This window comes from Xenopus laevis, chromosome 7L (genome assembly GCF_017654675.1).
Source record: "Xenopus laevis strain J_2021 chromosome 7L, Xenopus_laevis_v10.1, whole genome shotgun sequence".
Taxonomy (NCBI): Eukaryota; Metazoa; Chordata; class Amphibia; order Anura; family Pipidae; genus Xenopus; species Xenopus laevis.
Genome location: NC_054383.1, coordinates 124,085,931 through 124,230,109, shown reverse-complemented (window position 1 = coordinate 124,230,109; position 144,179 = coordinate 124,085,931). Strand labels below are relative to the sequence as shown.

The following is a 144,179-nucleotide window of genomic DNA, read 5'->3' as shown; positions in this document are numbered from 1 at the left end:
AATTTTGAGATAAGCAAATAAGTAATTGTAACAATTTAGATACTGGAAACTCACAGCTTAAAGGGCAATTCACCTTCATTAGCAAAACTGTAATAACTGGAAAAAAAACATAAATATGTTCAAACTTTTATAACCTAACACATTTTGTAAAGTGAACATGATAATTAGGGGGTGTGGCCACAAAAATGGACATGGTCAAAAAAAATTTTTTGGTCCCTCTTTTTATTTCCAAAATGTTGGGAGGTAAATAGAAGGAAAGAAATGCTGTGGTTTTTTTTGACAGAGGACTCAGAGCAGCATTACTTTGAGGGTTTACAGGTGTATTTATATAGACCTTTCTGATAAAGCTTACTTAGTTTTAGCCTTTCCTTCTGCAAAGCACAGATCAAAGATTGCTGGCATGCAAACAGTTAAAGCCTTTCAATGAGCCCCATATAGCTGCCTGCAGGCATTTCATTTTAATGGACAATTTACTGCTCTGGTGCCATTTTTTCATCTTGTCCGTTGTTATACTTTGTGCCCTGAGAACTTTACGGTCATTAGGCAAACACCATAAACATTCTCTGCAGTGACCGACTGACATGAAGGCTTAATGGGGAACGAGCCCTGGAAATTGACTTACAATTAAATGGGCCATAGAAACAAAATGGGCAATTAGGGCATAAAATAAAATCTAAATGGCCAACACAAAATGATGGTGTGGCTGTAGGCAGGGGCGTAACTACAGAAGAAGCAGACCCTGCAGACAAACTGGTAAAACAATAATTCAATACAAACTGGTAAAACAATAATTCAATACAAACTGGTAAAAAAATCAAACTCTAAATATTTTGGAGGCCTGAAAAATGATTTGCTGTGGAGCCCAGTAAAATCTTATCTCGTCTTATGGTTTCATAGGACCCTTGTTTTTAACTAGGGATGCACTGAATCCAGGATTCGGTTCGGGATTCGGCCTTTTTCAGCAGGATTCCTTGTGCCTGGCTGAATCGAATCCTAATTTGCATATGTAATTTAGAGGTCCACCCTAACTTGTACATATGAATAATGTGCAAGTTAGAGGGCAGGCAGGGGGACACCTATGTGCCTCCCAATCATGATTACAATGCTGCTAAATGCAGATGCTGTGGTATAGGCAGAGGCAGCACAGCAACCATTTGGGCATCGCACCCCGTAACCATCCTGAAGAACCGCACTACTTCCAGATCACGGGTAAAAGCTGACAATCTTTATTTTCATTTGCACATCTGATTCACAAACATAGCGTCTGAGGCAGATGCAGGACATGGTGCAAAAGTGCAAGAAATGTGGCAGTTTGGTATTGCTTCCGACAATTTGCACCTTGCTATCCACTGTGTTAAAGAAGCCCATGATATGAAGAAAAATATAGTTATATGTTATCTGGTGGCCTGTAGAGGGGGCTAGTAAACCATTAATTCTACAGGAGTAACACTCTTATAGCACCAGGGAGGATTTGTGGTAAGAGTCTGCATAATGGGTGAAAATATGGTAATAATCCTTCTAAATGGTAATTATGCCCATTGCTATAACAGTATTGTTCAGCTAGTGATAACAGAGAATAGATTGTATAGGGGAAGTCCTCTCTATTGAGAGGGAAAGATAGTGCCCCTGGGTTCAGCTCAGGTCCGTGGACCAGGGGTGTCACTGCAGCTCAGGCCCGGGCTGGCAATCTGTAGATTCTGGCAAATGCCTGGGGGGTAAGATGCTATTGATAAACAGTCACTATTTATTAGGCTGGTGGGAGGCTGTTTGGGCCTCTGTGTACTTGAAATGCCAGGGATATTATTGAATATCAGCCCAGACCTGTGAAGGACTGGCATTAGAAAACCCAGGTTTCCCTTTGTGGCCCCATATATATAGATAATATTTGTAATCCCCAGTGACATATTGATTAGTACTAAATATTGCTTTTCTGGGCCATAGCAAAAATGGGTTCCTTCCAATTCCGATGCCTCTAGCAGTTAATGAATCATAATTATTTGTGCCATTTTATGAACCCCGCCAATGAATCGCTCATAGCAACCTTGCTTGGTAGAGAATTCTAAATGCACTTATGACATATCTCCCAACATTTTGGTAATAAAAATAAAACAGTTGGTGCGCGTAGCGTAGCGATTCTTTGTCCACAGCCATTTTTGTGGCCACACCCCCTAATTACCACGTTCATTTTACAAAATTTAGCAGGTTATGAAAGTCTGAACATATTTCTGTGTTTTTTTCCCAGTTATTACAGTTTTGCTAAGGAAGGTGAATTGCCCTTTAAGCTGTGAGTCTAACTTCTCCCAAGGGACCTGTTATCTTATATTGTTACAATTACTTATTTGCTTATCTCAAAATTGTTACAAAAGTATCTTATCTGCAGCTGTGGCTGTTTTGGGCTTTCTGCCAAAAGCAAATTAAGTTCGAAAATTTGTTTCTTTTTCTGGCTGTTCGGTGCAGAGAAAATCGGTTCAGTACAAACGAGGGACTGCGTGTTGAGCTGTCAAAAGAGGGACTGTCCCTCTTAAAACGGGACAGTTGGGAGGTATGCTTATGATACAGAAACCCTTTCTATGCTAATGGCAAGACCCTGTATCGTGAGGTTTTGCTGATCTCTTTGCAGCAACAAAATATTTTTATAATACTTAAAGGGGTGATTTACCTTTAAGTTAACTTGTAGTATGTTAGTAGAATGTCTAATTCTAAGTAACATTTCAATTGGCCTTAATGTTTTCTTTTTTTACAGTTTTTGAATTATTCTCTTTCCAGCTTTCAAATGGGGGGGAGGGGGTCACTAACCCCATCTAAAAAAACAATGCTCTGTAAGGCTACAAATGTATTGTTTTTGCTATTTTTATTACTTTCGATTCAATCCCTCTCCTATTCATATTCCAGTCTCTTATTAAAACCAATGCATGGTTGTTAGGGTAATTTGGACCCTAGCGACAAGAATGCTCAAATTACAAAATGGAGAGCTACTAAATAAAAAAGGTTAAATAACTCAAAAAACACAAATAATAAAAAAATGACCAAATTGTCTCAGAATATCACTCTCTACATCTACATAATACTAAAAGTTAATTTAAAACCAAAGTGCAGGGATATAATGTGTATGATCTTGTGTAGACTAGGAATCTGTCTGAATGGGTTTACATCCTCCAGATATGTGATGGTATTATTCTAGGGATAAGCCAGGATTCTCTCACCATTCATAGAGACAGGCAGGAAAAGCCCAGGGTGGAGACCAACTGTATAAAAACTGCTGACAGTCATCTGTTCTTTTGCCAACAAGTTGCTGAGTAGTATCCAGATATTCCAGGCCCAGCAGGCCAGCACATACCTTAAATATACACAATATATGTACTCTTCAGTTTTGTCTCAGACGCTGCCAATAATCACTTATATTGATGTCTGTCCATATGTCCTTACGAAAAACTGCTAGTAACAGGGGAGGTCCTGGTCCAGGCAAAGAAAAAGTTGTTATCAGAGTTGCCATTAGAGGGAACTGTAGGCACACAACTCTTTATGGAATATACATCATACTGTGCCTATTGCTATAAATGGGCTGCAGCTCTATTTGCTTCATTATCCCACACCAAGCGGCAAATTTACTAAAGGGCGAAGTGCTGGTGAAAATTCGCCAGCATGACGTCTTTTCGGTACATTACTGACTTACTAACGGGCGCAGGCCTAACTTCGCTAGTGAAAGAGACTGACATTGGCGCTCATTTCAACTCAATCGCCAGGCGAATTTGGGCTCCGGCGAATGGACGTAACTACGCAAATTCACTAAGATGCGGATTTTACTGAACGTTACTCTTGCGCCAGACTTGCCTTCGCCATCGCAGACCAGAATAGAGTAGATAGGACATCCTAAAAAGTTAGTTGAAAATGTTTCCAATTTCCAAAAAACGCTGGCGTCTTTTCCTTTTTTCAGGGTGATAGGCTGCAAAAGAGCGTCATTTTTTTTGGGGTACCTTGCTTCCCCCCTACATTTCCTAACATATGGCACATAAACTATACACTGGGCTCACGTATCGGGCAATATAACAACTTTATTTTATTTTATTAAGGTTCCCTGGGTTTGTGTAGTGTAATGTATTTGCTGCAACATATGCGTCCATTCAACTATAACTTCCGCCGTATGCAAATTAGCCAACGCTAGCGCATCTTTGCTCTACTTGGTGAATTAACGCTAGCGCAACTTCGCCAGCGTTCAGCGCCTGGACGCTACTTCGCATGATAGTGAACTAGCGTTGTCTGAGCGAATTTTCACCTGGAGAAGTGTTGCACTGCCTGCGAAGTCATCGCTGGCGAATTTTCGCTGCTTAGTAAATTTGCTACAGGAGGAGGAGAGCTAATTGCCGCTACATTATTTCAGCGGTACATTTAGTAGGAACCAGCAGTGCAATGACAGAATTTCATTCTTTATATGTTGCTTATTTACATCTTTCTGCCGGTAGAATCCTATCTGGCCGATGTCCATGTCTACGGTTTTCTTCAGGTTGGCCCACGGCGTATAAACTCATTGAGGTTATTCAGGGGGGTTCTTTCTATTTATATTATACGTATAGAAAATAATTTACCCTCCTATTGTAAAATATAAAGGATATTAGTAGTAGTAAAGGAATGTAAATCTGTAACAGATTCAGATAATAACAGTAGCTGCCTCATTTCACCATTATTTTGTTTGCACTTGTTAAAGTGCCAAGGACTGATGTTAGAGTGCCGGGAACTGATATACCTGCACATGGCCATATATCGTATATTTATTCTCATTCTTCATTTACTGATTGAAGGAACCCTGATTGGTTCCTATGAGTTAGTGAACCAGTGCAGAGTACCAGATGTTATTAACTAACCCCCTAAATATTAACTCCTGATTGGTTCCTATGTGTTAGTGCACCAAATGTTATTACCTAATCCCAAAATGCCAACTCCTCTCATTTGTTATTATATAACGCCTAGGCACCTAAGGGAGAAGGAGCAAATCTTCAGTCCTTCAGGGGACCAGCCTCATATTTTGTGTATATTAGATTATAATATATGAAAGTGATTTTACTATAGATACAAAGGCTGCACCCAATCCACTTTTTTCTGCCGAATCCTGAATCAAATCAGACTGATTCGGTCTGCTTACACCCCTGAATGTCACCTTTCTGTCGCTGTCTGTGCCCCAGGCACCCCAGGTTTGATTGTAAGCTCTGCGTGACAGAGACTGTCCAGGCAGATTGGAAGTCCTATACATGGTACATAACATTTCCAGATAAACTGGGATTCTAACCGTGGATAAAATTCATTAGGCCAGTATCCCAGCTCTGTTCCCAGGCATCTTGCTTTCTGTATTCACTGGCCCTTTGCCATGTATTGTAAAAGAGGTGGAGGAAAAGCAGCTTCGAGCAGGTGAGAGAAGGAGGGTAGAGTCAGAGAAATAAACAGGTTTGTTTTGTTTTGAGAACCGGGAAAACCTGATGACAGAGGGAGGAGGATGCCTGAAATGCCAGTAGGAGTTTTTTTCCCATTAGTTTCTGCCTGAGCTAAGTTTCTGATCTATGAAAATATACAGTAGTCTGTCCCTTGTGTTTGCTGGGCATAAGAATATCACTGAGACCTCCTGTCTGCCCCTCTTAAGCTGAATATATTATTAATACAAAATAATACTAGCAATCCAGCAGATGAAGCCTCTTGGTCCACTATACAGGCATGGGATCTGTTATCTAGAACCCCGATATCCTGAAAGCTCCAGACTCCATTTTAATCAAATAATTACAATTTTAAAAACAATTTCCTTTTTTCTCTGTAGTAATAAAACAGTACCTTGCTCTTGATCCCAACCAAGATACAGGCATGGGATCCATTATCTGGAAGCTCGTTATCCTGAAAGCTCAGAATTACAGAAAGGCTATCTCCCATAGACTTTATTTTATCCAAATAATGAAAAAAAAAAAAAAATGATTTCCTTTGTCTCTATAATAATAAAACAGTAGCTTGTACTTGATCCCAACTAAGATATAATTAATACTTATTGGAAGCAAAACCAGCCTATTGGGTTTATTTAATGTTTATTGGATTTTCTAGTAGACTTAAGGTATGAAGATCCAAATTAAGGAAAGTTATCCAGAAAACCCCAGGTCCCAAGCATTCTGGATAGCAGATCCATTACCTGTATAGTGAATCCTCACTGGACAATCCTATTGGGTTTATTTAATGTTTTAATTATATTTTAGTAGCAACATTTTAAAAAACTATTTCCTTTTTCTCTGTAGTAATAAAACAGTACCTTGTTCTTGATTCCAAACAAAAATACAGGCATGGGATCCGTTATCTGGAAGCTCGTTATCCAGAAAGCTCAGAATTACAGAAAGGCCATCTCCCATTAGACTCCATTTTATCCAAATAATTCAAACGTTTAAAAATGATTTCCTTGATTTTACCTTGTACTTGATCCCAACTAAGATATAATGAATCCTTATTGGAAGCAAAACCAGCCTATTGGGTTTATTTAATGTTCTAGTAGACTTAATGTATGAAGATCCAAATTACGGAAAGATCTGTTAACCAGAAAACCCCAGGTCCCAAGCATTCTGGATATCAGGTCCCTTACCTGTATAATGGATCTTTACTGGAGGCAAAACAATCTTATTGGGTTTATTTAATGTTTTAATGATATTTTAGTAGACTTAAAGTATGGTGATCCAAATAACAGAAAGACCTCCTATTCGGAGCAGAAGGGGGGTTGCATCGGGGCTCCCTCAGGTGGCAGGAGACCCAGGATCGCCCCTGCCCGGGACCAGCTCTTGCACAGCCACAGATTCACAATGGCCATGTATTCCAACTGCCCAGAGAAACTGCCCAAGGTCAGTAATGAAGGTGAGACTTGACCTCACTATAACTGTACCAACAGCACATTTATTCACGTTTTATTTTTCATCATCCGCTTTTTAAGAAGAATTATGAAACAAATGCCTTGGGCAACTTCTTCAAAGCATTATAAATGCCAGTGTCTGCGCTCATTAAGATTCCATAATATACGGCAGAATTAAGGGTCAGCTATTCTCTATGCAAATAACAAAAGAAAATGCAAGGAAAAGAAAACAAAAAAAAGTCTCTACCTTCAAATAAAGATCAAAGCTTGTCTTCTGTGTATTGTACCCCAACCCCACTAAATTATTCACTTGACGGCATCATTTATACACTAGCCAAGTCGCATAAAGGAACCCTGAATAACTTTGGTTTCCCATCAGAAAAAAAAAAAATTAAACTCCATTACTCGATAGATGCTTTATAATAAGACATGAAAATGGTGTCCTCATTGGTGGTCCTTGGGGGGCGCACACTGCTGGAATATAGAAAATAGTATCTGGTATTATGGGAAGTAAGGCTATATATCAAGCCAGGGTAAAACAATATATTTTTCATGTTCATAGAGTGTCAGAGCAAATTACATCTCAGAGTGAATTAGGGATTGTGTCACTGATCATATTTATGTGGGTTATTTAACATTTCTATTTACAATAAGCGCATCCCAGAAGATAAATCAGCCCTACTATAAAGTGAGCACAAACATAATAAACAGGTGGGGAATGTTCCAAATACTTTAGAAGCAACTGAACCTGCTGAGCCCTGACAAGACACCACTTCGCACACATTGCACCACTTTCAGGTGCAAATTCACTACAGCTACGCTAATTCACTAATATGCAAAGTTGCGCCCCAGATGCCGAACGCTGGCGACACTTTACTAGCGTACTTCGGCAGTGTGAGCATTTCATAGCGAAGATTCGATAGCGTTCATTTGTGCCTAACGCAAATTCGCTAGTAATCTTGGGCTTAAGTCAATTTGCATATGGCGGATAATTAAAAGTTGCATGGACGTCTTTATTATAAATGTTGGTGCAAATGCTTGAAGTTACCACTTTATATTACAAATGTCCAGGGAACATTAATTAAGACAAGAGAGAGTTAATACAATGCCCTACACATGAGCCCACTGTAAAATGAATGTTCCAAATGTTATGAAATGTCTGGTGAAAACCGGTTACCCAAAAAAAGTCAGGACTTTTGCAGGCAATTCCACTTCAAAAAAGAAAAAGTCACCAGTTTTTGGAACTTTAATGCATTCTATGCACACAGGATATGATGTAAGCGACAGAAGATTGAGGAAGATCGAGCTGCTTTTTAGCACTTCGCCTGGTCAGGTGGCAAAGTCATAGTAGTAAAATGTGCCCTTTGCTGAATTTGCAGAGTAACAAAAAGTCGCCTGGCGATAGAGTGCGAACTAATGCAAATTCTTTATTTCAAATCAAAAATTCATTTTTGGGATCTCCACCAAGCCCTGGAGAAAAGAATCCTTTATTTCAGTTGGGGCTCTTTGGCTTTACTTTAGATGCATTAGGCTTTAGGATATCTACCACATTGAGTGTTTAATGTCTGTAAGACCATTTTCCCACAGTGGACTTTGGAAACATTCAGATTCCTGGAAACAACCCAGAGGTCCCAAAACTGTTGTGCTTAAGAGCCCAGCCTGGGGACTAGTTAGAGCAGTGATCCCCAACCAGTAGCTCGTGAGCAACATGTTGCTCTCCAACCCCTTGGATGATGCTCTCCGTCTCCTCAAAGCAGGTGCTTATTTTTGAATTCCAGGCTTCGAAACAAGTTTTAATTGCATAAAAACTTAGTATAGTGCCAAGTAGAGACTCTTGTAGGCTGCCAGTTCACATAGGGGCTACCAAGTAGCCAATCGCAGACCTTATTTGGAACCCCAAGGGACTTTTTCATTTTCTTGTGTTGCTCCCCAAATCTTTTTACATTGGAATGTGGCTCACGGGTAAAAAAGGTTGGGGACCCCAGAGTTAAAGGTACAATGGCTTACCAAGATATTCCAATGGCTTACCAAAATATTCCTGGGAGATCATTGTGAAGATATACAGGTGTCAGGAACTCATTGGGTCAATACCAGGGACCTGTTATTTATTGGCTGCTGGTGCACCTCCTGCTTGAGCCACAGGAGGCAGTAAGGCATCAGTCTGGATCATTGGCCATTCTGCCTACACTAAGCCTCGTGTTTCTCTGATCTTGTTCAGTGCTCCTGTAACCTTGTTCCTGATCCTGCAACTGTACTTGAGATCTTGTTCCTCATGATCCTGAGATCCTGTTCCTGTAAGTACTGTTCCTGCCCTGACCTTGGGCTGTATTTGATTCTGCATAGTTCAACCTTTGGCCTGTTTCCTGGATTACATTTGTCTGCCACCCACACTTAACTTTTTTAAGGACTTGATTGTTTGTTGCCTGGTCAGACTTTTGTCTGAACTTGGACTTGTTTTTCTCTGTGTAACCCCATCTTCATTTTGTTCTTTAATAAATATCACAAAACTTGCATTTCTTGTAAACAGTGTGTTACTCAGCACATAGACTCTGTACAAACCAGAATTTATTCCTAACAATAGGAACATATCAAAAGTAAATACTTACTCACTCTCTGAGATATTCCTGAAACTATGGCTGAATACAGCAATGTTTTCCTATATCTGACTAGACTAGACTTGTTATGAGCTAAAGGGTGTCCTGGCCTAATGTTGGAATTAAAAAAATGGGATCTGATTGGAATAAAACCTCTTGTGTCTTTATTCCCACCAGGTAAATTGGAAGTATACTAAGGGGCCGATTCACAAAGGGTCGAATATCGAGGGTTAATTAACCCTCGATATTCGACTGGGATTTTAGCGCAAATAGTGCGACCGAACGATCGAAGGATTATTCCTTCGATCGAACGATAAAATCCTTCGAATCGAACGATTAGAAGGATTTTAATCCAACGATCGAAGGAATATCCTTCCCCATAGGCTAACATTGAGTTCGGTAGCTTTTAGATGGCGAACTAGGGGGTCGAAGTTTTTTCTTAAAGAGACAGTACTTCGACTATCGAATGGTCGAATGGTTGAACGATTTTTAGTTCAAATAGTTCGATTCGAAGTCGTAGTCGAAGGTTGTAGTAGCCCATTCGATGTCGAAGTAGCCCAAAAAACACTTCGAAATTCGAAGTTTTTTTACTTTGAATCCTTCACTCGAAGTTAGTGAATCGGCCCCTAAATGTATCTCTTATAAGGCAGATGTACGAGCCTGAAGGTACAGTGGCTCGGTGACTATTATTTGTTCCTTCAAGAACCTGCCATCCCATACGCCGAAATCAAACCTGGCCCTTTGATGCTTATGTCAGCAGTGCTTGTGCGAGTGACATTCCATAACAACCCAGAGGGGCTCTAACATTACAATCATAACTACTCTAACTAAAGGTGTCTATAGTTGCTCTATGACATTGTAACTACATTGCTCTTGTTTACTATGGACCACCTTGCTTAGACCAAGGAAGAGGGCTTTGTATTATGTTCAAGTGCCCAATTAGGGTAACCTTTGTTCACCAACACTTTCACCTCAATATTAACACTGATTGCCTAATTTACTCTCTAACCCAGAGGATAGAAATCTCTGTAGAGAATGGCATGTTTTTGTTAGTCCATGACAACTTTGTAAATCACAATAGATTTGCATTTGATTATTGTCATTAACCTTTATAAAGGAGATTCAATAAAACGGTAGTAACCTGACAAAGCTCCCCCCTGTGCTGGAGATGAGCAGAGACTATTAACATGCAAACAGAGCAGTAAAGGTTGTTTGTATTAAACTGGAAATAATTCAGCTAAAAATAACTCAAAGCTGTTTTTCCTTCTCGTTCCCTTTTTTGTTTGCTCATTTACCATTCCAGAAGGCATTCTCTTGCTATGTTATAAGTCAGGGAATTTTTAGTGAGTTGGGCTACATTGTGACTTGGCATTCAGCTTCCACCTGGACCCGTGAGCTTGGAAGTTTTCGTAGGGTTATGGAGGAGGTGACATGTTGCAGCACGCAGTCACACCTGTATCAGAATCCTCCCACGTAACCGAAAGTGAAGACTGAGAGCATGAGAGAAACGCCATTTAGCTTATCCCATAACAGCTACACAACATGAATTAAACTATTCATCGGTTCTGGATATGCAAGAAATGACTCCAGGATTAAAATCATGGATATCCAGGCCCTCGATTATTGCTTCTAAGAGTAGAGGTCTTTGTTTTTTGTTGAAGCATCCATCATTTGTTAGGACTCCCACCTTATTATCACCTGGTCACAGATATCAATAACAATATTCTAAGAATACCTGGGGAAACAAATTCATTCAAATTCATTGCAAATTCTACCCTACATAACCTTCAAACTGGGCTGCCAGTGGTATCTAGGAAATAGGGATGCACCAAATCCGCTATTTTGAATTTGGCTGGATCCCTGAATTCTTTGTGAAAGGTTCGGCCAAATACCGAACCAAATCCTAATTTGCATATGCAAACGAAAAAGGGGAAAACTTTTTTCACCTTGTTTTGTGACGAAAAGTCATACTTGACTGTGCCCTTGGGTAGGCAGTAGGGATCCACTGAATCCAGGATTCGGTTCAGGATTCGGCCTTTTTCAGCCGGATTCAGATTCAGCCAAATTCTTCTGCCTGGCCAAACCGAATCCGAATTTGCATATGCAAATATGCAAATTAGGGACAGGGCAGGAAGTTGTGTGAATTTTTGTCACAAAACAAGGAAGTAAAAAAATTTTCCCTTCCCACCCCTAATTATCGTATGCAAATTCAGATTCGGATTCATTCCAGTATTCGGCCAAATCTTTCGTGAAGGATTCGGGGGTTCGGCTGAATCAAAAATAGTGGATTCGGTGCATCCCTAGTAGGCAGATGCAGAGCCGGGCCAACCCAGCCAGGCGCCCTAGGCAACCTGGCTGGGCACGGCGCCGGCTGAGTGTGTGCTCGAGCGCGCATGCGCCAAAGTGCGCTCGAGCATACATGCGCAGAAGCACATTATTACCAAATAATGGCAGTCGGGGAGAGAGAGGGACCGGACAATGGGGTAGGTGTCAGAGAAGGTACGTGCCTGGCGCCCCCCCAGCTTTGCGCCCTAGGCACGTGCCTACTCTGCCTACCCCTAGTTCCGGCCCTGGACAGATGCCTAGTACCCCCTCTGTTGCCCACTAGGCATGTGCCTCTTCTGCCTACCCTAGTTCTGGCCATCCTGCATATTGTATGTATTATCTTTGTTATCACTATTATAATATTACACACAACCAGATGGCTTGGGTAAGGTATTTTTTTATTTTTTAGGGCTACCGCCATGACCACTGCTTGAGAGTATGTAACTGTGTTTGTTTTACCCTGCATTTCACATGCAATGAAGTTTCACTAGTTCTGCCAGAAGGGTACAACTAAAAACTGATCAAGGCCAACTTTTTTTCTGTATTCAGTGTTGCTATCATCTCCCATTATACTAGAGATCTTGCCATACTTCTTGGTTACATTGGTACTAGGGATGCACCGAATCCAGGATTCGGTTCGGGATTCGGCCAGGATTCGGCCTTTTTCAGCAGGATTCGGATTCGGCCGAATCCTTCTGCCTGGCCAAACCGAATCTGAATCCTAATTTGCATATGCAAATTAGGGGCGGGAGGGAAATTGCGTGACTTTTTGTCAGAAAACAAGGAAGTAAATAATGTTTTCCCCTTCCCACCCCTAATTTGCATATGCATATTAGGGTTCGGATTTGGCCGAATCTTTCGTGAAGGATTCGGGGGTTCAGCTGAATCCAAAAAAGTGGATTCGGTGCATCCCTAATTGGTACAGAAGTAAAGAACATTAGTCAGAAGCAAAAGCAGTTGTAGCACTTAATAAAGAGCCAAATTATACTAGCATGGGTCATTGAGGAGGCTTGTAGCAGCAACTATGCCATTTAGAACCAAATATGAAGACAATTTATATGTTTTTCCAACCTGTGTACTACTGGTCCTTTGCATAAAATATGTTGCAACACTTTACACTAGGAGGTGTTTTTCTGGGGGTCCCAAAGTAGTGGATGGCGGGTTCTACCCTGAAGGCCAGAAAGATTGACTTTTTGATGCAGTGAATAGTATTTGCTGTTGTGGCCTAAGCGTTTGGTTCCAACGACTCTGAAAATAACTTCCTTCTCAAACAGTTATCATACAGTATAGTGTACAATGTAAATATTATGGTTATTTCCGATGTTCTTGTACACAATAGCAGCTGTTCCATGTCATTGGGCACAGGCCCACAGAGAAGCATAAACTTCATTAACAACTGTTGTGTGACACATAGCCCAATCAAAATAATGACACCCACACCTTTTAATTAAAAAAACATTCTTAAATTAAAATGTACATTGCACAATGTATGTGTATTTGCAAGAGCAATCTCTGATAGACAGCCCCTAAACGTAAATAAGGAGGCACATTGTGCAGGTGAATACTATCCTGTGCATTGGCTCTAGATGGGTGGGAACATCTGAATTAACAAAATGTGCTCCTCCCTGGTTTGGAGCCAAGTACATTAACATTCTGTGGGTGTTGCACCTGTTATATAAAGGCAATCATTTTGTTTCTTCTCAGCATGAAAAGCTGCTGAATGTGGGTAGAGGCTCCTTATAAACAAGGGTGGATTGTCAAGCTGCAACCTTTACCTTTTACTTACATGGCAGTTGAGTATAAGTGTTGCTTCACTTGATAGCAAGCTACTCTGTGTCCTTTCAAACACCATTAAAGTGTAAAAATTTTTATCTGCAACAGATAGGAACATAACAAGTAGAATTATGTTATTGGGTGAATAGCTACATTTTTAAAATATAATAATTACTACCTGAGGTTGCTTGGGCGCATTATGCCTTGTACTCACAAAGTTTTGTTGCAAAACCTTGCATTAAGGCTCTGGATAACAGGTCTCATACCTGTATGTGTGTTTGTACTGTATAGATATTTTCTAATTAAAAGAATAGGCAAAAAGAATGCTCAGTGCAAGCCCTATTCATTGCACCAGTTTTGGAAAAAGGGAGTATAATGTCCTTTTAAATCACTGTTTTTGCCTTTTAAGCCCTGTTCTTGAATGAAAAACCTCTGCAAGGCATACAGTACGGAGATTTTGGGTTCAAGGAAAAACTTAAGGAGGCCAAAGACGTAGAGATCCGCTCATTGTCGCCAAACAACATTGAAGTGGGTGATATCGGGCTGATCCAATCGTGGGCCCTGGGCCCAATTATCGTATCAGAACGGAGGCCAAATGGACGGTCAGATCACAGAACCGCATCAACGGAAAGATGCAACCGCGATCCAACTAGATTTTCTAACCTGCCCGATTGGCATCTGGCCGACTTTAGGCCAGATATCGATCGGGAAAGCCCGTCGGGGGCTCTACACATGGGCAGATAAGCTGACGACTTGGTCTTTCGGCAGCTTTTATTGGTCCGTGTATGGGGGGCTTAACTGTAAGCAGGCAGCAATCACAGTAATCACATCCCCCTGTGCTCCCCCAAGCTTGTGTCAACTCAAATGTCACAAAAGATAGGGGACACCCATATGTTACCAAAGCTCCACCACTCCTGGTTTCAGTTCTGTGTTGCATACAGTGAGAGGCACAACTCCAGAGTCAGACTGGGGTGTCCTGGGCCCCCAAACCCCTAGCTGAAAAACTCAATGTCAGCCTACACCTCCCCCAAGCAGTGTTCCTCTTACATGTGGCTGCGATCAAGGGAGGAGCACTTTCCTTGGACCGGCCTTGGTTGGCGGGACCCACAAGGGCTGGGGGCTGGGGCCCACTGGGTTTTATTTCCAGTGTCCTGCTGGCCCAGCCAACCCTGTGAAACTCCATTGGACAGTGATATTAGTCAAGTCAAAGGGACCCAACTATCACTTACCAGGATAGTTACCGAAGTTCTTAGGCCACCTGGAGTGAGAACAGGGGGAGAATTGTGTAAATAGGCAGGAGAGCCAAAAACGATCAGGAGCGGATCCAAGGAACCGGTTCAAGGTTAAGAGACGGGCCAAAGTCAGGTCATGTCAGGCAGCACAGGTTTTGTGGTCAGAAGACAGCCCGAGGTCAAGTCAGGCAGCAGGAATCAAGGAGTCAAACAATCTGAGGTCACACCAGGAAATTTGGAAATTGGAACAAGAACAAAGGTTTAGTGTCCGCAGGAGCTAGAAGATCACTTAGTAACTTTCAAGGAACTTTGGTGTCATTAACTTAAATTGGCATTGTGCACTCATGACAAACATGACGCATGTGTCTGCAAAAATGCAGAATATCGGAACCTGGACAAGAGCAAGACTTAATGCCGCAGTGGAAGAGGACGCGTTAACACGTAAGTATCTTCACACCAATGATGAGTGCCCTTTTCTTGTAGTAGTAGTAATATTATCAGCCATTGTTAATAAATTTCAAAGTTTAATGGTGATAACCAATCAAAAATGCACCCACTGCTTGTTAAATTTTTAACTTCTTTTATTTAGAGAAGATCATGAAGGCTGATCTGCCTGTTTTTCAGTTTTGATAGGACTTGACTTTGTACCCAGTTACAGTTAGGACATTTTTTTATCCATGAAGTTGTAGAAATGAAAGAGTTTTAATCACCTTAAATGCAAGAGCATGTTTGCAGCCTCAAAACATGCACAAATCTGGATACCAGATGTGGATGTAAAAAGCATACATTGTCAAAAAATAACACACTTCATACTTCAGAAGAGGACTTAAACAGCACTGTAAAGTACAAAGGGCAAGCAAGGCAAATTCTGCTGAAGCCATGGAAACAAATGTTAAGACTACCTAGTAAAAACACCAACGTAATTCTAAGAAGAGCTGTTGGCAGGGTGGGAAAAGGTGATGATGGGTCTCTTTCCACTGCAGGAGAACCAAGGGCTCGGTGACCACATGATCTAATTCTCATCTATCTATCAGTCTCTGCAGACTCAACAGAGAAGATCTTTGATGAAGCTGAGAAAGAGACCTCCGCAAGCAATGAAAAATGCCCAAAAAAAGACTCAGCAATGGTAGCACATCATATTTGGGCCATTCTCATAGAGCAAAAACAGTCAAAACATATGCGCTGCTTCAGTCAGCCTCAGGTGCCAGTGTGGACAATTCATGAACATGCAAACTACAGGTTGTCATGGGTACAGCATATCACTTCCATTTGAATAAGTGATTAATTGAAAAGGCTGGAAATGTGTTTGGACCCCATAAGGTTATATATACAATTCACTCTCAATGAATCTACACAGGGACTGAACAATCTAAACCATATTGTTTTGGGTAATTGAACATGTATATCTTCCCTATAATGTGTCAAAGGAAAGCCTGCACCTTTGTCCAAGAAGCAGGACACATTATTTTTGCCCAATTCAGATACCCAAGTGTCCAAATCGGGTTGATGCAAAAGCAAGGCTCCTGGCCCAATGATCCATTTATTGGGAGGGCCCATGCAAAGTCATTGGTCATGGACTATATTCATGGTCTGACACAGTTCTCCTTGGAAACAACTGTAGAGCTCATCTAGTCTACATATATCCTCTGTATAATTATGCATAGATAGTGGAGAAACAATGATGTTATACTTGTGGTGTGAATCTATAAATGGAGGAGCCGGAAGCCAGATGTGTTAGGTTGTGGGCGGGGAGATTGGAAGTAACTGCTCAATGCGAACCCGCCCACGACCCGCCCTAGACTTGATGCAGCAGGTGGCCAAACCCGCTCGACCTGCGGGTTTTGGCCGGCCCGCACATCATTAAAAGACAGGTCTGTTAATCAGCAGCTTCTCTTACATTGTTTCAAAAGTCTGAGTTACCAGGGCTGAGACTAGAAAGTAGTCATGTGAGAGCCAGCCCGATATCCGCGGATCAGGCAGGTTCGGGCCGACCTCGCACTCTTCCTCGTGGGCGGATGTGGTTTGAGCTCTTCTTCTGCTCTCCCTGCCCGCCACTGTCAAATGGCGGTTTCTGACTTCCGGGTTCGTCTTTTATAGACACTGCGCCTGCTCGCTCCGACTCTTTTGTGACATCATCAGTGGGACAGGGCGGCACGGGTCTATAAAAGCAACACGGAAGTTGGATGCGTGCGGGCTCAGGCCAAGGAAGGGCAGGTTATGGCTGGGTGCGGATCGGGGAAATCGTGACCCACACAATACTACTAGAAAGGGACAGACAAACACTGCTTTTAATAGCAATACAAACAACTTAAACTTATAGAACATTTGTAATTAATGTATGGTGCAAAGTTTAGATTTAATGCACCTTTTACAAGGTTCTTTCAGAATTCAAAATCAAGGTGTAGATGCAAAAAAAACTAAACAATAGGTTTGGGTAGCTGTCACCCTATAAATCATAAATAACCACAAATAAAATTGTCATTAGCTTTTGTATCACCAAAATCAGCCTTTACTTCATACTGTGGCCACTGGAGATCATGATGGCACAGTCAGAGGACCTACTGAATATTATGAATGTAGCACAGCACAGTTTCCGGTCCTTGAGTATTTATTGTTAGACAGTGTTGTACACATTCTCCCAGTGAACATCATACGTTAGATGTGCTTTGATGGAATACACTGACAGGATTCTACTTAAGTCACATGAGCTGTGACTCAAGGATATATATATAGTAAAGTCACACCGCTTGTTAACCCTCTTGATCCCAAAAGCAGGAGACTCTTGGCAGCACAATGGGATACAGAGATAAAGTCCGGCCTTCTCTTCTTGTTCTTCCACAATGAAATGGTGTTGCTAATAAATCTGTGTGTTGCTAATAAATCTGTATAGTCAGAATTGAATCATGCCATGCATGACTGCTGTAACTCAATTGACTTGCTTCTGCATTTTTAGTTTATCATTAAAGCAAGTTTGACACAAGTCAAACTCATCATCTCTTATCATAACCTCCTCCACGGACTCAAATGCACCCCTAGGTCCATCAGACTTTCCCCAATTTTAAACATAAAATACCTCTATTATGCTTGATCTTGTTCTTCCTACCTCTCTATGTGGTTTTCCTTTAATCATCAACTATTGTGTTATCAATGTGCTTTATATATGTAGCCCAAACATATTTGTTACTTTCAGGAAGGTCTGTGCCCCGGAGAGCATTACAACCTGAAGCCCCTCTATACCCATGCTCACACATACTGTATGCAAAATGTTGGTATGCTTCAGAAGAAACCAGAGCACCTAGAGAATATTAACACAGACATACCAAGAACATACAAACTCCATGCAGATAACCTACCAGTCAGAACAATGATAACTACTCCTCTATAACCCTCAGTTGACAACTAAACTTATACAGACTGCCCAACCAGAATATTCTTTTTTATTGTTTCCTTAAACAATAAAAAAAACAAAGCAGCCTTATGCAAAAATGGTAATATTTTCTTTCATATTATTTTATTGCATGTTATGACATATTATTTCACTTTATTTCTATTTTTTTTTTCATTTGTGCAAAATACTAAACTCGAATAAACAGTTAGTTTAAAAAAACAAAGCAGTGCCCCTTCTAACCTTGTATAAGTCCACTGAAGCTTTCTTGCAAACCCCACACAAAAAAAGGAAAAGTTATATATGGACACCAAAAGCACAATCTAAAATTGAAAACGCACCAACATGAAACAGTAGTTCAGATTCTCCAGCACCAGACCCGCAGCTCAGGGGAGCGGGCAAACCATAAATAGGACATTAAAAGGTAAAAAAAAAAAACTTTATATATACAGTACCATTGTATATTTACTACAGTTATTTACTAAGCCTCAAATTTATCTGGTTGGGCTTTTTGGGGCAAAAAACTCAAATTTGTCATGGAAAAAAAAAACTAAATTTTTTCGAGATGTATTACACTCCGATGCTGCAAAAAGCCTGAGTATGAAAATCTGCCATCTCAGACCTGTCGAGGTCCTATAAGTAAAGGGGAGAGGCATCTATCCCAATTTGAAGATATATTGGTTTGCACTGGGTTAAGCCCGATAATCTGATAAATTCAGGGTTTTCTGGCAGAAACCCCAAAAAATCAAGCAATTTGGGGGGGAAAAATCTGAAAAAATTGATGATTCAGGTTTTCGTTCAATTTTATGAGGTTTTTTCCAGATCCGATTAATTTGTTTTTTAATTAATAAATAAAGTCAAATCAGGCATGGGCGTTTGGTCGTGATTTTTTTAATAAAATAAGTTTACTAAATAACCCCCTTAATCATATGCTTAAACCCCTACACATAGGCAAATATTTTCCATTGATATGGGTTGAGATTAAGCTGCAGAAGCTGCAGGTGAGTTTTGACACAGTAATTATTCTGTGCCCTTATTGATGATTTCAGAGGGGTATGCATCTTAATATTCTCCTTCCTAGCTGGATATTGACATCATGTAAAATACAATGGTCCCACAACGTGCTGTCTGCACCAGTTTATACGTAATGAAATCAAAGTTACAAACTTTGCATCAGGTCTAGTATCCCATAGCAACCAACAATCAGTTTTACTTGCTGTTGCTATTACCTGTGCAGTAAGACACAGGCAGTAAAATAATTGAGATAGGAACTGTATCTAGTATTGTGTGTTTTTTTTTTTAAATTCTATTGCTGTATAGTACGTAAATGACATTTTCAGGAATGTCATATTTTCCCTTCATTTTTCCAAAAGCAAATACTTCCACCACATTGAAACAAGTGGGTCAAAAAGATTGCATTAGAAAGTCTACTGCTTATATCAGTAAGGTTACAGACACAGAAGATGGAGAAGGATTTATGAGAAATGATGTCAGGATGGGGGAGGTCAGAATTTAGGAAGTGAAACTTGTGGCATTGCTCTTTGCACTTAAAGTGATACTGACACTAAAACATTTTAATGTAGATATAACAGTTACCTAAGTTACCTATAGGCCCCCTGCTTAGTTCAGTGTTCATTGTTCAGTGGCTTTCTATACACGTCTACCTAACACATGTGCAATGTGACTGTGATGTTGACAGTATATAGAGGGTAGAGTAGTTTAGTTAAGGAGAGGTCAAGTGAGTTGTTGTCTCTGCTGTAAAAGCTAAGCTTTGATGGACATTTCCTGTACTTAGCAAAAGCTCTTATGTGTTAGGTACAGGGCCATGCTGATATCTCAGGGGTTATCTGAGTCTTTACCAGTCTACATCATTATTGGTAGTCTGGCAATGGAGCTGCAGTAATGTGTGAATGTGCATAGTTCCATAGTTTTAGTTATCTTGAGCCTTCTCCAAAAATGGGGTCTTTATTCAGTCAGTGGGGGCCACATGGACCTACTTGCTAGAGCAGGGATCCCCAACCTTTTGAACCCATGAGCAACATTCAGAAGTAAAAGGAGTTGGGGAGCAACACAAGCATGAAAAATGTTCTTGGGGTGCCAAATAAGTGCTGTGTTGGCCATTTGGTAGCCCCTATGTGGATTGTGAACCTACAGTAGATTGAGGCTCTGTTTGGCAGTGCACCTGGTTTTTATACAACCAAAACTTGCCTCCAAGCCTGGAATTCAAAAATAAGCTCCTGCTTTGAGGCCACTGAGAGCAACATCCAAGGGGTTGGAGAGCAACATGTTACTCACGAGCTACTGGTTGGGGATCACTGTGCTAGACCCAATATACAACACTGGGTGGGTGGAGAATGCACAACAATGGGTGGGTGGAGGATGCACAACACTGGGTGGGTGGAGGACGTACAACATTAGAAGGGAAGATGTTGCCTAAAATTGACTGTAAAATAATTTCACAACACTGGATGTATAATAGAGGATAAAAAACATTAGAAGGTAGAATATTGGGAAAACAGGTCTAGAAGGATAAACTCATGAATAAAGAAAGCTGTGCAACACTGGGGCTGTAAAACAATAGAAGGGGGAAAGTGATTTAAGAATGGGCTGCAGGGGCTGCATAATATAGCAACTCTTGGAAACTGCAAAAGTTATGTTGGGAGGGCAAAATAAGCTGTGTTACTAGCAGATGACAGGTGTCATTTATTGCCTTGGTACCTATTCAGTTAAGATAACTGTGTAAGGCTATAGTGAATTGAGCGGCCCCATTACTCTAACTTGTAGCTTTACACCGAAATGGCTCCGGTGAGACCTATATTCCTCAGGGGGTGAGACCTATATTCCTTAGGGGGGGGAGACCTTTATTCCTCAGGGGGGGAGACCTATATTCCTTAGGGGGGGAGACTTTTATTCCTCAGGGGGGGAGACCTATATTCCTCAGGGGGTCAGCCCTTGCAACAATGTGGAGGCAGGGTGTTGTGCAACTGTATGTAATGCACAATAATGGTGCAATAGTCAATACATACTCACAATACAGACCAATTTTAAAGTCCAGCGTATCTTTGACAACCAATAGGCATTCTCCTCCAAAATTCATAGTAATTGGCCTTCAGAAAAGCCCCATTCTCTGCTTTAAGGCACCCTAGAAAGCTAGCCCCAGGAAAAATATCTTTTTTTGTGTGGCACACTTAGGGGCCCATTCATTAAGTTCGAGTGAAGAAATAGAAGAAAAAAAACTTCGAATTTCGAATGTGTTTTTTTGGCTACTTCGACCATTGAATGGGCTACTTCGACCTTCGACTACGACTTCGAATCGAACGTTTCGAACTACAAATCGTTTGACTATTCGTCCATTCGATAGTCGAAGTACTGTCTCTTTAAGAAAAAACTTTGACCCCCTAGTTCGCCACCTAAAACCTACCGAACTCAATGTTAGCCTATGGGGAAGGTCCCCATAGGCTTGCCTAACTTTTTTAGGTCGAAGGATAATCCTTCGATCGTTGGATTAAAATCCTTCGAATCGTTCGTTTCGAAGGATTTAATCGTTCGATCGAACGATTATTCCTTCGATCGTTCGATCGAAGTATTTGTGCAAAATCCTTCGACTTCGATATTTGAAGTTGAAGGATTTTCATTCCCCAGTCGAATATCGAGGGTTAATTAACCCTCGATATTCAACCCTTGATGCATCTGCCCCCAAGCATTGTTTCCAGCGGGTTCAATGTTGAAACTGCAGTGTTGCAGATGAAGCCAAGACATGCTATGGCATGCTATGGCAACCCAAGCAAGGGGAGCAATCCATGCCTTGCCCATCTCATGGTCCCACCAGTTTATTATCTCATGTATCTCATGTAACAACAAAGTAAGTGGCATGGACAGGGTAAAGACAAGATCAAATAGTGCTGGTCTGTGCTGGGCTCTGTGACTGCCTGACCTGCAATCGAATGCTAGACATGGCATAGAGCCCTTATGTTACATGATCACGGTTGGAGGGTAATAACAAACTTTGCCAACTGCTGTCTCATGATCAAGCACTGCCTCTACAACTGAAATCATAAGTTTTAGTGTTTAGTTAAAGATCTGTAACCTTGATCTTGATTGTTTTGTCCAAAAGGAATTCTTAAAATCTCATTTAACATTGTTTATTTGTCTTACTGTGACCTTTGAGATTACAAGCTTCAGATTCCCCAAGCAGAGCTTTAGAATAGTTCTCCTTTACAGACATAGATGTGTTACTATCATGTGAGAGGCAACAACATACTCATCATAGCATGTAATTACAGGCATTTCATTCTTCCAGGAAAACATACACATCTTTTTTAAATGCTAAAATGCAGAATAACCAGATGCTACTATATAAATCACAAACTAATAAAGCCATTAAATAGGCCAAGAGCAGAGCAGGTGAAACAAGGACCAAATTTAGTGAGATGCAGCCAAATTGTGGGACAATTGAATAGATATAAGTGCAAAACCATCACAGATGTGGTTGGTCAAATTATGTATGGACATGATCCACCAGCAGCCTGTTGGAACTGTAGTTCAACGAACAGCAGAAAGAAAAGCTGTTATCTTGACAGTCCCATTTCTTACAGATAATGGGGCCCCAGTGCTCAGGGCCCCACTTTAAACAAAGACAGCTCTAGCAAAAACGGAACTGAGAGTAGGAGTGGGATTCTACTGTATGTAAATATCATTATCATTCAATTAATTCATTACTTATTCACTAGTGAGCTCTATTTATTTTAAACTAATTAAACTTTTCAACAGTATGCTCCCTTAAGTCTCTTTTTTTTTTTGCCAGACAAACTCACACAAACAACGACCCTTTGTAGGAACGGATCCCATGATGAACAGTATTGTTTAGCATTTTTCTGTGTACCCGTGTCTACATTAATGTTTATTTGTCTTCTGATTAGAGACCTATAATGAGAGGGGGATGACAGAACGTGATGTTAAACTAGTTCCTTGTAGATAAATTATCCAACGTCCTCCTCACAAGGACCATTTACAGTTTTAATAGACAGGTCAACATAAACAAAGCCTGCAGTGCACAGATCTTTTATTCTATCACTCTATACTTAAGCATTTACTATCATTTATTCTTCAATTTTTCAGTCGTAAAGCTATTAAAATACAAGGTATCCAAGGTTAATTAGGCTAAGTTACTCAGATGATCTATCAAAGACAAATGAATTAAATGCCTAGCTGAAAAATTCATGTTTACAAAGCCAAATCCACTATTTTAGGATTCGAGCAAACCCCCCAATCCTTTGTTAAAGATTCAGCCGAATACTAAATTCAAGCCCTAATTTGCATATGTAAATTAGGTGAAAGAGTTTGTGTGACGAAAAGTTGCGTTATTTTTTTGATACGGCTTCAGTTTGGCCAGGCACTTGGATTTGGCCAAATTCAAATCCTGCGGAAAAAAATCTCTGTTCGAATCCCAAACCGAATCCTGGATGTGGTGCATCCGCACTAGAAAGCACTTATATTTTTATAAATGTAAATTCCTTTTTCCCTTCACTTATGCCAACATAAGCAGAACTGGGTTATAGATTGGATATGGAGCTATGCAGTTGAATGACACGGCTGTTCCTCAAATTCTATTTGAAATATAGGAATGGGATCTGTTATCCAGAAATCCTTATACAGTAAGCTCCAAATTACAGAAAGGCCATCTCCCATAGGGGTATATTTATCAAAGAGTGAAGTTAATAGTGAAGTTCCGCCACTAGAGTGAAATTCCGCCACTCTCCATTCATTTCTATGGGATTTTTATAGGTGTATTTATCAAAGGGTGAACTTTCACTTTCACCCATTGATAAATATGCCTTTCAAAATCCCATAGAAATGAATTGAGAGCTGCGGAATTTAACTCTAGTGGCAGAACTTCACTCTTTGATAAATTTATCCCTATATAGACTCCATTTTATCTAAATAATCCAAGTTTTTAAAAACGATTTCCTTTTTCTCTGTAATAATAAAACAGTGCCTTGTAGTTTATCCAAACTGAGATATTATTAATCCACATTGAAGGCAAAACAATACTACTGGGTTAAATTATTTTTAAATCTTATTTAGTAGACTTATGGTATGAAGATCCAAATTATGGAAAGATCCATTATCTGGAAAATCCCAGGTCCCGAACGTTATGCATAACGGGCCCAATACCTGTATAACCTTTATTTGATTAAGTGTGGCTTCACATCTAGCAATTTCTGCACCATGGGTACTAAGGGGTTGCCTTAGGAACTTTAAAGGATAAGGAAAGGCTTTGTGCACTTGGGGGTGCCAAATATTAAGCACCCCCAAGTTTTGTCTTCCTTCTCCGTCTTCCTCTTTCTTTGTGCGGCTGCGCATGCGCAGTAGAACGAAAAGCCGAACTCGCCTATTTTGTTCAACTGCGCATGCCTCTGCCCCTGGAGATCTGAAGAAAGAAGAAGCCGGAAGAGGATCGCTCTGTGCTGCTCACTGGTATAACCCCGGGCCAGTGCAGTTTTCTGCTGATAGAAGCCCCGGCCCGGGGTTTCAGGTAAGTCAATACAATCACTTCGGGGTGCCTAACATTTGGCACCCCCAAGTGCTCCAAGCCTTTCCTTCTCCTTTAAAGGACAAGGAAAGTTAAACTAAAGAAATACGGTAGTCTAGAAATGTTGTACATTATTTTTGGAGCTTCTTTTACCAGCCCAAGGCAACTACAGCCCTTTAGCAGTAAAGATCTGTGTCTCCAAAGATGCCCCAGTAGCTCCCCATCTTCTTTTCTGCTGATTCACTGCACATGCTCTGTGCTGCTGTCACTTACTGAGCTTAGGGACCCACTCACAATATACAGTACACATAGAATAGAAATGTCACAATATAAGGCTGATTAGTAATTAATACAGATAATTACTACATGGCAGCACAGAAACCAGTGCAATTAGCATCAGAATTTAATAATCAGCAAACCTGTAACATCAGCTTATATTACAGACCAACCTCGTTTTCTGATGGATAATTAGTGAAGACCCCTAAGCTCAGCTTCTCAACAGCTGCTCAGAGCCCACTGAGCATGTGAGTGTCACAGACACTTTCCAAGATGGTGACCCCCTGTGACAAGTTTGAAGTCCTGGATCATTGCTGCTATTGACAAGCTGAAACTTTACTCTGGTGCAACAAGTTCAGTATATAAAATATGGCATTTTTAGGATTTAGTTCTCCATTAAGTTTAGAACTATTCCCTTGTCCACCATCAGCAATTTGTCCTTCCTGCACAGTTGGACACCTGGGGGGTTCTATTGAAATGTCAGCTCATATGACAAGATGATCCAATTCTATTACATTAAGGCATAAAGCAGCATGTGATTATCTATCTATCTATCTATCTATCTATCTATCTATCTATCTATCTATCTATCTATCATCTATCTTTTTTTGTAGTTCACTATAGTGGTAAACTAGGCCCTAGCCAAGGACAGTTCCCATCAGCCCTTTCTTATTTCCACAATAGGCCTACATATCACCTACAGTTTTAAGTTTATCACTGTATACAATAAATATTTGTGTGAGTGGGCAATGAATGCCAGGTCCTCTGGCGGGTCCTTGTCCAACATTGGACACAGGTCCTTTCTGGAGGGTCATTTGGATAAGTATACCTGGGATATAGGAAGCAATTATTTGGAATACTTAGGCCTGTGGCACATGTTTCAACCAAAACTAGCAGAGGTTTAAAATGTGGCTCCCTCTAGAAGTGTCCAGCGGATACAATTTTGTCCACCACTGTTTTCAGTCCCATTTACCACAGAGCTTGATCTACAAATTAGGGACCAATTGAACAACTGGAGAACCACAGGTTGCACATCCCTGATGCAAATAGTAAAACATCTTCAAGATGCCCCTGACATAAAGGTAGGGGACAGGGTCAGACTGGGCCGGCAGAGGACCGGGAGAAAACCCATTGGGCCCTGGCTCTCATGGCTCCTGCCGACCCCGGAACTGGTATCTGACTCCCCTGTAATCCTTTTGTTGTGGCTGCAGGAAGGTCAGAGGTAAGAGGTGGGGCTGGAGGTATGAAATGGGGTGTTTGGGGGAGTGTTTACAAATGGGATGGGACCTTGAGGTGCTGACCCCACACTCTCCAGTCCAGATGTGGTAGGGGAAGGGCATGGCAAACATATTGACTGTATCTAAGCAGACTCTTTGGGATTGGATTTAGCAATGTCACCTTTAACATCAGATCCATTTTTATTTCTATACTATGGGCCCTTTAAGCCTCAATTCCCACCGAGTTCCCTGTGAGCCCTGCCTGCCTGTCTCTGTTGAGCAGAAGCTGCAGATAAACTCATTTACCACCCAGAGTGCTGCCAGTCTGTCCCCTGATTGCTGACATATCAGTCAGCCATGTATGACCCAACAGAGCATCTCAACGTTATAACAAACATGCTGGCAGCAGCCTGGCACTGACAACAACCTGCCTGTTCCCACAAGCTGCCTCCCCTCTCCTCAAACACCTCACTAAAAGCACAATGACATCATCTCTTCCTTTTAATCCCGCCCCACAGAGGCGCTGATTGGCGGACCAGCCCTCCCTACACACCTCGTCTACCATTCGCCACTTTACGGGTCACTCAAGCTTCATAGACCCGCCTCCGTAGGTATCGGAGGCGGGATCGCTGTAGTGTGTGGCTTGTGGTTGGACGCGGGCTTGTCAGTCTGCGGTTGAGGGCGGCGTTGAATTTTAGGTGAGGGGGGTTGGATTTTTTTTCCCCCCTGTGAAGCGCCCCGGTGAATGAGCTGAGGGAGGAGTGGGGTATCCGGGTGCTTTGGCTGCTGAAGAGAGGATGGGGTCCGGCGGCACGGGCTTTCCTTACCCTGTTATTGGTTACCATTGGGCGGCTGCATCCCTGGTCCAGGCTTTGCTGCTCTGACTGAGACAGAGAGAAGGAGAAAAAGAGACAGACAGGGAGCGGGATACAGAGAAGGGACAAGCGGATAAGAGACAGGTGACTGTAGGGATGGAATGAGACTGAGCTGAGAGACAGAAGGAAGAGACAGGCTGACAAGTGGGGTATCCAGAGACAACAGGCTGGTGGGGAGACAGACTATTGGGGAGACTATTGGGAGACAGCTGGGGGTTTAGCCTGGGAGGGACAGCACTAGGTCTATAGTATCAGAGAGAGGATAGTGGGGAGGCTGCTGGGGGTTCAGTCTGGGAGAGAGCGAGAACTACACAGAGACAGGTTGGGGAGACAGCTGGGGGTTCAGCAGTTGGACTGGGGTACTCACATACAGATTAGGGGAGACAGCTTGTGAGAGACAGCAGCAGCAGGTGCCCAGAGACAGGTTAGGGGGATGTAGTGGGGTTCAGGGCAGAGGAGAGAGATGTCTGCTGATAAGAGAGACTGTTCCCAGGGAACAGGAGGAAAAGTGGTGCCAATACAGCAGTGGATGTGACTGTCTATTTCAGGGTCCAAAATAGCTGGTTGGGGGAGAGGGAAGAAAGACAGACACATAAAAGAGACAGCGGTGCTGCCATTACCAAGGCAGGGCAGCCAGAGACAGCAGCCTCAGGAGGAAGAGACCTCAGGCAGGAGGCGAGAGAAGAGGTAAGAGATTGAATAATGCTTGGGAATGAGAGAGCGAGTGGAGCTGTCACTGGGATGAGAGTTGCTGCTTCCCTCCAGCATCTCCAGTGGGTTCCACAATACGTGTCAGCAGCACCTTTTACCCTGTCTCCTTATGACACGCGTGTATGTGTAAGGCATGTATACCTGCCCTTTACAACCAGATGTTGTTGGACTACGAGTCTCACCCTCCCACCTGCAGCTAAACACTGCAAGAAGGGCGCTGGGAGTTCCACAGGTCACCTTACACGCGACACTGCACTTGTGCTTGGATCACAGCTCCCAGTGGCCCCTTGCTGTTGAGCGGTTCTGTGAGTTGTAGTTCAACCACATCTATGGGCCTGCCTTCCCACCAATTCATTGCCCTTAGATAGTAGGTATGAGATATATATATATGTAAATATTGCCTTTCTCTCATTGTGGCCTTATCTTTCACCTACGTAATCAGGATTTCGCCCATTCCCAGCTCCTGTCCTACACCTCTGCTCCACTTGTCTCTGCTCCACTTGTCTCTGCTCCACTTGTAAAAGGCCCCAACCGATATTCCTGAAGATCCTTATCCCCTGCCCTCTCCCATTCCTCAGATATTGACTTGCTACTGCCTCATCACCTCCTTCTTTTCCTTCCCTGACAACCACTGTTTCAACCCTCCCCCATTTATACCATTGTATCCTGTCCTTTAATGTCTGCAACATTTGTATCTGCTGACTATCATTTTCTTATTTTGTATACATTATCATTGTCATTCTTTTTCTTTAGACTTTATTTGCACCTTCGTATACTATATCAATTATATATATATATATATATATATATATATATATATATATATATATATATATATATATTCTGATGATTATACCTCTAATATCATATATATATATATATATATATATATATATATATATATATATATATATATATATACATATATATATATTCAATACTATGATTATATATATATATATATATATATATATATATATTCTGATGATTATACCTCTAATATAATTATATAAATATATATATATATATATATATATATATATATATATATATATATATATATTCAATACTATGATTATATATCAAAAGAATACCAGGCACAATCCATTTAACCATATTCGCCCATTTTAGCACCGTTTCTTTTCTTTAAAGATCTTTCATTAGAGTAAAACTGATTATTCCGGCTCGTTACAATCCTTTCCGCTGATGGCTTTTGTAAAAAAAAAAAAAAAATTATGCCTAGAGACTATTTTTGGCAAGGACCAGTTTTCTGTTCATAGATTCATATTCTTCCTACCGCCCATATCCCATGATTCCAAGTCACTGAATTCAGATCCTCCCTTTTAGCTGTGAGTTCCCTGCAATATCAGGTAGTATCGTTTCTAGGTGGAAACATGTATTTTCTGCTTTTTCCCTTGGTCAGTCTGTGAGTTTGACGTCCACAAAAGGAATGTTCTCTTCATACAGTACATTTTCATGGTTGATTAATTATCATTAATTTCCTAGATCCCTCTGTGTTTTCACTTGGAGAGGGGGGTTGGTATATTTTGGATGGGGAAGATCCATTCCTAAAGAGACTTTCGCTTGGGCAGGGCACTAGGCCTCTTCGTTTGGTACACTATAAATGACACCTTATAATAAAAATTATTTGCAAACATTTATTTATTTTTTTTCATAGGAAAAAAAAATCCAATCATGCCGCAAGTATGGGATCTGTTATCTGGAACTGAATTAACCAGTAAGCTCCAGAAATATGGGAATGGCTTTTTCCATGAAGTCTTATTTTTGGACTGATTTCCTATTACTCTTTAAAAATAAAACAGTATCCTGTACTTGATGGTAAATACGCTGCATAACTTTATGCTGGAGGAAATCAATCCTACTGGGTTTTTAATGTTTATATTGTTTTTTTAGTAATCTGAATTCATGGTGCTCCAAATCATGTAAAGAGCTCTCATTCATGGAATCCAAGGATTCCATATCTGTAATACTTTTAGGATATTGGCTTCCCATTTTGTGTATTCTTTTTCTGTTCAGGATTTATGGTAGGAAAGAGTGGCCATTTGCCCTAGGCCCCCAATTTCATTAAGTAACAGTGCTGAGCACTCACTATGGACAAATTGTGTATTAAATGTTACATATTGATATCATTTATACACCAAGGAAATCTATACTATGCCCTCCAGCTGCTGTTGAGCTGGAACAGTCACTGTGGTAGGCTTTTAGGGGCAGGGTCGGACTGGGGCCAATCAGGAGTGAAAAATTGAGGGATGTCATCCTGGGGGCCCAACCTCGCCCTGTTCCCAGCTCTATGATCAGGTCAGGGGAGAGGAGGTGGGGTTGTCCAGGATGGGAGCAGGCCTTGGTCGGCGGGGCCCATGAGGTCCAGGTCCCATTGGGTGTCTCCTAGTTTTCCGGGAGCCCAGTCAGACACTGTTAATGGAATACTTTATTTGTAGTTCAACAGCAGCAGTTTAAAGCATGTACTGCTTGTAGATATCCTTACCAGTGAACAGCAACCAATTTAGAGAAGATTGTGTTAATAGATACTCTGCCAATGAACAGCACCCAGTTTTGAGTATGTACTGATGTTAGATACTCAGTTTAGTATCTTCTGTGTTTGGGTACTTGATGCTTTCATTGTATTGAGCCAGCATAGCTGAACTGGTATGTAATATTATAGGGCTTCCTGGGCTTTTAATTATGACTGACTTTATACTAAAGGAAAAGTGACGGTTAAAAGAGGCTTCCTGTGTGATGGTGATGGATTCCAGAAGGTGTGAAGTGGCTTTGACTTTAATGGAGAAGGAAAGGATTGCAGCACTTGGGGATGCCAAATGTTAGGCACCCCCAAGTGATTGTATTGACTTACCTGAAACCTCTATGCTCCTATCAGCAGAAAACTGCACCGGCCCGGGGTTATACCAGTGAGCACCACAAAACAATCCTCTTCCGTCTTCCTCTTTCATCGTGCGGCTGCGCATGCGAAGTAGAACGAAAAGCCGAACTTTAACTAAAAAGTCTGCTATTTCTTTCAACTGCACATGCGTTTGCCCCGGGAAATTTGAAGACAGAAGAAGCCGGAAGAGGATCGCTCCGTGGTGCTTGCTGGTATAACCCCGGGCCGATTCAGTTTTCTGCTGAAAGGAGCACTGGCCTGGGCTTTCAGGTAAGTCAATACAATCAATTGGGGGTGCCTAACATTTGTCACCCCCAAGTGCTGCAATCCTTTCCTTCTCCTTTAATATTCAGCTGGTGTCCATATCTACCTTTTCATTCACGCTCTATCTCCATGGGGTTGTTAGGAATAGCTTTAGCTTAGGGGTTATTTATCAAAGGTTGATTGTTAGAGTTCTTTATACCTTGAATGAACTCAACTCGAATCCCACTAACTGCACGATAATTTTGAAGGATTGGTCGGACTTCCCTAAAATCGGTCGTTCGGCAAGAAGAATCGTCACGTCTATGGGGAGCTTAAGTCTTTATTAAGAAATAACTTACCGAAACTCCGCTTGCGCTCCTCTTCAGAAATTGCGACAGGGCAACGATCCAGGGCTCGATCCAGGGCTCGATTTCTCCTCCCTGGCTATCTCCTATAAGGAAGGCAGGGAGGAGAAATGGAGCGCCACACGATGGATCGCCGACTGCCTTTTCTGAAGAGGAACACAAGCAGAGTTATAGTAAGTTATTTCTTAATAAAGACTTTTTTTTTTCTAATCTTTTTTATTGCTTTTAACAAACATATTATTGCTTTTTGCAATACAAAACAAAAAACTAAGGAAATAAAAACAAAGTAACAAGTTAACAATTTGTGGGCATTCTTAATATCGTCTTTGAAGACTTAGCGATCTTAAACTTTAATATGTGTTGGTGTCTTTTTTTGTAGCATACTAACTAATTTTTTTTTTAAAAAAAATTGCTGTTACTGGTCGTTTAAGAAAAAATTTGATTCTGGGAGTTTGAGTTACGAAACCTGAAAAAAAACCTCGAATCGCTCGAATCATTCGAGTTTTAGGGTAAATCCCTTCAAAAAAAAGCTCCAAGAAGATTATTAAAGAGGTTGTTAACCTTTGAGATAATTTTTAGTATGATATAGAGAGTGATTTTCTGAGACAATTTGCAAATCGTTTTAATTTTTTATTATTCAAGTTTTTTTGAGTTATTTAGCTTCTTATTCAGTACCTCTCCAGTTTACAGTTTCAGCAATCTGGTTTCTGGGGTCCGAATTACCCTAGCAACCATGCATTGATTTGAATAAGAAAATCGAATATGAATAGGAGAGGCCTGAATAGAAAGATGAGTAATAAAATGAGCAATACCAATACATAGTAGCCTAAGAGCTCTTACTGATGAGCAGTTGAAGCTGCGCTCCCCTGCGTTCCGTTTTTCTGCATTCAGCCGCAGGGGAGCGCAGGAATAGACTGTACTCACACAGGTGCGTGTAGGCGCCGAACGCAGGAAAAATGCAGCATGTTGCGTCTCAACCTGCGTTCGGCACCTACTCGTGCCTGTGTGAGTACAGCCCCATTGGAAAAAACGTAATGCGTCTATTCCTGCGCTCCCCTGCGGCTGAATGCAGAAAAACGGAACGCAGGGGAGCGCAGCTTCTACCGCTCATCAGTAAGAGCCCTTAAAGAGCATTTGCTTTTTGGAAGGGGTCAGCGACGCCCATTTGAAAGCTGCAAAGAGTCAGAAGAAGAAGAAGGCAAATAACTATAAAAAATAATGAAAAGTTGCTTAGAATTGGTCATTCTATAACATTCTAAAAGTTACCTTAAAGGTGAACCGGCCCTTTAACATCTTCAGATGGTTGAAGACGCCTTTGCCATTGACTCCTACATGACCCCGACAGTATTTTCGGATTTATACTATTTCCCGGGTCAGGATATAGTAAATCTCAAAAAAATCCGATTTTTTTTTTTAAACCTGAAAATGTGAGTTTTAACCCCAAAAAAAAAAATCAATTTGAAAACTCAGAATTTTCATGGAAAACACAACTGGAATCTTAAAAAATGTGCCCCTTAGTGTTGAACTCTTTACCGTTTTGTGTTGATTTATCCTGACCATGGTCAGGAAGGTTAAAGTGTTCAGGCTGCAGGCCTCTCTTCCTTGCTAAGCATTGTAAAATGCATTACTGCAATTCCCATACCTCCTCCCCCCACCCCTATTGGAAACCTCAGTGAAATGCTGTATGCTTCTCTTGAGCTATGGGTGGGAAAGGGGGATGGGAGTGAAATGCTTTCCCTTGTCATACATCACACTTTAGATGCGAGGAGCAGAATAGAACACCGTGCTCTCTCAGGCCAGCTGTGTATGTATTACAGGGTGGCTGCTTGGGGATAGCACCCATGGAGAGGCCCTGTCTCCAGAAATATCGTACCCATCGTTGCGTTTTGTCTCGTCTTTAGTCGTCGGTGCTATGTATCATGTATTGCCCAGCCCTGGAGCTCCCCAGCACCAGTTATAAGGCAGGGTTAGTAAAAGTACAGGTGTAGGACCTGTGATCAGAACCTGAAACCTGGGGTTTTTCCAGATAATGGATCTTTCCATAATTTGGATCTTTATACCTTAAAGGGGCTGTTCACCTTTAAATTAACTTTTAGTATGATGTAGAGAGAGTGATATTCCAAGGCAAGTTGCAATTGGTTTCCATTTTTTATTATTTGTGGTTATTTCACTTTGTATTCAGCAGCTCTCCAGTTTGCAATCTGGTCGCTAGGCTCCAAATCACCCCAGCAACCGTGCATTGATTCGAATAAGAGACTGGAATATGAATAGGAGAGGGCCTGAATAGAAATATGAGCAATAAAAGGTAGCATTAACAATAAGGGCAGCAACGTAACTAGAGGGGGGCGGGCCCTGGTGCAGGACGCGCAGCCGGGCCCCCCGCCCCCCTTCCGTACGGCCAGAAATGGCCGGAATAAGTGGCGTGCGAGCTGCCGGGGGGCCCTGGCCCAATAGTATCCCCTACTCCCCTGGTAGTTACGCCACTGAATAAGGGGCAGGTTTATCAAAGGGTGAGGTGAATTTTCGAATGAAAAAAATTGGAATTTCGAGCTACTTTTTGTGTACTTCGACTAGGGAATAGTCCAAATTCGATTCAAATATGAAAAAAAATTAGAATATCGAAATTTATCATGTACCGCCACATTAAAATTTCGACTTTGACCAATCGCCATCTAAAAACCTGCCGAATTGCTGTTTTAGCCTATGAGGGACCTCCTAGAACCTATTTGGAGTCAATTGGCGGACTTTGAAAAATCAAAGTTTTTTTTGGGGAAAAACTTTGAATCAAATTCGATCTAATGCGCTATTCGATTCGTACAATTCGAATTCGGCCCCAATACGGACCTATTCAATCAAAAATGGAATGATGCGACCAAAAAAAAAAAACCTTCAAATTAATTTCAGTTAGTCTTTTTGAATTCGAATTTCGAAGTTTTTTCAATTCTAAATTCAGGCCTTGATAAATATGTCCCCAATTTTTACAAGAGCATGTATTTTTAGTAGGGATGCACCGAATTTATTGTGGATATGGCCAAACCCTGAATCCTTCGTGAAAGGTTTGTCCGAATACCGAATCCGAATTTGCATAAGCAAATTAGGGGTGGGAAGGGGGAAAACATTTTTTACTTCCTTGTTTTGTGACAAAAAGTCACACAATTTCCCTCCTCGCCCCTAATTTGCATATGGATTCAGATTCAGTTCGGCCGGGCAGAAGGATTCGGCCAAATCCGAATCCTGCTAAAAAAAGGCCGAATCCTGGATTCTGTGCATCTCTAGTTTTTTAGATGGGGTCAGTGACCCCCATTTGAAAGCGGGAAAGATTCAGAAGAAGGCAAATAACGTAAAAACTATTAAGAGGAAAAAATAAAGACCAATTGAAATGTTGTTTAGAATTCACCATTCTGTAGCATACCTGTTAACCTGAAGGAGAACCACCCTTTTAAGTCTACTAGAAAATCATGTAAACATTAAATAAACCCAATAGGCTGTTTTTGCTTCCAATAAGGATTAATTTTATCTTAGATTGAATCAAGTACAAGCTACTATTTTATTATTACAGAGAAAAAGGAAATCGTTTTTTTTAAAATTTGTATTATTTGGATAAAATGGAGTCTATAGAAGATAGTCTTTCCGCAATTCAGAGCTTTCTGGATAACAGAGTTCCAGATAATGGATCCCATACCTGCATTTTCACAATTTACTCCAGAGGATGCACATCTCGTAGCCCACTAGTTGCCTAATCAGGGGATGGTGGGAGTTATAGTTTGATGGAGGGTCCGGCACTTATTCTACCCTAATTCTGTCCAGGCATCTCCTATTTACTCCCTGCATTACTTGGGCCTGCAATACCCAGGGATAACATGTTCTTAAAGTTGCAGCTTGTTTGGAAGATTAAAGGCTGTAAAATCAATGTCGCCCTCAGAACTAGATGCAAGGGTTTACAAATGAATGAAGAAATGTATGAATGCATGCAATTTCCTAAGTGCTTGCGCTTAAACATCTTCATTAAGCTGCAGTTATCTGGGAGGGGGGGCATTCTTGCCTAACTTAGTAGTAGGGATAGCACCGAATCCACTATTTTAGATTCGGCCGAACCCCCGAATCCTTTGCGAAAGATTCGGCCGACTACCGAAACGAATCCTAATTTGCACATGCAAATTAGGCGTGGGAAGGAGTAAACATTTTGTACTTCCTTTTTTGTGACAAAAAGTCACGTGATTTTCCTCCTGTCCCTAATTTGCATATGCAAATTAGGATTCGGTTTCGGTTCGGCCGCACACAAGGATTCAGCCAAATCCAGCTGAAATAGGCCAAATCCTGGCCGAATCCTGGATTCGGTGCATCCCTACATTGTAGCCTGGGCAACTTAAAGGGGACCTGTCACCTTAAGAAATCATTTCAAATCCTATTTTACGATGTTAGCCAAGCAAAAAAAACTTTACTTACACTATAAAAATTATTTAAATCTTGTGTTTTTTTAGTTTTGGCATTCACAATCACAGCAAGCAAGCAGCAGCCATTTTTTGGGAACTGTTATTAAGGCTAGCTTTGCATCATGCCGAAATCTTGTTTCTTTGCCAGAATGAGTCGCCTGATGCCCATGCTTTGACTACACAATTAGTTGGTGAGGAGGGGGGAGATGTGAAGAGTGCAGGGATATCTAGGCATTTCTGCACATAAGTGCAGAATGGAAAGTGAAAGTAGTTGCCTGCCCTAAGGCATAGAGGTGGGGCAGGCAAAATATGATTGACAGCTGAGACATTTAAACGTGTTTATAACAGGTATGGATGTTTTAATTAAAAAAAATAAAAAATAAAATTGGGTTTCATGGTTTCATATTTGAAAAGGTCTTTTATTTTACAGATTTTTATGTCTGGGTGACAGGTTCCCTTCTAAGTTCTGTACCAGCTTTTGATGATTTGGAGTCCTATATTATTTTTGCTCATTTTAATGTTGGCTTTTTTTGGTAACCAGTGAAATCCGTAGATGGAATGAATTATCTGTTGCTCCTCTGTCACAGAAGGATCTGGGGATTTTTGTGGATAACAACTTGTCTAATTCCAGGCAGTGTCATTCGGTGGCCACTAAAGCAAATAAAGTTCTGTCTTGCATAAAAAAGGGCATTAACTTGAGGGATGAAAACATAATTATGCCTCTTTATACGTCCCTGGTGAGGCCTCATCTGGAGTATGAGTGCAGTTTTGGACTCCAGTCCTTAAAGGGGTAGGAAACCCTTTCGGCGCAAAACCCCTCCCTCCTCCCCCCGGCCTACCTCCCCCCTGGGCAAATGTTAGTCACCCCTCCATGCAGGTCCTTTCTTGCTGAGTTCATGGGAGCCATCTTTGTCTGATCGCTCTTCTTCCTGTATTTGGCTGCGCATGCGCAGTAGGAGGCATCTGCCGGTTGGATGTACTGCGCATGCGCCGAAAGTCACGTAGTTTCCGAAAAAAGAAATCGTAAACTTTGTGAAATTTGGGCGCATGTGCAGTAGATCCAACCGGCAAATGCCTCCTACTGCGCATGCGCCGCCAAACGCCGATCAGTAGAGGAAGAAGAGCGCTCGGACGAAGATGATGCCCGTGAACTTGGCAAGAGAGGACCTGCACGGAGGGGTGACTAACAAGTTAGGGCCATTTGCCTGGGGGTGAGGTAGGCCGGAGGGGAGGAGGGAGGGGGCCTACAGGGGGAGGGGTTTTGCACCGAAAGGGTTTCCTTCTTCTTTAAGAGGGATATAAATGAGCTGGAGAGAGTGCAGAGACTAAGTGCAACTAAACTGGTTAGAGGGATGGAGTAAATTATGAGGGGAGATTGTCAAGGTTGGGTTGTTTTCTCTGGAGAAAATGCACTTGCGAGGGGACATAATTACACTTTACAAGTACATTAGAGGACATTATAGACAAATAGCAGGGGACCTTTTTACCCATAAAGTGGATCACCGTACCAGAGGCCTCCCCTTTAGACTAGAAGAAAAGAACTTTCATTTGAAGCAACGTAGGGGGTTCTTCACAGTCAGGACAGTGAGGTTGTGGAATGCACTGCCGGGTGATGTTGTGATGCTGATTCAGTTAATGACTATAAGAATGGCTTGGATGATTTCTTGGACAGACATAATATCAAAGGCTATTGTGATACTAAACTCTATAGTTAGTATAGATATGGGAATATAGAATTTAAGTGAGGGAATGGAGGGGTGTGTGTATGGATGCTGGGTTTTCATTTGGAGGGGTTGAACTTGATGAACTTTGTCTTTTTTCAACCCAATTTAACTATGTAACATTGGGCCTCCTATGGAATCAGAAAACGTAACATCCAGCAGGGTCCATTCTCACCTGAGACTGTACCAGATGGATTAAAGGTTATACAGACCTATGGTGGAAATAAGAAAAGACTCATTTGAATTTTCTTAGACTGGGTCTCACTGGGAGAACCCTCGGGTTCTCTGGCAGGCTCATGTAACCCTGTGTAGCATATCTGACAGTACAGGAACCCCCTCCAACCACACAGAATGATGTATTGTGTCAACAAACTACTGTGGCACGCTTATCCATCCAGCACTTGTTTCAATATTAATATTTATTTATACTTTTTTCACCGGGGTGGGCAACCTTTTTCTTCTCCATCTGTGGCAGAAGCACAATGCCAGCAGAAAAGCTGAAAGGGGATGCTGAGAGTTGTGCAACAGCTGCAGTGCTGAAAGCTGCCCATACCCTTATAGGGTAAAGTCACACTGAGCGCTTCGGGGAGATTTAGTCGCCGGCGCTAATCACACGCGGCAAATCGTTTTCTGAAGTCGCCCGAAGTTTCCTCGTGTGGCAACTTTGGAAGATGAATCGCCACGTGTGATTAGCGCCGGCAATTTTTCATTTTAGCTAGCACAGAGTGAGGGAAGGTGTTCGGTGAGATTGGTCGCCACAAAGACGAGGCGATTAGTCGCCAGGCGACTAAATCTCCCCGAAACGCTCAGTGTGAACTTATCCATACAGGTATGGCATCCGTTATACGGAAAGCTGTTATCCAGAAATACTGAATGGTCATCACAGACTTTATTTTAACCAAATAATCAAAATTAAAAAAAAAAAAAAATCCTTTTTCTCTGTAATAATAAAACAGTCGCTTGTACTTGATCCCAACTAAGATATAATTAATCCTTATTGGAAGCAAAACCAGCCTATTGGGTTTATTTATGGTTTACATGATTTTCAAGTAAACTTAAAGGAACAGGAACACTAAGAAATGAAAGCGTTTTACAGGAATGACAGTACAATGTAGTGTTGCCCTTAGGGTTGCCACCTTTTCTTGAAGAAAATATCAGCCTTCCTATATATTTATCTTTTTTCCCTATTAATACAATTGGGATCAACCATCATTACTGGCCAGGCCGGTAAAATAACGGCCAGGTGGCAAGCCTAGTTGCCCTCCACTGGTAAAACTGGCATGTTTGCCTCAAAATTTTGCAGCAGTCATACAAAAATATGGTGAGATGCAGAATTTTTTTGCATATTACTCTCCATCTCTCTTTATTCCTCTTTATGGGGAGCCACAAATAGGCCAATCCCATACGTTATCAGATGGACAGATAGCAAACAAAGGAAAGTTTCGACTGACAGCCCAAACTGCTGCTCTTCTTCAGTTCCTGCACCAAAGACTGGCCAACATGGTGTATCAGTGATGAAAAACCTGCATGTTCATCAGACGAACATTGTACATAGATGTTGGGCCACCACACTTGTACTGAAAACCATAGGAAACCTTGTGTATGGCCAACTTTTAGAGTGGCAAGTATGAACAGATGTATAGACTTAATGTGTTTCAATTAGGGTTGCCACCTGTCCGGTTTTCACCTGGACAGCCTGGTTTTTGGAAGGGCTGCCTGGGTGAAAAATTTGTGTCTGGATTTCCAAATTAGGAAATCCGGAGAGGACATTGAAGTGAATGAAATGGCGATCAGCCAATTGCTGATCGTCACGTCTTCAGTCCTGCCTCTAATGGCACCCGCCTCTATGTCACTGGCCCGTCCCCCCCTACATCACTATCCCGCCCCCTGTTCGTTTTTGCCGGGAAAAAAAAAGGTGGCTGCAAGTCGCCCAGAAGGTATAAGAGTTAGTTATGGGCGGGCCGGCCCACTGCTCCTCTTTCGGGTCGTGGGTGGGTTCAGGTTGAGCTCTTCTGCCTGCTCTCCCCACCTGCGACCCTAAACTGCCATCTCCTGACTTCCAGCTTCCTGTTTTATAGACTTGTGCCTGACATCATTGGTGGGATGAGTCAGTGCGGGCCTATAATTTAGGCGGGAAGGTGGGTCGGGTGCTAGTAGAGGTTTTCTTGACCTGAACATCACTAATAGGAGGTCCTAATTGAGTAATTTTAAAATATATAACAGAACAACCTCTGGATATTTTGGAGGCCCTAACATTATTTTTCTGTGGGGTCCAGTCACATCTGGTTACGCCACTGAATTCTGTCCTATAAAATACAAATACTGTGATCCAACATGATTACAGATTGTTCTATAGAAATCTATGAAGTAACCTTTGATGACCGATGAATAGACCAACCTGTCGGCAAATAAGTGAAAATCGACCAAAGTGTCCAAACAATTCTGAGCACGTATAACAGACTAAAGACATTTCTTACCTGCAGTCCTTGTCATTATTTATATTCTGTGTATGTCGACTCAACACGCTCCGTGAATCAAAATTCTTTTGAATGTATCTACATTTCTAAATCCGTCTGTTGCTGTTTTTCTACCTTCTCATTTTTCTTAGTGTTTTATCTTTATTTATTTATAGACCTATCTCACTCCATTTGTATTCGATCTCATTTGTAATTTTGCTTTTGCTTCTCATCTCGGGTCAGAAACCGTATTTCTATTCCACAGTTTATTAAATTTGTTCATTTATATACCTCCACTGAGCTAGGTAGCGCTTTGCAAAATATTATAACAGGCAAGAGGATTACAAAAAGTAACTATTAAAGGCCACACACAATGGAACGGGTGGATGAGAGGGCCCTGCTCACAGGAAATTAATTTGGTGCACATAGATTCATAGAAAATATAATAAATATAAATAATTATAAATATAATATAATTGAAAATATTTTCTTGTTTCGACATTGTCTTTTCAGGTTGATATATCTTGTAGCATAAGCTCTTGCGCTTTTTTTCTACCTGTAGTTTTGAAGTGGTAGCGACTAGTGATGGGCGTATATTCATGCATGGATTCGAATTTCCGCATTTGGCCGCCTGCATATTGTTTCGACAAAAAAGTTGTGTGACAAAAAAGTTGCGTGTGTTAAAATTGTCGCACGTCAAAATAATTTTGATGTGCGTTGACTTAAAAATTGTTGTGCGCATAAAGAAAACCCCAAGTCCCGAGCATTCTGGATAACAGGTCCCATACTATATACAATGGAAGAAACCCTTGGAAACATATTTGTATATTTATATCAGACAAGCTTTGTGGCTGCATTGTCATACACGCGGAGGCCCATTTACCAAAAGTCCAAATTTATCTCATTATTTTCTGAAAACTACTCCGACCAAATCCGCATTGGGGTTTTTCCCCTTATTTATCAATAAATTTTCCCGAAAATTTCCTGTGCTGAGAAAAAACCCGAAAAAATCGGTGAAAAATCAAATCGTTTTTGGGATTTTCTGCCGAAAACTATTTTTTTCAGATTTTTGCCCGAAACCATGAAATTTTAGGATTATTGCACGAAACCCAGCGCAGATCAAGACATCTTAGGCACTTCTCCCATTGACTTATAAATAACTTTGGCAGGTCTTTTCGGATTTGGACTTTTTCCATCCATTTTCATTTTATATTAAAAAATAGGGATGCACCGAATCCACTATTTTTGATTCGGCCGAACCCCCAAATCCACTATTTTGGATTCGGCCGAATACCGAACCGAATCCGAACCCTAATTTGCATATGCAAATTAGGGGTGGGAAGGGGAAAACATTTACTTCCTTGTTTTCTGACAAAAAGTCACGCAATTTCCCTCCCCGTCCCTAATTTGCATATGTAAATTAGTATTCGGATTCGGTTCGGCCGGGCAGAAGGATTCAGCCGAATCCGAATCCTGCTGAAAAAGGCCAAATCCTGGCCGAATCCCGAATCGAATCCTGGATTCGGTGCATCCCTATTAAAAAAAACAATTTTTTTTTCTGTTTTTTGGCATTCGGACTTTCATAAATAACCGCCTCCATCTTAACTTTGAAGAAAGGGAGCTTTTAATTATGGGCTGAACTCCACGGAATGATTTGGTATGATGCATCAGGCGGCGATGAAACGCATGCGACAAGTCGGAGGCCCTGAATATAATGAGAGTGTTAGAAACTGCATGTTTACGACACAACACGACTGTCAGATGTGAATGCCACACGCTGTATCTTCATATCTTCATCCAACAGTTGTGTTGTGTTTAGTTTGTTCCTGCGATGTTTCTATCACTCCCATTATATTCGGCGCCTCTGACTTGTTGCCTGCGTTTCGTCTCCGCCTGACGCATCATACCAAATCGTTCCGTGGAGTTCAGCCCCATGTGTAGTATTTGAAATGGCTGCAAAAGGAAATAATGTTGACTAACAAAAAGCTTGATGTTTTTTTCATGGTACTTAAAGTCATTAGATGTAGTTCTTATATACCGGCAGAGTGTGTGTGGCCCTTGTTTTGGTGCTGTAGCTGTTGAACAGGACAAACCAGTTGCAACGAGACATGTACTTTAAAACCAAACCCCTGTAAACATGTTGCATAAATCATTAGTAATGTGCTCAGTTTCATGTCACATAGGTGTGCAGAAAGTTATGCTGCCTGCATCTGCTGCTGAACTGATTACTCATCAGCCATGTAGTATATGTACCTGTTAGAATGCCTGGGACCTAGGGTTTTTCAGATAATGGATCTTTCTGTAATTTTGATCTTCATACCTTAAGGGTCTGGGCACACGGAGATTAGTTGCCAGGCCACAAATCTCCTATTCTTCGTGGCGACTAATCTCCCCGATCTGCCTACACCTGCATTCTGCCGGCTAAAACGAAAATCACCTGGGGGCAGGCGCTTAGTTTTGTGAAGGCGCCCGAAGTTTCCTCGTGAGGCAATTACGGGCTACTTCAGAAAACAAAGCATTAGAGTGCCTGCCCCCAGGCGATTTTCATTTTAGCAGGGGAAGGCAGTTCGGGGAGATTAGTCGCCACGAAGAAGAAGAGATTTGTCGCCTGGCGACTAATCTGCCCGTGTCACGGCATTATTACCAATCTCAACTTAATTCTATCCAGCCCGATCGCTGGGAGGGGTAAATGGAAGGTGAAGGGGTGGTGGTTTGATTGGGGTCCGCCAGTGTACTGACGTGTTGTGGGACAGTGTGTCTGATATCCACCCATCTTTACATGATCAATTTATGATCCTCATTTTTACCCCATTACTATTCTAAAATTCCATCACAGACCCCACAGGTCGGTTCTATACCCACCCCAAGACCTACACAGTTGGCAATACCTAATGTCAGTAGGTTCATCCCCATGTTGCTAACCTCATTTTAATAGTTCCTGGACCTACCATAATTTTTTAACAGCTTTCATTAAAAGTTACGTTTTATTTTGGCTCCTTGAGACCTCAGATTTTTTTTATTTATTTTTTTGGATGGGGCGGTGCAATCTTTAGGGTTATCTTTTGCTTTATTTTGTTCTTACTTATTTCTATAACCGTGCGCACCATCCACTGTTTCTCTCACCTGATGGGCGGTGCTCCATAATTTATATTTATTTACATAAGATATAATTAATCCTTATTGGAGGCAAAACCAGCCTATTGGGTTTATTTCATGTTTACATCATTTTCTAGTAGACTTAAGGTGGCCATAGATGCAAAGATCCTCTCGTTTGGCGATGTTGCCAAACGAGCGGATCTTTCCCCGATTTGCCATTAACAGGCATGGCTATATCGGGGGTAATCTGATTGTTCGGCCGTATGTGCCATGAGCTCCGGCGGGATCGGTCGGGTCAAAATCAAACCTGACCGATCGACCAAACGACCGATCTCCGCCGGACGAAAGATGTCGGCACACGCCACACACGAATCCTCAATTCGTACGATCAGATCTGTGTGTCTATGGCCACCTTTAAGGTATGAAGATCCAAATTACAGAAAGATCCGTTATCCGGAAACCCCCAGGTCCCGAGCATTCTGGATAAAAGCTCCCATACCTGTATATATGTGTGTCATCAGAAGTGGCATTTTTAGGTAAAAAATCATATTTCTCTTTTTACAGCATTTTGAGCTTCAGTAAATCAAATCCAATGCACTGGCAAACTTGGAAGCTTGATGTTGGCAATATGACAAAAGTACATTGCATCAGACGTAGAACTGAGATGTAGCCAAAATGATGCCAAAGTGATATCTGCAGCTACCCCAGTTATGTGACGGCACACTGCAGCCCTAGTTTAATTAGACTGAGCAGGCCGCGTTCCTTTTGGGATAAGAGCCGTGCCTTTGTATGGGCAGCTTTTTTCTTATCTCTTGCTGAGAACAAGGCATTTTGTAGCACAAGGCGACAAAGCGTAACAGCCTTTTTTTTTCGGAAAGAGATTGGAGCAGAGGCCTGTAAGCTTGAACAGCTCTGTCTGAGGGCGTTTGAAATCCTGCCCTAATTCCCTCCGTGTGTGGTAAGAAAAGAACTTTGAACATCCCTAATTAACAATTACAATAATTAGAACTGCTGCATTGGTGAGGAGTTAATTATACTGGAGAATGGAGAATGCTTTAGCTTTCCCTTGTAAATAAATGGCTGCAAAAGGGAAGATCCTCTCTTGCATTCTGATATCAGCCATCATGAAAATGTTTTGTCACTGGCAGCGAGTTTCCAATTAATTGAGTAATGTACTAAAGCTACAGGAGACAATGAGATTAATATGTGATAAAAATTCAGCTCTCCGCCTCACTAACATCCCATTTCCTAATGCCCCGCCGATGAGAAGTTCTCCCTAACCCTTTCCTTGCTGCAGGGCGTTGCAGCTTTAACACATCCCAATAATGATGTGCGGGCCAGCCCGAAACTGGCGGATTTACCATACCTCCCAACTGTCCTGTTTTGAGCGGGACAGTCCCGCTTTTGCCAGCTCAACCCACAATCCCGGATTTGTACTGACATTTCCTGAGTTTCTCTTTGATCTGCTGCACTGAACGGCCAGAAAAAGGATACAAAGTTTCTAACTTAATTGGCTCTTGTCAGAGAGCCCAGAACACATACTTAAGATACTTTTGTAACAGTTTTAGATTAAAGGGCAATTCACCTTCATTATCAAAACTTTAATAACATATAAAAAAAACATAGAAATGTGTTCAAACTTTCATAACCTACCAATTTTTTTTAAATGGACATGGTAATTGGGGGTGTGGATACAAAAAATGGGCGTGGTCAAAATATGTCACCGCGCTCCGCCAGGCAAATCTTTTTGTCCCTCTTTCTGTTTCCAAAATGTTGGGAGGTATGGGTTTACCTGTGGGTCGGGGGGTTCGGGCCAACTCCTGCACAGAATCTTCGGGTCACGAGCTGGGGGCAACAGCGGGCCCGGGCCATGTGCAGATTGTGGGGGGACGGGTTAGGGTCGAGTGCAGGTCCAGAAATTCTCGGCCGGCACATCACTACATCCCAACATATAGGAGTTATTTACTAAACCTTAAATTTATGTGGTCGGCTTTTTGGGGCAAAAACTTAAATTTTTAGTGGGGAAAAAAACCTAACATTTTCCATTATTCCCCAATGCTGCAAAACGTTGAATCCGAAAATCAACCATCTCAGACCTGTCGAGGTCCTGTATAAATCAATGGGAGAGGCACCGGTCTCAATTTAAAGCTATCGTGATCTGCGCTGGGTTTGGCCCGAAAAATCCAACACAAACTAATTGCGCGCTTTGAGGAAAAAAGGTTAAAAAAAATGTGCGTAATTTGGGTTTTCACTAAATTGTATCAAGTTTTTCCAATTAATTTGGGTTGTTTTATTAATAAATAAGGCATGGGAGTTTGGTTTTGTGTTTTTTTTTTTTAATAAAATATGAGATGCATTCAGATTTTAGTAAATAACCCCCTAAATCAGCTCTCCATTGAAGAACAAGCTAAGGAAATAGTTTAGCTCAGGAGCAATTATATTATGTTCCATTCATATAAAAGGCCTGATCTCCCAGGTTTTTTTTCATTTCTTTTTTTTCTCCCCTCAAAACCAGCTGTCGCATTGGAATATTCTAGACAGCAATTTCCATTGTCGGCTCTCATTGGTTAAATACTTGGAACCATCAGCTAATTAAAGCCGATGTTTAAAGCATGGGAAGCATCTCTACAGTTCTATAGCTCTAGATGGCATAGTCATTGTATACAGACTAGGGCTGCAGTTTTTCAGGGAAGAAGTATTGGTATTTTTATGAAATATAGGAATGTCATTTCTAGTAAAGTTCTATTTAGGAATATAATTCTAATTTATAGTAGCAAGCTAAAAAAATAGATGTAAACTGGAGGCCTATCTGTGCGTATTGACGCCAGGGAGCCACAGCCTGGAGATGGTGCTAATTCCAAACTTTCCTTTTTTGGACACTTTGACGTTAACGGTTGCAAGAAATATAAAAACCCTGTGGAAATTGCAACTTGTGAGCAGTTGACAAACAAATGCTATTTTGTGTCCACATTGATTTTTGGTGGGGGGGGGTAAGGTGCATAGTGGGTAAAAAAAAGTCGCAATTTCTGTCTGAACTTTTAGAATCTTATAGAATGGCCAAGTCAAAGCAATTTTTCAATTGGTCTTCATTATTTAATTTTTATAGTTAATTTTATAGTTTATAGTTATTCTCCTTCTTCTTCTGACTTCAAGGGGCCCATTCACTTAGCTCAAGTGAAGGAATTTAGAATGGTCGAATATGGCTACTTCGACCATCGAATTGGCTACTTTGACCTTCGACTACGACCTTCGACTTCGAATCGAACGATTCGAACTAAAAATCGTTCGACTATTCGACCATTCGATAGTGAAAGTATTGTCTCTTTAAAAAATTCAAATTTAATCGTTCGATCGAACGATTATTCCTTTGATCGTTCCATCGTAGGAATATCGCTAAATCCTTCGACTCCGATATTAGAAGACGAAGGATTTAACTTTGACGGTCCAATATCGAGGGTTAATTAACCCTCGATATTCGACCCTAGGTAAATGTGCCCCCTAGTTTCAAATAGGGATCACTTAACGCATATAATCAAATTCTCTGTACGGCTACAAATGTATTGTTATTGCTACTTTTTATTACTTTTATTTCTTTCTATTCAGCCCCTCTCCTATTCATATTCCAGTCTCTTATTCAAATCAATGCATGGTTGCTAGGGCAATTTGAACCCTAGCAATCAGATTACTGAAAATGCAAGCTGGAGAGCTGCCGAATAAAAAGCAAAATAACTCAAAAACCACTAATAAAAAATGTAATCCAATTGCAAATTGTCTCAGAATATCACTCTCTACATCATACTAAGGGTAAGATTTATCAAAGGTCGAGGTGAATTTTCGAATGAAAAAAATTCAAATTTCGAGGTATTTTTTATGTACTTTGACTAGGGAATAGTCCAAATTCGATACGAATTTGAAAAAAATGTACTGTCTCTTAAAAATTCGACTTTTTTAGCCTATGGGGACCTCCTAGAACCTATTTGGAGTCAATTGGTGGACTTTGAAAAAAAATTTAATCGAATTTGATCGAATTCGCTATTCCTTCGATTTGTACGATTCGAATTCGAATAGAAAAACGGACCTATTCGACCAAAAAAAAAAACTTTGACTTAATTTAGGTTGGTCTTTTTGAATTCGAAGTTTTTTCATTTCGAAATTCGACCCTTGATAAATATGCCCCTAAGAGTTAACTCAAAGGTGAACCTTTAATGGTAGCTAAGCTGGCACAGATGTTGACAGGAAATTTCAAGCGATTTGCCAAACTGCAATAACACTTCAAAAATGCTGCGTTGTGTGTAAAAAAAAAAGAAAGAGAAAAAAAAAGCATCGAATTTGGGTTTGAAAATTGCACTTTGCAGTTAGTATGTATCTGCAATTACAATAGAATTCTGGGGGAAGAAACATTAGATTTTGGATAAAAAATGGCAATTATCAACTGAAAATTGCCCTTTACACTTTGTGCCATGGTTATAAGTGAGGTGTGTATCTTTTTCCTGATGGTAAGTAAGCTAGCATAGATGATGGTAGAAACATTTTAAAATTTAGAGGGTAAAGGTCGATTTTGTGATGCTTTTTTATACCTCGAATAAACTCAAAACTCTAATGTTTGCTTACTTATGAAAAAACTCAAATGTAAAACGCTTGAATCAGTGAAATCAGGGGGAAAAACTTGAATTGATTTGAGTTTTCAGCAAAAAAAAAACCACAGAAATAAATCTCAACATCACGAAGGCTACAAACATCTTCAAATGGTTCAAGGGACCTCAACAGATTTTATCTGGAGTATTTTTGGGTTCGAGCTATTTCCATCTTTGGGTGATAATAAATCTTGAAAATGCGAGTTTCATTTTTAACCAGAAAAAAGTTTTTACTGACACTACTAGGGATGCACCGAATCCACTATTTTGGATTCCGCCGAACCCCCGAATCCTTCGTGAAAGATTCGGCCGAATACCGAACTGAATCCTAATTTTCTTATGCAAATTAGGGCTGGGAAGGGGAAAACATTTTTTACTTCCTGGTTTTGTGACAAAAAGCCACGCGATTTCCCTCCCCGCCCCTAATTTGCATATGCAAATTAGGATTCGGTCCGGCCGGGCAGAAGGATTCGGTTGAATCCGAATCCTGCTGAAAAAGGCTGAATCCCGAACCGAATCCTGGATTCGGTGCATCCCTAGAAACTACACTAGAAAACAATTTTTGGGGGAAAAACACAAGACCTTTGATAAATAACCCCTTTCATTTTTTTTAGTAACCTTAATCATGGCAGTCCAAAAGAATTCCAGGTCCTGAGCATTAAAGATAGTAAATCGCTTGTCTGTTTTTTTTTTGTTTTTTTTTTAGCATTTTCCCCTATTAATAACAATGGCATCAAACATCATTTTTACTAGTCAAATGGTTGCAAGACTTGGGAGGCCTATTTATCAAACTTTTTTCCGGAATTGCTCTATTTTTTTTGGGCTTCTTCCCAAAAAGCTTCTGATTTTTGCCCGAAAAGTTTGAAATAGTCGGATTTTTGGGTCAATTCCAGACCACAACCCTCCATATAGGATAGGGACCTCTCCCATTGACTTATATACAAACTCTGCAGGTCTGAGATGCTGGATTTTCGGATTCTGACTTTTTCCATCCTCGGGGTATAATAAATCCTGAAAAATCTGAGTTTTTGCATTCGGACGTTAATAAATAATCCCCTAATATTCGATCAAATTATTCTGACCCAAAAATTTTAATGTTTTCGATTCGTATTTGTTTCCGATTCGTATTTGATTGTCAGGAAGGCTATTAACATTTCCAAATGGCTCGACGGACCTCTGCCATTGACTTGTACATGAACTTGGCAGGTTTTAGGCGGCAAATATTGAAATTAGGGCTGTTTCCATGGTTGAGGTGTGATAAATCTCACATTCGAAGTTACATTCGAATAGGGGGATTAAAATTCGAATGTGTGAATTTTAAAAAGGAAAAATTAGAATTTACTATTCAACTCTTGATAAATCTGCCCCATAAAGTCATATCTTGGTAAGGAAGCTATGATTTCCTTTATCATACGCAATGAATGCTAAGAACTAATAAACATTCACACCCACTGCTTTACTGAAGTGCCTGCAAGTCTCTTCCTGCAACATGACATGTAATGACACAAGCCACTTCTCAGTGCAACTTTGGGCCCTTTATACTGCGCTCCACTTAGTGCTCATTTACCTGTTTCCGCCTTTCGTCAAGAGTCCCAGTATGATAAGGGATGGGCTGTGTTTGCTCATTCTTCAAGTGAGACAAAAACATTATTCTTCTCATCTTTGCACTCTATATTTATAATGGAAACAAGACGAGCAACAAACTTACAACTCAGGATATTATGTTACATACTATAAACTGTGATGGAAGGGAAGGTCCCAAAATTCACAGAGACACCAGGAAATCAAACCACCTGATAAAAGTTTTACCAAAATGTGCACTTTTACTTACATTCAGATTGAACATTGTGCGTAGTTTCCTGTAAAATTGTCTTGCTATTTACTAGTACCTCTTTAAAGGGGAACTATCGTGAAAATGAAAATTTAATATAAGCTTCGTCATACTGAAATAAGAAACTTTCTAAATACAATCAATATCAAAAGTTTGTAGTATTTCTGAAATAATCGAGTTCATCTTCACTATTCCTCTCTCAGCATCTGTTTCTCTTCAATCAGTCTTCATGCAGCAGTTGGGTGTCAGATATTCATTGACAGTTAGATCCGATATATCTTATAGGGGAGCTACCTTTCCTAGCAGATAAATTAGAGCTCATTCAAATAATCAATTCCAGTACAAACAAAATCTAACAAAATAAATTCTGCATGTAGAGAGACATGATTTCTGACATGATTTTAATAGAGTGAGCTCTAATACATCTTCTAGACAAAACGAGTCCCCCTATAAGATATAATGGATCTAACTGTCAATGAATATCTGACACCCAACTGCTGCATGAAGACAGAATGAAGAGAAACAGATGCTGAGAGAAGAAAAGTGACAATAAACTTGATTATTTCAGAAACAGTACAGAATTTAATTGCTGGTATTTAGAAAGGTTCTTATTTCAGTATGCTGAAGCGTATATTACATTTTCATTTTCGCGTTAGTTCCCCTTTAATTCCTCCCACTTATGCAGCAGATTTAATTAAACATCCAACTTGAGAATCCAATTGGATTCGCAGCAGTTTAATCTACATTCCAGTTAAACAACACTTTCCTAGCTGGCAGAAAAATGTTCCTGATAGTCAAGGAAATGTTATTGAATTGACACATTTGTCAGTGCAGGATACCTGTGTCAGATCGTGAGTGTTTGGTTGATTTTAGTGGTTGAAAACCTATATTTTCAATGGGTGACGGTAGGTAGGTAGGCTTCCCAACTGCAGTGCTGAGCACTAACACCTGAACTATTAATCCCCAAATCAATTCACATGCATCTTGAAAGGATTGAGGCTGGATTTACATAGCCCCTAGGCCTGCTGCTGTTCATCATCCATAACCTTCCCTATATTCATGCAAGCTGGGTTTAGCCTGAAAAACCGACTTTTTGGGTGGTTTTCGGGCAAAAATTAGAGCAATTCGGGAAAAAAGCCCGAAAAATTTGGGCAGTTTGGAAAATGCCCAAAAAATTTGAGCAATTTGGGTTGTCGCTTGAGTTTTTTTGGGGGTTGGGTCTTGTTTGTTTGTAATAAAATATAAGACAAATTCAGATTTTAGTAAATAACCCCCCTAGAGTGTTGCAGATCAAAGAGCAATAGGTCAATTACAAGTTGGTCGGTGTTCTCCCCCCCCCCTTCCAGAGCTGTTTCAGAAAGACATAAGAACAATTAGGGCTCTTACACATGAGCGTTCTGACCTGCGCTCCCCTGCGTTCCGTTTTTTGGCGTTCAGCCGCAGGGGAGCGCAGGAATAGACGCAAGTCATTATTTGAAATGGGGCTGTACTCACTCAGGCGCGTGTAGGCGCCGAACGCAGGAAAAATGCAGCATGTTGCGTCTGAACCTGCGTTCGGCGCCTACACGCGCCTGAGTGAGTACAGCCCCATTTCAAATAATGACTTGCGTCTATTCCTGCGCTCCCCTGCGGCTGAACGCCAAAAAACGGAACGCAGGGGAGCGCAGGTCAGAACGCTCATGTGTAAGAGCCCTTAAACTTTACACTTCAATATTAGAAAAAAGGTCACAAAAATAGAGAGTGATTTAATAAAAAAGTCTTTATTTCTGGTGAACTATCTGAAAAACAACTGAACCTTGTGTTGGAAGCTGAACAGCCCCTTTAATGTTTTTTTACATTTAATTTAACATTTTCTGATTCATTTCTTAATCCTGTAAAATCCTAACCATGAATAATGGCCCTTAAAGGAGAACTAAACCCTAAAAATGAATGTGACTAAAAATGCAATATTTTATATAGAGAACTTATTGCACGAGGCTAAAGTTTCAGCTTGTCAATAGCAGCAATGATCCAGGACTTCAAACTTGTCACAGGGGGTCACCATCTTGGAAAGTGTCTGTGACACTCACATGCTCAGTGGGCTCTGATTGGCTGTTGAGAAGCTAAGCTTAGGGCTCGTCACTAATTATCCAGCAGAAAATGAGCTTCCCCTGTAATATAAGATGATGCTACAGGGCTGATTATTAAATTCTGATGCTAATTGCACTGGTTTCTGTGCTGCCATGTAGTAATTATCTGTATTAATTACTAATCAGCCTTATATTGTGACATTTCTATTCTATGTGTAATGTATATTGTGAGTGGGTCCCTAAGCTCAGTAAGTGACAGCAGCACAGAGCATGTGCAGTGAATCAGCAGAAAAGAAGATGGGGAGCTACTGGGGCATCTTTGGAGACACAGATCTTTACTGCTAAAGGGCTGTGGTTGCCTTGGGCTGGTACAGAAGCACAAAACATCATGTACAACATTTCTAGCTACTTCTTTAGTTGAGCTTTAGTTCTCCTTTAACATATCGAATTTCTTTATATTCATATACCAACATTTTATATTCTGTATTACACCGTCTCTGACATCTATTTATATTTAGTGGTTTCCTTACATGCAGAGCTTATGATTACACTATCAGTGCCATTATCACTTGATTAACAATTTATTTGAAAACCTCTAGTTTCTCCGGTGCACTACAAGCCCAACATGCAGCCACTCTGTCTTAATTTAGCCGTCTTTTAGCAGCTCAGACCTTGAGTTTCCTTTCCTGTTCAAGGTTCGAGCTGCTAAAGAACTGGGTAAATGAAGACAGATGGTTTTCAAATATATTGTTATAGGCTGCATGCTGGGCTTGTTTCAGCAATTGGAGGTGTTCAGATAAAGCAATGGTCACATGTTAAATAGGGCCAGTGCTAGAGCAATTGGGGCAGGCCTGGGCCCCAACAAAATGGCCTAAAATTGATCCTGCTGTTGATAAGACTAACTCCACACTGGCAAAACAGTATGTCTGCTGGAAAAATATGAAAAAATTAGGGATGCACCGATCCACTATTTTGGGATTCAGCCGAACCCCTGAATCCTTTGTGAAAGATTCCGGTGAATACTGAACTGAATCTGAATCCTAATTCGCATTTGGAAATTAGGGGCAGAAAGGGATAAAGAGAACCGCTGAAAAAATTTTTTTTACCTTGTTTTGTGATGAAAAGTCACGTGATTTTAAAGGGTTTTTTAAAGGGTTTTTTTCAAAATGCATCAGTTAATAGCGCTGCTCCAGCAGAATTCTGCACTGAAATCCATTTTTCAAAAGAGCAAACAGATTTTGTTATATTCAGTTTTGAAATCTGACATGCGGCTAGACATATTGTGAATTTTCCAGCTGCCCCTAGTCATGTGACTTGTGCTTTGATAAATTTCAATCACTCTTTACTGCTGTACTGCAAGCTGGAGTGATATTACCCATCCCTCCCCCCCCCCAGCAGCCTAACAACAGAACAATGGGAAGGTAACCAGATAGCAGCTCCCTAACACAAGATAACAGCTCCCTGGTAGATCCAAGAACAGCAATCAATTGTAAAAGCCAAGTCCCACTGAGACTGATTCAGAGTAGGAGAAATAACAGCCTGCCAGAAAGTAATTCCATCCTAAAGTGCAGGCACAAGTCACATGACTGGGGCAGCTGGGAAAATGACAAAATGTCTAGCCCCATGTCAGATTTCCAAATTGAATATAAAAAAATCTGTTTGCTCTTTTGAAAGATGGATTTCAGTGCAGAATTCTGCTGGAGTAGCACTATTAACTGATGTGTTTTGGAAAAAACATGTTTTTCCATGACAGCATCCCTTTAAGGATTCGGATTTGTTTTGGCCAGGCACGAGGATTCGGCCGAATACAAATACAGCTGAATGGCCTAACCGAATCCTGGAATCGGTGCATCTATAGTAAAAATCAGGGATGTACAACTTGTGACACTCCTGCTGTCGCACAACTATAACGCTCAGCACCCCTTGACAGCCTCCAGCAAACAACACAATATTTCCATGTTATACTTTTAACTAATTATCATTTGAGCCCTATCTGCCCTATCTCACTGCTGGGGCAATTGCTGCTCCTTGTTTTGGTCGCGTCAGCACTATGATAATACAGTTGGGGAAAGATTCTATTTATGCCATTTACCAGCTGAGCCTAGTGTTTTGCCCAGAAATGATCTTGGTACATATATAAAGAATTTATTATTATTGCAATTTAAATGTTTTATTACTTAATGTAAAAATAAGTTTATGGCTAGAACTTTTTTCCTGTTGGAGACTGACTGGCATTGTTTGGGATGTACATAGAGGGACGTGCTAGTTTTTATTAGAGAGTTGTGCAAAAAAGCTTATTATAGGTCTGCCCTTGCAAATAGCTGCGGGCAGCCATTAATATCAGGCCAGTTGCGGGGTCTAGTTACAGGCATTTCACATGTTAAAGGGGTTGTTCGCCTTCAAACAACTAGTTGTTTTCAGATAGATCACCAGAAATAACGACTTTTTCCAATTACTTTCTATTTTCTATGTGTCACTGTTTTTCTAAATATTGAAGTGTAAAGTGTCATTTTTCACCTTCTAAAACAGCTCTGGGAGGGGGGGTCGCCGACCCTGTAAACTGTTCTAAATTGATACTTTTGGTTGATACATTTCTTATCTGTGTCTGCTGAGCAGAATCTCTGGGTTTCATTAAAGGCAGCTGTTAGAATTGATACAATAGTTGCTCCAGAGTTGCTGCTGAGAAATGTATCAACTAAATGTTGCAAAATTGTAACCGTTTAGGATCAGCACCCGAATTACTGAGCTGCCAGACTGAAACACCAGAGACAGGAACATTCAACTGTAAAAAAATAAATAATGGAAAGTAATTGAAAAAAGTCTTTATTTCTGGGAAACAATCTGAAAACAACTGAACTGAAAAAAAGTGTTTGGAAGGTGAACAACCCCTTTAAAGGTACCGTATACTGTCATGGGATAAAATGTTTTTTTTTTGTTTTCAAAACAATCAGTTAATAGTGCTGCTCCAGCAGAATTCTGCACTGAAATCCATTTCTCAAAAGAGCAAACAGATTTTTTTATATTTAATTTGGAAATCTGACATGGGGCTAGACATATTGTCAGTTTCCCAGCTGCCCCCAGTCATGTGACTTGTGCTCTGATAAATTTTAGTCGCTCTTTACTGCTGTACTGCAAGTTGTAGTGATATCATCCCCCCCCAGCCCTCTAACAACAGAACAATGGGAAGGTAACCAGATAGCAGCTCCCTAACACAAGATAACAGCTGCCTGTTAAATCTGAGAACCTCACTCAATAGTAAAATCCAGGTCCCACTGCGACACATTCAGTTACATTGAGTAGGAGATACAACAGTCTGCCAGAAAGCAGTTCCATCCTAAAGTGCTGGCTCTTTCTGAAAGCACATGCCCAGGCAAAATGACCTGAGATGCAACTACACACCAATATAACAACTAAAAAATACACTTGCTGGTTCAGGAATGAACTTAGTCATTCAGAGAAATCTGTGTCATGATGTAAAAGAGTGCTTTGCATATTGAAAGGAAATTCAGTTCTAAGCATTGTTAGAATATTTATGAATATAGTTTTGCGGCAAACCATATTTGTCGGTTCCTTTGTTTTCCCTGCACGTCCGGTTCTGACTCTTGAAACAATGTAGCAGAAGACATGCAGTGGCATTGTGAGAGTCTTGTCTGGAGAATTGGCTCTGGCTACATTGTTTCAAAATTCAGACCCAGCAGTGCAGAAAGGGACAAAGGGACACTACCTAATTACATTGCAAGTTGTTTTTTATGGATATTGGGTAGCTGCTTACAATGGCATTTTCTTACTTTATACAAAAAACATTGCATATTCATTATTTGCATGGAGTAATGCCTCCGACCTAATCAGTCTAATCAGTTTAAAGGAAAACTATACCCCCCAAACAATGTAGGTCTCTATAAAAAGATATTGCATAAAACAGCTCATTTGTAAAATCCTGCTTTATGTAAATAAACCATTTTCATAATAATATACTTTTCTAGTAGTATGTGCCATGGGTAATCATAAATAGAAAATTGCCATTTTAAAAAACAAGGGCCGCCCCCAGGGATCGTAGGATTCACTGTACTCACAAACATACCAACAAACCATACATGTTAGGTCACATGAGCCAATTAACAGACAGAGTTGTGTCTTTTGCTTCCTCACTTCTTCCTGTTACAGTTAGAGCTGCAGTATTTCTGGTCAGGTGATCTCTGAGGCAGCACACAGACCATCACGAAATGGTGGTTCAAGGCAAGAGATGTAAAAGGGCAATATTTACTTAAATATATATTCCAGTTTGGTAAGATTCTTTAATATGGCACTTAATGTGATATGAACTATCTGTTGCTTAAGTGTTCATTTTGGGGGTATAGTTTTCCTATTACTTCTTTCCAAACCCAATGCACTTATCTTTACCTATTAATTGTTTCCATCTGTTAAACTGTTTTAAAAATACCCTTAAATGCTGAGAAACATATTTAACTTTCTTATCTTTCTTAGGAAATGTAAATATTTTGGGAGATATTGGGGACATTTTAGGCCATCCCCTTGATACCAACAGATCATGCTTAGTCACCCACTCCATCCCTGATTTACCTGACACCCGCATATTATAAGACACCCCTCCACCCATGAAACAGGAGCAATCTGATGCCTTATTTGTACTTATATAATACACACTAGCAGCATTTATCAGCTTGAAAGGGGTGGTTTTAGTATGTTATAGAAGGGGCAATTCTACGCAACTTTCCAATTGGTCTTCATCATTTTTTTGGTTGTTTTATAGTTTTTGAATTATTTGCTTTCCTCTTCTGACTCTTTCCAGCTTTCAAATGGGGGCCACTGACCCCATCTAGAAAACAAATGCTCTTTAAAGCTACAAATGTGTTGTGGTTGCTATATCTTGCATGGTTGCTAGGGTAATTTGAACCCTAACAACCTGATTGCTGAAATGGCAAACTGGAGAGCTGCTGAATTAAAAGCTAAATAAATCAAAAACCACAAATAATAAAAAATGAAAAACAATTGCAAATTGTCTCCGGATATCACTCACTACATCATAATACATGTTATTTCAAAGTTGAAGAACCAATTTAAAAATGTTTCTTTTAGCTTTTTAGAGAAAAAAATCTATTTCTCCTGGGGGGCATTAAATTAGAGTTATAAGCAGACTAGGTATTTCCTTCTTATCTGTGGCCAGTGGCACCCCCCCCTAAAGTTTGGCAATATGACAATTTCCCTAAACTTACATTTGAACTCTTTATCAGTCCCACTGGGATCCCAAGCAGCCACAGGGTCTGCCTCCTCTATAGTACAGAAACTGGCTCACGCTGTGCACTGCATGTCTGGCCCAGAGGCAACCTCATCTGCCAGAACATTGCAAATAAATCTTCAAGGAAATACTCACAGGTCTTAAAGGGATACTGGCATGGGATTTTTTTTTTCAAAAGCCTTAGTTAATAGTGCTGCTCCAACAGAATTCTGCACTGAAATCTGTTTCCCAAAAGATCCAACAGAGAGAACAGATTTTATTATATTTGATTTTGAAATCTGACATGGGGCTAGACATATTGTCAGTTTCCCAGGTGCCCCAAGTCATGTGACTTGTGCTCTGATAAACTTCAGTCACTCTTTACTGCTGTACTGAAAGTTGTAGTGATATCACCCACCCCCAGCAGCCTAACAACAGAACAATGGGAAGGTAACCAGATAGTAGCTCCCTAACACAAGATAACAGCTCCTGGTAGATCTAAGAACAGCACTCAATAGCAAAATCCAGGTCCCAGTGAGACACATTCAGTTACATTGAGTAGGAGAAACAACAGCCTGGCAGAAAGTAGTTCCATCCTAAAGTGCTGGCTCTTTCTGAAAGCACATGACCAGGCAAAATGACCTGAGATGCACCTACACACCAATATTACAACTAAAAAAATACACTTGCTGGTTCAGGAATGACATTTTATATTGTAGAGTGAATTATTTGCAGTGTAATTTAGAAATAGAAACTACATCATAAAAATCATGACAGAATCCCTAGAAGAGGAAAGGAAATCATTTAAAAACTATAAAAAAAAGATAAAGTGAAGGCCTATTGTAAAGTTGCTTAGAACTGGCCATTCTATAACATACTAAAAGTTAACTTTAAAGGAGTTAAGTAGCTAAAAAGGTGTTACATTATGTTTTGTGCTTCTGTACCAGCCCAAGGCAACCACAGCCCTTTAGCAGTAAAGATTTGTGTCTCCAAAGATGCCCCAGTAGCTCCCCATCTTCTTTTCTGTTGATTCACTGCTGTCATTTACTGAGCTTAGGGACCCACTCACAATATACAGTACACATAGAATAGAACAGTCACAATATAAGGCTGATTAGTAATTAATACAGATAATTACTACAGAAACCAGTGCAATTAGCATCAGAATTTAATAATCAGCAAACCTGTAGCATCAGCTTATATTACAGGGGAAGCTCATTTTCTGCTGGATAATTAGTGACGAGCCCTAAGCTTAGCTTCTCAACAGCCAATCAGAGCCCACTGAGCATGTGAGTGTCACAGACACTTTCCAAGATGGTGACCCCCTGTGACAAGTTTGAAGTCCTGGATCATTGCTGCTATTGACAAGCTGAAACTTTACTCTGGTGCAATAAGTTCACTATATAAAATATGGCATTTTTAACCATATTCATTTTTAGAATTTAGTTCTCCTTTAAAGAGGGACTGGGAAACCTATTAGTATTGTACTGCATCAGTCATTAAGAATGCGACGTGCATCCCTATAATATTAACTCCATATAGTCACACAATATGTAAACTGTTAAATATTGTGAACTTTGCCTTGTAGCTTGGCGTGTGCATTTGATGTTTTATGCAGATGTTTGGGTGGATAAGCAGTGAAAGCCATATTCCACTCCAACCTGCTAATAAATAACATAAAACTCACTTCCTCCATTAATAAAAGAACATTTGCTCCGGGGTAACATTGTGTTCCTTTTGCTTCATTTAAGGCTGCACTTTTTGTTGCTTTTTAATTTATATACAGCCATTTCATTTGCATCTATTTCCATCTGAAGCCCTTCGATAATTTGCCCTATAGCCGATTGTTTTTATTCCACTTTCCATGGCCAGCGAGGGATGTATTTTTGTTATTTTTAGAAGAAGCCAATGAAGCTTCCCACAATGTTTCTGTAAAATTTGGCGAACAAAGTTCACTGCCCTGTTATATCCTGTGATTGAGTCTATGTTGGGTCAGCCATGACAGCTCAATCGAATGCAGATGCAACAGAATAACCTTTAACGATGTGTTTCACTGAACATTTCTAGGAAATTAAGTTAATGGACAACTTATTCCTAACAATGTATAATTTCTCTTCCAGTTCATTCAGAGGGGACCTGTCACCCGAAAAAAATATTCCAAATCCTATTTTATTACGTTAGTCAAGCAAAATAGACTTTGATTATACTATATATAAATTATCTGAATCGTGTTTCTTTCGGTCTGGGAATTCACAATTATAGCAAGCAAGAAGGAGCTTGGAAACTATTAAGACAAGCCTTGTTTGTGCACCAGAATGGGGGACCTGATGTCCATCCCCATGCACTGGTTGCACAATTAAATGGTAAAGAGAATGGGGGAATGTGTGGAGAGCAGTGACATCTAGGAAGTGCAGAATGGAAAGTGAAAGTAATTGCCTGCCCCGCCTTTTTGTCTAAGGCATGGGGGGGGGCAAGAAATATTTGATTGACAGTTGAGATTTTTTAATGAGTTTACAACAGCTATGAATGCTTTATAAAAAAAAAATAATTTGGATTTCATGTTTAATTTGAAAAGGACTTTTATTATACAGCATTTTATGTCTGGGTGACATGTCCCCTTTAAGAAAGGGATTGTTTAGCTTGATAGAATTTCAGTGTTTCTATGTGATAATATAAGGGACAATCTTCTGATAATATTGAAATTATTGAAATAAACGTCACACCGCATCTCCATAACCATTTATATACTATACATATTTTGCACATTTTGTATTGTAACTTCACTATATAAGGATATCATTTAACTTTATAAGGGGGTATTTTAAAAGGTTATAAATGACCTTTGTTTAGTATGAAGTTATATCACAGATGCAGTGCATGTGCACGGCTTATTTAGGCATCAGCCTCGATCTGATATGGGCCTATAGCCAGGGCCATATTTTCTATTTTTAAAATAGTCACCCTTAGGCATGTGCTTAGGATGGCAGCTTTAAATGGGTGGTTCACCTTTAAGTTATTTTTTAGTATGTTATAGAATGGTTAATTCTAGGGATGCACCAAATCCACTATTTTAGATTCGGCCGAACCTCCGTATCCTTTGCGTAAGATTCGGCCGAATACCGAACCAAATCCGAATTTGCAAATGCAAATTAGGGGTGGGAAGGGGAAAACATTTTTACTTCTTTGATTTGTGACAAAAAGTCACGTGATTTCCCTCTCCACCACCAAATTAGGATTCGGATCGGCCGGGCAGAAGGATTCAGCTTAATCAGAATCCTGCTGAAAAAGGCCGAATCCTGAACCGAATCCAGGATTCGGTGTATCCCTAGTTAATTCTAAATGACTTTTCAGTTGGCCTTTATTTTTTTATAGTTTTTGAATTATTTGCTTTTTTTCTGACTCTTTCAAGCTTTTTAATGGGGGTCACTGACCCCATCTAAAAAACAAACGGTCTGTAAGGTTACAAATGTATTGTTACAGGTACTTTTCATTACTCATCTTTCTATACAGGCCTCTCCTATTCATATTCCAGTCTCTTATTTAAATCGGTGCATGGTTGCTAGGGTAATTTGGACCCTTGCAACCAGATTGCTGAAATTGCAACTTGTAATGCTGCTGAATAAAAAGCAGAGTAACTCAAAGGACAAAAAAAATAAAATATGAAAACAAACTGCAGTTTAGGAATATCACTCTCTACGTTATACTAAGAGTTCATTTAAAGGCGAACAACCCCTTTAAGTGGGCACCCTTCAAGTGCCTACTTAATTACTAATTACCCTAAGCTTCACCACCGTATTTAGCTGCGACTGTCTGGTGTTATTACTGTCCTGTTAACTGGCACATGTGTAAAGACCAAGATATCCAGTGGTGTAACTATAAGGTGCTGGACCACCCCACATAGGGGACTTCATAGCAAACCCTCCCCTCTTGCTACCTGCCTCCGCTTGTGTTCCCGTCTGCTTGCGCTAAGGTGGGAGGCTGTACCCCAATTCCTCTGTAGTTACATCAGTGTAGATAACATTTTACAGGTTAGAAATAGCATACCTCCCAACATTTTAGAAGTAAAAAGAGGGACAAAATTTTTTTTCGCACGTAGAACAGCAAAATCTTTTGACCATGCCCCTTTCTGTGGCCACACCCCCTAATTACCATGTTCATTTTCGAAAATTTGGTAGGTTATGAAAGTTTGAAAATATTTCTCCTTATCTAAACTGTTTTTTTGTGTCTCAAAATTGTTACAAAGTATCTTATTTGCACCTGTTAGATGTTCTGGGCTCTCTGCTAATAGCCAAATAAGTGAGAAACATTGTTTCTTTTTCTGGCTGTTCCGTGCAGAGAAAATAGGGACTTTCCAGTACAAATGAGGGACTGCAGGTTGAGCTGTCAAAAGAGGGACTGTCCCTCCTAAAAAGGGACAGTTGGGAGGTATGAAATAGGCAGAACAGGAAGTCTAATCGTTATAGAATTATATTCAAAATACTAAAATTTAAAGGGATACTGCCATGGGAAAACGTTTTTTTCAAAACGCATCAGTTAATAGTGCTGCTCCAGCAGAATTCTGCACTGAAATCCATTTCTCAAAAGAGAGATTTTTTTATATTTGATGTTTAAAATCTGACATTGGACTAGACATATTGTCTGTTTCCCAGGAGCCCCCAATCATGAGACTTGTGCTCTGGTCACTCTTTACTGCTGTACAGCCAATTTGAGTGATATCACCTCCCTCCCTTCCCCCCCAGCAGCCTAACAACTGTACGATGGGAAGCATCGCCGATTCTGCCCAGATGCCGCCCCCCCTCTCCCGATCCACTCTTAAAATTCAGCCTTGGAGCAGGTCAAAAGGGGGCAGCATCGCTAATGCATTGAGCGCAATTGTGCTCTTTGCACTAGCGGAGCCGAATTTCCGGGTTAAAACCCGGAAATGTGGCTCTTAAAGTTATACGAGGCGGCTTTTTGACACCCCTTGTAATTGGCCGCTCGCTGACGCCTGAGTCAAGGTTCACACCTAGCTTCATGGCAGTGGCGGCACTAATGGAAAGGTAACCAGATAGCAGCTCCCTAACACAAGATAACAGCTGCCTGGTAGATGTAAGAACAGCACTCAATAGTAAAATCCAGGTCCCACTGATACACTTTCAGTTACATTGAGTAGGAGAAACAACAGCCTGCCAGAAAGCAGTTCCATCCTAAAGTGCTGGCTCTTTCTGAAAGCACATGATCAGGCAAAATGACCTGAGATGCACCTACACACTAATATTACAATTAAAAAATACACTTGTTGGATTAGGAATTACATTTTAAATGGTAGAGTGAATTATTTGCATTGTAAACAGTGTAATTTAGAAATAAAAACTATACCATAAAAATCCCCTTAATATAGGCAAACTTCCCCTTTAACTGTGTACATCAATCCACGTTCTTCATTGCGTGTATTGGGAAAGAGGTTGAAATCTTCTGAAATCAAAGTGAGAAATTGTGAAATCCTCCCATGTTCGCATGTGACACAGAAAGTAATTTGGGGTGAGGCCCGGGAGGAGCCTTCTGAGCTTAACCAGGGTGGGGTCCTAATTGCAGAGGTTCCCAGGCCTGGATATGACTGTCACTTCTGTAGAAATGCCACCATTAGATTTACTGAGACTGCCTGGGATGTTGGTATCTGCAGATTTATATGCATTATATGTACAGGTATAGGATCTGTTATCCGGAAAGCCATTATCGAGAAAGCTCAGAATTACAGAAAGGCTGTCTCTCATCCATTTTATCCAAATTATCCAAATTTTTAAAAATGTTTTCCTTTTTCTCTGTAATAATAAAACAGTAGCTTGTATTTGATCCCAACTAAGATATAATTAATCCTTATTGGAAGCAAAACCAGCCTATTGGGCTTATTTAATGTTTACATGATTTTCTAGTAGACTTAAGGTATGAAGATCCAAATTCATCAGGAAAACCCCAGGTCCCGAGCATTCTGGATAAGGGGTTCAATACCTGTATCTTCCTTACTAACAACAGGTGTATTCTCTTGCTCTTATTCACATATAAAGAGACACAGCCTCAAGCACTTTAAAAAAAGTGTGTACAGTTTTCTGTGCTTGAAAGCAAACTAGTTTTCTGTGCTTGCAAATAACTTCTCATTGGTCTCATTCACAACACAGCAGTTCTTTCATGCTTTATGGCTGAGATTCTCCCTATTTATAGGGATGCACTGAATCCACTATTTTGGATTCGGCCGAACCCTCGAATCCTTTGCGAAAGATTTGCCCGAATACCAAACCGAATCCGAATTTGCATGTGCAAATTAGGGGTGGGAAGGGGAAACATTTCTTACTTCCTTGTCACGTCACGTGATTTCCCTCCCCTTATTTGCATATGTAAATTAGGATTCGGCCGGGCAGAAGGATTCGGCCGAATCCTAATCCTTCTGAAAAAGTCCGAATCCTGGATTCGGTGCATCCCTATTTATAACACAGCATTCAGACCACTGTGGTCACAAATCTCATTTTAAACCCATTGGGGCAAATTCACTAACCTCCGAAAATTCACCATTGATGGCTTCGCTAACTTCGCAACACTTCACCAGGCGTAGATTCTCCAGGACAATGCTAATTCACTAAAATCCGAAGTTGCGTACAGGGCACTAAACGCTGGCGAAGTTGCGCCAGTGTTACTGCAGCAAGCAAAGCGAAGTTGCGCTAGTTTTGGCTAATTTGCATATGGCGGGAAGTTAAAGTACAATGGACGTATATGTTGCAGCAAATACATTACACTACACAAGCCCAGGGAAACATTAATAAAATAAAATAGAGTTGTTATATTGCCCTACACATGAGCCCAGGGTTTAGTTTATGTGCCATATGTTAGGAAATGTAGGGGGGAAAGCCGGGTACCCCCCTAAATAAATTTACAATCTTTTGCAGCCTATCACCCTGAAAAATGAAAATTCGCCAGTGTTTTTTTTTTTTGGGACTTGAAAAATGTTCAACTATTTTTTGAGGAAGTCCTATCTACTCTATTGCACTTTGCCTGGTCTGAGGTGGCGAAGGCAAGTCTGGCGCAAGAGCTAACATTCAGTAAAATCCGCATCTTAGTGAATTTGCGAAGTAACACTCTTTCGTCTGGCGTAAGAGTGCGAACTAGCGCTAGAATCTATCTCCTTCGCTAGCGAAGTTTTCGCCAGCATTAGTCATGTCGCCCTTTAGTAAATTTTCCCCTTTGTGTGCAGGAGTTTGAGCCCTACATGGGGCAACTCCACCCTACACAGTTTTTTGCAACATGAAAGGAAAAGTTGTTTTTAAGCTTCTTTTCAATACACATTCATGAAACATATTCAGTGGCTTTAAAGTTATTTGTATATGTAATTGCTATTGAAAGCAGTGTCTGTTTATATTCATGAAACTGCTCTGATCCCTGAAACATTGTAGCAGAATCAATTACATTTGCAAATAACTTTAAGGGGCACATTTACTAAGCTCGAGTGAAGGATTCGAACTAAAAAAACTTCGTATTTCGAAGTTTTTTTTGGGGGTACTTCGACCATCAAATAGGCTACTTCAACCTTCAACTACGACTTTGAATCGAACGTTTTGAACTAAAAATCGTATTCGACCATTCGATAGTCTAAGTACTGTCTCTTTAAAAAAAACTTTGACTACCTACTTCGCCACTTAAAACCTACCGAGCACCAGTGTTAGCCTATGGGAACCTTCCCCATAAGGTTTCTAAGCTTTTTTTCATCGAAGGAAAATCGTTCGATTCGAAGGATTTAATCGTTCGTTAATTTAATTGTAATTAACCCTCGATATTCGACCCTTAGTAAATGTGTTTCTAAGAGCACTGAACACTTTTAATTAATATACAGGTATGGGACCTGTTATCCAGAATGCTTGGGACCTGGGGCTTTCCGGAAAATGGATCTTTCCATAATTTGGATCTTCATACCTTAAGTCTAATAGAAAATCATGTAAACATTAAATAAACCCAATAGGCTGGTTTTGCTTCCAATAACGATTAATTATATCTTAGTTGGGATCAGGTACAAGCTACTGTTTTATTATTACAGAGAAAAAGGAAATAATTGTAAAAAATTTGGATTATTTGGATAAAATGGAGTCAGTAATTTCGATCTTTCTGGATAACAATTAGAATTACAATTTTTTTTCATTCTGCGAACAGCAGATTGGAAAACAACTATACATCAGTTCTAATGATTCCTGTATACTTTGGGACTCCCAGAAATGGCTGCCCCTAGTGTCCTGAGTGCAATATGTACTAAAAGAGAATTGCGCTGAAAATAAACATTGCCATCAATTTCCAAGAAAGAGAAGGGCACTGTGCCCTGCTGGTGTGCCTAAATTATTTATAGACACAAACAACTGAGTTTTAACTGATTTCCATAAAATCTATTTTTTCATGATACAGGCAACCTGTATCCCTCTGTGTGTTTTTAGACTACAACTCCCAGCCTCCCCAGTAGCATTCAGCTGTCATGGAAATCGGATGGGTGTAGTTTAGAATAATCTGGAGTGCCCTAGACTCCCAGCTATGGGTTTGCCATTTCCTGTAGGCCATTTTGGCACTCCCAGAAATTATTAAATTAGTGTTTGAAATGATTGATTAAAGGGATACTGTCATGGGAAAAAACATTTTTTTCAAAATGAATCAGTTAATAGTGCTGCTCCAGCAGAATTCTGCACTGAAATCCATTTCTCAAAAGAGCAAACAGATTTTTTTATATTCAATTTTGAAATCTGACATGGGGCTAGACATATTGTCAATTTCCCAGCTGCCCCAAGTCATGTGACTTGTGCTCTGATAAACTTCAATCACTCTTTACTGCTGTACTGCAAACCCCTCCCCCCCCAGCAGCCAAACAACAGAACAATGGGAAGGTGATCAGATAACAGCTCCCTAACACAAGATAACAGCTGCCTGGTAGATCTAAGAACAACACTCAATAGTAAAAACCCATGTCTCACTGAGACCCATTCAGTTACATTGAGAAGGAAAAACAGCAGCCTGCCAGAAAGCATTTCTCTCCTAAAGTGCAGGCACAAGTCACATGACCAGGGGCAGCTGGGAAATTGACAAAATGTCTAGCCCCATGTCAGATTTCAAAATTGAATATAAAAAATCTGTTTGCTCTTTTGAGAAATGGATTTCAGTGCAGAATTCTGCTGGAGTAGCACTATTAACTCATGTGTTTTGAAAAAAAACATGTTTTCCGATGACAGGATCCCTTTAAAGTGTTTTTTTCACTCTTTTGTTTACCCTTTAGTATCCCTGCCTAGCTCGGGTTGCTTGATGTTTGGCATCCCATGTTCCGACTTTATGGGCCCCCAGGCTGCCTAAGGGCCCATTGCCTTAAAGGATAAGTAACCCTTAAAAAGAAGTCAATATAAAATTGATGCAGGTACTTTTCTAAGCACTTTTGCAATGTACATTCATTATTTATTTTTAATTCCAAGATATTAAAGGATACTTGTACCGTTAACTTGAATTAATTTTGTCAGGAAAAAGAAAGAGGCTGGTCTGATGTCATCTGTTCAGGAAAGATTTGATAAAGGTTTACATTTTTTTCCTAACCAGAAGAACATCAGAGCAGCCTCTTTCTTTTTCCTGACAACTTCCTTGACTACTTGGTGGTCAGACTGGTTGGAAATTGACCAGCAGGTAGTGCTGTTGTAACAAAATTTATTGATGTTAACAGTACATTTATCAGCACTCTAATCAATTTTACATTCACTTATTTTTAAGGTTTACTTATCCTTTAATTGATGTAATTGTTTCATTATATAGTGAATAAAGTACCCCTATTGTAAAATATAAGGACTTCCATGACCATATAAAAGCACAAGGCTATACAGGTCATGGAACTCAAATATCCTTCCTCATATTTTCCAACAAGGGGTACTTTATTTATTATAATACACAAGCTTTAGTGAGTCATTTGACAAAAATGACATCACTACTCACCATTTATAACTAATGACATCTAGTCACCGTTTATTAAGATATAATACACAAAAGCCTATGAATATCTTGTAAATTATATCCTTATAAAAGGTGAGTTCTGATGTCATCAGTTATAAACAGTGAGTTCTGATGTCATTTCTGTCACATGACTCATTGAAATGTGTGTATTATAATAAATAAATTATCCCCTGTTGCAAAATATGAGGATATTAGAAGTTACCTCGGAGTTCCATGACCTGTATAAAGACACTCGGCCCTCGGCCTCGAGTTTTTATATGGTAATAAAACTCCTCGATAACTTATAATATCCTTATATTTTACAAGAGGGGGTACTTTATTCACTTTATAATTTACAGGATATTCATGTATATGTGTATTATATTATAATATTTATATAGTATATAGAAAGAGTGGAACAGCACAGGTTTAGAGCTGAGCTAGGAAAAAGGGCTATGACTCCATAGGTTTCATTTCAATATAATACATGACCAATCATTTCGTTGTATGTATGTATGTATGACAGTTCTGGGCTATATTATTATATTACATGCTGTGCCTGTAATAATACAGTATTGATATTGTCTCTTCTCTGGTTCTAGGTGGGGCACGTGTTTCATTTGGCTGTATACATGGACTCTGCTAATCACTGGAATATTATCCGATACACCTCATCTAATGACCTCATCCCTTGAGCTGCATTGGAAGCTTCTTCTGGATCTGTTGGACACCAGCTCCTGGATGGAGAATACATTGAGTTGTTAAGGATGGGCCTTATATTTTGTTTCTGTTGACATAAGCAAGTCAAGTCCTTGTTCGTTGTCCCACCCATCTGCCTTGACTGGATCTGTCCTACATATATAAATATATATATATTTATTTTTTTCCCCCCTGTGGTGCCTTTTCTTCTGGTTAAAGTTTTCTAACTTGTGCTTGGCAAGATGATGTGCGAAGTGATGCCCACCATTAATGAGGACAACCGCCGGGGCTCCACGTATAGCTCCGATGATGCTAACTTTGAGCAGCTGATGGTGAACATGCTCAATGAGCGGGAACGGCTACTGGATACGCTTCGGGAGACTCAGGAGAGCCTTTCCACAGCTCATTTGCGCTTGCGTGAACTGGGTCACGAGAAGGAGTCCCTGCAGAGGCAACTGAACATTGCACTGCCACAGGTAGGAGCACCACAGTGTTTATATTTAAGATATGCAGATCTCTTACAACCATTTCCATTATATATGTCTTAAAGGAGAACTAAACCCTAAAAATTAATTTGGCTAAAAATGCCATATTTTATATAATGACCTTATTGCACCAGCCTAAAATTTCAGCTTCCCAGTAACAGCAATGATGCAGGACTTCAAACTTGTCACAGGGGGTCACCATCTTGGAAAGTGTCTGTGACACTCACATGCTCAGTGGGCTCTGAGCAGCTGTTGAGAAGCTAAGCTTAAGGATCGTAGCAAATTATCCAGCAGAAAATAAGGTTTGTCTGGAAAATAAGCTGATGCTACAGGGCTGATAATACAATTCTGATGCTCATTGCACCGGTTTCTGTGCTGCCAATTAATATCTGTATTAATTACTAATCAGCCTTATATTGTGACATTTCTATCTGTGGTTGCCTTGGGCTGGTACAGAAGCCCAAAACGTACTGTACAACATTTCTAGCTACTTCTTTAGTTAGGTTTTAGTTCTCTTTTAAAGGGGAAGTAAAATCCTCCCTGGTGAATTTGCAGTTTTTGCACCAAGGCACTGGTGCATTCTGCTGTCTCCCCAAGTGCATTACTGCCACCTGCTCTACTTACTTGTGATCCCATAATGCATCCAACAGAGTAGTATTTTTAGTGGCAATTTTTTAGCACACCCATTTTTGTGGCAACACCCCCTAAATTACCAAGTTCATTTTACAAAATTACCAGTAATTACAATTTTGCTAATGAAGGTGAATTGCCCTTTAAACTGGACTGGTCTAACTTCTCCCAAGAGAACTGTTATCTTATATTGTTACTTATTTGCTTATCTCCAAATTGTTACAAAAGTATCTTATATGCAGCTGTGGCTGTTCTGGGCTCTCTGCCAAAAGCCAATTAAGTTAGAAACATTGTTTCTTTTTCTGCCTGTTCAGTGCAGAGAAAAGCAGGACTTTCCAGTACAAACGAGGGACTGCGGGTTGAGCTTTCAAAAGAGGGACTGTCCTCTAAAAGTTGGGAGGTATGCTTTCTGCAATTTGGATCTTCATACCTTAAGTCTACTAGCAAATCATGTAAATATTAAATAAACCCAATAGGCTGGTTTTGCCTCCCAATAAGGATAAATAATATCTTAGCTGGGACCAAGTACAGGTATGGGGCTTGTTATCCAGAATGCTTGGGACCTGGGGTTTTCCAGATAACGGATCTTTCTGTAATTTGGATCTTCGTACCTTAAGTCTACTAGAAAAACATATAAACATTAAATAAACCCAATAGGCTGGTTTTGCTTCCAATAAGGATTAATTATATCTTAGATGGGATCAAGGACAAGCTACTGTTTTTTATTATTACAGAGAAAAAGGAAATTGTTTTTAAAAAATTTGGATTATTTGGTTATAATGGAGTCCAGGGGAGACAGGCTTTGAAATTTGGAGCTTTCTGGATAACTGGTTTTCTGGATCTCATACCTGTACAAAGTTCTGTTTTATTGTTACAGAATTTTTTAAAAAAAAAAATAGATTTGGATAAAATGGAGTCTTTGGGCCTTTCCGTAATTAGGAGCTTTCTGGATAACGGGTTTCTGGATAACGGATCCCATACCTGTGTGTGTGTGTGTGTGTGTGTGTAAAATATACCCTAGTATCCCTCCTGAGATGTTTTATTTGGTGCAGGGAGATAATTTGCATTTTAAAACTCGAGTTTATGCCTTCCACAGTTTTTCTGTTAAATTTAACAATTTAGACGCAACATCTTGAGGAGGGACAGAGACAATTGTGGCATCGTTATACTGTAATTGTGCACTAATGTATGTAGCAAATGTGTTTCCAGTGGAGAGATGAGCGGTTTAGTTTGAGTACCAGGACTTCATACCAGGGTACACTGCAAACTATAAATAGCTTTCTCTCCTTCCGATTCTCCCCAGAGCTGAATACGCAGCATTTAGGAAATAGAAGGAAAGATACAATAGCAGCCTTTTTTGCTTGTGCTTCCAGTAAAGAGAACCGAAAAGTCCTGTTCCACAATAGCAAATGAAATCTCTTAATGACTAGAGGGATTGTAAAATAGCACAGTGTATTTTATTAATGGTAAGTGTGTCAATTTGCACCTTGAAATTAACTTTTATTGCATTCGCGGTTCATAAGCCTATAGTGCCCAGTGCACGAAACGCGTAAGGCTATGACGTGTCCTACAATTATTTAAAATAAAGTTGGCAGTTCTTTCACTACTCCTGCTTGTGGGATCTGTGAGTTCCTGCTGTATCTTTCATGGCTCGAATTTTCCACAGGGTTACTGAGGGGGTTTATGTCTCTTTTGGCCACACATTTAAAAGTTCTTGTTTGTGAGTCGGTCGGCAGTTCATATGTCTGGATTTTAAAAGGGGCTACATGCCAGGAGGTATGTTCATTTACACACAAAAAATTCCTTCTATATGATTACTGCCATGTAAGTAGGTCACACATTTTTGTAAATAAGCCTTATACAAGAAGGTAAGCTACCGACACAGTTTATTGCCAATAGATTAGCCACAATGGTGCAAGCTAGAACACTATATTTATTATGCAGAATGATTTTACATACCTGAGTAAACAGCTCTAGAAACTCTCTCTGTTTGTTTAGGATAGCAGCTGCCATATTAGCTTGGTGTGACATCACTTCCTGCCTGAGTCTCTCCCTGCTCACTTATAGCTCTGGGCTCAGATGACAGCAGGGAGGGGGAAATGGGAGAGAGGAGCAAACTGAGCATGCTCAAGCCCTAGCCCTGGAGGTTTAAGCTGAAAACAGGAAGTCTGATACAGAAGTCCATGTGTACACAATAGAACAGGGGTGTCCAACCTTTTGGCTTCACTGGGCCACATTGGAAGAAGAAACATTTTCTGGGGCCGCACTCGAAATACACAAAAACACTAACGCTAGCTTTTGATTTATTTTATTGTAAAAGTAAAAGAAAAGAGGGGCAGCATAAACCTAGTGGGATTTTTGACATTGTGTTTGAGAAACCAATGTATCAATATCTGGTTGAATTGAAGTAGTTGCAATTCTCAGTGAATTCTCAATTTTACTCTTAGGGGGCTATTTATAAAAGTCTGAATTTATCTCAATATTTTCTGCTACAAACTCCGATCACATCCGCTCTGGTTTTTTGCCCTTATTAACTGATTTTCACCATTTTGTTTTGATTATTCATCCGTTTTTCATGATTTTTTTTCGGATTTTTCAGCCGAAGTTTTTGCCTGAAAACTTCTGGGTATTGCACGAAACCCAGCGCACATCAAAAAAATCATTGGGACTTCTCCCATTGACTTATATGCAACCTTGACAGGTCTGAGATGCCAGATTTTCTAATTCGGACTTTTCCATCCTCTGGGTTTAATAAATTCCTAAAAATTTGTGATATTTTAAAAGTCCGATTAGCGACCACGTTTTCTGGATTGGCGGAAGTTCAAACTGGGCCGCATTCATATCCATCCTGGGCTGTGGGTTGGACACCCCTGATATAGACCTTTCTAAAAAAGTTAATTTTAACCTTTCCTTCTCCATTAAGTTCAGCAGTGCCCACAGGCATTTAATTTTGCAATGGCTACTGCCTTCCTAGAGGAATGTGCTTTAATCAAAATGTAGCTGTCTATCCCCTAATCCGTATGTATAATCCACCGTGACTTCTCTCATGCAAACTGTGGATATTCATTCTGATGCCTGGCATGAGTCTTGAATAAGTTACAAGCGAATACAGGTATGGGAACAGTTATCCGGAAACCCGTTATCCAGAAAGCTGCAAATTACCGGACAGTTGTCTCCCATAGACTTGCTTTTACCCAAATAATCAAGATTTTTTAAAAATTATTTCCTTTTTGTCTGTAATAATAAAATAGTACAGGTATGGGACCTGTTATCCAGAATGCTCAGGGCCTGGGGATTTCTGGATAATGTATCTTTCTGTAATTTAGATCTTCATACCTGAAGCCTACTAGAAAAAAACCCAATAGGCTGGTTTTGCTTCCAGTAAGGATTAATTATATCTTAGTTGGGATCAAGTACAAGCTACTGTTTTATTATTATAGAGAAAAAGGAAATCATTTTTAAAAAATTTGGATTATTTTATTATAATGGAGTCCATGAGAGATGGCCTTTCCGTAATTTGACTCTTCATACCTTAAGTCTACTAGAAAATCATGTAAACATTAAATAAACCCAATAGGCTGGTTTTGCTTCCAATAAGGATTAATTATATCTTAGTTGGGATCAAGTACAAGCTACTGTTTTATTATTATAGAGAAAAAGGAAATCGTTTTTTAAAAATCTGGATTATTTCAGTATAATGGAGTCCATGGAAGATGGCCTTTCCGTAATTTAGAGCTTTCTGGATAATGGATCCCATACCTGTACCTTGTACTTGATGCCAACTAAGATATAATTGGAGGCAAAACCACCCTATTGGGTTTATTTAATGGTTAAATGATTTTCTAGTAGTCTTAAGGTATGAGGATCCAAATTACGGAAAGATCCATTATCCGGAAAACCCCAAGTCCCAAGCATAACTGGTCCCATACCTGTATATAGAATTTGTGGCAACTTACTTTTACATTTACAAGAAGAGCTAAAGTCCATTACTAACATTATAAATCAGCAGTTGGTTTGGTGTTATTTAAAGGTTAATGCCAATACTATTGATATCCCATTTATACAACAGCTATTACATGTAATCATTGATATCATCATTTATAACTGACCAGAACTACCAGATTTATACATTCAAGTACTATATTAAAATTAATTAAAATATTGGGAAATATGGACGCTTTGAGGTCGGTCTAGGCAAACCAACCGTGTAACCATTCCTAAACTTTGTAGTATAATGAACTAAACAAGAGTGTAGGGGTAAGTCACTTCCTCAATGTGACTCTAGCAAACATTGATTGGGGCTAGAGTCCTGCGCGGGTCCATTTTTTGGAACCCGTACCTGACCTGTACCCACAACCTGCAATCCGCAACCCAGACCCGAAACGTATTCTTACCCGCTTGGACCTGCTACCCGACCCGCAAGTATCTTATCCGCAACCCGGACTCACGACCTGCTGACCATCAAGAATCAGGAAGTGCTGTCATTGTAAACTGGAAGTGACCTAATCGGAAGTAGGCGTGATCAGGGGGGGGAAGAAGTAAAACAGGAAATGCTGTCATTGTAAACCTGAATTGACATAATCAGACGTAGGTGTGATCAGTGAAAAAAAGGAGTAAAACAGGAAGTGCTGTCATTGTAAACCGGAATTGACATAATCGGACGTAGGCGTGATCAGAAAAAAGGAGTACAAATTGTTATTGAGAAGACTCGCGGCCCGACCAGCGACCCGCAAACCCACAGAACCGCTGACCCGCGTCTATACCTGCACCAAGAACGTCTACCTGCAACCCGCAGGTTTTGCTGGTAACCCGAGGGTAACCGACCCGCTGCAGGACTCTAATTGGGGCTACCATCCAACTGGTTCTGAGTGACAAGCACAGTCACTGGGTTATGACAAGTTGGTGTAGAGAAAATAACAGAAATTGGCAAGCGTAAAGGGGTGGTTTACCTTTGAGTTAACTCTTAGTATGGAATAGAATGGCCAATTCTAAGCAACTTTTCAATTGGTCTTCATTATTTTATATAATCATTATTTACCTTGTTCTGACTCTTTTCAGCTTTCTGTAGCTTTACAAATGCTTTGCAAGGCTACAGTTTTGTTGTTCTTGCTTCTTTCTATTACAAAGCTTTCTATCTAGACCCTCTCCTATTCATATTTCAGTCTCTTACTCAAATCAAAGCACGGTCGCTGGGGTCATTTGGATCTTAGTAACCAGATTGCTGACATTGCAAGCTAGAGAGCTGCTGAATAAAAAGCTAAATAACTCCAAAACCACAAATAATAAAAAATGAAAAACAATTGCAGATTGTCTCAGAATATCTCTTTTTAACATCATACTAAAAGTCAATTCAAAGATGAACAGCCCCTTTAATCTCCTTCGCACAAGCACCTCCTGAATGGATACTGGTTGTGTTTACTCAAAAGTACCCAAAGTACTTTACCAAGCACTGGATTTTCTTTACATGCCAGCGGGAATGCATCTCAGCTATTGTAGACACCAAGTTAATAATATAAATAATGGCGTCTGGAATAAATCTCTGGCGTAGCAAGCAGAATCTCTACAATTAATTGGAAATTGTCTCCAAATCTAGGACAACAGTTCAGGTGTTGAAATATCTTGCTAATCTTAGCGGCGATAACGTTAACATGTGCCCTAGTTTGTGTACAGGACAATTATTTTCCCCTATAAATCGTCTTTACTTATTTTAACTTTAAAGGGACATCAAACCTGTTTCGATCTTTAATTGTGCTTTGTACAAAAGAATATGCGAATGTGGTGTTGTCGTATCTTTTTGTGCTATAAGAATAAACTAGGGAATATTTTTCCCTATGGCTGCAAGAAGAAAAGGCAGATAGAGTTAGTAACACCTTTATAGAAACTATGGAAAACCCTGCTTTAGGAATAACATTATATGCAGGGGAGTTGAGTGGGCGGCAGCAGCAAGTGGTCCATAATTGCCCCGATTATATGGTATTTCCATGTAAAGATACTTCTATTAGACATGTAGGGGCACATTTATCAAATTTTTAATGGTCAAAACCATCAAATTCGAGTAGGGAGTTATTGAAATTTGATTTAAATTTTTTTAAAAAATTTGAATTTGATTTTCGAGATTTATCATACTCTGGCCCTTTAAGAACTCTAATTTGACTATTCACCGCCTAAAACCTGCCATTAAGTCAATGGGAGAGTTCCAGGGATCAATTTGGAGTTGTTTGCAGCCTTCCTGACATTCAACATTTTTTCAAAGAAAAAAACTGGTCAAGTTTTTTTTAATTCGATTCGAGTTCATCCGATTTTTTTAATATATTCTATTCGAATTTCGAATCTATGGGAGTTTAGAGGCGTTTTTAAAAACTCGCAGGAATTCGGAATTCGAATTAAAAAATGCGCCTCCCGCTGTTGGAAAAATTCAGTATAAATAACATACGAAAGGGTATTGTTTAACATTAAAACATATAGCCAGTGTCGAACTGGGGGGTCCAGGCCCACCTTATCAGGGGTGCGCATGAGTTTATATAATACTGAAAGGTTGATGAGTAAACAGACAAATGAAAGCTGCACAGAAGCGAGAGTGAGTGAGACATCAGAGAAGTGACTGACACTATGGGGCAAATTCACTAAGATTCGTAGTTGCGCCAGCCGTAACTTCGCCGCACTTCGCCACACTTTGCCAGGTGTAGTTTCGCCAGCGCTTCGCAAATTCACTAAAATCCGAAGTTGCGCTCAGGGGTAGCGTAAGGTTGCGAAGTTGCGCTAGCGTTGATTCGCTAAGCGAAGCGAAGTTACGCTAGCGATGGTTAATTTGCATACGGCGCCAAATTCAAATTTCAATGGAGGAATACGTAGAATCACTACAAATGCCTGGGAAACCTTCAAAACATCAAATAAAAATTTTATTTTGCCCTACACATGTGCCCACTGTATAGGTAAGTCAGGAAATGTAGGGGGGAAGGAGGGGAGCCCCAAAAAATTTTTCGATCTTTTTCAGCCTATCACCCAAACACGCCAGCGTTTTTTGGGACTTTTTTTTTAAGCAATCCCTGTCTACTCTATTGCGCTTCGCCTGGTCTGAAGTGGCGAAGGAAGTCTAGCGTAAAAGGTAGCGTTCAGTACACTGCGCGCGTTAGTGAATTTGCGTAGTTACGTCCATAGCGAAAATTCGCCAGGCGTAAGGGTGCGAAGTAACACTAGCGAATCTACACCATCGTTCGTTAGTGAATTTGCGCAGTAACGAAAATGCCAAACGCTAGCGAAGTAACGCTAGCGTTCGGCGCTTCGGCGCTTAGTGAATTTTCCCCTATGAGTGGAAGAATCAGTCCATTCAGGCAAGATGAAGTATCTACAGACAGAGGGTTTTTATTAAAAACTTTACATCAGAATATGAACATAATTTAGACTAACATTACAATAATATTACAGAAGCAAAACTCCCCTTCCCCAGTCGACTGGGAGTCTGGAGGTGACAGCAGAAGTCGAGTTCTATATTGGAATGTTCTAATGCACAGGAGCAGCTGTATCACAGGAGAATATGCATTGAGAAGGCAGGCTGCAAAATTATGTAACAATGCAAAGCATGATGTCATATGCCTGTGTCATTATAAAGCAATTTCATTCCTTTTATTAAAGGGGACCAGTCACCCAAAAAAATTATTCAAAATATTATTTAACACATTAGTCAAACAAAATGAACTTTAATTACACTATATAAATTATTTGAATCTTGTTTCCTTCAGTCTGGGAACGCATAATTATCACAAGCAGGCAGGAGCCATTTTGTGGACACTGTTATTAAGGCAAGCCTTACATCATTTCAGAATCTTGTGGTCACGGTCGGCACCCAACACCAGAACAAATGCCAAGCACCCTGGTCTCGGCTTGCGCTTCACCTGTAGTGTGACCGCCTTTGGCGTCAGGAGGAGCCTCATCTACTTGGATGCCACCAGGACTTAAACGAGAGGTGCAAGGCTAGAGGTTCTGGATAGGCAGAGGGGCACGACTGTTAGCAAAAGTATTTAGGCCGAGGGTCACGGTACAAAACAAGAAACCAGAATCGTCGGGTAATTAATCAGACAGGAGGGTTCAGCAGAAGAATAGTTCATATACAGGCAAGGGTCAGATATAGAAGTCAGGATAATCGTAAAGCCAGGCAGGGGTCAAAACCAGAATCACAAAGCACCAGGAACAAGATCCTATCACGGGCAAGGTCCCACAGCCCTAATGGGCTTTAAATAGTGTTTGAATTTCGCGCCATTGCGCGCTGGCGTCATTACGCCAGCACGCCTGCGCCTTTAAATTCCACAAGAGCTCGCCGCGCACGCCTTAAGACACCAGCGCCTGCGGCCTACTGGAAGCCGCTTGATGCGGCGGGCATCTCCGCCGAGGGGGCAGCAGGCGTCCCTGCCGTCCCCCCACTAGACCACCAGGTACGTTCCTCACACTTGTTTGTGCACAAGAATGGGGGACCTGATGTCCATCCCCATGCACTGGTTATATAGAACTTTGGGAATGTGGGGAGACCAGAGACATCTAGGAAGTGCTGAATGGAAAGTGAAAGTAATTGCTTGCCCCGCCTCTATGCCTAAGGCATAGAGGAGGGGCAGACAATATTTGATTGACAGTTGAGATTTTTAAATGTGTTTACAACAGCTATGAATGCTTTAATAAAAAATAGAAATTGGATTTCATGTTTAATTTGAAAAGGACTTTTATTATACAGATGTTTGTGTCTGGGTGACAGGTCCACTTTAATACAAGATGCAAAGTTTCCAGCCTCCGCTCTTCTTTTTCATTTGTTAATATATTGCAGAAAGTTTAAAAAGTAAAGCTTGCTTTACCTGTGTATTCAGTCTGCATTTCAGCTGTGTTTCATGTGTACAAGGGGGGTTATAGTCGGTTTATTTTCATAGAAACATGGGGCCTGGCACCATTGAGCTGTGGTAGGATGTGCACTGATTCATTTTCCATAGCACACAATGACGTGATCACTGCAGGCGGGGAAGGTAATTGGAATAGGAATTACTGTATCTGCCCAGACGCTGGTAGGAGTGACGTCTGTAGCCGGGATGATGCAGCAAGCAGCATGGCTACTCTCACAAAAAATCCCACAAAAATAGCACAGTTAGTGTTTATTGTGCTTCCTATACCACCCACTATAATCACATGTTCTCAGACATGATTCACATACACATAAATCATAACTGTGCTCGTTTTTTTTTTTTTTTAAACATTTGCACTCTCATTTGTTAGTAATAACTATTTCTTTGCTAAAAATGATGCCATCGTTTAACATTCAGGGTCCTCTATACTAATAACAGTTTAGTATCTGTAAACCCAAGCGTGCAAATGTTTGGTTACCTAGACTGTAGGAAATATAAATAATTCTTGCAGACAAATAACCTATTGGAAGGCACAAATATGTTATACTTAAAAGAAGCACTGAGTTTATGATTCAGTTAAAGTTAAAGAGTTAAAGTGGTGGTTCACCTTTAAAGTAACTTTTAGTATGTTATTGAATTCTAAGCAACTTTTCAGTTGGTCTTCATTATTCATTTTTTTTATAGTCTTTTTACTTATTTGCCTTTTTCTTTCAAATGGGGGTCGCTGACCCCATCTAAAAACAAATGCTCTGTAAAGCTATACATTTATTGTTATTGCTACTTTTTATTACTCATCTTTCGATTCAGGTCCTCTCCTATTCATATTCCAGTCTCTTATTTACATCAGTCCATGGTTGGTAGGGAAATTTGGACCCTAGCAACCCGATTGCTGGAATTGCAAACTGGAGAGCTGCTGAATAAAAAGCTAAATAACTCAAAACCCACAAATAATTAAAAATGAAAACCGATAGCAAATTGTCTCAGAATATCACTCTCTACATTATACTTAGGGGCACATTTACTATTGGTTGAATATAGAGGGTTAATTAACCCTTGATATTCAAAGTAAAATCCTTTGACTTTGAATATCGAAGTCGAAGGATTTACCGCATTTCGTTCTATCGAACGATCAAAGGAAAAATCGTTCAATCAAACGATTAAATCCTTCTATCGAACAATTTGAAGAATTTTAATTCATCGATCAAACGATTTTCCTTCGATAAAAAAATACTTTGAGAGCTTATGGGGACGTTCCCCATAGGCTAACATTGGTGCTCGGTAGGTTTTAGGTGGCGAAGTAGGTGGTCGAAGTTTTTTTTAAAAGACAGTACTTCGACTATCGAATGGTCGAACGATTTTTAGTTCGAATCGTTCGAAGTCATAGTCGAAGGTCGAAGTAGCCAATTCGATGGTCAAAGTAGTAAAAAAAAACGTTGCAATTCAAAGTTTTCACTCGAGCTAAGTAAATGTGCCCCCTAAAGTTAATTTGAAGGTGAACGACCCCTTTAAGTTAACTTTTAGTATGTTATAAAATGGCTAATTCTACTCAAATTTTCAATTGGTCTTAATTTTTTCTTTTTTTAGCATTTTTGAATGATTTGCCTTTTTCCTGCTTTCAGAACAAATGCTCTGTAAGGCTACAAATGTATTGTTATTACTACTTTATATTACTCCTCTTTCTCTTTGGACCCTCTACTATTCATATTGCAGTCTTTTATGCAAATCAATGCATGGTTGCTAGGGTAATTTGGACCCTAGCTACCAGATTGCTGAAACTGCAACCTGGAGAACTGCTGAATAAAAAGCTAAATAATTCAAAAACCACAAATAATAAAAAAATGAAAACCAATAGCAAATTGTCTTAGAATATCTATCTCTACATCATACTTAAAGTTAATTTAAAGGTGAACAACCCCTTTAAGTTAACTTTTAGTATGTTATAAAATGGCTAATTCTAAGCAAATTTTCAATTGGTCTTCATTTTTCCTTTTTAATCATTTTTGAATGATCAGCCTTTTCTTCTGACTCTTTCCTGCTTTCAAAACAAATGCTCTGTGAGGCTGCAAATGTATTGTTATTGCTACTTTTTATTGCTCCTCTTTCTCTTTGGGCCCTCTACTATTAATATTGAAGTCTTTTATGAAAATCAATGCATGGTTGCTAGGGTAATTTGGACCGGAGCAACCTGATTGCTGAAATTGCAAACTGGAGAGCTGCTGAATAAAAAGCTAAATAACTCAAAAACCACAAAAAATGCAAAATTTAAAAGCAATTGCAAATTGTCTCAGAATATCATTCTCTACATCATACTAAACGTTTATTTTTAAGGTGAACAACCCCTTTAATTATATCTTAGTTTGTATCAAGAGGACCTCTTGTAGTTTGTATCAAGTACATCCCAGTAAATCCCAGTACTTTTTATTGGATTTAGATTTGCCCAGTGAGACCGTGGGGGGCCCCAATGCAATAAGGATGCCGTATCATATGAATGTTATAATTGTTGAATTGTATATTCCTGAAAGCGTTGTCTGAAGGTCATTTTGGGTAAGAAAGGAGAGAAGACTGATTGGCTGTTCTAGATATTTTTAGATAATAACATTAACAATGTTCATTACAGAAAGTAGCCAAATACTACATCACAACGAGGGGCTTGAACCCTAAAAAATCACTGATCTCAATGCTGCCCTCCCCTATATCATACATACAAAAGCCGCGTCTATTTTTGTCCATTAATACTGTTTTTTTTGTTTCTTTCATATGGTTGTGATAGGCTGAATAGCATAAAGCAGGCTTTCATTAAAAAAAAGAGAATCATTACCCAATAGATTTAAACCCTTTCGCTGGCAGTCTGTTAATACTTTCCTCGCTGGCCTGGCAATTAAAGAGTTCAAGTGCAAACGCAGCCGTGTGTTCTATACAGAGCATCAATATATATGTGTTAGCCGCACTCTCTCTCTCTCTGTCACCTTTCCCTAAAAAATAAAAAATGAATGAAATAGAAAACGCTGAAATAACCAATGTCCCAGGTTGCACAAAGCAGGCAGTGTGTTCGCAGGGGTCTCTGCAAACCTTTCCCAGGCTCCCCGGGGAGCTGCTTGGGACCCAGGTTACACAAAGCCGGCTGTGTGCTCCGAAAGCCACTCTTGATATAGCTTCCTCACCTTCAGCTTTCCCATATTCCCCTCCTTCTGCTTTCCCTCCAGACTTGGTGCTGCCGTTATAAAGAAATTACCTTTCATTGCGAACAGAGTCAATACGTTCACTGTAAAGTCCAATATATACATATATATATATGAAAAAGACATATCTAGCCCTGAACCCAAATTCTCTGTTTCGGTGGGAATGAAATGGGTGTTCCACAGATTAACAAATATGTAAGCGTGGCTCTTCCAGGTTTTTACATTCTCATTGGGTCCTCGTACAACTACTCTCACTCTGTTTCTCTTTTTACAGGAGTTTGCAGCCCTCACAAAGGAGCTCAACATGTGCCGGGAGCAGTTGTTAGAAAGAGAGGAAGAGATTTCCGAGCTAAAGGCTGAGAGGAACAACACTAGGGTAAGTCAACTCACCTCACAAGGAGGACTTGAAGGGCAGAGAGACAATGGGAGCAGAAGGGATGGAGCAAAAAACGGTTCATTTTCATTCATTTTATCTAGGGAAGTTGGGTCACTTACCACAATGAAGAACACTATGCGCTATAGGAGCCCAGCTTACTGGCTCTACTATCCTTCTACGTCCCACTAGTACAGCCTTGTGTATATTCAGAGTGCAGGGTATTGATGGGCAAGTGAATTCATTACCCTATACCTAGAGGCAGAGCATATACATGAAAGATGGCTGCACCTGCGGAATCCTGCAGGCTAAGAGACGTATATTAGAAGGCTAAGCTACTGTACTTACTGTATATAGCATGGGGCTACTGGTAGTATGAAGGGGTACAACAGCTCTCATGATGTTGTGTGCAAATTAGGGATGACAAAAACTCCGCAGATAGACGGCACTTCTGGATGGATTTTTTTGGTAAAGGCTGCTGTGTACCGCCTAACGCATTTCGGGATTGTGTCCCTTAATCATAGGCATATTAGGGATGCACCAAATCCAGGATTCGGTTCGGGATTCGGCCTTTTTCAGCAGGATGTATATTCAGCTGAATCCTTCTGCCCGGCCAAACCGAATCCTAATTTGCATATGAAAATTATGGGTGGGGAGGGAAATCTCGTGACTTTTTGTCAGTAAACAAGGAAGTACTTACAACACCTGACTTCTATGCTAAAATGGGCATTGGTTAAGGCAGTCTCTCCCTCTTAAAAGCCGCTGAGCAGTTGGCGGGGGAGGATTTAGCACAGAGTTTGAAACCAAGGCACAGGAGATGTTTACATTAAGAATTGGTACTATACAGAGAGGTAATATTCCTTTTTTACTATGACTAGAGATAAATAAGTTAGGGACCACCATGTGGGGTTTTACCTTGACGTGGTATGGTGGCTTATCAATATTATGATCATGACTTTGTAACAAAAAAAACCCTGTTTCAAAATTACATGCACTTGCATATTTACTTGAATTATTTAGACAGGGCTTTAAACTTTTTGAAATTGGCCTCAGGCATGCATCCACAACCCCCCATAGTTAAACAAGGAAGTAAAATATGTTTTCTCCTTCCCTCCCCTAATTTGCATACGCAAATTAGGATTCGGTTCGGTATTCTGACAAATCTTTTACAAAGGATTCAGGGGCTCGGCCGAATCCAAAATAGTGGATTTGGTAGATCCCTAGTGCATACGGAAGAACAGATGAGTTGTCAGTTACTGATCTGCCCTTATAGTGTATGACTTTTTTCCATAACAGCCATGTAGGATTTTTGTAATGGTTTTTACTTATACAGGCAGGAGATCCCTTATCAAGAGACTTGATATCAAGAGTACTCATTATGGAGGTCTCCCGTGGAGGTCAAATTATCTTTTAAAATGATTTTGTAGATAGTAACTACACTGCATAAATCCATGTTTAAATATATTTTTAGTTGACAAAGTATGGTGATAGAAATTATGGGGAAAAAAACTTATTTGGAAAACCCAAGCATTTCAGATAATAGATCCCGTCCCTGTACTGAGCATGCATCCAGCCATATTTCTATTTTTACTGAATGAGAGATTGCTAATGCTTTTTGTATTGTCTTGAGCAAGGGCCCCAGAGCTTCTAAGAAACTTTTGCAGGCGTATTTTTTTTTTTTGGTCGTTTTATATAAGCCCACTGCCAATTTGACTTTCAGACCTTTTTTTGCTCTTTTGGGAGCTAAATAATATAGGTTTAATATAAACTCGTTTAGACAAGGGTTCCACAACATGAATTTAGATATTTAATTTGAAGGCTGTTATTCTTCCCCATACTGGTAAGTTCCTTCAGCTGTTTAGGGGTTGAGATGAAGGAGTGATAACTTGTCTCAGTTTATGATCAGACATATATTAGTTGTGCTTCCTCCCCCAATGAGAGGTCAGGGTCCACCGAGTATAGTAAAATGACACCTTTGTACATCTTCTTTTCAGTGGTTCAAACCAAATGCCCCCATCCCCTGAACGGCACAGTTAAGAAGGTTGGATTTTAAAAGCAAGGGCAAAAAGCTGATGGGATAATGGACATCCTGTTTGGTGCCCTATGTAGTCACTGTGTTGTACCCTTCTGCAGTTTTAAAGGAGGGGAGGTAATACTGTTTTCACTTAGAGAATGTGAGTAGGCGGGAGAATGATTTTTAATCCCCTCTACAAAATACGAAAACAAACTTCCCCTTTCAAGTGATTAATAGAATATGATTGTTGCAGTTGTAAAAGACTGTCTGTCTGTGTATGAGTTTTGTTCTGCCTGGTGTCCTAGGTGACACACATATTGAATTTCCGGCAATTCATTTAGAAGCGTGGATTGCCCTTGGATCCTAGCTGATCAGTTATTTGTTGTGTAGAGAGAGGATTCCCCCAGTGATTGCCGAAACGATATTGTTTCTCTCTCTCTGCTGTGTCACAAACAGCAATGCATATCGTTCATGAAAGAGCTTGTAATGATATCTATTACGTATAGTTCATTTGTTATGTATCAAGTGTTCTCTCTCTACTGTGGGATTACAGAATGGATTGTAAACCAAGAGCAATTGAGCTAGACAAGTACTAGTACAGTAAGAGAAACATTGAGCGAGCAAGCAAATATTTATATAGTGCTGTGATAAGTTTGCTTGGCTTTCTGTCTGTATCTATCTATCTATATATATATATATATATATATATATATATATATGCATTAAAGGGGTTGTTTATCTTTAAATTTACTTTTAGTATGATGTAGAGAGTCATTTTTTTATTATCTGTGTTTAATTTGCAATTTCAGCCATCTGGTTGGTAGGGTCCAAATTACCTTAGCAACCATGCAATGATTTGAATAGGAGACTGTAAATGAATAGGAGAGGCCTAAATAGAAAGATGGGTAATAAAAAGTAGCTATAACAATACATTTGTAGCCTTCAGAGCATTTGTTTTTTACATGGGGTCAGTGACCCCCATTTGAAAGCTGGAATGAGTCAGAAGAAGAAGGCAAATCATTGGTAAACTGTAGAAAATAAGTAATGAAAAGACTAATTGAAAAGTTGCTTAGAATTGGCCATTCTATAACATACTTAAAGTTAACTTTAAGGTGAACCATCCCGTTAAGAGCTGCAGTTAGATAGGGAAGATTGTGTCCCATTGTACATGTTCAGATACTAAATGGATGGCAGGGGCTACTGTGCAGGTAATTCTAAGATGTTTATTGCAGTCTCAGATATATGTACTGACAAGAATATGATCGGTGCTACTGATGAGCATGATAGCAGATAAGTAATTGTACAGAGTGTGGCTTTATACTGTAATTTTTACAGGTGATTCCCTTTATATGTTCACAACATCCAACATTTGATAAAGAGGCCACATAACACAGAACCCCATAATATATCCATAACCTGTTACTTCAAAAACTATGAATAAATGCCATTTTCTATGCTAAAATCCAGCTGTTTAACAGTTCTTCTCTTTCTGCATCATTTGAAATCCTGGCAGGGAAGGAGGGACTAAACACTGATGTTACAAATTGTAACAACTTCTCCACAGCTTACAGACAGCATGCAGGAACTACATAGCCCACAATGCATTGCACTGTGATGTTCCTTTCCTTATTGAAATCACATGTGCAGGGAATTGTGGGGTTTGGAGGATGCAGACTGAGGACAGATGGCTGCTGATACAAAGTAACAGTAGTCATCCAGCTCTGCAAAGTAGTCAGACAGATCAGCAGGTGAGCAGGGGGCTAGACTTAGAGAACTGTCAGAAACCATTACAAATCATGAAAAGTCTGCATATTTTTTCATGTGAGATTTTTAAAACTCCCATGAACTCGAAATTTGACCAATCGAAATTTATTATAAAAATCAAATTTTTTTAAACTCGGGTGAATAGGATCGACCCCAAAACTCGAATCGAATTTTGAATGTCAGGAAGGCTGCAAACAACTCCAAATTGATCCCTGGACGTCTCCCATTGACTTAAAGGACCAGTAACATGAAATTTCTTTTTTTTAAAAAAAATTTGTTCCTACTTAAAAAAAAACCGCCAAGACACTTTTAACTTTAAATACGCAAAGTCTTTATTAAGAAATAACTTACTGATTCTCTGCTTGCAGTGCTCTTCAGAAGCGGCGACAGGGCGACGATCCATCATGCGCCCCTCGATTTCTCCTCCCTGCCTTCTATAGGAGATAGAGGAGAGGAGGGAGGAGAAATCGAGCACTGCACGATGTATGAAAAATCTTGAAAATCGAATTTGATTTTTTTGAAAAACTCAAATCGAATTAAAATAACTCCCTGGTCAAATTTGACAGTTTTGACCATGAAAAATCTGAATTTCGAATTCAGATTTTTGATTCAACCCTTGTTAAATCTGCACCTAAATGTTTATATGAATTCCTAGTAGACTTAAGGTATGAAGATCCAAATTACAGAAAAATCCGTTGTCTGGAAAACCCAAGGTCCCGAGCATTCTGAATAACAGGTCCCATACCTGTGTGTGTAAAACCCGCAATTCTTTTTCAATATATATATATATATATATATATATATATATATATATTATATATATATATATATATATATATATATATATACTTTTTTTTGAACAGGTGGAAATTAAAAATTAAAGTTTTCTGGCTCACTGAGTATAAAAGGAAGGAATTCAGCATATTGGAGCAGAACAGTAGGTTCATGGGATAGAAAACAAGACCACGGACAGACTAAAGCATTTAATCTCTCCCATGGATTCAATGCCTAGCAGACATAACTAAGAATTCTCTTAGTTATGTTTCACCTGCCGTCCTTCTTTCTTGTTCCGTCTCTCCTGCTGTCTCCTTGCCTGTGATATCACATCATTACTGCGCTGGGGATACAGGAGGGAAGCCTGTGGGAGACCACAATGGAATCCTTGCTAATCACCAAGCCCTGCTGCTAGATCAAGATCAGACTGGGAAAGCAGATCACAAATTAGTGGTGTTACACAAAATTTTAAAGCAAAGGATGGAAAGAAGAGGGGACGAGTGCAGCTGTATAATTTATTCTCCTTACTTGTGTGACTACCGATAAAACGAAAAGGGAAAATACAACCTTCATTGACCTGTCAGCATCGTACTATTTAAAGGGGAATTATCACGAAAATTAAAATTAAATATAAGCTTCATCATACTGAAATAAGAAACTTTCTAAATATACTTTCCTCTCTCAGTATCTGTTTTTCTTCATTCAGAAGTTGGGTGTCAGTTGAATGATCCAATAAGTCTTAAAGGGGGACTCATTTTGCCTAGAAGATGTATTAGAGCTCACTCTATTAAACTCACCAGACATCACGGGGCCCATTTACTTACTCGAGTGAAGGAATAGAAGAAAAAAAACTTCGAATTTCGAAATGTTTTTTTTGGCTACGTCGACCATCGAACGGGCTACTTCGTCCTTCGACTACGACTACGACTTTGACTTTGAACTAAAAATTGTTCGACTATTCGACCATTCGATAGTCGAAGTACTATCTCTTTAGAAAAAAAATCGTTTGATCGATGGATTAAAATCTTTCGATTTGAATATCGCTAAATCCTTCGACTTCGATATTCGAAGTCGAAGGATTTAACTTCAACAGTCGAATATCGAGGGTTAATTAACCCTCGATATTCAACCTTAAGTAAATTTGCCCCCATGTCTCTCTACATGCAGAATTTGCACAAAAGGCAGTTATTTTGTTGGATATTTCAAATACAGGTATGAGATCCATTATCTGGAAACCCATTATCCAGAAAGTTCAGAATTACGGAAAGGCCGTCTCCCATAGACTCCATTATAATCAAATAATTCAGATTTTTAAAAATGATTTCCTTTTTCTCTGTAATAATAAAACAGTAGCTTGTACTTGATCCCAACTAAGATATAATTAATCCTTATTGGAAGCAAAACCAGCCTATTGGGTTTATTTAATTTTTACATGATTTTCTAGTATATTTCAGGTACAAAGATGCAAATTATGTAAAGATCCATTTTCTGGAAAACCCCAGGTCCCGAGCATTCTGAAAAACAGGTCCCATACCTGTACCACTCTATCCCCTGATATTTAATTACCCACCCCTTGTTATTGCTGTTAGATGCTTTTCATATATACATACATTTAGTTTATACACCAGGCCCTCCATCTTTGAAAGGGGTTGTTCACCTTTGAGTTAACATTTAGGGGCATATTTATCAAGGGTCGAATTTTGAAGTTGAAAATACTTCAAAATTCGACCATCGAATTAAAATACTTCGAATTCGAATATCGAATCCAAACTTTTTTTCATAGAATTTGGCTATTCTGCGGTTGAAGTAAAATCGAACGATTAAATCCTTGAATCGAACGATTTTATCGTACAATCGAACGATTTTTAATTTGGCTTGAAAAACTAAGAAAAATCCTGTAGAAGGTCCCCATAGGCTAACATAGCACTTCAGAAGGTTTAATTTGGAGAATTATTGAAGTCAATTTTTTTTAAACAGACAGTACTTCGATTATCAAATGGTCGAATATTAAAACTATTTTTACTTCGAATCGAAGTCAAAGTAAATTTGAAGCCGTAGTATCCAAAAATCTGAATTTTTAATTTTTTTACTTCGAAAATTCCTTCGAATTCATTTCGACCCTTGATAAATATGAACTTTTGGATGATGTCGAGAGTGATATTCTGAGAAAATTTGCAAAAGGTTTTAATTTTTTATTATTTGTATTTATTTAGTTATTTAGCTTTTTATTCAGCAGCTCTCCAGTTTGTAGTTTCAGCAATCTGGTTGCTATGGTCCAAATTACCCGAGCAACCATGCAGTGATTTGAATAAGAGACTGGAATATGAATAGGAGAGGCCTGAATAGAAAGACGAGTAAGAAAAAGTAGCAATAACTATACATTTGTAGCTTAACAGAGCATTTGTTTTTAGATGGGGTCACTGACCCCCCATTTTAAAGCTGGAAAGAGTCAGAAGAAAAACGAAAATAATTAAAAAAAAAACAAAAAAACGATAACATAAATAATGAAGACCAACTGAAAACTTACTTAGAAATAGCCATTCTATAACTTACTAAAGCTTAACGTAAAGGCGAACCACCCCTTTAAACTCCAACTGCCAGCACCTGACAGCTGGAAACACTTTTGCTTTTCTTCTCTCTTTCTCATCTTTTTCAGATCCTCCACCATTAGTTTCATGATAATAGAGGGTTTTTAAAGGTATTACGTGTCTCACATAATAGGTATTTTTCTGGCTGGTGCACAAGTTAATCAGTATGTAAAACATGCTAAATGAGACTCTGACACCGAGGAACTATTTTTCATTACTGGCTACTAACCCACATTTATTTATAAAAGACTGACATATAGGTCATCTTTAGCCCAAAAATAGTAATGCATTGAGACAGAAATAGAGGAAGTTCACCGTATTTCCTGATATTACTGAGATAACGAATGCTTAAGAAAAAAATAAAAATAAAATAAAAGATTGATTTCAAGTGGCCCTCCATTTTTTTCTATCTGGTACTTGTCAAAATGTCATGGTTACTAAGGCACTGGCTATTTGCTATTAGAGATGCAAATCAAATCAACTCATCTTGGGAACTTTATACAGGCATGGGATCCGTTATTCGAAAACCCGTTATCCACAAAACTCCAAATTACGGAAAGGGCGCCTCCCATAGACTCCATTTTATCCAAATGATCCAGTTATTTGAAAATGATTTTCCTTTTGTCTGTAATAATAAAACAGTAACTTGTACTTGATCCCAACTAAGATTTAATTAATCCTTATTGGAAGCAAAACCAGCCTATTGGATTTATGAAGATCCAAATTACAGAAAGATCCCTTATTCAGAAAAACTCCAGGTCCCAAGCATTCTGGATAATCGGTCCAATACCTGTAATAGATTTGGTGAACCTTTATTTGACTTCCTCTTCTGATTCTTTTCAGTTTTCAAACCGATTGCAAATGGTCTCAGAATATCACTCTTTACATCATACTAAAAGTTAACTCAGATGTGAACAGCCCCTTTAAGAGATAAAGAGTATTATAATGTGTGTCTATTAGGCGGCACCAATTGATTATGCACAAATCCCCATGCTATTTTACACCACATTATGTACAGTAGCTGCATGAAAGGCTGGCAGTTGAAGGAAGTGGCAGTCATATAAGCGTGGTTGATAAGATGCCGTAGGCAAAAGAGTAAGACTCAACGTGCTCTCTCTGTTGCTTTGCAATTAAATTACCTATAGCAATAAAACAACTAGACGAGACATTATAAAAACTCCTCTGTGATAAGGATGTGCTATTGATTTCATTGGAATCACAACTGATAGCCACACTAGGAAGTCTGTTGCCCTTTTATAAGTCTGATCAAATGATAACCATAGCTAAAATGCAGCGGGCGATGCATTGCTTGCAAATGGTAACACTCCTTGAGCTTCCAACAATGTACAGGAATGGGATCCATTATCCGGAAACCTGTTATTCAGAAAGCTCCGAATTACTGAAAGGCCGCCTCCCGTAGACTCCATTTTATCCAACTAATCCACATTTTTAAAAAATGATTTCCCTTTTCTCTGTAATAATAAAACAGTACATTGTACATGATCCAGGTTAAAGGATAAGTAAACCTTTAAAATAAGTGAGTGTAAAATTAATGAGGGGGCTATTCTAAGAACTTTTGCAATTTACATTCATTATTTAATTTCTTTTAATTCCAATATATTAAGGGATACATGTACTGTTTTTATGAATGAACTTTGTTCAAACAGCGCCACCTGCTGGCCAGTTTCCAACCAGTCTGACCACCAAGTAGTCAAGGAAGTTGTCAGGAGAAAGAAAGAGGCTGCTCTGATGTTCTTCTGCTTAGGAATAAAATTAGAAATCTTTCTCAAATCTTTCCTAAGCAAAAGAACATCAGAGCAGCCTCTTTCTTTCTCCTGAAAACTTCCTTGACTACTTGGTGGTCAGACTGGTCAGGAACTGACCAGCAGGTGGCGATGTTAAATGTATATGTATAACAGTATATGTATGCCTTAATATTTTGGAATTAAAAGAAAATAAATAATGAATGTAAATTACAAAAGTTGTTAGAATAGCCCCCTCATCCATTTTACATTCATTTATTTTAAAGGTTTATTTATCCTTTAAGATATAATTAAATCCTTATTGGAAACAAAACCAGCCTATTAGGTTTATATAATGTTTACATGATTTTCTAGTAGACTTAAGGTATTAAGATCCAAATTACAGAAACATCCGTTATCTGGAAAACCCCAGGTCCCAAACATTCTGGATAACAGGTCCCATATCTGTATATGCATTTAATCTAGAACCGAATCTGCAGTTGCGAGGCAACGCAATGGGATCCAAGGTCGCCCCATCATACACCAATGCCTTCATGGCATGACTTGAAGATCTTTACATTTTTCGTGATGTTGAGATGGTGGTGGAGATACATTGACGATATTTTTGTACTATGGCGGGGTGACATTGGCTCCCTACAGAGGTTCCATGAACGACCTCAATATCTATCGCTTTGACACTTACGTATGATTTTCATCAGATAAGCTTCCTAGATGTCTTGGTCTGTAAGGATTAGGAGGGACGTCTAAGCACTTCTCTTTTCCCTAAGCCCACAGATCGTAACCAGATATTACATCAAGAGTAAGCATCCACCACATGTAAATAAAGCTATCCTGGTCAGTCAACTATCTACAGTACAGAGACTTGTAAGTGATTCACAAGAACGAGGGGTCCAATCACAAAAGATGTGCCAAAAATTTATAGACAGAGGTTACCCCAAGAATATTGTACAGGAGGCCCAACTTCGGGTAAATTATCCGAAAAAGAGAAAAAGAGTGAACATATTCCTTTTGTGACCCAATACTCTGATTATAGTGAATCGATTGCACAAGTGTTACGTAGACACTGGTACATACTTAAAAATGCATACCCCACAGTAAATGAGTTCAAGTTGCAACCTTTGATCTCGTACAGACGGGGCAAAACTATTGGTGCCTCAGTTACCTCCTCCAATCTTAAGACAAAACCCAAAGAACAGACTATGTATGTAACCTTGCCTTAATTTTGTACAGTGCCCTTATGTACATAGAGGAAGGGAGTTTGTCTGCTGAGAATACACCTTAGGGTTATTACACTTGTGTTTCAAAATTTGCAGTTTATGTCTTGATATGTCCGTGTGGTCTCATCTATGTGGGTGAGACCACATAGATGATCAAGTCACGAATTTCGTAACATCGTTCAGCTATCAATTTGGGCAACACGGCTTTGCTAGTATCTAAGCAGTATCTAAGCACTTTGTAGATAAAGGCGAGAGGTTTGGTGGATCAACAAACTTAACTCACTATACCCCACTGGTCTGAATAGAGACTATGAATTGTTTCTATTCATATGATATTGTTTTGACACTTGTGAAATATATTTAGTGTATGACGCTTGTACCAAAGGGATGAGGATACAGAAATAAAAAAGGGGGGGATTAGGAGGGGAAAGGGATAGTAAGAAAGCATACTTATACAATATACACGTAAACGTGAAGTAATACAAAGCCATGGTGTAGGAAGCGATGTACATACAGAGATACAGCTAGGAACCTCAAATATCCATCAAAGTACAGTACGTATCAGCAAATAAACATTTTGCAAAAGAGGGTACATAGAAAATGCAACAATGTGAACAGGACCACAATACAACGGTCGTTGAGAGAAATAGTAGTGTTAATGATGCTAGACAACTCAATAGCCTCTAATCTGTGTTAAGCCGAATGTATCTTAACCAAGGCCTAATACAATCTCATTTAAACACAAAATGGCTCCAAAAAGTAGCATGTGTGTTTAAATGAGATTGTTTGTAAGATGTACTGTATATCACTTGACAATAAAAGCGAATTTACTTTTCGAAATGGACCAGCACTCATTTTCAATTCAATTATTTATTATAACATCACTCATGTATCCAACGTTTCGGCCTTCGTATATATATATATATATTTCGATTTAGGAATGAATCATCCCAGGACCAGCACTTCCCTTTGTGAAATTCTTCAACTTTTATTTAAATACACATGTTCGTGTCCAACATTTCGGTCCTTGTTAGGATATATATATATTCATTCTGTATTATAGGCATGCATACTTTAGGCCGCCACGGAGTGATCCTCTTCTATCTTTCTCTTTCTTTGCGCGGCTGCCCATGCGCATTAGAACAAAAAGCCGAACTTAACTAAAAAGTCGGCTATTTCGTTCAACTGCGCATGTCTCTGCCCGGGAAATTTTAAGAAAGAAGAAGCTGGAAGAAGATCGATCCGTGGTACTCGCTTGAATAAACCCGGGCCGGTGCAGTTTCTGCTCATTGTTATTTTAAGCAGTTTGGGCATGTCTGATATACAATGTATGCATGTATGGAAAATATGTAACAATTGTTAACTAGAATGTTATTGGTATTTGTTTTTTGGTATTTGTGTCTATATTGACCTTTTCAGGCATGCCCTCTGTGAAACACACAGTCCAAAGTATTCCCTTAAAGGGGTAGTTCACCTTTCGTATGACTCAAATGACAAATATTGAAAGGATTTAATCACATGCGTTAACATCAGGGAGGGAATATTTGTGGGAAAGAAAAGTTTGGAGATCTGGGAAATGTAGACCCTCCAAACAAATCAATGCAGTATTGCTCAGAGCACTCGTCTAAGCACGTTCTCAATGTCATTTTCAAGTTTGCAACTGTTATTAGTAGTTTTGACGCTACTAATTTAATGAATTTTAAACTACAGCACCGCCTGCTGTTAATTTTGGTTGACTGGCTACAGTATGCAAAAACTGTATTTTATCAGAAGAGGAAAGTCTTGTGATTGTACTCTGCTGAGAACATGAGCAGAGAGGAGTAATACGTTTCTCTGGTGAGAAGGTGGTGTTTTGAATTCAATGTGTCAAAACTGCTAATATCTTGAAAACTAGAACAAATATGTAAATTGCAAAAGGCTTAGAAGAGCACTCTAAGTTTTTCTAAGCAGGGTTCCATTGTCTCATTGCTTCCAAGAGTTATTTGGTTGTGTTTAAGGAAATTTGTTGACATCATGGGAGAACTAATCTTGGCACATGTTGGTTGTACTGGATCAGATCAGGCTCAGGAGTGTCATAGCATTAAACCATGCCATCCTTCCTCTGCTATTTATGTGAGTTTTATTCTCTGCCCAGTGGAGAGACCTACTTGGTCATATATAGGCTTTAGCAGTGAGCTAAGACAGGAATGAGCTATGGGAGACAATAAAGCAAACAAATTGCCACTGTTCACACACAAACAGTTCTAGGGATTGCAGGGAGTAAAACTTGGGCCAGAAACAGGAGGGATCCTGTTACGGATTTGGTGAATTCTTACCTTCAACACAAAGGTTTTGGTAGCCGTGGGCAGACATTTGATCTTCATTTGTTGGACTAAGACAAGTAGGAGCCCAAACTGGGATGATCTAATGCAGAGGTTCCATATGATCCCCTCCTCATGTAGATCTTACCAAACTCAGGAGCTCCCCCACTAGAGGCAGAGAGCCTAAAGAGGTGCATAAATTAAGCTGGAGTTTTTGATGGACTCATTTGCTCCCCTAGTATTAATGTAACTATAGCAGGTGGACTGTCACCGTAGTCATATTTATTTCTAACCATGTTTGGAATGTTTAGGGGGAGGATTTTATGACCACGTGTTGGATCACATTAGAAAAAATCACCATCCTTCTAATATTAGTTTACTTAAAGTCCCACTCACTTGTCCTTTCTGGGTAACTGTCACAGTATCCGTCACTTCACCATGGAAAAGGGTTAAGGAAGACTTAAATGGCTGTCAGCCTATTGCTTTATAAAAAAAACAACAAATATATTATTACCGCAACCCATAGGTGCCAACCTGGACCGCAAGTGATCCAGGTGCATCTTGGCCATGCCTGACCCCCTTATTCCCTACCATGCTCTCTGATGCGGGTTAGAAGATGTTGGAGGACTTTGGGTAACATTTCTATGCATTTAAATCAAGTTAGTTAGTTGGGTTTCATGTGCAAATTACTGATGATGTGTAATGGACCTGTTACTGAGGGCTTTAGTATGGTTCTGGAAAATTATGGTTGAACTGAGATGTCTGGCAAGCTGGGTCGTCATCTGAGGTCCAAAATTCCATGGGGGTCCAGTGCCATGGAAAGGGGGTGGTTCTGGGGTGACCTAGGGGCAGAGCTGGGGCACAGCCTAGGGAATAATGAACCTGCTATGTACTTATTTAAGTCAAAAAGTGGAGTAATCATTCTAGTTATATGCAGCCATTGTGCTACTGCATATAAATCCGTGTGTAGATACAGTGTGAAAATGTAAATGATATTTTTGGACCTAGGCTCTAGTGACGACTATTCCCTAATAATAAGCAAGCACACCTCTGCAGAACGTTCCCTAATAACGAACATAGCGCATTATGGATGAATACAAAATAGGCCCTAATAACCAACACTGAGCAGTGCTGTTCAGTTTTTTACATGTGTTTGTTCAAGGGCCTGATTATGTTAAAATTATGTCATACAAAGAAGTCTCTGGAGCTCTAATGAATAATAAAATGTCTTAGAGGACCACATCTGGCCTCCTGCCCTGGTGCAGTATATACCCTAATAATGTGCATGCAGCTCAGTATATTTGGTAAGATTGTGATTCCAATAAGGTGCATAAGGAGCTTTTTCTGATAATGATCATTGTGCTCTATGCTTCGTTGCACTCCTACCCAGAGTATATACAACTAACAGTTTGCCTTTACTCTGTTTTTCAATGCACTGTATAAACTGTATAGGATGTACCAAACTGTAGATTTTGCCACTTCTAATATTGTAGCAATTTCTCACCTGCCCATGAAATAGCCTTTGAGTAAATGGTCCAATTACTTTTGAGTCCCTGAAATGAAGGCTTTAGTTCCTCACATTTTAATGCAATCTTTTTGTTCAACCCACTGAATTAAAGCTGAAAGTCTGCAGTTCAACTGCATCTGAGTTGTTTCATTTAAAATTCATTGTGGTAATTTACAGAACCAAAATTAGAAAAAAGTTGTCTCTGTCCAAAGACTTATGGGCCTAACTGTAGTTAATGAATTTGTAGTGCAGAACTCCATGATGTTCTGTGCGCTGCCTGTTTTCTGTCTCTGCACCATTGTCTTTGCTTCTTTTTCTAATTCTACCCTCACCTTTTTGTTTCGTTGATAGCTAACTTCATATTTCTTCACATTCTCAGCTGCTGTTGGAGCATTTGGAGTGTTTGGTGTCACGGCATGAGCGATCTCTGAGAATGACGGTGGTGAAGAGGCAAGCCCAGTCGCCTGCCGGTGTCTCCAGCGAGGTAGAAGTCTTAAAAGCCCTCAAGTCCCTCTTTGAGCACCACAAGGCCCTTGATGAAAAGGTAAAAATGATACCTCTCTTTGAGTAGCCAGTGGCTTCGTTCAGTGATAGTCCCAGCTTGTATATTTAATCATGCTGGTATATTAAATAAATATGGAGTGAACTGCATACCTTAAGAGCTTTCCCAAATGCCATACCACCTTCTTTGCGAGGGTTGTGGCTGATTGGGGTTGTTGGGAGTAGTAGTTGGAAGTATTTCTCATAAAATAACACATATTTAACTGAGAGAGTTGCACTTTTTATTGGTTGCTTCCTGTTTTGATTGGTTGAGGTTTTTATTTTTCGCCTGGATACTTGTTTTTTTTTTTTAAAGGTATCTGTCCTTTTTGCTATATAATCTTAGAAATAGCTTATTCTCAAGGCTAGCTTGGTGACTAAGCTACAGGGATGATGTATATTGTTCCATTTATCCTTGGTTTTGTAGGCAGTCATATGTGTACTTTGTACTGCTGAACAGATTGAGAAGCACCATGGCAAAATTACCTTTTCTTCTTGTGATGACACGTCAAGGGGAAGCATGCAGATATTCTCAGTGGATGGGCCAAGCCTCATTGTGAAAGCACCAAGATATTTTCATAGGGGCAAAAAGCATTATGGGAGAGCAAGTTTTCATGCTGGCACTCCTGTTTAGGGAAGAAGCAAGTTCTTTTTGGACTCCAGTCTTCTTGAGGAGCGTACCTAGATCTGTTCTTTGTGGTGCTGCCCATCTAACACATTTTTCTCAGGTGCTAGCACCTGGGTAGCTCAGGGCAACAGGACTAATAGTTCAATAATAACTGAAGGACCAACACTTGGACATGCTTGGCTTCTACCAAAAATATTGGTTTTGTTGCATGTAAGTTTCTGATACAGCTAATTCTTACCACGTCATAGTGCAAATTACATGGAGCTTGTTTATTTTGTGGTAGGTTCGGGAGCGCCTTCGCGTGGCCCTTGAGAGGGTGGCCGTACTGGAAGAAGAACTGGAAATGTCTGGCCAAGAGGTAAGTTGAGTGTTTAATTTTTAGTTTAGATAACCGTGTAAGCCCTAAATGGGTCCCTGATCAGTGCAGGAAAACCATGTGCATGAATCTTATGGCCACGGGGACTTCTCCTAGCCCCATAAGGATCAAGGAAGAAGATAAGTATCTTCTCTTAACCAATTCTGAACCTATCTGAGTGATCAGTATAATAGGAATGATCTAAATGTTCTCTTTAATTGCAGTCTATTGCACTTCGGGAGCAGCTTGCAAGGAGAAGATCAGGAATTGACGATGGTGGTAAAGATGGAGACTCCCAGAGCTCGGTATGAGAACGTACACATTTTGATAATAAAAAGAACACATTAATGCATGATTTTACATTTTTTTTCTCTATGAAGAGATGGAACTATTTTTGCAAAAAAATATTGCAAAAGGGTGTTTTTATGTGCTCTATAAAACTAGAAAAATCTCTTCTGATTTAAGCAGTGACATGTCTTCAATGAGGCAAGGTGAAAACCTTAGCAGGTTTTCGAACAGCATAAATGTCGCTCAGATTTTAAGAAAACTGTGGTTATAAATACAATATGAATTTTTACCCTAATGACATGCAATCTCTAGAAAACTTTTTTGGTCAGGTCAAAATTGAAGCACTGTATAGCATTATATAATTTGTGGTATATTGAAAGTAGGGATGCTCAGAATCCACTATTTTAGGATTTGGCCGAATCCTTTGTGAAAGATTCTGCCAATTACCAAACTGAATCCAAACCCTAATTTGCATATGTAAATTCTGGAAACAAGGGGGAAAGAGAACTGTGCACGCAATGTGCGGTTAAAAAAATGTTGACTTGTTTATGTGACAAAAAGTCACGTGATTTTTTGGATTCGGATTTGGTTCGGCAAGACACTTTGACTCAGCCGAATCCTGCTGAAAAAGGCTGAATTTTGGCAGAATCCCAAACTGAATCCTGGATTCGGTGCATCCCTAATTGAAAGATATTTTTACCATGATTCTCAAGGGCTCCCTTCATATAGAGCAACAGCCTAAAACTAATGTCATGGCCTACTTTTTCTTCAAACCATGTGGTTGAACTGTCCTTTTGTGATCTTCCAGACCATACTAAATGGCTCCTCCCATCTGGAACTGCGAGGTGGGAGGGAATCAGAGCTGGAGGAGATGCTGGAGAAACAGAGGCTTGAACTGTGCCAGTTAAAGGAGAGGTTAACCATGATGTGCCGTCAAATGGCAGAGCTTGAAGAAGAGCTAAACACAGCCCAGAAAGATCTCATAAAATCCGAAGAGGTCAATTCTAAGCTTCAAAGGGACCTCAAGGAGGTGAGTTAATTCTACTGTTTTTACCAGTTTTTCATTGTCCTCCAGATTATCAAGGTCTATTTTGCTAAATGTTGCACCTCGCTGTGTGGTATCTCTGTGTGTACAGTCATCAGTGTTCTATGTAGGCATCTCATGGTAACAGGAAATAAACCATCGTAGCAATAGGACCTACGGTATATGCTGTAGGCACCACTGAAGAAATGTTTTTTCTTAGCTGCTGTCAACCACATTTTGTCCATTGAGGTAACATTTTTACTTTCTTTAATGAAAAATAAACCTATCTCCAATATACTTTAATTAAAAAGTGTCTACAGTTTTTTTTATAAGAAACCTAACAATATACATTGAGATTCTCCCTTCATTTACTTGCTCTGACTGCTGTAGATAAGAAACTTCAGATGATCCCTAACTGCTCTGCATGGAAAGGATCATACATTCAAACAACAGGGGGGAGGTACTTCCCAAAACTTGAGCAGCTTTGTTTGTTTCCCTGTAGAACAGCCAGTGACCCTGTAGAGATTCATATCTGCAGTAGTCAGAGAAAGTAAATGAAGGGGAAATTTTCATGGCATACAGTCAGGTTTCTTATAAAAACGGTACACATTTTTTAAGTATATTGTAGATAGATTTTATTTTTACCTTTAGATCCCCTTTAATGTTTCAAACTCCAGCTGCAGGGACAAAGATCATGGAGCCAGATTTAAAAAGTTAAACTGGGATTCTATTTGGAGGATTTTTTGCTGCAGCCACTGGTTCTGGAGAATTGGAGAAAGTTTGTATTAAACAATACAAAAACTATAAAATCCACATTAGATTACATGACAACACAGGACCCAATGCAGTCTGCATATTCTGATTATTAATCAGTCTTGCTTTTTCTGTTTCTATGGCAGATATTATTTCATTTTGCTGTTTTGATTTTATGTCGATCCCTAAGCAGCAGCCCAGACCACACTGAGCATGTGCACAGTCTTGGTCTTGCAAAGCTGTTTAACAAAGTTACAAGATGGTGACCCCCTTTGGCCAACTTTGAAAGCATAAATCATTTGTTTGATTAGGCTTGTGGTGCAGTAATTCATGTTTATGTTTAGTATACAAAATACAGCATTTCTAGCATTATTCTATTTTAGACGGTAGTTTCCCTTTAAACCAAATTTATATACGACAGATATATATATATATATATATATATATAGTCAAATACATATACATACATATATATATATATATATATATATATATATATATATATATATATATATATATATATATATATATATAATTAATAACTTCTTATAGTACATTCGAATACAGCTGTATATGTAATATTGTGGTTCCTGAAAGAGCTACAATTGGATCACAGTAAACAAGAAAGAGTAAAGTAGTGTCCCATCCCTAAAGAGGATTCTCCTTACTCCTTTGTCTGAATCCTGTGAATCTTTTGGCAGGCTCTGGCGCAAAGAGAAGATATGGAGGAAAGGATAACCACTCTGGAGAAACGTTACCTTAGTGCACAGAGAGAAGCCACTTCACTCCACGACGTCAATGACAAGCTGGAGAATGAACTGGCAAGCAAAGAATCCCTGCACAGACAGGTAATGAGTAACACAAGCTTGTATTTGGTACACAAATAAAAATAGCATCACTCCCTAGGAACGGTTTATTTATTGTGAACATGGGAACGTGATGGCGGGAATAGGGTTCTAGTAACACCAAAGCACCTTCTGGTCATATTTCATAGGGAGGCCTAAAAAAGTGAACAGTAACACCAAGTGTTTTCAAGGAATAACAATATAATGTACTGTTGCCCTGCAATGGTAAAACTGGTGTGTTTACTTCACAAAAACAACTATAGTTTATATAAACAAGCTGCTGTGTAGCTCTGGTGGCGGCCATTCAAAGCGGAAATAGTAGAAAATGCACAGGATGCAGTAGATAATAGATAAGTTCTATAGTATACAATGGGATTCTTCAGAACTTATCTGTTATGTACTGTGTATCCTGTGCTTAAATGGCTGCCCCCATGGCTACACAGAAGCTTGTTTATATAAACTATAGTAGTATTTATCTGTTATCTACTGTGTATCCTGTGCTTAAATGGCTGCCCCCATGGCTACACAGCAGCTTGTTTATATAAACTATAGTAGTACTTATCTGTTATCTACTGTGTATCCTGTGCTTGAATGGCTGCCCCCATGGCTACACAGAAGCTTGTTTATATAAACTATAGTAGTACTTATCTGTTATCTACTGTGTATCCTGTGCTTGAATGGCTGCCCCCATGGCTACACAGAAGCTTGTTTATATAAACTATAGTAGTGTTTCTGAAGCAAACAGTTTTACCAGTGCAGGACAACACTACATTATATTGTCATTCCTTTAAAGCACTTTCATTATTTATCTGTAGGAATAAGTCAAATCAACTGGACTTGCTGTGTTTTTCTTGAAGACTTTCCACCAGTCATCCAACTGACTTTCTCAATTCAGAATAACTTGTAAATAAGATCTTTTTTTGGAATAAATACCCTGGAATGTTGCTCCAATCAGCATAATCTGTTTCATAATCAGCAAGGATGTTAAGTGTTGATTTGAGCAATATTCCAGGGTATTTATTCCTGAAATGTCTTATTTTTCTACCAAAAGGTTAAACTTGATGGACCCATGCTTTTTTTTTTTTAACCTAAATTACTATGCAAATATGTTTTGTGCACTGATTCACTTCATCATAGACTTTTAAAATTCAATAGTGTTGGAGGAGCATGCCTAAGGTTACTTTATGCATTACAGTAAGTACTTGTTTTTTTATAAACAGTATATAATATTCTGTTTCATATGGGTGGCCGTTGGCATAGCTGTTGCTTTCATGTAATTATATTTTTCCTTCCTCATTGAAATTCTTCAGCCAAAGAACATAAAGCAACAACAACAAAGCGTTTCTTTTAATAAATAGATTCTAGTTTGGTGAAACTGAGTACACCATGTAAACCATACATATAGTACCCCATATACACCATATAAACCATACATATAGTACACCATATACACTATATAAACTATACATATAGTACACCATATACACTATATAAACTATACATATAGTACCCATATACACCATGTAAACCATACATATAGTACCCCATATACACCATATAAACCATACATATAGTACACCATAACACTATATAAACTATACATATAGTACCCCATATACACCATATAAACCATACATATATTACACCATATACACCATATAAACCATACATATAGTACCCCATATACACCATATAAACCATACATATAGTACCCCATATACACCATATAAACCATACATATAGTACCCCATATACACCATATGAACCATACATATAGTACCCCATATAAACTATACATATAGTACCCCATATACACCATATAAACCATACATATAGTACCCCATATACACCATATAAACCATACATATAGTACACCATATACACCATATAAACCATACATATAGTACACCATAACACTATATAAACTATGCATATAGTACCCCATATACACCATATAAACCATACATATAGTACCCCATATAAACCATACATATTGTACACCATATACACCATATAAACCATACATATAGTACCCCATATACACCATATGAACCATACATATAGTACCCCATATAAACTATACATATAGTACCCCATATACACCATATAAACCATAAATATAGTACACCATATAAACCATACATATAGTACACCATATACACCATATAAACTAGAAAATATAACTATTTCACAATTGTTTGGGTTACAGAATATCCAATATTGTGAGGTCTATAAAAACAAAAAACAAATGCAGTAACAGTTTCTCCTCCATTAGTTGTCTTTCATGAATGTGTTTGGTCCCTTTAAATTCTTTGATTGGGACTATTGGTTGCCCCTCCCCCTTTGTTCTAATTGGTACTTGGCTTCTTAATGGAACAGTAACACCCAAAAATAAAAGTGCATTAAAGTAATTAAAATATTATGTACTGTTGCCCTACAATGTTAAAACTGGTGCGTTTGATTCAGAAACATTACTATAGTTTTTATAAACAAGCTGCTGTGTAGCCATGGGGGCAGCCATTTAAAGCTCAGGTTACATAGTAGATAACATATACACACTGTAGAATACCATTGCATTATATTACAGAGCTTATCTGTTATCTGTTGCGTATCCTGAGCGTTTTCTCCTGTTTCAGCTTAAAATCTGGAGCACCTCCACTTACCCATCCCTGCCTTAGACTATGACTTGTAGGTCATAAGCTGATGACTGCAGCCATTAAGTTATTGCCTGGCAGTTGTGTGCTATTGATTAGTACCTGTTCAGTGAAAGGGAAGTAATCACCATTGTACATTAGAAGGAAACGCAATGGGAGTCTGCCAAGATGTATTTTAGATTTATGGCCAGAGAGTCTCAGGGCTGTGATGTGCTCTTTATCGACCATTCATCTTTAGCTTTGCTGACTTGTGACTCTTGCCGCAGAGTGAAGAGAAGAACCGGCAGCTGCAGGAATGGCTGGAAGACGCCAAGCAGAAATTGCAGCACACCCTGCAGAAGGCGGAGACTCTGCCAGAGATCGAGGCCCAGCTGGCACAACGAGTGGCAGCTCTCAGCAAGGTATGACAGTTGCATGCAGCAGGGGCATCACTGTGTCTAGCGAAAATGTGCTTTCATAAATCAACCCTACATTGTCATCTAACGAACATTTGTCTGTTTGTTCAGTATAAAAACTGGGTAAATAGGCTGTGCAAAATAAAAAATGTTTCTAAAATAGTTAGTTAGGCAAAAATGTAATGTATAAAGGCTGGAGTGACTGGATGTCTAACATAATAGCCAGAACACTACTTCCTGCTTTTCAGCTCTCTAACTCTGAGTTAGTCAGTGACTTGAAGTGGGCCACATGGGACATAACTGTTCAGTGAGTTTGCAATTGATTCTCAGCATTCAGCTCAGATTCAAAAGCAACAGTTATGACCCATGTGGCCCCCCTTAAGTCACTGATTGGTTACTGCTTGGTAACCAATCAGTGGAAACCAAGAGAGCTGAAAAGCAGGAAGTAGTGTTCTGGCTATTATGTTAGACATCCAGTCACTCCAGCCTTTATACATTACATCTTTGGCTAAGTACCGTAGCTATATTAGAAAACTTTTTTATTTTGCACAGCCTATTTACCCAGTCTTAAATTTTACACTGAACTATTCCTTTAATAACGTATTCTTTCATTTGATATAAATCATTATAAGGGAGAGAGTAAAATAAATTCTAGTTTTACTTACATGTCCATTACCGTACATGGACATTATAGGTCGACGGTCATAGATATAACATGACACCCCAACTGATACTGGGTGTTTTACAAATCTGTGCCACAGAGTTGTTGTTAGTGGTGTATCAGTGCACTTATTCTAACATTTTAAATGCTGAATACAGTTCAGTTATATTGTTTGTAGGGATGCAAGAATCCAGGATTCAGTTTGGGATTTGGAATCCTTGTGCGTGGCCGAACTGAATCCGAATCCTAATTTGCATATGCAAATTGCAAATTACATATCGGTGGATTTGGTGCATCCCAAATTCTTTGGCAGCTGGGCATCCCAAATCGGATTATTTAGACAAGATAACAGGCAACTATACCCCTGAACATTGCAGTATTGCAATATTAAAGAAGAAATATAGGATAAATGTAAAAACCCTAATTTTGAAGGCAATTATAAGTAATATATGGGATTTCTTTTACATGGTGCTAAAAATTAAAATTATCTTTAAAAATAGCCCCTTTATTGGAGTTTCCTATAGATGTTCTCTGGTCCCTGTCTGTGTTTCAAATGAGAGGTGGGCGTGTTCTAATGGTCCCTGTCAGAAGCCCAGTAGGAGAAGGCCAACCAATCACAGCCCTGCAGTCACACAAGCACAGACAGGTTTCAGTTCCCTATCAGGTCCTGCTAGCTGCTGATTGGTTCCTGTCCTACAGTGCAGTGAGCTGAGAGCCGCCGGCTCCCCTGCACAGCCTGGGAATTCAGGGAGCAGGAAGTGAAGGGAGGGATTATTAGGGTTTTTGCAAAAATATTCAATAAATCAGCCTGAAACACTACTTTTTTAAGCACAATTCTTCTATATCTAAATGTGTATAACACACTGGTACTTATTTTTTACACAAAATCTCTCCTTTAAAATTCCCCTAGCAACCATGCATTGATTTAAATAAGAGACTAATATGAATAGGGGAGGCCTGAATAGAAAGATGAATAACAGAAAGTAGCAATAACAATAACTTTGTAGCCTTACAGAGCATTTGTTTTTAGATGGGGTCAAGTGACCCCCATTTGAAAGTTGGAAAGAGTTAGAAGAAAGGGGTGAATAATTAAAAAAGATAAAATGAAGGCCAATTGAAAAGTTGCTTAGAATTGGCCATTCTATAAAATACTGTTAGTCAACTTAAAGGTAAACCACCCCTTTAGAACATGTAGGTTTCATCCAATGGGCATCTGTAGGGAAATGCTTTGTGCTTGAGAATAGTTTTTTTTCCACGGTTTTATGTAGGAATTATCACCGATAATTTCTACATAAAAGTAGGAGAAGTAAAAACCTAACTATGGTCATACACATTGATATCATACCGCCTGACTGTCTGTCTTCTACAGTTAGGGTCCTCTACATGGGCATTTGCCACCCACATGCCCACATGTCACCAATTACAATGGTTTCATGTCTGCCAGGTACTTCAATTTATTGAATTATCAATACATGATCTTTCTGTAATTTGGATCTTCATACCTTAAGTCTTCTAGAAAATCATGTAAACATTAAATAAACCCAATAGGCTGGTTTTGCTTCCAATAAGGATTAATTATATCTCCGTTTGGATCAAGTACATGTATGGGACCTGTTATCCAGAATGCTCGGGACGTTGGGGTTTCCAGATAATGGATCCCTATCTCCCATTGACTCCATTTTAGCCAAATAATCCAAATTTTTTAAAATGATTTCCTTTTTCTCTGTAATAATAAAACAGTACCTTGTACAGGTATGGGACCGGTTATCCAGAATACTCGGGACCTGGGGTTTTTCGGTTAACAGATCTTTCTTTAATTTGGATCTTGTCTACTGATAAATCATGTCAACATTAAATAAATCCAATAGGTTGGTTTTGATTCCAATTAGAATGAATTATAGGTTATTGGTTTGGACAGCGCACTCCAGGGTCCTTTTCAAACAGAATCACTTGTTTCCAGGTTATAGTTTAAAACAAATTTCCTTTATTTAATTAAACATCTTGGTACACCATTCACATAGCGCCATGAGGTCTGACGCGTTTCGTGTCACTGCACTTCATCAGAGACCTCCTGACCATATTACACACATGCTATATATACCCTCTAAACGTTAAACATTCCCAATCATTTAACATATTAACCCCTTTAGCAACAATGTTAAAAGAAAAGGAAGATGCACGTGTGCAAACCTTTAAAAGCAAACAATCCCAACCAGCGAATCCATTGTGTTTTATAATTTAAATATCAGTTCACAATTCAATTACTATTAGTTAATTAATATTTATACAAAAAATGATTTCATGGTTTAAAATGATACAAAAATCTGATTAAACAGTCAATTAACTCAGTTTATAATCATTTATTCCTGCTTCTGTTACAATGTTCGCTCTAGTACCGAGTTATAGTTACACAACCATTAAAGGAAAACTATACACCCAAAATGAATAGTTTATATCAAATTGAATGACATATTAAAGAATCTTACCAAACTGGAATATATATTTACATAAATATTACCCTTTTACATCTCTTGCCTTGAACCACCATTTTGTGACTCTATCTGTGCTGCCTCAGAGATCACCTGACCAGAAATACTACAACACTAACTGTAACAGGAAGAAGTGAGGAAGCAAAAGGCAGAACTCTGTCTGTTAATTGGCTCATGTGACCTTACATGTGGTTTGTATGTGTGCACAGTGAATCTTACGATCTCAGGGGGCGGCCCTTATTTTTTAAAATGGCAATTTTCTATTTATGATTACCCAATGGCACATACTACTAAAAAAGTATATTATTATGATAATGGTTCATTTACATGAAGCAGGATTTTACACATGAGCTGTTTTACTCAGTATCTTTTAATAGAGACCTACATTGTTTGGGGGGTATAGTTTTCCTTTAAACAGTTAATCCCTTTAGTTTCAACAATTTTATAACTTCGTAGCGATTCTGTTACATATAGAATAGTGTTCCACCTCCTCCTTAGAAAAAACAGCTTATGTCAAAAATTGAGTTCAAGCCATTCGGATGCCTAGTACACAATTTATAAATCCATTTTACTTCTGCCCTCAATAATTTCTTTTGTAGATCTCCACCTCTTGGGCCTAATACGACCCTCTCTATGCCCTGCGCCGAGAGGGTTAAAAAAGACTTGCTCCGACATTCTCCTTGCCGATCTGGTGCAGTTATTAGTTTGTGCCTGCGCTAGGAACCTGACCAGCACACTTTCCTAATATAAGGTTTGATGCCTGCACCACCTACCTGAATGAAAAATTGGTTTTTAGAGGGTGACTAGTGATCAATAAAGCCTGCGCATTAGAGCCATAACAAGACACTGGGTTCACCATGAATCTTCAGCTTTATTCAGCCTATTGCCGAGACTAATGCATCACCCTCTTAGAAGGCTACATCTGTGTATATGACAAATCATGTTATGTCAGTTGTACACATGACATTGCACAATATTCATTGACTTGTATTGCCCCAAATTTGTTGTGGCAACAGTTCAGAATTCAAAAATATATCAGCAAAAGACTAAAAGTAAGCTGAAATGTTGTAAATGTGGCCTTGCAAATAAACGGCACACACGGAATATCAACACTGTATTTTCTCTAATTATATGGAACAAGTCACAGTTAAAGTTTGAGGTTAAATGTGTTTGCCACGCTGCCACTGGAAGTTAAAATGTTGTAAAAAAATATTATAAAATGTCAAATTTGGAATAATGGGTGCAGTTTGAAAATATCTGCAATAACCAACAGAAACCACTCTTGCACGGGAAAGCAGTTATTAAAATTGCTTTCTCATTGTCAGGTAGTCGTGATGGGCAATTTGCATGTTTCGCAGACGGCGAATAAATTCGCAAATTTACTGCAAAAATTCGCTGGCGATGGTTTCGGCGCTGGCGTCGGTTTCGGCGCTGGCGTCAAAGTTTTTTCAACGCCGACGATGGTTCCGACACCGGCGTCAAAAAAACTTCCGATAAACGGACGCCCATTGATTTTAATGGGCGACGGTGCCCATTTTGACGTCAGCGAATTATCGCAGGCGTCAAAGTCGCCGTTTCACAAATTTTTCACCTAGCAAGCAATGATGAGCGAAATTTTTAGCCAAGTTTCACAGCGAAAATGACTCCCATAGACTCCAATGGGTGAGAAAATTTGTTGCGTGTCAGAAAAAATTGTCGAGTGTCAAAAACATGTATCCGTATATACGTAGACTTCAATGCATTGAATTGTCAGATTCAGGTCAGATTCATCCATCACTAATAGCAGTCAGTCATTTAATCACAGGCATTAATATTGCTATAATACACGTATAATCCTCTCTAATCATTAGGCCTCAGTGCTCAGCCCTAAAGCTGGCCATACACGGAGAGATCCACTCATTTGGTGATGTCACCAAACAAGCGGATCTCTCCCCAATATGCCCTAGAGCCCAACTTTCGGATCATAACGATGGGAAAGTGGGCAGTCGGATCCCATCAACGAACAGATGCGGTCCGCGATCCGACAGGATTTTTAGTTCGGTCCGATCGTCATCTGGCCGACTTTGGCCCACATATGGATCGTGGAAGCCCATCAGAGGGCCCCATACATGGGCCAATAAGCTGTCTGTCGGCAGCTTTTATCAGCCCGTGTATGGCCACCTTAACACTATATAAATTGGACTCAAAGGGGCCTATTTATCATGGTGTGAAAATTGGAGGAAAACATTTCTGGTGATGTTGCCCATAGCAACCAATCAGCAATTAGATTTCAACAGTCACCTACACTTTAGAAAAAGCAAAAGCAAAGCTCCGATTGGTTGTTAAGGGCAACAACACCAGTGATGTTTTCCTACAATTTTTTCACAGCATGATAAATAGCCCCCTAAGTGGCAATCCCTGCCGTGATTTTGTAAATGGAAAATACCTAGTCAGAAATGCAATGTTTGTCTCTGCTTTGTAACCTATAGCAGCTAATCAAAAATCTGCTCTCATTATCCCAACTACACCACTGTTGTAAAAGCCAACTGCTGATTGGCTGTTCTTTGCTCTTGTGTGTGTGTATACAGGCTGAAGAGCGTCATGGGAATTTTGAGGAGAGACTCCGTCAGCTTGAAGCGCAACTGGAAGAGAAGAACCAGGAGCTACAACGGGTAAGTACCTGAGCAGTAAGAAAGTGCAAAAAACTGATCAAGGGGTAGTAAAACCTGCTGCACCACACCGTTTAACCAAACTTTAATCAGTTGTTGCTGGACTACAAATCCCAGAATAATGTAAGGCTGGGCATGTTGGGAACTGTAGTCCAGCAACATCAGGGTTGTATTCTTAAAGCAATATTGCACAATAAAATGTTTCCAAAACGTTCCGCCAAATCTCCACAGCCAGCGGCTGCATTAAAATGCATAAAATCCTCCAATGAGAATCCCAGCTGATTTGTATAAATCTGACTCCCTGTTCTTTGTTCCTGTAATTGGAGTTGGAAACGTTAAGCAGAGTTTCCCAGCACTGAACAAGTCTGTCCTTTATCCCCATGTTTGATTCCAGTGTAATATCATCATCAAGAATAAAAATGACATAATTATCTCTATATGTAAGATAACAGTAAGATGCCTGACATGGTGCTGGGTTTTTAACATTCTTATTGTATTTATAGTGAAGTTTTTGATCATTAGAATTCTCATTGGTAAAATTTCTTGCATCGATAATTGTTTTTCGGCAACTTCTATAGAAAACTAGGGGGCGCTTTGGGGTGGAGTTACGGTTAGGTTTACAACTCCTTTAATGGAATATGGACCAGAAAAATAAAATAAAAATAAATACATATTATACATTTATTTAATTTTCCACATGGGGTTCTTCAGATTCTAGGGGTTCACATGAAATGCCCTTTATGACCTGCACTAAAATTGGCTCTGTCAGTAAAATGCACTAACAATAGAATAAGCAGTCATATTCCATTATTTGCTGCTACTCAATAAAAATGTTTATTTTTTTTTTGGAGCCAAAGTCCATAGTGTAGACTGTAGTATTTGCTCACCTCGTCTCTGAACATATACACATTTTTCATGTTACATTCCCAAACCCCAGGCCATTAAGTCTATTGAGTCACTGCTTGCAAATCATGAATATTAATGAACTGACCCATAGAGCCTTGCAGCGAGTGAGTAAAAAGCATTTTAAATAGGAAACCAATCTATTTTTGTATCTTTGATTTTTCTTCTAAACGTATACAAGATGCCGAAATGCAGTAAGGGGCGAAGGTATTAAGGGTGATTTCTGTTGTCTATTGAAGCAGTGTACTTATCTCTATTAAAGGGACACTAAACCCAACTATAAAGTAGGGATGCACCGAATCCAGGATTCGGTTCGGGATTCGGCCAGGATTCGGCCTTTTTCAGCAGGATTCGGATTCGGCCGAATCCTTCTGCCCAGCTGAACCGAATCCGAATCCTAATTTGCATATGCAAATTAGGGGCGGGAGGGAAATTGCACGACTTTTTGTCAGAAAACAAGGAAGTAAAAAATGTTTTCCCCTTACCACCCTAATTTGCATATGCAAATTAGGGTTCAGATTCGGTTCGGTATTCGGCCGAATCTTTCACGAAGGATTCGGGGGTTCGGCCGAATCCAAAAAAGTGGATTCGGTGCATCCCTACTATAAAGCTGTCCAACTGTCCCCCTTAGTTCTCTATAGAAGTTTAGAAAAAATTGAATTACACATGGAAACCAGTTAACCATTGAGAATTTTACTGAATTACAGATGCAAGAGAATTGCCCAGTAAAGATGCAGAATCCCAGCACAATGTCACTTATTTTGTTTTTATCTTACATACAGAGAGTATTGTGCCATTTTGGGGTCATTATATTACACTGGAATCAAACATCAGGATAAAGGATAGATTTGTTCAGTGCTGGGAAACTTAGCTGGGATTCTCATCGGAGGATTATTTAACATTTTAATGCTGCAGTGGGCCCTGGAGTGCTGGGGAAAATTTTTGTTGTGCAATATCACTTTAAGGGTCTGGCCACACGGGCAGATTCGGGGAAATAAGTCACAGACGACAAATCTCTTCTTCCGTCTGCTAAAATGTAAATTGCCTGGGGGCAGGCACACGGAACGCTTTGTTTTCTGAAGTCACCTGTAATTGCCTTACGAGGAAACTTCGGGCAACTAATCTCCCCGAATCTGCCCGTGTGGCCAGACCCTAAGAATACAAGTCTGATGTTGCTGGACTACAGCTCCCAGAATGCCGTAACCATAATAGTATGTTAAAGTATGGTGGCAGGGTTGGACTGGAAAAAACCCAGTGGGCCCCGGGCCTTATGGGCCCTTGGCGGGCCAGACCCGAAAGTAAAAAATATATGTGCGCATATATCGTTGTGCTGGGTTTTTGCGCATGTGCATGGTGTGCCGGCTTTTGTGCAGGCGTATGGCGTACCAGCTTTTATGCATGCGTGCGGGACACCCGGTGGGCCCCGAATGCGCCAGTCCAGCCCTGTATGCTGGGATTTGTAGTCCAGCAAGAACTGCAGTGCAGCAAGGTTTAGTGTCCCTTTAAAAGGAATCATGGAGACCACAACAGCATGGGAACTAATGCCGCAAGAGAAATGTTCAGTACCCCTGGCCGTGACTCCTGTCACATGAGTGCAAACCCCTGGTAATAGGCAATTTACTTTTATGTGAGTGACAAGTGGAATATTGAAGCAGTGGTCGTTTCTCTGCCAGCTGAACTATGCTGATGGAGAAACATTACAACTCCCATAGGCCTAAGAATCACTGTGTTACAACAGTCTGAAAACAGAGGTTGAAATGTCACGCTGCTGGTGCTGCTTCTTTCCTAAAGCTGGATATGATATTATTCCATTGACATCATCACTTTCAGGCACAGCTGTGGGTGCAGGTTTGGGCCTCACTATAACCTATTAAAGTGTTTTCATGGGGCAAGTGCTGTCTTATTGCAGTATACAATATCATACGAAGACCTGCTGTTATTTGCTGCAGGAGGATAATAGATCTGCTATATACTGCGTAGGTTACCAATGCAGGGGCATTTAGCTCCGCTATTACAAATTCCAAAGCCATTCGATTTCTGCAGCCTCGGGGTTCTTAAATCTACACAGATTTCCACTCCATGTCATCTCCGCGCCTGCTAATGCTCTGCAGTGGTAAATGATTGCCAGTATTCCCCGAGCCCCTGGTTTTTTTTATAGAAGGATAAAATAAATTGTCCAGTGCCGTAAGTCCCGCATTTGTATGCTCTGATATCTCCATGTTTTGCACAGGCACGTCAGAGGGAAAAAATGAACGACGAGCACAACAAACGTCTCTCCGAGACGGTAGATAAACTTCTGTCTGAGTCAAATGAAAGGCTGCAGCTGCATCTTAAGGAGCGGATGGGAGCCCTGGAAGAGAAGGTGTGTCCGAGGCAGCCATATTTATTGACTGTTATAAGTAATGTAGTAATAAAACATAATATGTATTAATAAAACATATTTCACAGAGCTGTACCACTGCCCTAATGTTCTGTTTAGGGACATTGGGCATATGAGTATGAGGTGTAAAGGGAAAAAGTAGTAGTGTCCAGGCAGAGGAAGCTGGCTCAAACACAAGCACTTTATCCAGCAGGTGCAGATGTTTCCTGAGGATAAATGGAATCTGAAATATTTGAACAAACAGCCCAGGGATATCATGGGTTTGATTCTCCGAGGCCCCACCAGGGAACATCTGGGCCTGCTTCTACAGCAAAATTGCCAAAATGGTATTCGTTTTTATATAGTCTGATGGTAGAAAAAAGAGGACTGGGCCCCTAGCGGGCTGGGAATCACTAGGCGATGGACCCAACTATGATAGGCCAGTCAAACCATGCACACTTCAGCTTATTCTAGTTCACAGGATAATTTCCCATACGAGACTGAGATTTTTTGTTGCATTAAAAACACAATCTCTGAGACTGTTAACCCCTTGGCTCAGTACTCTGACCCTTATCAAAATATAGATCAGTGGAAACTCCTATAGGTCTTGCATTGGCTGCTTGGATACGTGTAGAAGAGAGAAAATTATGATATGTCTGTGAAGTATGGCAGCAGTAGCACATTCCACTCATGCTGAGGAGGAATGCTCTGTGCTTGCAGTAAGTTACCACCTCTGCTCTTCTGGAAATGGAAATTAACATAAATATTCATGTATGTTCCATTTAATGGCTTCAGGCCATCTTATTTAATACATTAAGTCCAAAAAGTCTTTATTGCGTTCCTGCAATACTACTGAACTTTTTGGCCAACTTTGGTCTTCTAAAGGACGTTGATTCCAACTGGATTGGTGCAGTTTAGCTCTCTAGCTCTTTGGTAATTGTGACCAAAGGCTAAAAATCAGATTTAAAAATTGCTGTGGTCCAGTGTATTCCCAACTCTAGCACTGGTGGGGCCCTACATCTTCTACTAGCCAGGAGCTTTTACGATAAGAAATGCTTTCTACTCTTTATCCAGCACGTCACCCTTTCTATATTCAGCCTCTTGTTTAAAGGGAAAGCATCACTGTGTAATGAGTGTCTCTCCCACATTAATCAACTGAAGCAGTACTTGTCTGAAAGAATAAACATGCCTTTTCAGACTGTGTATGGCTAGCTTTAGCCTGTGTTTGCCCTTGGGTCTAGACCAGGGATCCCCAACCTTTTGAACCCGTGAACAACATTCGGAAGTAAAAGGAGTTGGGGAGCAACGCTAGCATGAAAAATGTTCTAGGGGTGCCAAATAAGTGCTGTGGTTTTGGTAGCCCCTATGAGGCTTGTCAACCTACATTGAGGCTCTGTTTGGCAGTACACCTGGTTTTTATACAACCAAAATTTGCCTCCAAGCCTGGAATTCAAAAATAAGCTCCTGCTTTGATGCCACTGGGAGAAACATCCAAAGGGTTGGAGAGCATGTTAAGAAGCTTCTTGCGATATTTGGGTCTCTGGTATATATATAATAATCACTCACCACATGAAGGAAGTGGCCCAGGTGCACCGCCCTGAGCCCTCGGCACACGGGGGTAGACTAATCGACGAACAATGAAGCAGGCACTGTTCATGGGAAGAATTTATTGTGTCAAGCAGCCTGACGCGTTTCCTGTTCCAAAAACTTAATCATAGGCCTTGGAGAGCATGTACTCACGAGCCACTGGTTGGGGATCACTGGTCTAGACCCTCAGGGATAGAATGTAAATAGTTATCACGGACAATATAATGGAGTGGGACACATTTGAACATACAATATCCCCTTTTAGTTACACATTAAAACAATAATGCAGGTGCTTTGCAAGACACTTAATAACAGTGTTCCCTAAAGGTGGCCCTAGAAGCACCGATAATATTCTACGAAACAAATTTTCCTACCATATTCGGTGCGTGTAGGGGTGGGAGACGAGCCGACCAATATTGACAGAAGACTTGGATATCATTGATCAGGCTGGCCAGAAAATTTTGATTGGGCGCCTTTTAAGGCACCCGAACATTAGCCACTGTTAGTGCTGAATCATCAGATACAGGTAGAATTCTATTATTTCTACTGTAAATCTGATGATTCAGCTGTACACGTGTGTGTTAAAACAAACAATCTTTCTTGGAAAGATCTTAATTGTAACATTTATGGCCACCTTTAGTGTGCTAAGGATTGCTCTGCCCATCTTCCTGCATTCTCCTTGGCACTCAGTACTCTTTCCTATAAGAGAGAATAACCTTAACCCCAGCCAGTCCTTAGCCACTGCTTTTGCTTTTACTTCTCTTATACTGTTCTCTCTTCCTTTGCTTGCTTTCTCTCTCTCAGAACACTCTCTCGGAAGAAATAGCTAACATGAAAAAGCTACAGGATGAACTCCTTCTGAATAAGGTTTGTATGGGGTTTTAAGCTTCTCTGATTCCTCTATATGCAGCATCAATGGCAGGGTTTGTATGCATATAATATAGGCTTATACAGATCGCTTGCAAAACTTCTTCAATTCAACTCTCCAAAAAAGTACGGTTATTTTAAAAGTTCTTTTAAAACAACCTTTTTTATGGTTACTCCCTGGTGCCTTCAGATGTTAGTAGACTCTTGTTTGCTGTATCACAACTTATACTAAAACCAATATATTTATTGGTTCCTAGGAGCAGCTTGTGGCTGAAATTGAGAGGATGCAATTAGAAATTGACCAGCTGCGAGGACGACCTTCTTCCACGTACTCCAGGTGAGGACAAATATGAAATAACTCCTGCTGTGGTCTTCACTGGCAGCCTAACATGTCAATAAACTAACACAGGCCTTTAGCCATTGTGTGATGTCCGTCTCTCTCTATTTAGGAGAGGCTCTGCCTGCAGATTTATGGCTGCTTGGTATTCATAAAGCAAGCCATACTTCAAAACAGCCTTCCTAAATTATTACCAGATATGGCATTGTATTACAACACAGACGGTGCTTTATTTGTCATCTGGGAAAGATATACATGTGACTGGGCCATTTGTGCCCATTATGAAATGCCCATTTTGGGAAAATCATTATGAAGTCCAGATAGCTGCCATCATAAAAGTCCTGCAAATAATACAGCAGCGGCAAAGCTGTTAAAGAATAGAAAATCGTCAGGCAGTTTCCACAAAATATCAACTGTTTTCACTAGTAGGCTGTACCTGTTTTATGGAGCCAAATTCCCAGAAACAATGCTCTCTGCACATAGTAAGATATTTCATTGTAACTTTGTCATCTATTTATGAACGAAGCAATGGTAGCTACTTATAAAAGGGGAACGTTCCCTTTAAGATGCCCCACCCCAGATTTAGTTTTGATCTATTTGTTCATAGAGAACTCACCTTAAACTGTGTGCTTTCATCTGCATGCTATAGTGCCTCACTGCCAGTGGTTTTGTATGCTGTCCATTATCTCTCTGTGGTTTTTGTGCTTCTTCTTTGATGCGCATATTCAGCTATTGGGTAATGGTTTGTGTTGGCTTAAAAAGGAGTTGCAATTATCGAAAAGACATTACTAAAGAGATCTTGCAAATTAACAGAGCATTTACTGTGTGGGGGTGTTTTTGGACTGCCAACTCACAGGAGTAGGAGAGAGGGGGAAGGTGGTGGAGAGGGAGATAGAGAGCTGGTGTAGGAGGGAGATGGAGAGGTGAGAGAGGCGGTGTGGGGAGAGAGAAGGATGGGAGTGATGGTGCAGGAGAAAAAAGGAAAGGAATGAATGGATACACATTTGTGAGATAGAGTGGGGAATAAGAAGGGGTGGTAGAAATGAGAAAAGAATGAGATTTTCGAGAGAGGGTTAGAATGAACTAAATGCTGAGAGCGACTGCGTTCAAGAGAGGGAGAGATGAGGAGAGTGGTTGAGTTTCAGAGAGTGTTGTACTAGAAGAGATAGGGAGAGTGATTTAGTTCTAGAGATGGAGAGATTAGGAGAGTGGTCAGGTTCCAGAGAATGTTATACTAGGAGAAAAAGGGAGAGGGATTACTAAAAAGGTAATAGAGAGGGACAGATGAGGACAGTGGTTGAGTTTCAGAGAGTGTTGTACTAGAAGAGATAGGGAGAGTGTTTTAGTTCTAGAGATGGAGAGATCAGGAGAGTGGTCAGGTTCCAGAGAATGTTATACTAGGAGAAAAAGGGAGAGGGATTACTAAAAAGGTAATAGAGAGGGACAGATGAGGACAGTGGTTGAGTTTCAGAGAGTGTTGTACTAGAAGAGATAGGGAGAGTGATTTAGTTCTAGAGATGGAGAGATCAGGAGAGTGGTCAGGTTCCAGAGAATGTTATACTAGGAGAAAAAGGGAGAGGGATTACTAAAAAGGTAATAGAGAGGGACAGATGAGGAGAGTGGCCGGGTTCAAGAAAGTGTTATACTGAAAAAAATAGGAAAAGTAAGGGATTGAGTTCTAGAGAAGTAGAGATGAGGAGAGTGGCCAGGTTCCAGAGTGTGTTATACTAAGAGAAAAAGGGAGAGGGATTGCTAAAGAGGGAATAGAGAGGGACAGATGAGGACAGTGGTCAGGTTCCAGAAAGTGTTATACTGAAAAAGATAGGAAGAGTGATTGTGTTCTAGAGATGGAGAGATGAGGAGAGTGGTCAATCTCCAGAGTGTTTTACTAGGAGAACTACAGAGAGTGATTGAGTACTAGTGAGGGAGAGATGAGGAGAGTGGTTGAGTTCCATAGAGTGTTATACTAGATGAAATACAGGGAGTGATTGAGTACTAGAGAGGCAATCGAGAGTGTGAGATGAAGAGAGTGGTTAAGTTGTAGAGATTGTTATACTAGCGGAGATGAAGGGAGAGTGATTAACTTATAGAGAGGCAAAGATGAGGTGACATTTTAAAGAGTGTTGTACTAGGAGAGATCAGAAGAGTGATAATGAGACTGATCAAGTTCTAGAGAAGAAATAAAGGGAGAAATTAGGAAATTGGTAAAATTCTGGTTAAAGTAAGAGTGATGGAATAGTAAACAAGTTCTAGAAAGGAGAGATGGGAAGACAAATTCAGATGAAGAATTTATAGGATCATTTATTGTAGGGATTCATTGTTAAGGAATCGTGCATTGTTTGCATTCATAATCCAGACTGTATTGTACAGTATTTACTTTCTAACAGCCACATTATCTGATAACATCTTTCTCTTCTCTACATTTCTTGCAGATCTCTCCCAGGAAGTGCCCTGGAGTTAAGATACTCACAGGCACCAACACTTCCCATGGGCAGCCATGTTGATCCCTACAGTGGCACGGCAGTCATCAGGCGGCCAAAAAAAGGGCGCTGGGCAGCCATGAAGGACGATCCATCAAAGGTATAGTGCCGAGAACAGAGTGTGGAACCTTGGAAGAATTGTGGTGCGCTTATTTTAGTAAGCCAGTCAATAGGAGAGTGACACGTAAAATTATAGTTTGTTTATCGTGTGGGTCTGCACGGTGGTAGCATAATTTAATTGTATGGGTGCTGGCTCCAACTCAACTCATATGATAGGCTAACACAGTTTAAAGTGGAACTAACGTGAAAATGACAATTTAGTATAAGCTTCATTATTCTGAAATAAGAAACTTTCTAAATACAATCAATTAAATATTCGGTACTGTTTCTGAAATAATCAAGTTCATCTTCACTATCCCTCTCTCAGCATCTGTTTCTCCTCATTCTCTCTTCATGCAGGAGTTGGGTGTCAGATAATCATTGACAGTTAGATCCAATATATCTTATAGGGGGACTCCTTTTGCCTAGAAGATGTATTAGAGCTCACTCTATTAAAATCACCAGACATCATGTCTCTCTACATGCAGGATTTGTGCAAAAGTCAGTTATTTTGTTAGATTTTGTTTGTACTGGAATCAGTTATTTGAGTGAGCTCTAAAACATCTGCTAGGAATGGAAGCCCCCCTATAAGATATATTGGATCATTCATCTGACACCCAACTGCTGCATAAAGACAGAATGAAGAGAAACAGATGCTGAGAGTGGAATAGTGAAGATAAACTTGATTATTTCAGAAACGATGCAGAATATTTAATTGATTGTATTTAGAAAGTCTCATATTTCAGTGTGATGAAGGGACATGTGGGTACAGTGACCTGTCTGTTGTGGGATATTTTCTTATAGTCAAGGCATTTTATGGAACCATGGAGTTTTTTTTTACTGAAGGAAAGACATTTTAGGTAGAGGAACTACATTAATAAACAGGTTTTTTTATCTCAAAAACCATAAGTACAAAATAATAATATCAATTGGTGATAATAATATTTATTAAGCATGTTTGTATCAATAACAGTTACCCTTTAATACAGGCAGCTGTGACTGCTGCATACAAAAACATTTGGATTCTGATGGGTAGATACAAAAACACTGGCCCTGAGATGTTTGTATAGAATAATAAAGGGAGCTGTGTTGGATACAATAACATAGGGACTGTGAGGGTTGGTTAAATGAGGACAGGCAGCAATGATGATCAGATAAAGTAACACGAGATGTGATTGTTGGATACAATAACAAAGGGATCTATGTTAGATGGTAACAGTAATCAATGGAAACTTTGATGTTAAATACAACAATACAGGGACCCCTGTAAGCTGTATTTATACTGAGAGCTTTACAGTTATATAGAATATTAGAGAGGTTGGGGTGATTTTTTTTTTTATCATTCACAGACAGACACCAGGGAATTTTTTTTAAACAAAATAAATAAACGTGTGGTATTGTTTTGTATGGAATAACAGGGTGAAAAGGTGTGGCTGGGCTGCCAATATAAGATTAGACAGTTTCTTCACCAAATTGACATTGTTTATAAAAGTGTATGATAACATATGAAGAGGATCTGTAAATTCAATTCAAAGAGCTAAATCAGTCTCCTCTACCCGACTAAAATAGTTATTTTCTTTTGTTGCTTTCCTCCTGGATTCCATCTCATGTAAGTACCTTTGTCTATCTTCTTATATGTACTTACCAGGTGCTTCGTTAGCGAAAGGAGCTGCATAAAATAATGTAAGACACACGAGGAGGGTTACTTACTAAAATCCGAATTTATCTAAATTTTTAAATTTAAAAAACAACAACCAAACTCTAATACCCGATTTCACCTTATTTGTTATTAAAAAAAAAACTTGATTTAATCGGTTAATTTCCTGAATCGCTTGATTTTTTTCTGGCTTTTTCCCAAAAAGGCGGATTTTTGCCTGAAAAGGTTGGATTTGCTGGGTAATTCCAGTGCAAACCACAGAAACTTCAAAATAGGATAGGGACCTCTGCCATTGACTTATATACAACCTCGACAGGTCTGAGATGGGAGATTTTCGAATTTAGGCTTTATTCTACATGGGGTTTTAATAAATCCTCAAAAAACTGAGTTTAAAAAACCCCAAAAAAATCGATTTTTGCCTCAAAAAGCCTGACCGGAGTTTAGTAAATAACCCCATGTGTGTGTGACACAGAGGTTGATGTTGCCTCTCTTAGACATCTTTTTCCTCTGACATTATATAAATCTCCAAAAAATTGAGCTAAAAAAAACCCCAAAAAATTTGAGTTTTGCCCCAAAAAGCCTGTCCGGAGTTTAGTAAATAACCCCATGAGTGTATGACGCAGAGGTTGATGTTGCTTCTCCTAGACATCTTTGTCCTCTGACATTATATAAATCAGCATATTAAGCTTAGGACACTTGTGTTATTTGACAGGAAATATGTTAACTACTATACTAACTAAACATTGGTTGAATTATTTTTGCATATTGGGCTCTTTGTCATTTTGAGCCAAATTCTTGTCAATGAGGCACCAGATCATGTGCACTTTTTGGGGTACACTGCAAACTTTTCTACGTACTGCACCATTATTTGTCCTGTTAAAGGAGAACTAAAGCCTAACTAAAGAAGTAACTAAAAATGTTGTACATTGTGTTTTGGGCTTCTGTACCAGCCCATGGCAACCACAGCCCTTTAGCAGTAAAGATTTGTGTCTCCAAAGATGCCCCAGTAGCTCCCCATCTTCTTTTCTGCTGATTCACTGCACATGCTCTGTGCTGCTGTCACTTACTGAGCTTAGGGACCCACTCACAATATACAGTACACATAGAATAGAAATGTCACAATATAAGGCTGATTAGTCATTAATACAGATAATTACTACATGGCAGCACAGAAACCAGTGCAATTAGCATCAGAATTTAACAATCAGCCCTGTAGCATCAGCTTATATTACAGGGGAAGCTCATTTTCTGCTGGATAATTAGTGACGAGCCCTAAGCTTAGCTTCTCAACAGCCAATCAGAGCCCACTGAGCATGTGAGTGTCACAGACACTTTCCAAGATGGTGACCCCCTGTGACAAGTTTGAAGTCCTGGATCATTGCTGCTATTGACAAGCTGAAACTTTAGCCTCGTGCAATAAGTTCACTATGTAAAATATAAAATTTTTAGCCATATTCATTTTTAGGGTTTAGTTCTCCTTTAAGACTTAGTTCCATTTGCAGTAGTATCATAAATGTCTCATGCCTCTTTTGATCTTATTATTTCGGTGTTTGATTTGTAGCCCCTGTCATTCTCTTTTGTTGCCAATTGTATTCTACAGTTAAAGTGGCCGCTGCATTGTCATGAACTGAGACCTGCACTGAATCCTAGTGCTTATTTGTTTAACTCTCCCCCTCTCTTTCTTCTCTATGTTCTATTTCAGACTCAAACGCTGGATGAGCAGGAGTGGGAGCGTGCACAGCAGGCCAATGTGTTGGCCAATGTGGCTCAGGCCTTTGAAGGTGATTTGGATGGCTCTGATGAAGATGACAGAGACACTATCTTTAGCTCAGCGGACCTGCTGTCTCCCAGTGGTCAGACAGATGTACAGACGCTTGCAATCATGTTACAAGAGCAGCTTGAAGCCATTAACAAAGAAATAAAGTAAGGATACTCGCCTTGCATTGCAGCCTGGCCTTGCTCCATGTCTTTCTTTGTTTACACTCTATTCTCCTAACAGGTTAATCCAAGAGGAAAAGGAGACCACAGAGTTGAGGGCTGAGGAAATAGAAAGTCGAGTGACCAGCGGCACTTTGGATGGATCTCTGGGACGTTATCGGTCTGCCACTTCCATCCCCACCTCTGTCACCACATCAACTCTAGCCAGTCCTTCACCACCTAGCAGCGGCCATTCCACCCCACGCATCAACCCACACAGCCCTGCCAGAGAAGGAGACAAATTTGTAAGTTCCTTTCAGTGCAGACTTTACTGAAACCAGGGTTATCATTTGTGGCTTATTGCTGTAGGTAGAACTATCGGTGTCCTAGACAGAGTTTAAAGTATGGCTTACCTTCCCATTGTTCTGTTGTTAGGATGTTGGGGGGGGGCAGGGGGTAATATCACTCCAACTTGCAGTACAGCAGTAAAGAGTGACTGAAGTCAAGCACAAGTCACATGTCTGGGGGCAGCTGGGAAACTGACAATATGTCTAGCCTATAGGGTTGCCACCTTTTCTTATATTTAACTTTTTTCCCTATTAATAACATTGGGATCAGCCATCATTTTTACCGGCCAGGCCAGTAAATTACCAGCCAGGTGGCAACACTACTAGCCTATGGTTGTCACCTGGCCGGTATTTTACCAGCCTGGCCGGTAAAAACGATGGTTGAACCCAATGTTATTAATAGGGAAAAAAGATTAATATATAGGAAGGCCGGTATTTTTTTCACAGAAAAGGTGGCAACCCTAGTCTAGCCCCATGTCTGATTTCAAAATTAAATATAAAAAATCTGTTTGCTCTTTTGAGAAATGGATTTCATTGCAGAATTCTGCTGGAGCAGCATTATTAACAGATGCATTTTGGAAAAAAAATTTTTTCCCATGACAGTATCCCTTTAATGGCAATAAGCAAACAGCTTCAGTAAAAAAAAAAACACTATTCGTTTTTACTGGCTGTGGGGGTGGCGAAGATACCCAGTGGCCTCAATGCAAGTGCATCTCAACAGAGGTTAGAGGGAACCATAGCCAATATTACTTTTGTATTTTCTAGTGCTTTACATCTGCCAATGAGAATCATCAAGTGATCAGATTTGATTGGTCAGGCATTAATCAGGGCCAAAGTTAGAAAAGAAGGGGCTCTGGTAATACAGGTTCACTTCAATTCGGCTATAGGAAGGTCATAGATTGTGCTTATTTTATATATACATACTGTAGATATATATATATTTAGAGAGAGAGAGAGAGAGAGAGAGAGAGAGAGAGAGAGAGAGAGAGAGAGAGAGCAGCAAAAGTTCTCAATTATTCTTTTGCAATTCAATTGGCAATATCTAATTCTTGGATAGTACCGACCAAAGTGGAATTTTACTGTGATAACTGATCCCTTGTTAAGTTGCTTTCTTTTTTAATGTAGCACTACTGCATATATTTGCCCAAAAGCTCTTGCTGTGTCAGAATCAGACCTCAAGATTTGCCCCTCTAGTGTTCATAAGGATGAAATGCATGTAATACATTCTATGTAATGTGCCAGGATTTGCAGCGATTTATTTTCATCCACAAACACAACAAAAAGAACAAGCTATTTCAGTGCATTCACATTTAAAAACAGTATATATTCATGCAGACGCAAAGCTTCACTGGGGCAATGACTGATTTAAATTATGTATAATCTCTGTAAAGCATTCTGGTACATGTTGGCACTATATAAATAAAGAATAATAACAAAAGCAATAGTGAAATTATAGAGGCAGTATTAAGGGGTAGAGATTTGCAAAGCTAAGGCAAGGACAGGGTCAGAGTAGATATGTTAAAGGGATACTGTCATGGGAAAAACATTTTTTTTCAAAATGTATCAGTTAATAGTGCTGCTCCAGCAGAATTCTGCACTGAAATCCATTTCTCAAAAGAGCAAACAGATTTTTTTATATTCAATTTTGAAATCTGAGATGGGGCTAGACATATTGTCAATTTCCCAGCTGCCCCAAGTCATGTGACTTGTGCTCTGATAAACTTCAATCACTCTTTACTGCTGTACTGCAAGTTGGAGTGATATCACCCCCCTCCCTTTTCCCCCCCAGCAGCTAAACAAAAGAACAATGGGAAGGTAACCAGATAACAGCTCCCTAACACAAGATAACAGCTGCCTGGTAGATCTAAGAACAACACTCAATAGTAAAAACCCATGTCTCACTGAGACACATTCAGTTACATTGAGAAGGAAAAACAGCAGCCTGCCAGAAAGCATTTCTCTCCTAAAGTGCAGGCACAAGTCACATGACAAAATGTCTAGCCCCATGTCAGATTTCAAAATTAAATATAAAAAAATCTGTTTGCTCTTTTGAGAAATGGATTTCAGTGCAGAATTCTGCTGGAGTAGCACTATTAACTGATTCATTTTGGAAAAAAACATGTTTTCCGATAACAGGATCCCTTTAAGAAGGCCCCTAAGGTGAGATTAGGCCTACACTCTACAGTAAATAAGCGCAAAAGACTGAAGGATATTTTGCCATGTTTTTCTTTTTGGCAGAATCATGTTCCGAAAGAGGAGAGCCGCGATGAAAAGGCTTCGATGCAGTGTGAGACCTCCGCTCCACTTACTCCACGGGCTGTGAGGTTGGAAAGGATGACACAGGCTCTATCTCTCCAAGCCAGCTCACTGGAGGATGGAAGAGATCAACGGGTCAGGTATAGGAAAGCCAAACGCACGTTTTTGTCATGGATACATGATAAAACGTGATATTTTAAAGTTCATTTTAGCTGAATTGTGTGCGGTATTTTATAGCATGCGTTTTTTTGTGCGATATTTTAAGGCATATGATATTGTCACACGTTATTAGTGCAATCTATAGCACCTAAGACTTTCGGGATGCCACTGGCAGAGTAGAAGTCTCGTTTTACAGTATTCTAGTCATTTCTTTCCCTGAGAAACTTAATAGAATGCAGTGCCTTCTGGATCTGCCCAAGTTATCATGAAAATGTGTTAGTGGCTGTAGCTAAGTCTCCAGTTCCTCATAAAGGTCTTTAATTGCTGCCATAGAGCATCTCACTACATCTTCCTCCATTAATCCATCTGATGTTGTTTAGTAACGACTACTCCTGGGAGGTGTTCAATTTCACAGTAATTATCGCACTATTTTATGCTTTTATCGCTTAAAAGATGTTAGTGAACAATGCGTTAGGATTAATTCTAATTTATAAAAAAATATCGCAATGCGATTAAAATACCGCTGTGCAGAAATGTAAAATTAACGCTCTCGATATGTCTATTAACGCATGTGAAAATACTTTGATGAATCATTCCTTAAATAATGCGTCTTAAACAACGCACAAAACTCACAGAAATGGTACTATGAATAATGCTTAATAAAAAAAATACCATTATAAAACACAGCTTCCAGATGTACTCTGCATACCTCCCAACATTTTGGAAGTAAAAAGAGGGACAAAAAATTTTTTTCCGCACGTAGCGCAGCAATTTGTTGACCACACCCCTTTCTGTGGCCACACCTCCTAATTACCATGTTTGTTTTACAAAATTTGGCAGGTTATGAAAGTTTGAAAATATTTCTCCTTATCTAAACTGTGTTTTTGTGTCTCAAAATTGTTACAAAGTATCTTATTTGCACCTGTTAGCTGTTCTGGGCTCTCTGCTAAAAGCCAACTAAGTGAGAAACTTTGTTTCTTTTTCTGGCTGTTCAGTGCAGAGAAAAGAGGGACTTTCCAGTACAAATGAGGGACTGCGGGTTGAGCTGTCAAAAGAGGGACTGTCCCTCCGAAAAAGGGACATTTGGGAGGTATGACTCTGTCTTTCCCAAAAGGCGACTGCAAGATCAAATGACGCCAAAGAAGTTACACTGCCCACAGCGAAAACGAATTTCCGGTTTAGAAGGCTGGCAAGGAGGAGATGTCGAGTAACGCACCTCGGATCTTGCAGCCGCCTTTTGAGAAAGACAGAGTACATCTGGAAGCTGTGTTTTATAATGGTATTTTTCTCAATAAGCATTAATCATAGTACCATTTCTGAGAGATGGATCTGCAGGTGGAAAAGGGTAGAGTGGATATTGAACTTAGTGAAATTAGTGTTACTGGTCTTTTAAGGAATATCGACCTTTTGTGAATCGGCCCCAGAGAGCTTCTAGAGCTGTTTACTCAGGTATGGTGAAGCAATCTGCAGAATAAATATAGTGTTATACAGGTCCGGACTTAGAACTAAAATAGGCCCTGGCATTTCAGGTACACAGAGGCCCAAGTGACTTTCTTTGGCACCTTATAGCAGCAGCAGAACCCACAGATTGCCAGTCCGGGCCTGGTGTTATAGTTGTGGCTAATCTGTTGGCAATAAAAAGCTTTGGGAGCTTTCCTTCTCCTTTGAGTCTAACTTATCTTCTCCACGTACCAACATGCCATAATTAGTCATTATCTCTGACAATAAAGCAGCTTGGTGCATTGCCTAGCTATAAGGCTGTGGTCATTGATGCCAAATTCTGGTGCTAGTACATAGAAGACCTATGTTTGTATGCATTTGTGCACTGCAGCAAGCACATTTTCCTGTTTCTCTCAGCTTGGCAGCAGATGGTCTGGGAGGGACAAACAGTACCAGCCAAGACTCCCTACACAAGGCTGCTAAAAAGAAGAGCATCAAGTCCTCCATTGGACGTCTGTTTGGCAAAAAGGAAAAAGGACGAATGGGACAGATGGGCCGCGAATCCTCTTCCGCTGGTGAGCACACATACAACTGAGCACAGAAAATTCTTGAGTATATCAGGATTTTACATCATGACTTGCAGATTGCCTCATTGCTTGTCTTGTATTCTTCATATGCAAATTAATATCACCACCTCATTGGTGGTATTCACCATAGTTTAGGGACTGCTGGTTGGTTGTTCCTTCCTTAACTGTTGCTGTTAAACTGATGTCTATGGAAAATACATCATAGAATTAAGCAGCTCCCATTCATATGCTTAAAAATAAGTGAATATAAAATTGATGAGGGTGCTATTCTAAGTTTTTTTGCAATGTACATTCATTATTCTTTTTTTTAATTCCATGATATTAAAGGATACATGTACTGTTCACATAAATTAATTTTGTTACAACAGTGTCACCTGTTGGTCATTTTCTGGTCAGTCTGACCACCAAGTAGTCAATGAGGTTGTCAGGAGAAAGAAAGAGGCTGCTCTGATGTTTTTCTGGTTAGGAAATATTTGAGAAAGGTTTCTAATTTTTTTTTTCCTAACCAGTAGAGCATTAGAGCAGTCTCTTTTTTTCTCCCGGCAACTTTCTTGACTACTTGGTGGTCAGACTGGTTGGAAAATGACCAGCAGGTGGCGCTGTTGTAACAAAATGTATTGATGTTAACAGTACATAAAACCCTTTAATATCTTAGAATAGCATCCTCATCAATTTTACATTCACTTATATTTAAGGTTTACTTATCCTTTAAAGGAAAAATATACAGAGAAGGGACATTCTGCACATAATATCAACTCCTTCCATATATTTTACTAATTCATTGAAACTAAAAGGACGATAAACTCCTGCTCTAAGCAGGTTGTGTTTTTCCTTCGGGAAACTGAATTAAATTCTTTTCCTTGCTTCCCGTCAGCTGGAACCCCCTCAGAGGAGACCTCTCCAGCCGACCCTATGGGTCTGTCCAAGTTGGGTGGACCTGTGGATAAAGATCGCAGGAACAAGAAGAAGTAAGTGCAATTTGCTGTGTACAAATAACAGAAATGTTTGAATCATTCTGTATGGGGAAATAGTGGAAGGGAAACTTAAAAGGTAATTGAGCATCTTTGTAAGAGAAGAAAACTCATATTGGATTGCAGCACAGTCTACACGCTTTTCTGTGCTTTAAAGGAAAACTATACCCCTCAAACAATGTAGGTCTCTATAAAGATATATTTCCATAAACAGCTCATATGTAAAACCCTGCTTCATGTAAATAAACCATTTTTATAACAATATACTTTTTTTAGTAGTATGTGCCATTGAGTAATCATAAATAGAAAATTGCCATTTTAAAAAATAAGGGCCGTCCCCTGGGATCGTAAGATTCACGGTGCACCCAAACAAACCAAAACAACTATACATGTTAGGTCACATGAGCCAATTAACAGATAGAGTTCTGTATTTTGCTTCCATACTTCTTCCTGTTACAGAAAGGGTAGGACTCCACGAACGATTTTGTCGCAGCGCGCAGCGTCTGCATCCGACAGTCCTGTCGCGTCGGATCAATGCTGCGACACCATGCGACAATTCTATCTCTTACCTTATTTTTGTCGCATGCAACAATTCGCATGCGTTTTGTCGCAGCGCGTCGGATCGCGACAAAATCGCTCGTGGAGGCCTACCATTAGAGTTGTAGTATTTCTGGTCAGGTGATCTCTGAGGCAGCACACAGACCATCATGAAATTGGGGTTCAAGGCAAGAGATGTAAAAGGTCAATATTTACTCATGTTGCAGCACACATTTTCCCTTTTCACTGGGTTTGATTGGCATCACTTTCAGCACATGGCATCAACAATGACCTTAAAGGAAAACTATAACCCCACAATTAATTAAGAGTTTATATCAAATTCAGTGGCATATTAAAGAATCTTACCAAACTGGAATATATGTTTAAGTAAATATTGCCTTTTTACATCTCTTGCCTTCAGCCACCATTTTGTGAAGGTCTGTGTGCTGCCTCAGAGATCACCTGACCAGAAATACTGCAGCTCTAACTGTAAGGGCAGAGACACATGCTCAGATTCGGGGAAATTAGTCACCCGGCAACAAATCTCCTCTTCTTCGGGGCGACTAATTTCCCCGAACTGCTTCCCCTGCCTTCCCGCCGGCTAGAATCTAAATCTTCGGCTGGATGTGATTTGGAGCGCTTCGTTTTCCAAAGTCACTCGAAGTTGCCTCACTAGGGGAAAACTAAGCGCTCCGAGTGCCATCCCGCCGGCAATTTACATTCTAACTGGCGGGAAGGCAGTTTGGGGACATTAGTCACCCCGAAGAAGAGGAGATTTGTCGCCGGGTGACTAATTACCCATAATCTGAGCGTGTGTCTCTGCCCTAACAGGAAGAAGTGTGGAAGCAAAAGACAGAACTTTGTCTGTTAATTGGCTCATATGACCTAACATGTTTGGTCTGTTTGTGTGCACCGTGAATCACACAATCCCATGGGGCTGCCATTATTTTTTAAAAAATAGCAATTTTCTATTTTGATTACATACTGCTAAAAAGTACATTATTATGAAAATGGTTTATTTGCATGAAGCAGTGTTTTACAAATGAGCTGTTTTTTGCCATATATTTTATAGAAACTTACAGTATTTGGGGGTATAGTTGTCTTTTAACGCCCAATTGACTTGGTGCACATCAGTTGCAGCTATTGACTCAAGCCCCTAAGGCAGCGGCCTCCAACCTTTTTTTGCCCAGGGACCGGTGTCAATGACATTTTTTTTTGCACGGACCGGGGGAGGGGTCGTGGTCAGCGGCAATCGCGCGTTCAATTCAGGTGCGGCGGCATTAGTTGCGGGCTAGGCTCGGCGGCCCAGTTCAGGACTGTCCCGGGCAGCAGCCCAGTGGTTGTGGACCCCGGCCCTAAGGGACCATTGGTTTGGCAGTGAGGTCCAGGCTGATGGTGATTACAGAGTTGCTTTTCATGTAATTTTTCATGTACCAGCCTGCATCTGGGACAGAGGTATAAAGTGCTTCACTACATGTGGTCCAAGCAACAAGCACCCCATTTGTCCTAGACTGACCAGTATGGAAACCGTTAATTTCAAATGACACTTCTCCTGTGAATATCAAACAGGTCTTGTGTTTTCTAAAAAAGACGCATCGTGCCTGAAATATATGCTTCAGTGCACAGGTGTGAATTGCAGCAGTGAGTCACAACAGCACTAGTCATTCCATCTTTTCTTCCCTTTTTCATAACTTGTTGTGAGAAAGCCAAGTGCCAGAAGAGCTTAATTGATCGTCAGTTCTGCAGCTGAACAACACCGAGCCTCTTCGGCTATCATAATACATGTTTATCTAGAGAACGCTACATCAAGTATAACTTGTACTTTACGGTTGTTGACTCTTTAAGATACGGGTATGGGATCCGTTATCCATAAACCTCCGAATTACGGAAGGTCATCTCCCATAGACTCCATTTTATCCAAATAATCCAAATTTTTTAAATGATTTCCTTTTTCTCTGTACCAATGAAACTGACTTGTACTTGATCCCAACTAAGATATAATTAATCCTTATTGGAAGCAAAACCAGCCTATTGGATTTATTTAATGTTTACAGGTTTTTCGACCAGACCTTCCGTATATTACGGAAAGATCCATTATCCAGAAAGCCCCAGGTCCCAAGCATTCTGAATAACCGGTCCCATACCTTTTGCCACTCTGATGATGCCTGTAATTAATAATAAAGGACACAGTTATGGTGCCACAGTATTCTTTCAAGCTTATGGGAACCATCATGGGAACCATCGTTACAAGTTAATCTTTTTCAGTCACTAGAGCTCAGCCACTTGTATTGCTACTGGCAACTGGCACCGTGAAGTGATAAGTGCAAGGCACTAATTTTGGAATTTAGGAAGGTTCTAAAATCAGGTGGTTTGACCCCTGCCCCCGATGCAGTGTCGGACTGGCCCAGCGGGAGACCAGGAAAACTCCCAGGTGTCAGTAGACCTCTTGTTCCATTTGGTCTATTTCATGGTCATTGCCTATTTCTTTATGGGAACAAAGAGGCATAATAACGAAAGAATAGAGAATAGTATGTAGAGAAAAGAGACTAGGAGAATAAAGAGGTTGAGTGAGGAGAGGGTGTATAATAGTTTGGAAAGTGGGCCCTCAGTTTAAGGTTTTCTGGTGGGCCCCAGGCATCCCAGTTGACACTGCCCTGATGGTGTTTCTTATGTTTGTCTTACAGGCATGAACTGCTAGAAGAAGCCTGCCGGCAGGGACTCCCTTTTGCTGCCTGGGATGGTCCCACTGTGGTTTCATGGCTGGAGGTGAGAAGTCATGTTTTCTTGAGTTAGTCCTTTCTTACTTCAGTACTATTAAAAGTCACTAAGCTTGTTCTTTGCCATCTTCTCTCTCAGCTGTGGGTAGGAATGCCAGCCTGGTATGTAGCAGCTTGCCGTGCTAATGTGAAAAGTGGAGCTATTATGGCCAACCTTTCTGACACAGAAATCCAGCGGGAGATTGGCATCAGCAACCCCCTCCATCGACTGAAACTGCGCCTTGCTATCCAGGAGATGGTGTCACTCACAAGTCCTTCTGCACCAGCCACCTCACGTACGGTGAGCACTCACAACTCTTCTGCATCACATGTAGGAAAGAAGCAGCTAATGGCATGTTATACCATGCTTTGTCTATTCCACGGCGACTTTCAGCTGTTGTTGCTGTAATATCCTTGGCAACAGTCATTGGCCACAGATTGTCAGGTCCAGTTCAGTATTGTTTACTGGCCGGTGTTATTTGTGTTTTGTGCTTTATCTTGATCCTTATTCTATCATGTTTTCTGTCCAGTCGACAGGTAATGTGTGGATGACCCATGAAGAGATGGAGACCCTGGCAGCAACCACTAAACCAGTACGTAGATGACTTTTCATGGTTTTTTTAATGGAATAATGTCAATTGGTGTGAAGTATAAGTTGCTAATGTGGAGACGCTTTGAAGTTTGCAATTAAAAAGTGGATACGCAAGTATGTTACAATAAAAGCCAAACTGTGGCTCTGCAGACAGAACATTTTGAAGTATGAAGGAATAACTGGTACGGGTATGGGATCCATTATCCAGAAAGAAAGAAATTACAGAAAGGCCATCTCTCATAGACTCCGTATTATCCAAATTTTTAAAAATTCTCTGAAATAATAAAACAGTAGCTTGTACTTGTTCCCAACCAGGCCCGGACTGACCATGTGCCCATACGGGCAATTGCCCGAGGGGCCGCTCTGTTTCTTACTTAGTGGGCCGCTCTGTCTGCAAGTCCCCTTCCCTGCCCTTTTCCCTGACTGTGTGGAGCAGTAAAACAGACCTCTCTGCAGCCGCGCTGTCTCCTGTTGTATTTCTCCTAATAATCCGCTCTCTGCTGGCAAGTCTGCAGGCTGCAGACAGCAGACATGATCAGTGGATTGCAGAGTGAGCATCAATTAGAAACGGTCTGCTGTTTGCAGCCTGCCAGCAGAGAGCTGATTATTAGGAGAAGTACAGGAGACAGCATGGCTGAGAAAGGTCTGTTTCACCTCCCTTTTTTAGCATTTGTTTTGTTCAGGGAGTAGTGCTGCTCTGTGTTCTGCCCAGGGGGAAAGTTACTATTAATGGGCATCTGGGATTCAAATAACTTTTTTTTTAGCATTTGTTTTGTTCAGGGAGTAGTGCTGCTCTGTGTTCTGCCCAGGGGGAAAGTAGCTGGTGTGTGTATAGCTAAAGTCCAGATAACAAGGGAAATTATGTTTATTGATACCTGTGTGTCGGTATTCAGTAGAATTTGGGGATCACGTTTTTCCCATCTTGTAGCAAAAACAAATATCTTGGATATGTACATGAAGCCCTCCTGGCTTCTGCATAGACCCTAATTAAAGACCCTATAATCTAATTGATCCCTGGTAAAAAAAAAGTGTAAGTGAAACATGGGGGGGGTATTTGTTATGTTTAAATGTATTTAAACATTCTAACATAGTGTTGGGCCAGACCAAAGCCCATGAGAACCAGACTGGACATAGGTATATAAATGATTGTTTAGTGTCGGGTAGTGATTGCAAAAGGGGGTGTCGTGCAACTGACCAGGCGCCAAAGAAAAGGTAGATTTTCTGCAGATTGGGGCAGACCAAGTGCTTCAGTTAGGGATATTACAGATTTACCGGCAGCTACATTGCCAGTAAATTTGTATTACCGGCCTTGGCGGGTGTTTTACCGACTAGGCCGGTAAAATACCGGCCAGGTGGCAACCATAAATCTGGATGGGGTAGCACTCACAATAAACCCACACCAGGCCAGTAAACAAAAAGTAGACTTTACTACAACAAACCTTATGTGTTCTGTGCTACGATACTCATAATCATAGCTTACAATTAAATGCCTTTAGAGCAAAATGTGTAACTTTGACTCATTGATAAATACATTTCTGAAAATCCCATAGGAAAGTGTAGAAGAGTAGAAAGTGGGTGAGTTGTTTTTTCACTAGCATATTATAAGTAGCAATGTACCCCATACTGTAATGGTAAACTATTGAATCCTTATCAATATGGCAAATCAACAAAATGGTTAATAAGGACACATTAGATTTGTGTGGTGCCAGTAAAAAATATGTTACTGTACTATAATGTAATAATAATAGTTTGTTAATAACTGTAATATTTTACATTAAGTACCGTTAAGCGAGAAAGGCAGCTCTTTATGCACATAATTGTTGCAGTTTTACCCCAATATATGTGTGAATGAGTACCAAACCATTGTGTGTTTACATGTGGGCTGCATTTTTTTTGCCCGGGCTGCTTTTTACTCCCAGTCCGGCCCTGTTCCCAACTAAGATATAATTAATTTTTTTTGGAAGCAAAACCAGTCTATTTGTTATCTAATATTTACATGATTTTCTAGTAGACTTAAGATATGAATATTCAAATTACGGAAATATCCGTTATCCAGAAACCCTCAGGTCTCAAGCATTCTGGATAACAGGTCCCATACCTGTATATCAATTAATTGGTTGGTGTTACTTGTCCTTTAAGTACCTTTATTTTCTTTCCTGGGATTTCTCAATGTGTCTTGAATTAGTTTTCCTTTGCTTGTCCTGCTTCTGTTCCTGTAATTTTCTGCTCATGCTACTAACCGCTCATCTCTGAACCTTTCTTCTTTATCCTTCTTAATTTAACCACTGCCAGGAGACTAAGGAAATCAGCTGGGAACAGGTAGGCTTATCACCAGGGGCACCTTTAAATTATTAGGACAACCGCCATGAGAAAATAGTTTAGGTGGTGTATTGTTTAGGTTGGTGTATTGGTTGGTGTTATTTGGCTCAACCTCTGACCAGTGTGCCAGTCAGTTTAATGGGTCAATCAGGTGTTTCTTCTTGGGGCATAAGTCTGGCTATTTCATTTCACTTTTTAAAATCACCTTAAAGGGATACTGTCATGGGAAAATTTTTCTTTTCAAAATGAATCAGTTATTAGTGCTGCTCCAGCAGCGTTCTGCACTGAAATCCATTTCTCAAAAGAGCAAACAGATTGTTTTATATTCAATTTTGAAATCTGACATGGGGCTAGACATATTGTCAATTTCCCAGCTGCCCCAAGTCGTGTGACTTGTGCTCTGATTAACTTCAATCACTCTTTACTGCTGTACTGCAAGTTGGAGTGATATCACCCCCTCCCTCCCCCCCCAGCAGCCAAACAAAAGAACAATGGGAAGGTAGCAGCTCCCTGTAAAGCAATAATTCCAGCAGCACTCCGATATGTGAATCAATGATTATTTATTCATGCCATTAGCAGAGCGACGTTTCGGGCTATTCCAGCCCTTTATCAAGCCAGATAACAGCTCCCTAACACAAGATAACAGCTGCCTGGTAGATCTAAGAACAACACTCAATAGTAAAAACCCATGTCCCACTGAGACACATTCAGTTACATTGAGAAGGAAAAACAGCAGCCTGCCAGAAAGCATTTCTCTCCTAAAGTGCAGGCACAAGTCACATGACCAGGGGCAGCTGGGAAATTGACAAAATGTCTAGCCCCATGTCAGATTTCAAAATTGAATTAAAAAAAATCTGTTTGCTCTTTTGAGAAATGGATTTCAGTGCAGAATTCTGCTGTAGTAGCACTATTAACTGATGTGTTTTAAAAAAAAAAAAACATGTTTTCCAATGACAGTATCCCTTTATGCACCCCCCCCCCCCCTTTAATATGTGACTTCAGCAGAAATGATTAGGTAGAGATAAACATAAGCATTTTATATCTTATTGGATAGATCTTTTCATGATGGGAAAATATTTTGGTTCCCTGGGCTTCACAATGTGGATGTAGGAAATGTATCTCTACTAATGCGTTTTTGTGCCCTTTCTTTATCAGATTCTAGCCTATGGTGACATGAACCATGAATGGGTGGGCAACGACTGGCTGCCAAGTTTGGGTTTGCCCCAGTACCGCAGCTACTTCATGGAATCTTTGGTTGATGCGAGAATGTTGGATCACTTAAACAAGAAGGAACTGCGAGGACAGCTCAAAATGGTGGACAGTTTTCACAGGTATGAAAATAGCATGATCCCACTGTAACGCTAATCTGACTAGGCAGGCCAAAAAAGGGGTTACTGTCCAGCTAGTTGTGGGAGCAACTCAAAACACTTCAGGGTAGGGTCTATACTACATGGAAGATTTCCCAGGTGGAGCAGTTTAACTACAACTCTCATGCTACTTTGCTACACCAAATAGAAATAATGGGCGCCAGGAGATTCTTGTGATAAACCAAACAAATAACTGTTTATTTGTACAAGACAAATGAGCCCAGGGTTTACTTACAGAGGTACAAGGCATACATAGTGCCACAAAGTAGGCTGAAACAGTTTACAGCACACAGCAGAGACAGTGACTCCCATCAGGCAAGGTAGTCAGGTAGTACATCCATTTTCTTCTGCAGAGTGGTCCGGCTCCCACCCTGTGGAGTGGTCAGGGAGAATGCCTTTCTAATCCTGACACCCTATCCACTGTGACCCCTTCACTCTAGGCAATTCAAAAGCCTTGGGAAGCTACTCCCTACCACAATCCTCGATGGAGCTCCAACTGCTCTTACTATCTGTCCTCTCTACTTTAATCTCCTAGAGAGTCTACAGAACTAACCCTGTTTATCTAACCTCATTCACGGGGTTCCCTGCTCCCTGACTTAGACACTAGAGGACCCGGTCCCTCTAGGCACATGGCTTTCTGGGCCTTGCTGTACCCAGGCTCCCCTACGCACACCCAGCGGATCAGCATCCAGCAGCCAAAGAGGAAGATCCACCTCTTCTCACTCACTATACCAGAGTGTGACAGGATGTGGTCACAGCTCCTCCTGGCCCATAGTATTGGATATGAAAGTACTTAAACTAGATACGTGAGCTTTTCCCAGTAACTAGGGAAAAAGAAGTTAGGGACTTAAAGCCATAGAGGCATTGTTAACTCTATGGGTCCCTACACCACCATCCAGTTGTTTGGTGTGGTTTTGTCTTTTGTTTTGGGCAGTTGGTTCATTTATTCTGTTCATAGTCTTCATTCTGTGTGTGTTTTTCATTTCAGAGTTAGCCTCCACTATGGTATAATGTGCCTAAAGAGACTGAACTACGACAGGAAGGAGCTGGAGAGGAGGAGAGAGGAGAGTCAGAACCAATTGAAAGGTAAGTGTTGGGACAGTCAATTGACTTCTACAGACAGTAAAGCCAATCAGCCGTATAGACCCACCTTTATTTTGGCTGCTTTGCTTCTGTTGGGTATGAACATACACAGTTCCCCTTCAATATATCTATCTATCTATCCATCCATCTATATATATATCAGTCTATTTATTTATCTATCAGTCTATCTATCATGTGTCTATCGATCAGTCTATTTATCTATCATTCATCTATCTATTATCTGTCTGTCTATCTATCTATCTCTGTCATCCAAGAGTTTTTACTAGTGATAGGCGAATCTGTCCTGCTTTGCTTCGCCGAAAAATTTGCAAAACTCTGTAAAAATTCACGAAACAGCAAAAAATTCGCGAAACGCATTGCGAAAACGCAATAATTTTGACACGCGGAAATTTTGATACAAGCGACTATTTATTTATGTGCAACACTTTTGTCCAAATGCATTAAAGTCAATGGGCGAAAAATGTTGACGCTCGACAATTTTAACTCACAACAGTTTTTTTCCACAGCAACTTTTTGCCGCCGATTCACGAATACATTTGCGGCTGGTGAAACGCAGAAATTCACCGAAAATCCATGCCTGCCGAATAAATTCACCACTAGTCTTTACTAATTTGGTGTACCGGCTACTCGCTAATTTTTAGTCTCTGGTCTGGGAATTTATTTGTATTGAATACATTGGGGTATTTATTTTAAAATCACTTTTGTGGATATCTATCGTAATAAGTCAAATCAACTGGACTTGCTGCATTTTCTTTTCTTTTTTCTTGAAGTTTCGCTAATCATCCGACTGGCTTTCTCAATTCTGAATGAACTGTACAAAAATGTTTGTGGTTATATACACTAGCATCTTAATCCAATAAGCATAATCTGTTTAGTGAAACCAGCACGGGGTCAGAGAGCTCATGGAGTTAAGATATTAATTGTATTAGCATGATTGGAGGTGTTATTAAACTGTCCAGGTAGAGCTGCTAAAACTGCATTGTATGTGGCAGACAATAGATGTCACCCTCCCACGCCTCGCCTCTGTTCGAACTTGGGTTTTCACATATATGGTTGGATAAATAGTGAAACGTCTTCAAGGAAAATAAAATCCAGCAAGTCCAGTTGATTTGACTTATTACAATAGATTTACCATGTGACCTGGAAGAATTAGAACTTTCACAGACTCATACGTGGATGTAACAGCTTTTAGAGGTGTCATAAAAAAGCAGTGAAATGAAGAACATAAGTTACATTGTGCTTCATAAGATAATCACATGCGCAATATCACGCTTATATACTCTGCTTCTTATTTCCCCTGTGCAGATGTCATGGTTTGGTCCAACGAGCGAGTCATGTGTTGGGTGCAAGCCATTGGACTGAAGGAATATGCCAATAACCTACAGGAAAGCGGTGTACACGGATCGCTCATAGCATTGGACGATACGTTTGATTTTAATGACCTGGCGTTGTTACTACAGATCCCAACACAAAACACACAGGTCAGCTGGGAAGGGTTGACTGTAAAATACTTAGTTAAAGCAATGTCTGAGTTTTTGTTTATGGGTTTTTATTCATCTATTAGTGGTAAGCCTAAAGCAACCGGACTTGTTGTGTAACCTTGAAAATGGCAGCCAAAATACCATTGCTCTGTGCAATTCTATTTCTATTGTTACTTTTTACTATTTCTCTTTCTATTCAGACCCTCTCCCATTCAAACCACTACCTGGTTGCTAACGTAAGCGGAACCCCAGCAATCAGTTGCTGTAATTCCAAATATCCTAGCTGCTGAACAAAAAAAGTGAAATAATTAAACCAAAATGACGGCACTGTCTATAGATCACTCTAAAAGTTAATTTCAAGGTCAACTCCCTTCAATGTTCTAATGTTCTTTGTTGTTTGGTTTCTAGGCTCGACAAGTGCTGGAAAAGGAGTTCAGCAGTTTAATTTCTATGGGGACAGAACGGAGGTTGGACGAGGTAAGCACAATAGAAACAGGGAGAGATCAGGTTCATTTTTTTTTCAACTCTTTTTACAATGCCTACAAATATGAACAGAGTTTGTTTCTTCATATACATTGTTATTGAAGGCAGACAATTATGTTGGGAGGTTTTTGGATCATGTTTGCTAGGTCAGCACATTGAGTTGTGCTATAACTACTGAAGAGTCACAGGTCTATTTAAATTGGCTAAAGGCCGTTGTTTTCTAACTGCCAGCCTGTTTCATCTCATTGTCTCTAATGATGTCTCTTTATAGGACAGTGCCAAGACTTTCAGTCGCTCTCCTTCCTGGAGGAAGATGTTCCGCGAGAAAGACCTGCGAGGAGTCAGTCCTGATTCAGCGGAAATGCTGCCGCCAAACTTCCGCACAGCAGCTGTCTCCTCCATTGCCTCACCTGGCGTACAGCTCCGCAAGATGCAGTCTGAAGGTAGGAAACAGCCTGGAGACTCTCCAAGCATGAAAACTGGCACAGAATGTGCGTAACATCATAGTTTGCATGTAAGCCTTACTATTTTTGAACAAGCCATGTTCACGATAAAAGGCCCCTGTCCTGTAAGTCCTGAAGTCAGGGTTACGCTGCACATATGTTGCTTTGTCATTAGAGTTCAGAGAAACATATGGCAGGTCACATGGTACTGAATCAATGCACTCACTACCCTCTTATGCTCATGGGAGCGATAGAAAAGTACTGGCACTTTTTACCCTTATCCACCATCTAATTGAAATTGAAAGATGAAACCAGGGGTGTAACTACAGAGAATTCAAAAACTTGGAGACGGACTCCACCGGATGAGATGACAACCACGTGGAAACCAACGTATTAAAAATGTAAATACGTTATTGAACATCGCTCTAAAATCACAAGCGGGCAGGGGATATGCGCTCAGCAGACCCTGTGGCTGCAGGGGGGACCCAGGAGGTATAGGGGCCGATGAGGCCATAATTCATATGATATTTCAATAAAACAAGTCATCCAATAGACATTTTGGGTGCCTGAAAATTTTTTTTCTGTGGGGCCTGTAATACCTAGTTACGCCACTGGAAAAACATTTCTTTATGGATGTGGTTCTTCTTTATGCATACGGTTGAGGCTAAAAAAATTATATGTGCCCTTCACATTCAACATTTTGCTCAAATAATTTCAACTTCTACCTGATTAAGATGAACATTAAAAAAAGACTCTCTAAATCAGTCTTCAACTGGCCCAGGGATTAAAGGGATCCTGTCATCGGAAAACATGTTTTTTTCAAAATGAATCAGTTAATAGTGCTACTCCAGCAGAATTCTGCACTGAAATCCATTTCTCAAAAGAGCAAACAGATTTTTTTTATATTTAAATTTTGAAATCTGACATGGGGCTAGACATTTTGACAATTTCCCAGCTGCCCCTGGTCATGTGACTTGTGCCTGCACTTTAGGAGAGAAATGCTTTCTGGCAGGCTGCTGTTTTTCCTTCTCAATGTAACTGAATGTGTCTCAGTGGGACATGGGTTTTTACTATTGAGTGTTGTTCTTAGATCTACCAGGCAGCTGTTATCTTGTGTTCGGGAGCTGCTATCTGGTTATCTTCACATTGTTCTTTTGTTTGGCTCCTGGGGGGGAAAGGGAGGGGGTGATATCACTCCAACTTGCAGTACAGCAGTAAAGAGTGACTGAAGTTTATCAGAGTACCAGTCACATGACTTGGGGCAGCTGGGAAATTGACAATATGTCTAGCCCCTTGTCAGATTTCAAAATTTAATATAAAAAAATCTGTTTACTCTTTTGAGAAATGGATTTCAGTGCAGAATTCTGCTGGAGCAGCACTATTAACTGATTCATTTTGAAAAAAAAATTTTTCCCATGACAGTATCCCTTTAAGAGTGTTATGAGTGTTTCATTTATAAATGAAGTGTAAACCCTTCTTCTGCGTATAGCAATCCTGCTATATAATCACGATATTGTGTGACAATATTCACTGAACAATGATATTGAAAAAAATCTCATGTTCTGCCATTTTAGGGAGTACTTCCACCAGCCCACGTGCAGACAATATCTCAGTCAGAACCTATTCCTGTTAATGCTGTGCTGACACGGTAAGTACGGGATGGTAATAAAGTGTGATGGGGGGGGGGGCCAAAACAGTTGACTCTGAGTTGTGACTTTAAGAGGCATTAGCAGATATTGTGTTCTCTATAACAGGGTATCTGGCATTTCATTGGCTCTTTATTTTTCCCCAAACACTTCAGGTATCGTCATTGGGGCAATAAGGTCACTGAGGGCACTTTTTGTCATATGATCACTACGTCAGAGGAGCTCGACCAATAAGATTTTCTTTTTTTTCCCCTCAACAATGACACTATTTGTGGATGCTGCTGGCTGTTATGTTGTAGGGATGCTGGAGGAATGAGAAAGTTGGGTATAACCATGTACATTTCTGCAAATAGGCCCTACAGCTTAAGGCTCCTTCTACATGAACCCTGGATGCTACTTGTTCTAGATAAGGAACAGGCTGAGCACAAATGGAACATCCATCTACTCTTCATTGCTTACCTTCTTCAGGACTGTCACAACAAGAGACGACACTTTGTAGACCCTTTCAGCATGGGAGGATTTAAAGGCCAAAACCATGAGTTTCATGTGTTCAACAACTTTTATGTTTCTTTAATCTGCTTGGGTTGCTTTTGAGCTATACAGAGGGCAGCCACTCTACGGCCTCAAAGATTTTTCACTGAAGATAACGTACAAAGCCGTGTTGCAGCGGATGTGACGTTGGAGTCGATTTAAGATAATGGAGATGCACTGTTCCATATCATCTTGAGTGAATAAACCTGGTTGAGTTGGGACTTTCACTTGGTAACATCATCTGTTTAAGCCGTTCTTCAGATGACTGGGCTGTCCAAATGAGTGATGCACAACATTCTGTTTAGCCAAGTCCCTTGTCAATGAATACTATGCTTTGAAAGCTTCTTATAGCCTCAATGCCATAATGGGGTGGCAGGGGTATAATGTTACCACCAAATACTGTTATTTATTATTATTTATTCTTTATATTCAGTTCACTGCCAGTCTAAGCAGCAAGGCACAAGGCAAAAAGCAATGAGCGCACAGCCAATGAAAACATTGTGGTTAAGGAGGTACTTGTGAAGCAGATTGATGGAAAAACTCATCAGAACCAAGCAGGGTTATAGCGTCCCGCAATCGGGCTTTTGGTCAGATGTTTTATAGTTTCTTGTTTACAGATGAAAAAAAGGGGGTCAGTTACACGGAGTGTTACGTCTTGTATGATAGCTTGTAAGTGCTCAATGTCTGCAATGGTGAGAATTCGTTGTGTAAAGCTAGCACTCGTTCTCTGTGCCATTCTCTATAGAGGGTCCATATAGTCCAAACTGCATTTACTCTGGAGGCCTGCAGCTACGAGAATCTGAGCAAAAAAATGCCCCAAATGAGTAGTGTATGCAGTACCTCTGCTGGGTCACTTTGGAAGAGCATAAATGCCTTAAATTCAGTAATTTTTTTTCTCTTTTTATCTGTAGGGCCCTCTAGGATGCAAAATAGTAATTAAAATAGTCTGCTTCTGTACCCAGCTGGGTAAAATGTGGACTCAGTCTCTGTTTACATGTGTTCTTTACATCAGAATAATAGCACCCTCCCATTGTACTTCTCTATGTTGAGAGCTGAGACTTTTACAGCTATAATCTCCAGTCCTAGAGGCATGTCTGGTTTTATAGCCAGGCAAATTGGGCATTGTCATTGGCCAGACTTAAGTTCAAACATACTTCTTCATGTTTCTGAAATATTTATGTAATGGATGTCCAAAGGCAGTTTGGCAGCAGCTATTGAACTCAAACTGCCAGCATCCCACTGACAGGCTTCTGGGCATTTTATTTAAATATCTGTAGGGTTGGCATCCATATTTCGGGTTCACAACTCTTCTTCTTTAGCTGTGCCCTTGACTGACAGCACTGATGTTCTTGAATATTAAGCTTCAGTTTTAGTTTTGAGTTTCCAATCTGTATAATTTGTGTGCCATGGCCGTGCCAAAACGTGTGGAAGATTCACGTGCTTGTCTTTGCTGTAAGAGTCATTTATCAAGAATTTTAAAGGGTTGGTGTTATGGGATTAGAGGGCATTGTAGAACACAACTGTGACTAACAAAGAAGAAACTCACAAGATCAAAATTTAGCATTAGACACTTTTTGTTTTGCAACCTTATGGTTATCCTTGAAATAGCTTCTTGAAGTCTATAGTATAAAGAAGAGTATTAGGAGGCTGGTACATAACTGTATACTCAAGTACATGAACAAACTGAGAGTTGACTAGAAGATATATATATAATATTGCTAGGAAGTGCCTTGCTGACCTGTGAAATGTACTGGGGAACCCTCAATCTGTGTGTTTCCAAGCTTGTTGCACCTTCCGGCTGGTTATTGCAATAAATTCTCGGCTCACCAAATATCATCCCTTTATCAAGTGTGCTTGGCTGAAATGTGCAATGCAAAGCTGTTGTTCCTGACTTAGCCCGGGTGGAAACTGACTCAACACAATCCATGTAAGGACGCCACATATGGACAGATTGTGGCTGCTTTTTGGCCTCTTTTGACCTATTGGCTGGGTTATAGGGCCAATACAACTGCTTCCCCAATCGCAAGGACTGGATAAGACCATAGATGTACTGAATTGATTCTGATTGAAACTATATCCAGCAATATGGTTCTGTAGGCCATTGGTTTGTAGGTAGATGAGGTGCTGTTACATCATTGGTGATGCCCTAGGAAGGTTTACCATAATTGGTATTGCCACCTGTAGCCCTTCTATTCAATAGATGAATAGATGGATTTTCCTTGCAGACTGCAGTTCTCACAAGGGTAGTGTCTCAACGCTTTTGCTTTCCAGGCTGCATCTACAATAGAAAGACACATGGGACAAAAGAGTCTCCCATCTTGTTTAAACTTGTGTTGCTGCTTTTATTTCAGCAGTCTTTGAAGCATGTGGTCTTTGCAGACCCAAATATTAGAAAGTCTTTCCCTCTCACTATGGGAGGAAGAGGAAAGTCGCATTATCCCCATGCCCTGCTTGTGCCCCCACCCCATGCCAGCACTTCATATGAGCTGCCGACTCCTCCATTGGCATCAGTTGGCAAAGCAAATGAATGCCCGCTCAGCATCCTATTTGATCAGCTCAGATGCAAAGCCATACAAATGTATTTATTTTAATTTAAATGTGGATATACATGCTTTGTACATGTTGTTGTATGGGTTTCTTGTACATGGAATGTTAATATTAAATAGTTTTTTTTTATATCAGATGATGATGATACAGAGTTTAGCAACAACCCATTTAATTTGCACTAAATTTCATGTAAAGCTGCCCAGTCATGCCTGGGGTTGGCAGTAGCCTGTAGGTGAGAAAATAGACACTCCAGTATAGTCCTTCAGCCATGGGCTGTGCATTCCCTACAGGGTGTCACAAGAGCTAATATTCTGCGTTCATCATTGGATGGAATTCATATAAGCAGTGATGTTGATTCCTTAGCCCTTCCTTTGCTATGGAATTAAAAGGTCCCTGCTTCTGTCTGGGAGTTGTAATACAGGTATGGCATCCTTTATCCAGAAATACGTTATCCAGAAAGCTCAGAATGTCCCCCCATAGACTCCATTGTAATCAAATAATTACATTTTTTAAAGACGATTCTCTTTTTCTTTGTAATAATAAAACAATACCTTGTACTTGATCCAAACTAAGATATACTTAAGCCTTATTGGAAGCAAAACCAGCCTATTGGGTTTAATTCATGTTTCATTGATTTTTTAGTAGATTTAAGATATGAAGATCCAAATTTCAGAAAGATCCATTATCCAGAAAACCCAGGACCTGGCATTCTTGATAACAGGTCCCATTGCTTTACAACAAGATATTGTGTGACATTCCCAGTTGCACCTTTAGTGTTATAAGAGACAACAAGGCTCATCTATATAATCTTTATACTTACATTTGAAATCAATAACAAAAATTGAAGACCGTTTGAAAAGTTGCTAAGAATTGGCAATTTTAAAACGTACTAAAGGTTAATTTAAAGGTGATCTACCCATTAATGTTGCAATAAGTAGAACATCTTAGGTTTAAAGGAGAAGGGAAGCTACCAAACTAGTTTATTGCCAGTAGATTAGCCAAACCAGTGCAAGCTAGAACTCCATTTTTATTCTATAGAATACTTGACCATACCTGAGTAAACAGCTCTAGACACTGTCTGTTTAGGATAACAGCTGCCATATTAGCTTGCTGTGACATCACTTCCTGCCTGAGTCTCTCCCTGCTCACTCATAGCTCTGGGCTCAGATTACAGTAGAGAGGGGCAAACTGAGCATGCTCAAGCCCAAGCCTGGGAGGTTTAAACAGGAAGTCTGATACAGAAGCCCATGAGTACACAATAGAAGGAAAGAAATGTGATGTTTCTTTTGACAGTGGACTCAGAGCAGCATTACTTTGAGGGTTTACTGGTGTATTTATACAGACCTTTCTGATAAAGCTTACTTAATTTTAGTCTTTCCTTCCCCTTTAAAGCAGGAATATAGTATAAAGCTGGCCATAAATATAAACATATACAGGAGACCAACATGGTCCGAAGGGGCTGAGCTTTAATCAGCACTAGTCCTTCTACATTTGGCTCTTTTTTTTTTTTTTTGGTTTGTTTTTGGCCTAAACCTATTTAAAAACAGAGTAGAAAAACATGTAGTAATTGCAATAAATATCTGTCCCCCCAGAAGACACTGCTTCTTCTTTTGAACATCTGTGGTCTCAAGTAGCAATGGCCAAAGTTATACACCAGGCATGAATTTGCAACAAATTTCTGGATTCCGCCGATGGCGAATGTTTTCGTGAAACTGACGCGAAAATTCCCCTTGGGAAGATTCGCTGTGGCAAAAAAATTGTCGCTCGTAAATTTTTCGGACGCCCATTGACTTTAATGCATTTGGACAAAACAGTTGCGTATAAAAAATGTCGCTCGTGTCAAAATTGGCGAAATCTTTCCAGAGTTTTGTGAATTTCTCGACGAAGCAAAACGGGACAGATTCGCCCCTCAATAGTATCAAGGCATTATATTCACTAGGGCAATATATATGTGAATCTTTCGTATTCCACCAGAACTAAGCACTTCAAATAGTTCTAAACTATTCTAAAATTCTAAGGAATTTTATCTTCTGCAATTCATGATGTATCAGAGGATTCCTCACCCCCTGGGCATATAAATAAATCATGATGATGATGATGATTATTCTGCAGGATAATAAACTCCCCACTTCAATGTCCTGGAGATGAGGTTTCCAGTAGTTATTGAGCCATTGAGGAACAATTGAGTGAGCCTAGTGGGACCAATAGCAGGTAACAT

At 39.9% G+C, this 144,179-nt stretch overlaps 1 protein-coding gene across 5 annotated transcripts; it reads left to right on the top strand.

Moving 5' to 3' along the window:
- Positions 1-26,859: 26,859 nt before the first annotated feature.
- Positions 26,860-142,090, top strand: LOC108695916 (liprin-alpha-3). 5 transcript variants are annotated; one of them, XM_041569656.1, is made up of 30 exons: positions 26,860-27,758; positions 67,337-67,909; positions 80,884-80,985; positions 95,289-95,453; positions 96,361-96,435; positions 96,657-96,737; positions 97,529-97,750; positions 99,199-99,345; positions 102,263-102,397; positions 108,109-108,192; positions 111,323-111,454; positions 113,843-113,905; positions 114,163-114,242; positions 116,675-116,822; positions 120,181-120,401; positions 120,478-120,700; positions 122,981-123,138; positions 125,015-125,172; positions 126,059-126,152; positions 129,377-129,458; positions 129,549-129,749; positions 129,979-130,041; positions 132,333-132,359; positions 133,515-133,690; positions 134,715-134,812; positions 136,136-136,311; positions 136,720-136,788; positions 137,066-137,237; positions 138,812-138,885; positions 139,039-142,090. In XM_041569656.1, exons 2-29 carry the CDS (start codon positions 67,676-67,678, stop codon positions 138,868-138,870), a joined length of 3,645 nt encoding a protein of 1,214 aa, XP_041425590.1. In that variant the 5' UTR covers positions 26,860-27,758; positions 67,337-67,675; the 3' UTR covers positions 138,871-138,885; positions 139,039-142,090. The 5 variants fall into 5 exon arrangements, with proteins under 5 accessions (XP_041425590.1, XP_041425591.1, XP_041425593.1 ...); XM_041569657.1 differs by having other exon boundaries at positions 26,861-27,758; positions 120,202-120,401; XM_041569659.1 differs by lacking the exon at positions 113,843-113,905 and having other exon boundaries at positions 26,861-27,758.
- Positions 142,091-144,179: the final 2,089 nt, after the last annotated feature.

Coding starts and splice junctions, on each gene's coding strand:
- LOC108695916 (XM_041569656.1), top strand. CDS start 67,676: ATGATGTGCGAAGTGATGCCCACCATTAATGAGGACAACCGCCGGGGC. Junction 96,738..97,528: donor ATGGAGACTCCCAGAGCTCG/GTATGAGAACGT, acceptor GTGATCTTCCAG/ACCATACTAAATGGCTCCTC. Junction 99,346..102,262: donor AAGAATCCCTGCACAGACAG/GTAATGAGTAAC, acceptor CTCTTGCCGCAG/AGTGAAGAGAAGAACCGGCA.